The sequence below is a fragment of the Somniosus microcephalus genome, chromosome 4 (assembly GCF_052327205.1).
Source record: "Somniosus microcephalus isolate GS21.2 chromosome 4, FLI_Smic_1.0, whole genome shotgun sequence".
Classification (NCBI taxonomy): Eukaryota; Metazoa; Chordata; class Chondrichthyes; order Squaliformes; family Somniosidae; genus Somniosus; species Somniosus microcephalus.
The window spans coordinates 274,914,545-275,058,723 of NC_140990.1; the positions used below are offsets into that span (position 1 = coordinate 274,914,545).

General features: G+C 43.5%; 2 protein-coding genes across 3 annotated transcripts in view; one reads left to right on the top strand and one right to left on the bottom strand.

Annotated features, from left to right (window-relative positions):
* The first annotated feature begins 2,288 nt into the window (after positions 1 to 2,288).
* On the top strand, positions 2,289 to 77,250 carry galnt3 (UDP-N-acetyl-alpha-D-galactosamine:polypeptide N-acetylgalactosaminyltransferase 3 (GalNAc-T3)). Its single transcript, XM_085986452.1, has 11 exons — positions 2,289 to 3,094; positions 17,802 to 18,411; positions 20,953 to 21,125; positions 21,757 to 21,906; positions 22,924 to 23,158; positions 24,623 to 24,740; positions 29,600 to 29,800; positions 50,503 to 50,634; positions 51,076 to 51,177; positions 70,186 to 70,335; positions 76,272 to 77,250. The coding sequence occupies exons 2-11, from the start codon at positions 17,915 to 17,917 to the stop codon at positions 76,383 to 76,385; spliced, it is 1,872 nt and encodes a 623-aa protein (XP_085842578.1). The 5' UTR covers positions 2,289 to 3,094; positions 17,802 to 17,914; the 3' UTR covers positions 76,386 to 77,250.
* A 27,678-nt stretch (positions 77,251 to 104,928) lies between these two features.
* csrnp3 (cysteine-serine-rich nuclear protein 3) overlaps positions 104,929 to 144,179 on the bottom strand; it is a 367,963-nt gene continuing 328,712 nt past the window's right edge. For both annotated transcript variants that reach the window (XM_085986454.1, XM_085986453.1), the window contains 3 exons: positions 122,194 to 122,453; positions 110,763 to 111,059; positions 104,929 to 110,180 (listed from right to left, as the gene is read on the bottom strand). In XM_085986454.1, coding sequence (XP_085842580.1) covers positions 109,083 to 110,180; positions 110,763 to 111,059; positions 122,194 to 122,453 — 1,655 coding nt within the window. In that variant the 3' untranslated portion in view covers positions 104,929 to 109,082. The remainder of the gene's footprint in view (positions 110,181 to 110,762; positions 111,060 to 122,193; positions 122,454 to 144,179) is intronic.

The following is a 144,179-nucleotide window of genomic DNA, read 5'->3' on the forward strand; positions in this document are numbered from 1 at the left end:
AATTAATCCATACTTGTCCAAGTGACTGTTAACTTTGTCATGATTATTGTTTCTAAAAGCTTCCCTACTACCGAGGTTAAACTGACGGGCCTGTAGTTGCTGGGTTTATCCTTACACCCTTTTTTTGAACAAGGGTGTAACATTTGCAATTCTCCTGTCCTCTGGCAGCTCCCCCGTATCTACGGAGGATTGGAGTATTATGACCAGTACCTCCGCTATTTCCTCCTTAACTTCCCTCAGCATCCTAGCATGCATCCCATCCAGTCCTGGTGACTCATCAAGCTTAAGTACAGACAGTCTTTCTAGTACCATCTCTTTATCAATTTTTATCTCATCCAGTATCTCCACTATCTCCTCTTTCACTATGACTTTGGCAGCATCTTCTTCCTTGCTGAAGACAGATGCAACGTACTCATTTAGTACCTCAGCCATGCCCTCTGCTTCCATGCGTAGGTCTCCATTTTGGTCCCTAATCGGCCCCACCCCTTCTCTTACTACCTGTTTACTATTTATATGCCTATAGAAGACTTTTGAATTCACTTTTATGTTAGTTTGGTTAATATCCAACCCATCTCTCCTGCACCACCCTGCTTTACTCCACTTACCTATAAATCAAACACCATGTCACAGGCACCAACTTGGTGCTTATTCATTTACCCCTATAATTCTATTTGTGAACTCTGCTTCTTCCTAAAAGGGGTAATAACTTAGAATACACAGCTTTACAACTCCTCTCTCTCAATTTCCAGACATTATGCTTGATCCTACCTTTGAGCGTATCTGTATTTGACAACACCTCCCAAACCCATAACTTTTACCATCTAGAAGGACAAGGACAGCAGGCGCATGGGAACACCACCACCTCAAAGTTCCCCTCCAAGTCACACACCATCCTGACTTGGAAATATATTGCCGTTCCTTCATCGTCGCTGGGTCAAAATCCTGGAACTCCCTCCAGAACAGCCCTGTGGGAGTACCTTCACCACACCAACTGCAGCAGTTCAGGAAGGAGGCTCACCACCATCTTCTGACAGGCAATTAGGGATGGGCAATAAATGCTGGCCCATCCCATGAATGTATTTTTAAAAATCTGACTGTCTCTCCCTTGTCATTATATCCCATCTTATAGAGCTGACAAATGGTTAACACGAATGTAATCGAATTATATTTGAGTCATTCAGTTTAAAACGACGCTTTTCAACTCAATTACTATTTAAAGATAATGCTCTTATAATCTCTTATCATAATTTTCGTACTGAAATTCTTACCTACATGTTTACAAATTTGATGACACGTCTATTTGGAAACAACCAACCAATGAAACAACTAGACGTTTCAATAGGACAGGATATAGTATTACTTTGAGTTTTAATTATTCTTCCGCATTTTTTTGTGTACTGGGGTGAATCGTCTTTTGTCCGGACATTGCTGTGCTCGTTACTAAAATAAAAATGATTGTTCGCCAATTCGATTGATGTCATGCCTGAAAGAAAGCACGCGAATTCTGACAAAATAAAATGTTAAAGTCATTTACGGTAATCTTTATCATGGATTTACATAAATTACATAAGAACAAGTAATAAGAACGACCCTAACAGGAGGCGCTTTCGATAGATAGGACTTCGAAACATTTTAAGGCATAATAAAATTTAAAGCACCATTCCTGGCTTTGGTTTAGACCGATGCGAACTATTGTTTCCAGGTAACACATTTTCTACAATGTAAACATGTGTAATTTCCCGTATCCTGCTGCTGTGTTCAGATCCGAGGTACAACAGCAGGGAGTCGGAACTTGTGTTGTCATTCATGAGCCTAAGGTTTTTGTAGTCCTGTTGGTAGCACGTGTTTGTAAATTATCCGTATCCGGAATTTTGCCCAACAGGATGGCACCTTTTGCAGTTGAAAGCTGGTCTTTTGGACATTTTTGAAGTATTGCATCCAACAAACTGTAGTCATTCAGCCTGAATGCAGCGTGTTGCGATTTAAAATTAGCGTTGGTCAGAAAAAACTTTATTTTGATCAAGAAAAACTTCCTGTCAATACACTGGCAACGTAAATAAATCGAGAAGCAACGTTCGTCTACGCATTCTATGCCCAACAGAAAACTTTTACACAGGTTGGTCGAACTCATCTAGGTGTATTCTTTCACGTTTCAGTGATCGAGTGGCTTGGATAACGTGCTCTAATTGTCTTTACTGGAGCTGGTTTAATATTGCACGTGGTCCTCTTTACACAGCGGCTGCAGGAGTGCGATTCGCTTCATTACTTCACAAAGCGTCGCCGCAGGTTTTTTTTTTGCCAGCGTACCCGTTCGACGGGCGAATCGATCCGGAAATTAATCTCCGTATCATTCACTTTCGTAAATTTATTCTCCGATTTCACACAATGATAACGAGGTCGGAAAACACTTGCGCGAGTTTGCCGGGGTTAAGACACCTGAATTTGGACGCGATCTGTGGTGTGTAACTTTGGGACGTGTTTCGCGGAGATTGCAGTAAGTCGCGGTGGCGCGGCCCCTTTAAATTCACCGCACCCAGTAAGCTCACCTGGCGCATGCGCGCCCACCCGAGTGGCTGTGCACACCTGTGTACACACCTGTGTCCAACGAGGCGGAAGTTGGTGCTGAGAGTGAGTGAGGAGCGAGTGTGGCAGTGGCAATCCCCGCCGGACGTTCGCTTCGCCTGTGTCACTCCGGGAGGGCAGTCTAGTCACATCAGGTTGAGCGTTTCCCCAAAGTTTGCACGGTCCCTTTGTAGTCTCAGCACAAAACACAAGGCTGGGAAGTGACAAGCCCGGAGTGATGGCTCACGCCGAGACCCCTGCTTGCGTCACGGTATCGCACCGCCCTGGTGTCCACAGGCAGTGAAAGCTGATTTTATTTCGGTCGAGTTCTTAGTTAATTTTTTTTTTAAAAACCTACGAGTTAATCACCACCTCCTGTTGAGAAAACCTTATGGGGGAAAAAAAAACACCTCCAGCTACTGCAGGGTAATTCCTTGGAGATCGTCTCCAGATCTCCTTTGAGCTGAAGGCTGATTCCCGAGAGCGTTTCACCTACAAATTATTGAGGCACTTCCAGAAACCAGCACGCGGGGTAAGCCACCTTTCGCTCTGTCAATTAAACATTAAAATAGCTAACTTAAAAAAACCAACTACTACACCACTGATTTTTAAGGGTGTGTATATAGTGCAACTTTAAGCAGCTTCCAGTTTGCTGTGATGCTGAAATTGCAATATGATTAGAGTCAAATTTGGACTTGAAGTTGTGTTTTTTATTCGTTTATGGGATGTGGGCATTGCTGGCAAGGGCAGCATTTATGGCCTATTCCTAATTGCCCTTGAGAAGGTGGTGAGCCGCCACCTTGAACTGCTGCAGTCCGTGTGGTGCAGGTACTCCCACAGTGCTGTTGGGTAGGAAGTTCCAGGGATTTGACCCAGCGATGATGACCCAGCGATGATGAAGGATCGGCGATATACTTCTAAGTCAGGATGGTGTGTGACTTGGAGGTGAACTTGGAGGTGATGGTGTTCCCATGCGCCTGCTGCCCTTGTCCTTCTAGGTGTCCTTCAAGAAAAATGCCCATTGCTATCTTCTTGGGACAACTAAGGGTGGGCAATAAATGTTGACTTGCCAGTGCCATCCACATCTGGAAAAAAATTCAAAAGAACTTGTGGTCAAATTTGGTTTAAAAGTGCTCAGAGATCCCACTAAACTTTTTGGGCACTGTTTAAATGTAAATAGAGTTGATTTAAATGCTAAGAGAGTGCAGACACTCCTACCTGTGCTCTCAATGCATTTAAATATTAATGATGGTATGAGGAGCTTGGGACATGCCTGGCTGAGACCATTACTGCTGCAATCAGTTTTGGATTATAGTATAGTATTGGTTATATAGTACACCATAAACTTTATTTCTGTGATTATAGTAATTGATTTTTTGTGTATTGGCACTTTCAGCATTGGAATTTCAGCTCTCAAGTTGAAAATCATACAATATTTTACTATTGCCAGTGACTTGCATCTGCTTTAGGGGTAACTGTTTGAAAATCTGGTCACAGTCCATTCCTTTTATTAGACCAAAATGTGACTGAGTGTACATGATCTGTATTAAGGGAGCAATATATATTTCTGATTGTACTGTGAATTTTTGAAGATTGGCTGCTTGAGTTTTGATCATCTATAAATGACCCTGTCAAATTTCTGTTTTCCCCATTAAAAAAAAAGCCCAGCAATTTATGGTGAGGAAGAGATATGGCCTGAGTTGTGAATAGCCACAAATTGCGAGACGATTTGCGCCGCTCCATCTTTAGCCTAGGAAAAATAGGAGCTTGCTGTCAACCTCCTCCATGAGTGTCAAGAAATTGCTACCTTTGGCCTCGCTGCAGGAAGTTAGGGATGCTATTTCACATCGTAAGGACCCTGTTAATGGGGTGATTTTATGGTCCTGAAATGACGCTCAACCTTTGAGGCCCTTTTCCGACGTTTGCTCTGTTTCTTTCTCTATTCTTAAATCTTATTAGTCAACAACAGCAACTTGAATTTATATAGCACCTTCAACGTAATAAAATGTCCCAAGATGCTTCACGGGAGCGTTGTCAAACAAAATTTGACAGAGCCACATGAGGAGATTTAAGGACAGTTGAGCAAAAGCTTGGTCAAAGAGGTAGGTTTTAAGGAGCGTCTTAAAGGAGGAGACAGAGGTAGAGAGGTTTAGGGATGTAATTCCAGAGCTTAGGGCCTTGGCAGCTGAAGGCACAGCCTCCATTGGTGGAGCTATTAAAATCGGGGATGTGCAAGAGGCCAGAATTGGTGGAATTGGAGGGCTGGAGGAGGTTACAGCAATAGGGAGGGGCGAGGCTATGGAGGAATTTGAAAACAAGGATGAGAATTTTAAAATTGAGGTGTTGCTGGACCAGGAGCCAATGTAGTTCAGTGAGCACAGGGTGAATGGGACTTGGTGCATGTCAGGATATGGGCAGTAGAGGTTTGGATAAGCTCAAGTTTATATAGGGTGGGAGATGGCCAGGAGAGCATTGGAATAGTCAAGTCTAGAGGTAAGGAAGACATGGTTGAGGGTTTCAGCAGCAGATGAGCTGAGGCAGAGGTGGAATCAGGCGGTTACGGAGGTGCAAGTAGGCAGTCTTGGTGATGGAGCGGATATGTGTTCAGAAGCTCATCTCGGGCAGGGGGGTCAAATACGACACCAAGGTTGCAAAAAGTCTGGTTTAGCCTTAAAATTGCTAGGGAGAGGAATGGATTCTGTGGCTGGGATGGAAGACAGTGGCTTCTGTCTTCCCAATATTTAATTGGAGGAAATTTCTGCTCATCTAGTACTGATTGTCGGACAAGCAGTGTGATAAATCAGACACAGTAGAGGGGTCGAGAGAGGTGGTGATGTGGCAGAGCTGGGTGTTATCAACATACATATGGAACCTCGTGTTTTAGATGATGTTGCTGAGTGGCAGCGTGTAGATGAGAAATAGGGGGCCAAAGATGGATCCTTGGGGGACTCGAGAGGTCATGGTGCAGGAGCGGAAAGAGAAGCCATTGCAGGTAATTCTGTGGCTACAACTGGATAGATAAGAATGGAACCAGGCGAGGGCAGTCCCACCCAGCTGGATGACGGAGGAAAGGCATTGGAGGAGGATGGTGTGGTCAACCATGTCAAGGGCTGCAGACAGGTCGAGAAGGATGGGAAGGGATAGTTTACCCTTGTCATAGTCTCATAGGATGTCGTTTGTGACTTTGATAAGGTTCGTCTCAGTACTGTGGCTGGGGTGGAAATCTGATTGGAGGGATTCAAACATGAAGTTGTGGGAAAGATGAGCACGGATTTGGGGGACGACAACACGTTGAAGGACTTTGGAGAGGAAAGGGGGGTTGGAGATGGGGTGATAGAGAAGTCGAGGGTGTTTTTTTTGAGAAGGGTGATGATGGCAGAATTGAAGGGGACAGTACCTGAGGAGAGGGAACTGTTAACAATATCCACTAACATGGAGGCCAGGAAGGAAACTTGGGAGGTCTGCAGTTTGGTGGGAATAGGGTAGAGGAAGCAAGAGGTGGGTATCGTGGTCAAGATGAGCTCAGGAAAAAAAGGGCATGAGGGGAGATACGAGAGAAACTAGAGAAATGCTAGGGCAGGGGAGAAACTTGGAGAAATTTTGTCCCGATCGGTTAGGGGAAGGGAGGGAAGCAGCTGAACTGGTGGTCTTAATCTTAGTGACAAAAGAAGTCCGTGAGCTCCTCGCACTTGTTGGAGGTGAGGGTGGAGGAGGCAGGGGAGAGGGGTTTAAGAAGACGGTTTGTAGTGGAGAAGAGAAACCGGGGGGGTTATCTAGAACCGTGAGCAGTTTTGGCAGAGGAGAACAGGACCTGATGGTGCTTTATGTGGCCCAGCCCGGTGAAGCATTTGTCCGCCATAAACATTGAAGTCTGCATCCCTTGGACTTAAGGAAGCGGAGATGAGGGCCTTACTAAGGAGAACAACCAGGGTGAGAGAGAGTCATGGTTCTAATAGGGACATGGGCACCAAAGATGGAGAGGAGGATGTGATTGAGCAGATTGGTAGCTGCAGAAATGTGGTGAATGGAAGGCCAAAGGCAAGACAGTGGGAATTTGAAAGTGCAGTTGTTAGTAACTTTGGAGAGTTTTTTTTCCAGGGGTGGACCACAAGACCGTGGGGAAGGCAGGTGTGGGTGGAGAGCGATACAAGGAAGTGATCAGATATGGCCTCGTCTGTGATTGATACGATGGGAATAGAGAGGCCACGTGAAATGGCAAGGTCGACTGGGTGGCCGTGAATGTGGGTAGGGGAGTTTATATGGAGGGAGAGATTTAGGGAGGATAGGAGGGTAGTGAACTCCGAGGGGAGAGAGAGTTGAAATAGAGGTTGAAATCACTGGGGATGAGAAGTTGCTCGGTGCAGAGGGAGGAAAGCAGTGTAGATATATCGGTGAGATACTTGGGTGGATAGTAGAGAACGAGGATTTAAATGAGGTGAGGGGGTGGGGAACAAGGAGATGCTCAAAAAGGAGAAGTTGTTGCTAGAGGAGCCGAGGGGACAAACTAAGGTGTGGTTTGGTGATGAGAGCCATACCACCACCATGGCGGTTTAGGCAGGGTAAGTGGCGGAAGGTATAGCCAGGAGGGGAGGCTTCATTTAAGCAGGAACGTGTCATCACCCGTCGGCCAGGTTGCCACCAAGACCGTGATGTCTATGCAATCATCCACAATAAGCTCATGGATGGCAAGGGTGTTGTTCACAAGTGAATGAACATTCTGGAGGGAGATGTGGAGAGGGGCGATGATAGCCGATCCGCTGGCAGAGTCCACAGTGTCAGCATTGGGAGGGGTGAGTGGGACGGGAAGGTGGTTGGAAAGATTAGCCCCCAGCGGAAAGATTAGCCCCCAGCGGATGCACTGGGCGGTAAGGTCAGCGAGCAAGTAGGATGGGGCAGTTGGGCTTGCTGTTTGTAAGGTGGCAGTGACGAGTGCATTGATGGGCCCTTCGGACGATGTCAGGAGAGGCACAGAACAAAGCTGTAGGCTTATGTAAGAGGGAGTCAAGCATGGAATGGCGACTGGAGAGTAGCAAGGTCGAGGAGTGCTCGAGGGTTAGGGTAGGGATTTATGTGGGCAGAGTACTCGAGGGGGAGAAATGAAAGGAGGCATGACAGGAGAGAGCGGCCTAGGAGGTGTAAAGAGAAAAGAAGGAAAAAAGGGGAAATAGAAGTGATGGGCTTGGGTCCAGAACGGCAGCAAATGGACACAGGGAAACTCGAGTAACATAGGTCTGGTTACATAGTAAGATTAGGATAGATATATCCTAGTATTAAACAGGGAATAGAGAGCAGACAATAGAAAGAAGTTCAGAGTTAAAGTTCGAGGTCCCATGGTGGGATAAAGTTGAGCTAGGTAGGGTGGAGTCAGCTTGGAGCATCGATGAACTGATGTCCAGGTTTGAAGGCCAGTGTGGAGGGCAAGTGAGTCCTGAAGCTATTTGAAGTGTAGAGTATCGGCGGACACATTGCTGGAGGTATTTCCGTGGGAATGGAAGAGCCAGCAGGTGTGCAGAATTGATTCGGGGGTGGGGGGCGTGGGGTAGGAAAACAGTGGCGAAGTTGGAGGTCACCAAAAGACCTAGAGATGGTGGAAAAATAGACTACAGCCCAGGAGAGTGAATTTCTGGCCAGGAACCACACAGTAGCTGAAGCTGAAAAAACAGTAGGACAGTCATAAGCTCAGCAGGTAACAGCAGCGGTAGGATATGGGCTGTAGGCCAAACAAAGTTACCGTAAAACTTAAACAACTGAATAACAGATCAGCGGCACAACAGCTGAGTCTTGCAGCATAGTCCAGTGGAGAAGCATAGTCTTGACGGCAGAGAAGTCCAGGAATTTGGAAGCCAAATTTAAGCAAAGATCCAGTGCTCGCTGAAGAAAACAAGAAGCAGATGGTCCGTGTTGCCAAAATGGTTGGTGGGTGGGCAGCAACGTTTCTGCTAAGCTGCATCTCCACGCAGCGGCCTGGAGGTCCCACGCAGGCCGCTCACCGGCTTTTCAGTGGGAGAAACTGCGCATGCACGAAATTTTGAAATGGCCGTGCAGCCCGTTAAAGGGACTGCGCACCAAAAAAAATTAGGGGGTACATTGGTGGGCAGTGGGGCCAGGTAACTTTAAACGAGTAGTTAACTTGTAGTTGGGGCTAAAATGCACCCATTATTAGAGCCAGGGGAACTTCGTGGAAGAGAGGAGATTGGGGGGGAAAAAGAGAAAAGGATGGCAACAGTTAGCCAAGGATAGAGTTCCTCAGCAAAGGAGCTGCTAGGAAGCTGCCAGTTCAGGAGCCATCTTGAATAAGTCCCATTGTTCACCGAGATCCCAGATGCCCTGTTGACCCCATTGAGTTGTTATCAATTTGCATTTGTGGCACAAATTGGAGCTGAAGGGTGAGGGGAAAAAAATCCAACTCTGGGAGATGCCCCGCTCCAGCAAACTCTGGAACATTGTTTCCTTGGACTTCATTTTATAGGGGTTTTTAAATATAAATTTTGAACTTGATCTGTAGTAAATACTGCATTTTCTTTTTCGGGGCAACTTAGTATATAGTCAAGCCCAGCTGATCTAAGTGAATTTGTGTCCATACCCTTTAATATTGTTAAAATTTGATATGCTTTGCTACATTGGTCAGTGTTTCAGAATTTAATACTATACTTGTGTGGACTGTATAAAATAAATATAAACCAATTCATTTAGTGTCAAAGTCCCAGCCATATAATTATTGAATGATTTACAGCAGTCAAAATTTACCATAATACGGTGAGATGTTTTAAAGTTTTTTTTAAATATAAAGACTTTTCCTCCGCCTCCTTATTTTCCCCCTTACGGTCTCTCAGCTGATAGCCCACACCATGCAGTGCATTTAGCAATTTAGCTGTTGGAGGGAAACTGTTCAAAGTGCTGGTACTGGGTTTAAAATTTTCCTACTGAGCTACATATGTTTCGCATATGTCTTCTTTGCAATATATTCCACTGTTAATTTATGCACAGTAGTAAATGCCAGTACTGACAGAGAGGTTTATATTCTCTTGAAATATTTTGTTTTAAACTGTGAGTTCTACATTACATTGGAGGAGATTTGTTTGAAACTGCATGCAGATTTTGACAGTCAGTGTTTTTAATTTTTAAATTTAGATGCTGTACAGTAGAGAGGAAAACAATTAATATTCTGTCCCCTGATTCAGGAAGGGAAACTATGTCGAGTAGGTGTGTGCTTCTATTCGGGTTTTTCTTTGGAAAATACAACGTCAATTGGATTCATGTAATAGCTGCAAACAGATCAAATTTAATATTTTTATGGAACAAACTTTTATGCTTCTCAGAGCTCTAACCCTAACCTGCTATGTCACACATAGAACATTTGGACAGAACATGGAAACAGTAAGGTTCCATGAAGTGTTGAGGTGTAGGCTCAATTTCTCCACCCTCTCCAATATTGGCTGTTATTGTGACGCACCAAGTAGACACTAAGGGGTCGATTTTCAGTGTGCCGTGGAGTCGGGATTGGAGGTGTGCGGGGGGGGGGTTAAATTCCCGAATTCGGGGGTCTCGACACCATCCCGCCCAAAACCCGCCTCCATGTAAGTTTCAAAGGAGGCGGGTACCCGCCCCGCACTGGGACCCGCTGACCCGAGGCGGGAAGGGATTAGTGCCAATTAACTGCTTGTTAACAGGTAGTTAACAGGCAGTTTTTAGCCTAATCCCTATTTTGAAGGTTGTCGTGTGGGATTCCCGACGGCTCCAAACCACGCCAAGTTAGAGGAGTCGGGCCGTCGGCTTGAAGGACTTGGAGGGGTCGAGATGTCAGTGTTCAAGTGAGTGATGGGTGCATGAGTGCAAAGGTAAGTGTGTTTGGTGTGTCTAAAGTGTGTAAAGAAGTTTTAAATTACCTGCACTTACCTTTACAGCCTTCCTTCCTCTAGGTTTCGGGAGTCCATCATCCATCCGGCACAGAAAGCAGAATGGCTGCAATCTGTCAAAAGTGACAGCCTGCAGCTTTCAGTGCCGGTGAGATTTCTAACTGAGTCTGCGTAGAAGGACTCGGGTTAGAAGTAAGATTATCAGTGTTTGACAGCTTCAAACAGCTGTGAAACACTGATATCTCATCTGTCAACACGTCTTGACAGATGAAATTTCAGTCTGTGATGTCACCTGTTGCCGGGTGGCCCTTAATTGGCCTGCTGAGCCCGCTGGGCGGGCTCAACAAGGTCAATCAAGCTAAAATCGCGTGGATTGGCCGCATCTCGATGGAGGCGGGACTACAACCCCAAAAGTTGTAGTCCCGACTTCTGAATGAAAATCCTGCCCTAAACATCTAGAAACAGCGCAAAATATAGAGTACAGGAAACTTTCTGGTATCCAGCACGGACGGGACCGATGTGGTGCCGGTTCAACAACAATTCCGGATAACCGAACGCTATAGTAAAAGATACAGAGCTCAGAGCTCCGTATAAAGCAACAAACCCTGTTACAGCTTCAAAACAATCGGCACAAGTTGCAAGCATCTATGTAGCTTAGCAACAGCTTCAGCTATACCCTTGCACAGCAACACATGGAGTAAAAAAAGTAACTAAAAGTAAAAAAAGTTACCTGAACCGACTCCTGAATTTTGCCGGTGGATAGAGCGTTCTGGTTATTTAGGGGCCGGTTAATCGAAAGTTTTCTGTATTGTGCTCCAAGTGGTCTTGCATACCTACTTGTCTGTTCTGAATAGCATTGGTTGCGATCTAGGGCACACTGGCTATATTTGTATATCCATAAAATAAATCTAAATTTACCAACTTCTAGCTGTGCATTAGATATGTGGCCCAGAATTTGCTGGAGCTTGCCCTGTTAGTTACATTTTTTCCCTTGCCCTTTTGTTCAAAATGTTTGGGCTGCAAATTTCTGGAAGTGCGAAGGATAGGTAGGTTGGACCTCTAGTTTACATCGGCCCTGAATTTGCGGTTGGTATGACGGCGTATGCTGAAATCGACCGCAAGTTCAAACGCATGCGCTAAATCCCGAACTTGTGATCTGTCAAGTTCTGACTCCGCTTCGGCTTTGCTCCATGTTTCACCTACCCATTCAAATTAACATGCTAGCGCAAAGTTGGGCTAATTGCCCACCTACTGTGCATTAAATATACCCTGAAAATGTTTATGGCAGGTACAAATAGGTGCAGGAGCCTGTTGCACAGCGTAAGAGTTGGAGTGGATGAGAAAATTGTATTAATTTTGAGCTAGGTTTATGTTACGGCCATAAAAAGCATCCTAATTGAGTTTTATGGTTCCTATCCAGAGGCCAGAAACATTAACTTTCTGCTAAGTGCACTAAAGTATTAATAATTACTTTTGTGGCAGAACCACTGAATGACTCTGGCTAACTGTATATAATTCTCTTTAACGATGTTCTAACACCAGCCTAAACCTGTACCATTGTGTTAGGCATTACTGTGTTTTGTATATAGAGTTTACATGTACGGGGCGTGGCCCCTTTAAGAGCGTGGGAAAACGCAGGCAAACGCGATGACGTCACGTTGCAAACCACGGGACTGCCCAGTGAGTCCTCGTGGCATCTCCGTTGAGTAAAGACCTGTTTAATTGTTCTCTGGTGTGTCGATCTCAGTTATTCGTAGGAATTCATCAATTCCTACATTGGTGACCCCTTCATAAATTCCTACATTGGTGACCCCGTTTTTGTGAACGTTTTCACAAAAGAAGAGCATGGAAGCAAACGCCGTTTCGCTAAAGCTACCGCAGTTCTAGGAGCAGCAAGCGCCCTCGTGGTTTATTCAGGTCGAGGCCCAGTTCACCCTGAGGAACATCGATGCAGATCAGACCAAGTATCTTTGTGGTCTCTGCACTCGACAGCTCTACCGCCTCTCGGATCGTCAGCCTCCTCGAAAACCCCCAACGGCGCGCAAGTATGAAACCCTCAAAGTGCGGTTACTGCAGGTTTTCGGGCTCACAAAATCGGAGCGCGCCTGTCGATTACTCGCTATGCCCGGGCTCGGGGACGCCAAGCCTTCAGAGTTGATGAGCCAAGTGCTCACACTCCTGGGCTCAGAACGGGAATGTTTCCTTTTCCGCGAGATTTTCCTCAGCCAACTGCCTGAACAGGTACAAGCTGCCCTGGCCAGATCTCAAACTGAAGACTGCGCAACACTCACTGCGGAGGCTGACACAATTTTCGCTGTAACTCGGCAGTACTGCGCCGCCACGAGGCATCCATCCTCCGCAGACACCGCCCCAGCTCGTCCGCCTGCTGGGCTGTGTTTCTACCACGCGCAGTTCGGAGCGAAAGCGAAGCGTTGCTGCCCTCCCTGCAGTTTTCCCCAAAAAAACCAACGACTGACAGGGCGACCACCGAGGAACAGGTCTAACGGGCACCCCGCGGCCGCAATGGCGATCGGCAACGCGGGAAAATTGCTCTTCGTCACGGATACTCTCTCCGGTCGTCGTTTTCTGTGCGACACCAGAGCGCAGTGCAGCATTTTACCCGCGTCCGCCCTCTGTGCAGACGGGGAATCACGGCCCCGCCCTTGAAGCGGCCAATGGTAGAATGATTCGGACCTTCGGCAGACGGCGAGTGGAGTTGTGCCTCGGGGGGGGGGCAACGTTTTCACTGAGTTTGTTACGGCCAAATTTTCCCAGCCCCTCCTCGGCGCAGATTTCCTGTGCGCCAACAGCCTCCTGGTCAACGTTCGGAACCGGCGGCTGATCAACGCAGCAACTTTTAATTCTCTTCTGTGTTACCACAGTAACACTACGTCACGCACCGTCTCCTGTGCGTTCCCGACTCCTGATGAGTTCGCTCGCCTGCTCAGCGAATTCCCCGACCTGACAAGACCCACGTTCTCCTCCACAGCCACGAAACATGGTGTGGAACACCATCACCAACGGCCCCCCGGTCTACGTGCGGGCCCAGCGCCTAGAACCTGGCAAGCTGGCGGTCGCAAAGGCCGAGTTCGCAACCATGGAACGGTTAGGGATTATTCGCCGGTCGAATAGTCCCTGGTCTTCACCCCTCCATATCGTCCCGAAGCCTGGCGGAGGATGGCGGCCATGCGGCGACTATCGATGACTAAACGACGCCACCACTCCTGATCCCCCCCCCCATATATCCAGGATTTCTCTACCCATTTGGCAGGGAACACCGTGTTCTCAAAAGTCGACCTCGTCCGGGGCTACCACCAGGTCCCAGTTCATCCACAAGACGTCCTCTTCGAGTTTTTAAGGATGCCATTTGGGTTAAAGAACGCCGCCCAGGCTTTCCAACGCCTGATGGACTCCGTGCTGCAGGACCTCAAGTTCCTCTTCGTCTACCTGGATGATATTCTAATTGCCAGTCCCACTAAAGAAGAACATATCTGTCACCTACGCACCCTTTTTCGACGCCTCAGCCAACACGGCCTGATTATCAACCCGGCCAAGTGTCAGTTTGGCCTGCACCAAATTGACTTCCTGGGGCATCGCATCACCTCAGAGGGAGCGGTTCCTTTACCTTCGAAGGTAGAGGCGGTGACATCCTTTCCATGCCCGCAGAACATAAAGGCCCTGCAGGAATTCCTAGGCATGGTAAACTTTTATCACCGTTTCGTGCCTAAGGCGGCACTACTCATGCAGCCCCTGTACGAGGCCCTCAAGGGCAAGACTGGCAAGAACCCGGTAGACTGGACGGATGATATGGCCCGAGCGTTCGCCGACGCCAAAAGCGCCTTAGCCAACGCAACTATGCTGGCGCACCCGCTGCCAGGAGCCACCATTGCCCTCACCACCGACGCGTCGGACTAGGCAGTCGGTGCCGTGCAACAGCAGTGGGTGAACGGGACGTGGCAGCCGTTGGCATTCTTCAGCCGTCAACTACGGCAGAACGAGAGAGCATACAGCACGTTCGACCGGGAGTTGCTTGCCCTTTTTCTGGCCATCCGCCATTTTCGGTTCCTTCTGGAAGGACGTCCTTTCACCGCTTTTGTGGACCATAAGCCGCTGACCTTTGCAATGCCCAAGACTGCCGAACCGTGGTCAGCCCGACAGCAGCGTCAACTGACCTACATATCCAAATTCGGCACGTGGCCGGTAAGGACAACCTGGTGGCAGACTGCCTCTCCCGCGCGATTGTCAAAACGGTTCATTTGGGCATCGACTACGCCCTCATGGCAGCGGACCAAGCCTCCGACCCGGAAGCCCAAGCTTACTGAACGGCCATCACTGGCTTCCAGTTGGCCGACGTCAAGTTCCATTCGGCAGGTACCACGCTGTTGTGTTACGTCAGTACAGGATCCTCGCCCTGTCGTGCCGGTTGTCTGGCGCCGCAAAGTGTTCGACGCCATACATGGGTTGTCACACCCTAGAATGAAGGCCTCTCAGAAACTGATGTCGGCGAAATTTGTATGGCATGGCATGCATAAGGATGTCCGCGATTGGGCCAACACCTGCGTGGTCTGCCAAAAGGCCAAGGTACAGCGCCACATCAAAGCTCCGTTGGCCGCCTTCACTGTTCCGGAGCGACGTTTTGACCACATCAACGTGGACCTGGTAGGACCGCTCCCACCCTCCCATGGTTTTTCTCACATCCTGACCGTGGTTGACCGCACCACCAGATGGCCAGAGGCGGTCCCCCTGTCATCCACTAATTCGGCGGACGTGGCCAGGGAGTTCATTTCCTCCTGGATCGCCCGTTTTGGAGTACCCGCCGATATTTCGTCAGACAGGGGACCGCAGTTTTCCTCCGAACTCTGGAATGCAGTGGCCCAAGGACTCTGTCAAATTACACCGCACCACAGCCTACCACCCACAGGCAAATGGCCTCTGCGAATGCTTCCACCGGTCAATGAAGGCCGCCCTGAGAGCCAGCCTCCAGGATGCTGGATGGGCAGACAGGCTACCGTGGGTCCTGTTGGGCCTTCGCACGGCCCCCAAAGAAGACCTTCACTCGTCATCAGCGGAGCTGGTGTATGGTCAACCGCTGCGGGTCCCGGGGGACTTCCTACCAACATCAACGGAGCAATGGTCCGCGTCTGCCCAGTTTGCTAGTCACCAAGAGGCGGCCAGATGTTTCGCACCGGTGCCCACTTCGCACCACTGGCTGCAGAGGTCACACGTTCCCACGGAGCTTCACAAGGCGGAATATGTTTTTATTCGCCATGACGCACATAGGGATCCGCTCAAGGCCCCATATACCGGCCCCGTCCGTGTGTTGGAAGCAGGGGACAAAACCTTCACGGTCGATGTCGGTGGTAAGCCAGACCACATTTCGGTCGACCGCTTAAAGCCAGCACATTTGGACCTCGACCGCCCCGTCGAAACAGCACAACCGCCGAGACGGGGTCGGCCACCCATCGTCGTTACGGCAGACCAAGTTCAACCGCCCGCCAGACCGCCCAGCAGCCTCCACCTCGAGAGTACAGGAGTCGTTCTGACAGGCTCGTCAGACCCCCTCACCGTTTGACTTTGTCCGTTAAAGCGAATTCTGGGGGGGCGCATGTGGCAGAACCACTGAATGAATGACTGGCTAACTGTATATAATGATGTTCTAACACCAGCCTAAACCTGTACCATTGTGTTAGGCATTACTGTGTTTTGTATATAGAGTTTGCATGTACAGGGCGTGGCCCCTTTAAGAGCGCGGGTAAACACGATGACGTTTCGTCGCAAACCACGGGACTGCCCAGTGAGTCCTCGTGGCATCTCCGTTGAGTAAAGACCTGTTTAATTGTTCTCTGGTGTCGATCTCAGTTATTCGTAGGAATTCGTCAATTCCTACACTTTAATATCAATGCATTTAGGTTAAACTGTGCAAATCAAAATAACTTCAATTTACTGTGTTAAGTAAAACTTCAAGCTTGTTCATCTTACCAGTCCTTTTTAGTTAAAATGAGTTGGCTTTTAAATAGTCAGCAATTTAAAAGCTGAAGCCTGGCATCAAATAATTTATCAACGATTGCGACGTGAAGAAAAATGCTTCAGTAATCTCTTGGAAAGTGTAGTGTGAACAGTAAAATAGATAAATAAATAAATAAAACCAGGTCAGCTGCTCAGATGGACTTCCTGCAAAGCTTAATGCTGTCCCATCGGAGATTTCTACCTTTCCTGATTGGCTAAGAGTCAGGAAGTGAATGGAGCACCGCCCCACGTGATCCCAGGTATGCTTACGCACAGCAGTGTGCTCCTGGAATCCGTGGGCCACTACACTGCGCACAACTCCACAGCGTTTCAAAGCAACTTTTCAAAGGGGGCTTTGCACAAGCTAAGTGCGAAGTTTGTTCTGAAGTCGTTGCCTGTGTACTCCTTAGCTACACTGCTGACTGCAAATTCGGGGCTATTATATCCAAAGCATGACAGCTCAGAAAATGCTGGCCACAGGGTGAACAATTAACCATTTTCTACCAAAAATACACACTGGATAAACATCAACACAGCCTGGTTGGGCTGAACGGCCTGTTTCCACGCTATGTGTATGTAATTCTACATCGGTGTGAAGCAGTTGTAGCTTCTCCTTGATGCTAAGCTGTATAGTGTAAATCAGGTGTCCTGACTTCAAAGCAGGATGGGACTTCTTGTAGAAATTTCACTTCACTCCAGGAAGTTTCATTCCATTTCGCTCCAATGTCAGGCTGGACCCTAAGTGTGGATTCAGGCTGTATTGACATTAAAGTGCACCATCCTTGCAATGCAAAACTGCATCATTTTGATACTACTGCTGTTGTATAAATGTAGCCTTGGAGTAAATAATTGTACAGGATATACTGCATTCACTTGGGTGCATACAGGATATGTGACTCACTCGACTGAAGTGTTTAATGCAAAATGCTGTTGATTTAATTAGTAGGAGTGGTCGAAGTGTGTTAAATTTAAGATGGTGTGTTTTTCAGAGGCATATATCCATCTAATGCAGGGAAATTATGATTAAACCAAAAATTACAATTTTTATTTTTTATTCAAAATTTATAGCTGTGAATTTTGTTAAATTGTATGAGACAAGTATCAAGAGCGCTGCTTTTCTTGCAGCCATGGCAATGATTTATGGTGGAGTAGAAACCTTTTTAAATAGGGTCCCTTTATCTCTTTCTCACCCTGTGTCTCCGTGCCCCCCTCTTTACAGATAGTGATGGATTGGTTATGTATTTTTAACATTTTTTTGTTTCTCTTGCAGATTTCTAGCATTCATAGCTTTCATTTTTATCTTGAAAAATATTCAGCATTGGGCCTGAATGGTGCCCGAGGCTTGCATGATATTTATTGACTTTTTTTATTTTTCAGATTTAAAATATTACTACTTCATGAAAGTTTGTGCGCGTCTCTTTGCTCCAGGGAGTTGGATATTTTTCTAAACTTTAAAACAACATTTCTGGAGTGGATTTTTAAAACTAAGGATGCCTGCAATTAGAAGGCTCTTAAGAAGACGTTACTTGCCCTGGAAACTTGTGCTTGTAACTCTTGTGTTTATCACATTTTTATTTCTGATGCATAGAGAAGTAGTTGGGACTGCTACACAAGAGCCTTGGCTGAAAGAAATGGCAGTAAAGAAAGACAAAATGTTGCACATGATGATGGGAGCAGTGAACAATCTAAGAGACGCAATTCCAAAAATGCAGATAAGAGCACCTATCAGAGAGCAAGGCTCTATAGACGTCAAAAAGCCCTGTTTGCCAGGATATTACACAGCAGTAGAATTGAAACCTTCCATGGAGCGGCCACCTGAGGATTCAAATGCCCCTGGAGCGTCAGGGAAGCCATTTCATACTGATAATCTATCTCCAGAGGAGCGGAAGGAAAAAGATCAAGGAAATGAAAAACACTGCTTTAATGCTTTTGCAAGTGACCGAATTTCATTACACAGAGACCTTGGACCTGACACACGACCACCTGAGTATGCTTTATGCTTTATATTTGCATCTAATTTCAAGCAATCCATTACTTTTGTGAATTATGGTTTACATGCCAATATTTTTAATAAGACAGATAAATTTGAACTTGATGTTAGTATTCACATTTGATGAGCTTAAAAGCAAAGCAATTTAAATATTTTAAAATTAATTTGAAATTAAGTTGTAGGATGAGCATGTATCCATAAGAGTGACCATGTGTGCATCAGACTTGTTAGGGAATGCATTTAATCGTAATAATCAACTTTATTGTCATTGTTAGTGCACAAGTGCAGTACAACGAAATGTAGGCTTGCGGCTCCCGAGAGTGTACATTTAGATTAAGACATTTAAACATTCAACATACATTTGGCTTGTAATACATTAACATAAACATAACCCTAATAAAGTGCATTGGCAGATGTGCAGGCTTTAGAGTTTATTTGTGGAGTTCAGTAGGATGACAGCCCTGGGAAAGAAGCTGTTCCTAAATCTGGTCGTACGGGTGCGAATGCATCTGTAGCATCTCCCAGATGGCAGGAGGGCGAACAGACTGTGGCTGGGGTGGGTAGGGTCTTTGATGATGGACCGTGACCTCCGTAAACAGCGTTTCTGGTATATGTGCTCTATGGTCGGTAGCCAGGTGCCGGTAATGCGTTGGGCAGTTTTGACTACCCGCTGCAGGGCTTTCCGGTCATAGTAGCTACAGCTGCCATACCATACTGTGATACAGTTCGTCAGGATGCTCTCTATTGTGCAGCGGTAAAAGTTAGAGAGGATCAGGGGTGACAGGTTACATCCCTTCAGCCTCCTTAGGAAATATAGGCGCTGCTGGGCCGCCTTCACCAGAGAGGAGGTATTGAGGGACCAGGAGAGGACTTCCGTGATGTGGACTCCGAGGAACTTAAAGCTGTCCACCCTTTCCACCACAGCCCCATTGATGTGGATGGGGGTGTGACTTCCGCCTTTAGACTTCCTGAAGTCCACAATGATTTCTTTGGTTTTCTTGATGTTAAGGGCCAGGTTGTTATCGGCGCACCACTTCACGATTTACGTTCCAAGTTTAGCATCATTGCCAATTTAGCATTGATTAGCAATGTAAATCAGGAGTCAGAACCCAACCTAACTCTGCAGTGCAGTAGACTAAAATCCCTGGAAACAGTAGTCTTGCATCACTTTGGTTTCACACTGCTTACAGTGTAAATCCAGTGTGGAGTGAACGTGATTTGCAAAGTGTTCAGGTGGCCAAACCTATCTTAATTTAAATGTTTAGAATGCAGAGATTCTCCACTTCCCCCCCGCCCCGTTCTCCAAATGTTTACATTTCTATCTTTTGGGAGACATCTCTATCCATGCATGTGTCTAGGGATATGAAGAGTTCTCCCCTAAACAGGATAGTTAAAGTTCCAGCTAGGCAGGAGCCAAAACTGCGTTCTGCCTGAGTGGAACCAGAACTGCAGTGGCTGGTCTCTGACTGTTGACTGCAGTTAAATGCACTCTTGTGTACCCCTTGAATATAATCAGAGTTTTTTTTAACTTTAAAAGACATTCAGAATTAATGTAAGCCCTTTGATAGAGTAATCCATTTAAGACTATTGATGGAGTGTAAAGATTTCTAACTAATTTAATTCCAAGTAACATTCTATTATTGAGTTGGATTTCTATTCTGAACTGCTAAATATTTAAGTAATTGATTTTATACATTGTAATAATAAAGCTTCCCAGTTTATATAAAAATTAAAGGATTATTTTATTTGTTTTATATGTACTTTTATAAAAATTTGCATATTATTTAAACAATTATATTCCATTTTATGAATGAAGACTAATTCTGAATTGTAAAGACTTTGTTTATAGAGTTCACAGTTGTTGTGCAGTACACTACATTTAGTTTCTATTTAAGACCAGAAAGTGTGTATATATTGATCCAATAAGATATCACTTTTCTTTCCTTAAAAAACATACAAAAGTAATGCACTACTGAATACTAAATATTCTTTTCATAAGTATAAAAGACCCAACGTAGTCTTTAACATAAATATAGTCATTCACTGCTGAGTTGTAGCTATTTCATAGTATTTTTACATTTAGAACAGGGGGGATGTTTGGATGCAGAACTATTTTACTCTAGTCATAAAAAGTAGGTAGCACATGATTGATATTTTGAGCTTTACCAATAACAGTAAACCTGTGTTTACAGTTGTATAGAATATCATGGCAAAATTCCATTTACAGTAATTGGAATCTGTCCAGAATTATATATCTGTTATTCCAAAGGTCTCCAATGAGAACTTAACAAAGTAACTGAACCATCAATCACTGTTGCTCAGCAGCAGCTATTAGTGGAGATTGCTTCAGACTAGATATACTAAACATAGGATGAAGTGTTTGATCTTTTCCTGCAGTTGTGCTAGATGCAGAAGTAAAAGTTCAAATAAGGTGAAGGCCCTGTAGCTGTAATAAATATGTAGCCAAGAATAACACATTTTTGTTTTCATGAATTTCAACAAGTCTTCAAAATCCTTAAAAAATGTTTTTGTGTCCAGATGTATTGAGCAGAAATTTAAGAGATGTCCTCCCCTGCCTACTACGAGTGTGATTATAGTGTTTCACAACGAAGCTTGGTCTACGCTACTCCGAACTGTTTTCAGTGTAATGCATACTTCACCCGCTATATTTTTAAAAGAGATAATTATGGTGGATGATGCAAGTACAGATGGTAAGTACAAGCTGCCATCAATACTTTTATTTCATATGAGTGATTTAAAATGAAGCATTTTTGTGCTGTCTATTCAGTGGCTCCATAATTTACATACTATATATGGCCAAAATAGCCAAACTCTACTTCCATTTTTAAAATACAATTTAAGTATCATTTTGAAAAGATTTAAACCTACTGAGTGTATCCTGAAAATGTGAGCAGATACTATTTTGAGATTAAACATCGATAATTGTTCACATCAATTTACTTATAATATTTTAGTGACATAACATGGTCATTAAAATATTAACATTCAAACACTGATTTTGTAGGAGAAAAATTGCAAAATTAGACCAGTTTGTATTGCATACCAATTCAGGGTAAGTGTTCTGACTGACATTCTAATTTCATTATTATCATGTTACATCTAATCAGACAGCGAGTAATCTCATGAGAGTATATTTTAATGTTTTAAAAAGATACACTTTCTTTTGCCAAGTGGTTTTAGGTTCATGAAGAAAAAACTTTGGATATAGAATGACTGTCTTTGTTGTAGTTGCATTCTGATTCCTTAACTTTTTTCAACTGATGATGCTCATTGAAATGGCTGCAGTGGAAATGTAAAGTAACCAAATATTTCTATCTACAGATTACTTAAAAGATCAATTAGATAATTATGTGAAGCCATTTCAAATAGTTAAAGTTGTTCGTCAGCAGGAAAGGAAGGGGTTAATTACTGCAAGGTTGCTGGGAGCCTCCATAGCCACAGGAGAAGTCCTGACCTTCTTGGATGCCCACTGTAAGTTGACAAGTTTTGACTTTTTTAGGGAACTGATTGTAACAATTTGTTGAATAATCATAAACAATACCGTTTGATCTGAGAAAGTAAGTTAGCATTTGAGGTATATGTTTGTTTATACTAATCCTTATTATTAAAGAGTGCACAATCTTAGACTGGTTTACATTGTACAAATATCATTATGCTGCATGAATTGCCTCCAGGAAGTTAGCAGCCACACTGGGCTAATGCAGTTAAATTTTATAATGCTAGTTATTATAATCCATTAATTCTACTGGTGACTATGGTCATTCCAAGTTGCTTTTTTTGGTGGTTATGCAAAAGCTCCTAATCCAACAATATTCCCAAGAGTGAAGTGAACTTGCGTATTAAAATTAAGTGGAGAGGGTCAAAAGACAAGTAAAACAAGTGAACTGAAATTAAACTGAATTTATGATTGAAGTAATTGACGACATTTAATTTTCTAGTCTGTATGATCACTGCACTTAAAGATTGGCTATAATGCTTAAGGGATGCTAAATATGGAAACCGTGGCCAAGCTGTCTACACAAGGGGAAACCTGTTACAAAAAGCCTGATTCTTAAGAGATCAAATGTAAAATTGCATCTAATGGGAGATTTCTTCTTTTAACTTGTCTTTGTTAATCAAATCCAAAATTGAAGGGTATGGGAAAAGAGGAGTATGTTATATTGAAAGTCCCTTCCTCTCCCCAAATAACTTAGACCTTTCCTATGCTAAGATGTGTTATTTTATTGATCCCTATTTCAGTGTGTAATATATATTGTATATCATGTATTATATTGTTAAATAGTGAATATCTGTATGCTAATTATTAAGAAATCTGCAGAGCAATGAAGCTGCTTGGAGCTAAAAATTGCTTTGTTTGATTTAGTATTCCGAGATCACTTAAAAATGTAAATTATGGTAAGTCAGTTGGAGTTATTTGGACTCCAATATTTACCTAGAACCAATGTAGTACAATCATTAATTAATATGATCAAAACTTTTTTCTGTTAGGTGAGTGCTTCAATGGTTGGTTGGAGCCTTTGTTGAGCAGAATAGCTGAGAATTACACAGCTGTGGTGAGCCCTGATATCTCCAGCATTGATCTCAATACATTTGAAGTGATGAAACCAAATCCATATGGACAAAATCATAATAGGGGTAACTTTGACTGGAGTCTATCATTTGGATGGGAATCCCTTCCTGACCATGAGAAAAAAAGGAGAAAAGATGAAACTTACCCCATCAAGTAAGTTTAAATTTTCAAAATGCTCAGATGATATTAATTATACTAACACACTGTAATGCAAAAACTACCAGGTAAATATTCTGATAGGTACTAGTCAATCCCCCATGGCATTGCACGAAAGGAGTCAAGACTTTAATAGTCTGCAAAGTTCTTGATCTCAAACAAAATGATGACACTTTACCGTAAAACAGTAGATAACAAATTTACAGTATAAAAACAAACAGTAAATTGGAGCACATGAATTGCAACAAAAGTGTATTATTGGTTTTGATGGGCAGTACAAAATTAAAGCAGGAAAATTGAAACTAGAAATGTATAGAGCCACATGGGTGACCACTTAGTTAGAAGAACAGGTGAACCTTGCAGAACAGTGCAAGAATAAATTAATGAACACTGTCGGAAAACTAATAGCAATAAGTACTGCACGAAATTAATAGATTAATGGAACAGCAAGTAGCAGGAAATTAATAAGTTAATACAACATGGGCACAATTGAATTAATACATAGAACGGTAGTAGTCAACAACAACTTGTATTTATATAGCTTCTTTAACATGTGAAACACGTTGGAACGTTTTACTAAGGGCATTATCAAAAAATCTGACACTGAGCCCATAAGGAGAGATTAGGGCAGATGACCAAAATTTGGTCTAAGAGTTAGGTTTTAAGGAGCGCCTTAAAGGAGGAAAGAGAGGTGGGGAGATATAGGGAGGGAGTTCCAGAGCTTAGGGACTAGGCAGCTGAAGGCACGGCAACACCAATGGTTGAATGATTAAAATTAGGGATGCTCAAGAGGCCAGAATTAGAGGAGTGAGGCCAGAATTAGAGGAGTGCAGCTATCTCTGAGGGGGTGTGGGGCTGGAGGAGATTAGAAATAGGGAGGGGTGATGGATTTGAAAACAAGATGAGACTTTTTTTCAAATTGAGGTGTTGCTTAACTGGGAGCCAATGTAGGTCAAGATTGGATTTGACTGATTCTCTACGGTGAGGCATTGGAGGCACTCTATTTCGCAATTAGTCAAAATCTTCAGAAGTAGTGGAAGGGAGAGAGAAAAATCATTGGACCAAGGAGAAATAAGTAAATCATTAGTGTCATCTTTTAGCTGGTTCCTGAGGAAGCTTTCTTCTGGATACCTGATGATCCTTACTATTTTATCTATTTCTCTGATAACACCATTGTGGGAGCACTGTCACCACAGGGACTGAACAGTTCAAGAAGGTTTACCACCTACTCATGGCACAAAAATGCAGCTTTGCCAGTCACTCATATCCTGCTACATCATAATAACACTAATAAGAAAATAATTAATCAAGCCAATTATCTCTAATTTCACGACAGATTAGGTATAAACTAGTTGCCATTTTATTGGACTTTTTTTTGGAGCAGAGGCTTTCTGAATCTCGGCAAAATAAACTTCATCGCTCACAAGATACTTAATATTGTCTCTTACTCTTATTTTGCAGGTCACCAACATTTGCTGGTGGGCTATTTGCTATTTCCAAACAATACTTTCAACTCATAGGTAGTTATGATGACCAGATGGAAATCTGGGGTGGTGAAAATATAGAAATGTCTTTCAGGGTAAGTGTTAGTTTTTTTTTAAGCATATTCTCAAATTGGATTATTCCAGTGGCTTGTTAATGCTGTTCCAGTTTAAAAGCTGCTGTGTCTTGTAAGTTTAATCTGTCAACATATTGCACCTTAAAATTGGTGACCTTGTATGTCAGTTTGCTAAAATGTATGTACATTAACCATTTATTTTTCCACTTGCATCTTTTTTCTAAGAAGGTTAGTCTGGAGTAGGGTTTTCCATAGTACTCATCACTCAGCAAAAAGTGAAATTTGAACAAGATGAGATGACCACTCAGGGCATCTCGCCAGCAAGTGGGTGGTTGGCACAGGCACTGAATTAAATTCCGAACTATAAGTAATCTGGGTTAGGATATTTCTGCTTAACTTGCAAATGTACAGGTTTTGTTCATATGGACCCAACATTTCTTTTGGTTTGGACTGTTTGCCTTTTTTCATGTATAAGGAAGGAAAAACATAAATACATGAACACTTTCAAAGCTTAATTGTAGTATATTTGATGAAGGTTTTGGCCAAGTGTATTGTACACATCACTCGGATAACTGGTGTAGAACAAATTTGATTTGCAACCGAATAACTATACAGTGGAAATTTGATTTACGTGCATCTTGATAACCACAGTGTTTCACAGTATCGTACCACATTAACCATTGTCGGACATGTGCACAAGGGATATTTTATAATGCATTATGCCGTTGGTTTCCCATTGCCATACTGTAGCCTATAATATTCACCACAACAACTTGTACTTGCATAGCACTTTCAACATAGAAAAATGTCTCACAATGCTGCACAAAGGAAGTGGATAAATATTTGGAAAAAAACATTTTTAAAGGGCAGGGAACTGGATTAAGTGGATAGCTCTTTTAGAGAGCTGGCATGGGTGTGATGGGCTAAATAGCTCCTACTGTGCTTTGAAATATTTATGGAAGCAGACAACAAGCAGGAGTTAGGGTAGATGATTGAATGTATACTTAAAGGAGGTGGTTTTGAGAAGGCTTTTGAAGGTGCAAAAAGCTTGTAGCAAGGTAGATGGGGTTAGAATGACCATTCTGGAGTGCAAAGACTGATGGCTAAAGTTTTGCTACCAATAGTGGAGTGAAGAGAGGGCAGGATGCACAGTAAGCCAGAACTGGAATAGCTGAGGATCCAAGTTTGGAATTAGGAAGATAAGTTTCCAGATGTAGGATAGGGCGAGACCATTGAGGGATTTTTAAGAGGACAAGGCTTTTTAAAATGACTATGTTGGGAGGTGGGCTAGGACAGCAGTGATAGGTAAGTGGAAATAGCTAAGGTAGATGTGGGTCAGCAGGTTTGGAAGTGGGTGGCAGAGTTTTGAACAAGTTAAAGTTTGCGTAGGATAGAGCTTGGGAGGTTGTGAGGGAAAGTGTTAGGAAAGTTGAGCTTGGATGGGAAGAACGTATGGATAGTAGTGAGGGCAAGAATAGGGATGGATGTTACAAAAATTGAAATAGGCAGTCTTAGTTATGGTTGGGGTGTGGAGTTTGAAGCTCAGCACAGGGTCAAACTATACTGAAGTTATGCACTGTCTAGTTTGGCCTGAGTGAGCAGCCAGAGTGGGAATGGAATGCTGGTATAGTTTCTGATGGGAATTGAACAGAAAGCTTTTGGTTCTGTTGATAAGTTGGAGTGTTCTGACTCATACAAGATTTGATGTCAAACAAACGGCAAAAGAATCAATACCAATTTTGGAAAATATAATTTTGTAAACTCTTTGTGAATTATATCTTTTTAAATACTTATTGGCCCAGAAATTCGGGTTCCAACGCGTGAGTACGGACGGAGTACTCAGCGTGGACCCGATGGAAGTGCTGGAATCTTGCATGCACTACGCATGTGCGGGAAACCAGCACTTCGATCCTCTGAACCAAGGGGTTCAGAGGTCGAACGCGTGCGCGCAGGAGTCTGCGTGCGCGTGTTGAATTTTTTTTTCAGGTTTTAACGTGCGGGTAAGTTTGTACATTTTAGAAATGTAAAAAGCAGCCGTAAGGACTTCATTTTCAAAGGTAAGTGGTCAATTATTTAAAATTAAAACATTTTTTCCACAGGTTTTTTTACTTTTAACTACTTTAAAGCAAGGTAAGTTTATTTTTAGCCCTGTTTTTTATAAAATTATTTTTTTCAAAAATTAAAATTTTTGTTTAAAATAGTTATTTAATGTCATTTATGGTTTATTTACAAAGTGTGATGTTTTTTAAAAATTTATTTGAAGGTAAAGTACAGTTTTACAGCCTCAGCATTTATATGTTTTGACAGGTCTATCTGTCAAGACGTATGAATGGAGCATTGGCTGCCTGTTGCTCACGTGATCCCAGGGGACGCTTCGCACTAACTACGCCCCTGGGACACGCCAGCATAGTGCACCGGCCTCTGGGACAGGCCTCGGAGAGGAATTCCATGCAGGCCAAGAGGTCAACTGCTGGCGCGCTAGGTAAGTGTAGGTCACGGGAAGCCCCTGACCCGAATTTCTGGACCATTAACTTTAATCTACAGTTGTGTAGGTATCATTGATATTGAAACTGAAACCAATTGTACAGCCACAAGTCTCCTGAGACCACTAAGCAATATAGCTGCACACCCATTATTGGATCACCCAGTACAATACGTTTCACTTTCCAGCAGAGTTTAGGCATAATCTTTCCAGGTGGGGCATACCTATTCTCTTGCACAGATAATGCGAGTTCTGGCATTAAGTTGCAGCTAAATTGTGGCTAATTGCCACCGGGTTGTTGATTGGTGTGATAATTTTGAGGTTAAACTTCACTCTATGAAGTGGTTGAAATCCTGAGCTATTTGCTTGGTCTGCTTGATGACGCTTGCAATATCAGAATGTGTGCTATGGTTTCATCGACTTTTTCAAATGCCTCCAGTTAAGGCCCTTGGGTAGAAACCCCCAATCTGCTCCTGGTTAATTAAAGAGGTGTGAATATTTCAAAATCCTTGGCTGTTGTACGAGACCTAAACCTGGTACTACATAAAACTAATATAAGCTCTTCCTTTGCGTCTACAAATATAATCAATCTCAATATCCGAGAGACTGACTTCTTCTTGGCTCCAGCCCTAGATTTGCAAGTGAACTGAATGCTCTGGTTACTGAATCACCCTATTTGACTTGGTACATAATTCTTTACCCAGATCTAAAATTTTTCTCAAGCTTCCATCTAGCTGAGGAAGCTTTATTATCCTATCTTGCTTCTGAAGTGTTGCATCGTTTCTACTATATGTAGTTAAGAAGGAATCTCAATTATGACGAAGCTATGAGTATGGGATGATAGCCATAGTGTCCAACAAAGCTTTATACAGGAAACTCTCGTTTAAACGGCACCTAAATATCCAGAATTCTCTTAACCGGCAAAATTCATACTCCGAAAACAACAGCTCAATAACCGGAAATGTTGCCGAGTCCGAGTCTCCCACGGTGGCCGAGTTAGTCAGTGGGGGTAGTTCTCCAAACAGCCACTAATCTGCTTATTGGCGCTGTCGGAAGTCCGAACACCTCAATAACAGGAGTCTGACTCTCCCGCGCTGCCGGTAGTCTCTTCCGATCCACCATTTTTCTGTTATGGATTACCCTCAACTGACAGTACTGTACTTAATCAAGCATCTTCCACCATCCATTTAACACAACATTCTGTAGGTGAGTACCCAATTACTGTATACTGCACATTTTTTGATATTTAAGAAGAACATAAGAACATATTTTTGTTTGTTAAAAATAGCCTCGGTAGATAACCCTTTCCATCATCCAGAATTTTTAATCAACCGGCACCATCCCGGTCCCATTGGTGCCGGATGCCAAAAAGTTTCCTGTATGTGCTTATGTTGAAACATGGATAAAATTATTGGTTGTTTGATTGCATTCTGCTGTACTGTCCATTAGAAATGTCATACCTACTTAACAATGAATTTTTAATTGGAACTATTTGGTTCTATTCCTAAAATTAGCCTGTAGAAGTTAAAATAGTATGCTTTTATTGCCTAAACTATAGATTACATTTCAGTATATTAAGTGCTTTTCTATTAATGTTTGTCCTAACTAACATTGTAGTTGAAATAATTGCATATGGCGACTAAAACTGGGCATTTTCATGAGATGTAGTGTAAGAACTAGTCAACTCTGTTTTGTAGAATGCTAAAATATCACTGAATTATTTTTCACATCAGGGTAGTAATGTCAATTCTGGATTTGGCCATTAACATTTGATATTACAAACAACAACTTGCATTATATAGCGCCTTTAACATAGGAAAACATCCCAAGGTGCTTCACAGAAGTGTAATTGAACAACAATTGACAAGGAGCGTTGGAAGGAGATATTGGGAAGGGTGACTAAAACCTTAGTCAAAGAAGTGGTCGTTAAATTGTGTTGTCTGATCTAGATCATCAGTTCAGTGTCCTGTGGTTCCTTGTTCTGTGTGCATCATAGCCTGTATTATATCTTCTAACTTAAAGGGGTTATCTTCATGAAAGTGTTCAAAGTTTTTTTTTCATTTGAAGAGGAACTACATGTCATTTGTTGCAGTAAAGTTATACTGAAGTGTTGCCATTTACATCATGCTTGTAAACATATTTGTTGAACATTTTTTTGTGAGGACATTGCTTGTTTAATTCTCTGCAGAGATTCTCGTGTCTGGCAGGATAATGGTCTTTGTGAAACAGATTTTTTCATACTAGAATTTTCCTATCCAATTTATTCTGACTTTAACTAGTGACAGATAATTTACATTGATAAGCAATCATGTATTAGAGGTAGCTGCACATAACTGTTAGCTGCTTAGTTTTAAGTTTATTAATATATCTATGCCTTTCCTTTTCTTTTTACTAACAGGTTTGGCTATGTGGTGGACAATTGGAAATTCTGCCATGCTCTGTAGTAGGCCATGTCTTTCGCACCAAAAGCCCCCATACTTTCCCCAAAGGTACTCAAGTGATAGCCCGCAACTTGGTCCGCCTGGCAGAAGTATGGATGGGTGAATACAAACAGATATTTTACAGACGAAATCAACAGGCAATGCAGATGTCTAGAGAGGTAGGTGGCATTGTTAAAATGAGTACTTGCAGAACACCACCTTAAATTATAGCAGTTTATAAAGATTTGCCTACCAACTGTTTTTAGCTTTATTCATTATTTTGGTTTAGAAATTACTCAAAGATTTTAGGCGGTAGAATGGCTTTGGGGAGTCAGGAGGTGAGTCACTCAACGTAGAATACCTAGCCTCTGACCTGCTCTTGTTAGCTAGTGTTTATGTGGCTGATCCAGTTTCTGGTCAGTGATGATAACCAAGATGTTGACTGTGTTGTGGGATTTCTCCCTGCCCCAAAGCAGACGGAGATGAGCGTGTATTGGTTCCAAGCACGTGCAGGGAGAGGCCCTCTCAGTCTGAGCTGAGATGGGAGTCTAATTTTTACTTTCGAGCAATTGGTATACAATCTTGCAACTTGTTTCCTTTACATCTTCGGAATTTGGCCAATTAATTGTCTAAGTCACGTACACTTAAACAAGATGTGTTTTGTGGAGATGTGATTATCTCATTTGCCCTGTTTCCACATCTGCCATTGTTCTACTCTTCAGCTCTTATCCAATTTCATACACTTAACCACATCTTCACAAAGCACATTGGCGGCCCATTGTTCAATGTATGGCCTTCTTTCACTTCCCCAATCATCGTGTAATATGCTTTTTCCAACTGTCTTTGTTCTGCCAGGCTTCTCCTTTATTACATCAGCTAGCTAGTCAGTTAAGCCGCTAATCTAACTTTTAATCCCTTCAACGGTGAAGGATTTGCTGATGGTAATGGATTGAAAGTTATCTTACTACTGGAAGAACCTGGTTCAAATTTGAATTTGGCCTTTTCAACTTACCATTTGTCTTACCTTTTCAGGAAATGTATGAAATTGCACCTCTAAGTTGGAAGGGAAGGAATGGAGTCAACAATGTAATTTTTCACTTGATTCAGAAAAGTCTGCAAAGGACTGAGTAATGAACTGAAGTTTACTGCTCTCTATAAAAAGGTTCTCATTTGAGAACTGTAAAAAGGTTCTCATTTGAGAACTGTACTAGTAAATTACCTGTGACATTGCCTATCGTCAGTTGATAGGTTTTTTAAATATATTCAAAATGGCGATGGAGTGGGGGAAAGAAATCATAAACTTACTCCACAGAAGTACTTAGTGGCCAGAGACTGCATTGTAGGCTGAAGGCAGGTCTGGCAGAATGATAGATTTTGTTCGAGAGCATTCATTTTGGTTGTTTGCAAAATTATTTTATACCTGTTTTGTTGACAAAAATTGTAAACATTTTAAGTGCTCACACTTATGAGACAGTCACAGATCGAGAGGCAGAAAGTGTCTTTCCACATCCTCATTTGATAGAAAACACACAAGCAAGTTGAGTTTTGGAAACAATCTTTGAGGTAGATAGATAGGAGTGGAGGGAAGGCATAGAACAGGTTGAAAGGGCCTCTAGCCCCTTGCCGTCTACCCTTGGGAGTGGGGTGAACTGAGAGGGTGTAGGTGAAGGATTACGTGCAAGATGAGTGACAGTAGAGCGAGGGAGGGGGGAACATACTGTAATTAGTAGATAGTTCAACGGGGCAGCAATGGGAATCTGGAAGGAGGTATTGTGAGCGGGAAAATGTAGCATGCAGGTGCTAGTGGCTTGTTTCCCCACTACACCACGCCACCCCACCCAGTACTTCAGAGCTAATAGGAAAGAAGAAAACGACAGAAGCAGAAGAGGACAGACATAGAAGCAATAAGAAAATTTAGAGAGAGAAACAGCAACACAAAGACAATAGTTATAGTGTCAACCGTGGCTCGGTGGGTAGCACTCTCGCCTCTGAGTCAGAAGGTTGTGTGTTCAAATCCCACTCCCGACACTTGAGCACAAATATCTAGGCTGACACTCCAATGCAGTACTGAGGGAGTGCTGCACTGTTGGAGGTGCCGTCTTTCGGATGAGACATTAAAACAGGCCCCGTCTGCCCCCCCCCCCCAGGTGTAGGTAAAAGATCCCATGGCACTATTTCGAAGAAGAGCAGGGGAGTTATCCACGGTGTCCTGGCCAATATTTAGCACTCAATCAACATTACTAAAACAGGTTATCTGGTCATTATCACATTGCTGTTTGAGGGAGCTTACTGTGAGCAATTGGCTGCCGCTATATAAAAAAAGAAAGACTTGCATTTCTATAGCGCCTTTCACGACCACCGGACGTCCCAAAGTGCTTTACAGCCAATGAAGTGCTTTTTGAAGTGTAGTCACTCTTGTAATGGAGGAGAGGCAGCAACCAATTTACGCACAGCAAGCTCTCAATATCAAAACTGAATCATAACATCATGAGCTTTCATGAGTTTTTAGCTCTTGGTATCCAAATATTAAATGGTGAATGTTTTAAGTAACAATCAAACTTATTTTTATTTAGATCTTGTTTTGAAAGTATTACTTTTTATGTTCTATGTGAGCACCCATTGGAACTCTTTATTTAAAAAAAAAAATAAAAAAAAAATTTTTTTTTTTAAAAATGATGGATTGCCATCCTGTAAATCATAATGTTATTCATATCCATCATTGAAATTAAACAATTATCAAAGACTAGTGGTTTACAAAAAATAAGATACTTATGCTTCAAGTATGAGTGAGTCATGTCAGTGGGTTATTTTCTGTAAACTGGCAGTTGGTAGACTGTTAAACTTGGCTTTTTCCTCAATTCCTGACCTTGCATGATGCCCAGGCACACCCATATTAACACTTTAGCTGCCCTTTTTCATAGTGATTTGTAAATTGTGGATTGCAGAACAAGCACTTCTCTGCGCCGTAGCAAGTGCCATCTAAACAGCTTTTTACGTTGCACGTATTCACACCAAAATAAAGACTCCATAGAAGTCATAAAATAAAAGCACCAAAGGTTCATACAGTAGTCAGCAGGAACTGCTACAGTTCATATTACCTTAGTGTAATGAAATCTGTTTGTCTTGATCCTGTATTCGTTTTGCACTCATGTATATTACCCTCCCCCACTGTGTATAGTTTCACTTCCTCTTTCCCGACTAACCTGGGAGGTTCCAGGTCTTGGCTCTTGGCTCTGCCCCTGACTTCTCTTACATAAAGATCCCAGGATCTGTATGACTCATTCCTGTGAACCAGTCGGCGTGTTGAGATGTTAGCTCTGATCTTAGTGATTAAAAGCCAACTTGTTTAAGTCTATAACTTCTAGTTTTGTGGTTATTGAAGGCCCATCAATTTCAATCACTAAAGAATACTAGGATGGATCGACTCCTAAAACCAGAGCGTCTGGACTTGGACCCACATTCTGCTGAAGCATCAAATCAATTTGGACACTGGCTCAAATGCTTCGAACTCTTCGCGGGGGCCTCATCTGCTAGCGAGGTAGATAAACTGAGTCTACTGACTACTCGCGTAAGTCATCGGATTTATTCGTTCATCCGGGACGCCACCTCTTACATGGAGGCCATCACTATCCTGAAGGCCCAATACCAGAGGCCGGTAAACGAAGTGTACGCCAGACATCTGCTGGCTACACGCAGGCAGCGACCAGAGGAATCAATGGACGATTTCTTACAGGGCCTAAAGGACCTGGTCCGGGACTGTAACTGCAAGGCCGTGACGGCCAACGCGTACTCTGACGAATTGGTCCGCGATTCCTTCATCACAGGCCTCAAATCGAATTATATCCGGCAGAGACTGCTGGAGAAGGAGGTCCTGGACTTAAAAAAGGCAGTGGCCACTGCGCGATCGCTGGACGTGGCCCAGAAAAACTCCGACTCTTATTCTTCCGGCCATGCGGCCCTCACCGCCTCGTGTGCGCCGAGGGGGCCGCCATCTTGGAATCAGCCATCTTCCCCATCCAGGTCTCAGACCAGCTCTACGCCGCCGGCGTCCCCACACAGAAGTTCACCCAGGAGTCCTACTACAGTGGCAATGTCTCGAGGCCCGAAATGCTACTTCTGCGGCCAGGCCAAGCACCCCAGACAATGATGCCCAGCGAAGGACGCTACATGCTTCAAATGTAAGAAAAAGGGGCATTTTAGCAAAGTCTGCAGGGGGAATCCGATTTCCAACTCCATCACCGCCTCGTGCGTGCCGTGCGGGCCGCCATCTTGGGATCCGCCATCTTTTCCCGACTCAACGGCCACCCAGGGCCCAACAGTGGCTTCGATCACGGTGGATCAATCCAGGCCACACCCGTTGACAAAATCCATGATGGACATACAGGTAAACGGGAATTTAACGAAATGTTTAATTGACTGGGAGTACCAAGAGTTTTATCCACCCTAGCCTGGTACGGCGGCACTCATTAACGGTAACCCCTACATGGAGCAGAATTGCTATGGCTGCTAAGCCCCACACTTCGGACATTTTGGGCTACTGTGTGGTAACACTGACTGTAAAAGGCACGGACTACAAGGATTTTAAACTCCTCGTGATGCCAGAACTCTCTGTTAATGCAATCTTGGGCCTGGACTTCCAGTGCCACCACGAAAGTGTCACGCTAGCATATGGCGGGTCCCAGCCGCCACTCACAGTCTGTGGCCAATCAACCTTAAAAATCAGCCCGCCCTCTTTATTCACTAATCTCGCTCCGAACTGTAGGCCCATAGCGACCAAAAGTAGACGGTACAGTCTGGAAGACAGACACTTTATCAAGGCGGAAGTGGACAGACTCCTGCGGGAAGGCATTATTGAATGCAGTACCAGCCCGTGGCGTGCCCAAGTAGTCATAGTTAAAAATAGCGAAAAGAAACGGATGGTAATTGACTACAGCCAGACTGTTAATATTTATACCCAGCTGGACGCCTACCCTTTACCCCGCATATCAGAAATGGTCAACCAGATTGCGCAATACCAAGTCTTCTCGACTATCGACCTCAAATCCGCGTATCACCAGCTCCCCATTAGAACGGAGGACCGCCCATACACCGCCTTCGAGACGAACGGGCGCCTCTACCATTTTCTCAGAGTGCCCTTCGGGGTAACAAATGGGGTCTCGGTCTTCCAACGTGAGATGGACCGCATGGTTGACGAGAATAAACTACAAGCTACCTACCCCTATCTGGACAATGTCACTATCTGCGGGCACAACCAGCAAGACCACGATCTAAATCTTGCGAGATTTTAAAAAACTGCCCTAAAGCTGAATCTAACCTACAACGAAGACAAATGTGTCTTCAACACAACCCGTCTCTGTATCCTCGGCTGTGTGGTGGAAGATGGGGTAATTGGACCGGACCCTGACCGATTACGCCCCCCTAAAGGAACTGCCCCGCCACACAATCCCAAAGCTTTAAAAAGGTGCCTGGGATTTTTTTTCGTATTATGCCCAATGGGTGCCCAATTACTCTGATAAGGCCCGACCCCTCATTAAATCGACGTCCTTCCCACTATCAGCTGAAGCTCGGGAGGCTTTCACCAGTATTAAACAGGACATTGAAAGGGCTGCAGTGTGTGCAGTGGACGAATGCGTTCCCTTTCAAGTCGAAAGCGATGCGTCAGACTTTGCCTTAGCTGCGACCCTCAATCAGGCTGGGAGATCTGTGGCCGCCTTCTCCCGAACCCTTCAGGGACCTGAAATCAGGCACTCTTCTGTCGAGAAGGAGGCACAGGCTATAGTGGAGGCAGTGCGGCACTGGAGACACTACCTAGCCGGCAAACGTTTCACCCTGCTCACCGACCAGCGGTCGGTGGCTTTCATGTTTAATAACAAACAAAGGGGGAAAATCAAGAATGACAAAATACTCAGGTGGAGGATCGAACTATCCACGTTCGACTATGATATTATGTACAGGCTGGGAGCCCTTAATGAACCCCCAGACGCCCTATCGCGGGGAATGTGTGCCAGCATTCATACGGACAAATTACAGGGTCTCCACAACGACCTCTGTCACCCAGGGGTCACCCGACTATACCATTTTATAAAGTCCCGCAATCTGCCCCACTCCATCGAGGAGGTCAGGGCAATGACCAGAGCCTGCTGCATCTGTGTGGAATGCAAGCCTCGTTTCTACAGGCCTGACCGTGCACACCTTATCAAAGCCACACGGCCATTCGAGCGCCTAAGTCTGGACTTCAAGGGACCCCGCCCCTCTGCCGACCGTAACGTATACTTCCTCAATATCATTGATGAATATTCCCGCTTCCCCTTCACCATTCCCTGCCCAGACATGCTCAGTGCCATGGTCATCAAGTGTCTCTGTAATCTATTCTGCATGTTTGGCATGCCGAACTACATACACAGCGATAGGGGGACGTCATTCATGAGTGACGAGCTGCGCCAGTTCTTTCTCTCGAAGGGGATAGCCACTAGCAGAACCACTAGCTACAACCCCCGGGGTAATGGGCCAGTGGAAAGGGAGAATGCTACTGTTTGGAAGGCTGTCAAGTTAGCCTTAAAGTCAAAAGGCCTTCCGACCTCCCGCTGGCAGGAAGTCCTCCCAGACGTGCTCCACTCCATAAGGTCTCTGTTATGTACTGCCACTAACGTTACCCCTCACGAAAAGATGTTTGTTTTCCCCCGGAAATCCACCTCGGGCATATCTCTACCCGCGTGGCTGACTTCTCCGGGGACAGTACTATTGCGGAAGCACGTGAGAGGCCATAAAACGGACCCCCTTGTGGAAAAGGTACAGCTCCTCCATGCAAACCCTCAGTACGCCTATATCGAATACTCTGACGGGCGAGAGGACACTGTTTCCATAAAAGACCTCGCTCCCTCGGGGAGCGGAGAGAACGATGGGAGACTACCCGATGAAGACCTACACTACAAAGAGACGGGACGCTCAGAGGTATCAATACCCAACTTTAACCTGGAGGACACTGCAGATAACCTGGAAGACACTGCGGAGGCCTGGACAGCGGAGGAACCAGAATCCACTCCCCTAGAGGCACCCCAACCGGCTTTGCGTCGATCACTGAGAACTGCAAAACCTCCTGACAGACTCACTTATACCAACTTTTAAGAAACATCACCCCGATGGACTAAATCTATAGAAGGGGTGAATGTAATGAAATCTGTTTGTCTTGATCCTGTATTCGTTTTGCACTCATGTATATTACCCTCCCCCACTGTGTATAGTTTCACTTCCTCTTTCCCGACTAACCTGGGAGGTTCCAGGTCTTGGCTCTTGGCTCCGCCCCTGACTTCTCTTACTTAAAGATCCCAGGATCTGTATGACTCATTCCTGTGAACCAGTCGGCGTGTTGAGATGTTAGCTCTGATCTTAGTGATTAAAAGCCAACTTGTTCAAGTCTATAACTTCTAGTTTTGAGGTTATTGAAGGCCCATCACTTAGTATTTAGACTAATTGGATAGCTCTTTGAAAGAGTCGGCGCAGGAAATATGGGCCGAATGACTTCATTCTGTGCTGTATGGTTCTGTTATTCAGAGGAGCAGAAACTTTCTAATGAGGAATAGAGGAATTACAAATTCCACAGTGGAGCAAAATTGCCCATGCAATGAGTACTTCCTTGTATCCCTCACCACTCATCCTCACCCCCCCCCCCCCTTCCAACTCCACTTCCTTTTGTATCTGCTGAGGAAAAAATAAGCTTTCCCCAAAGTCACTTACATAAGAACATAAGACATAGGAGCAGGAGTAGGCCATACAGCCCATCGAGCCTGCTGTGCCATTCAGTAAGATCATGGCTGAACTTCTACATCAGCTCAACCTTCCTGCTGTATCTCTTGATTCCCATAGTGCCCAAAAATCTATTGATCTCAGTCTTTAATATATTCATCGACTGAGCATCCACAGCCCTCTGGGGTAGAGAATTGCAAAGATTTATAACTGAGTGAAGAAATTTCTCCTCCTCTCCATCCTGAATGGCCAACCCCTTATCCTGAGACTCTGACCCCTAGTTCTAGATTCTCCAGCCAGCAGAAACAATCTCTCGGCATCTACCCTATCAAGCCCTCGAAGAATCTTTTGCATTTCAATGAGATCACAACTCATTCTTCAAAACGCCAGCGAATATAGGCCTATTGTACTCAATCTCTCTGCATAGGACAGCCCTCTGATCCCAGGAATCAATCTAGTGAACCTTTGTTGCACACCCTCTAAGGCAAATATATCCTTCCTTTGGTAAGGAGACCAGAACTGTACACCATACTCCAGGTGTGGTCTCACCAAAGCCCTATGTAATTGCAGCAAAACTTCCTTAATCTTAAACTCCAACCCCCTTGCAATATAGGAGTTACTTGTGGTCTTGCCAAAGCCTTGTACAATTGTTGCAAGACTTCCTTACTCTTGTACTCTAAACCCCTTGCAATAAAGACTAGCATACCATTTGCCTTCCTAATTGCTTCCTGTACCTGTTAACTTTCTATGGTTCATGTATAAGGACACCCAAATCCTTCTGCATGCCAACATTTACTAGTCTCTCCCCTTTTTTAAAAAAAAAATTCTGCTTTTCCATTCTTCCTACCAAAGTGAATAATTTCACACTTCCCCACATTATACTCCATCTGCCATCTTCTTGCCTACTCACTTAACCTGTCTCGATCCCTTTGTAACCTCTTTGCGTCCTCTTCACAGCTTATTTTCCCACCTAGCTTTGTATCGTCAGCAAACTTGCCCCTAATCAAATCATTGATACAGTTTGTAAATAGCTGAGGCCCAAGCACTGATCCTTGCAGCACTCCACTAGTTACATCCTGCCATCCCAAAAATGACCTGTGTATTCCTACACTTTTTTTTTCTGTCTGTTAACCAATCCTCAATCCATGCTAATATATTACCCCCCCAATCCCATGAGCCCTAATCTTGTGTAACAACCTCTTGTGTAGCACCTTATCGAATGACTTCTGAAAATCCAAATGTACTACATCCACTGGTTCCCCCTTATCTGAAAATCCAAATGTACTACATCCACTGGTTCCCCCTTATCTACCCTGCTAGTACACTGATGCTTTCAAATTCCCAACTGTCTAGCCTTTGGCCCTCCATTCACCACGATACTTGTGCATAATTAGTTCCTCGCCTTTGCTTATGATGTCCTTGTCATCAGTTAAACCCTTACTCTCTCCTACCCTGGCTGAGCCACCTACTACAGTCACCATCTTCACTCTCCTAAGTCCAAGAGGTGCCTACTTGAATGTATATTGTGCACAACTGGTTTAGCCATTCATTGCCAGATCTGACTAGAAAACATCAAGCACTATCAGGACCTGTTCTGCTCTTGATAAAACTGCTCTGTACTGCAAGATCATCCTGAAATGCAAAGATAACCCCCAGCTTTTCCCCACTATTAACTGTGTTTCCTTAATCTCCTCTCCCCTGCCACCTCCAAAAAGAAATTCAAAAGAGTTCATGGACTACTTCTGCCCCTGCCACAAACTCTTACCTCACCTCTGATTCCATCTCCCTCCCTGGCCATTGTTTCAGGCTGAACCAGACTATTTCCCTCTTCATCTAGAATCATCTTTTGTTTCTTACCTTGTCCCATTACCATCTCCTTTTGCCTTGCACCATCATCCCTTTTTGTCTCTTAATCTCTTCTGCCTTCCATCCTATCACAGACCTTCCCTTTTGTTCTTTCCTCTCCTACCCCCTCTCCCTGCCCCTACACTTGCTTAAAAACCTGTTACATCTCCAACTTTTTCCAGTTCTGACGAGCGGTCATCGACCTGAAATGTTAACGCTGTTTCTCTCTCTCCACAGATGCTGCCTGACCTGCTGAGTATTTCCAGCATTTTCTGTTTTTATTTCAGACTATTTGCTACCTCATCGTCCTATTTGACCCTGAACTGAGCTTCCGGCCCCATATCTTCTCCATCACAAAGACCACCTATTTCCACCTCCATAACATTGCTTGTGCCCATCTGCTGTTGAAACCCTTATCCATGCTTTTGTTACCTCCAAACTTGACTGTTCCATAGCTTTCCTGGCAGGCCTCCCAGCTTCTATCCTCCATAACCTTAAGCTCACCTAAAATTTTGCTGCCCATATCCTAACTTGCACCAAGTCCTGTTCACCCATCACCCTTGGCTCCCAGTCCACCTACGCCTCGCTTTTAAAATTCTCAAGTTCAAATCGTTCCATGGCCTTGCCCCTTCCCTATCACTAACCTTTTCCAGCCCGACAACCCTCTTGAGATTTGTGTTCCTCCAACTAGGGCCTCTTGCACATACCCCACTCAATTTGCCCCATGAGCAGCTGTACCTTCAGCCAACTAGGCCCTAAGCTGTGGAATTTCCTCCCTAAAGCTCACCACCTCTTCTTTTAGGACATTACTTAAAACCTACCTCTTTGACTAAACTTTAGTCACCCCTCCTAATCAATGTTCCCTCTAAGCTGCACGGCCACGCAGTAAGAGGAAAGGTCCTGCGCAGGTCGCTCACCGGCTGTTACATTTTAAATACTGCGTGTGTGCAGAAATTTAAAGGGACTGCATTAAAAAACACAGGCCGCGCAGAACAAAGCACAGTTTACAGGGAACATTGCTCCTAATACCTCCTTTTTTGGCTCGGTGTCAATTTGTATCTGATTACGCTTTTGTGTAGCGCCTTGGGACGTTTTCTTACATTGAAGGCGCTATATAAATGCAAGTCTGTGCTGTTGCATACAATGGTAGAACTCAAAATTCACAACAAATTCTACAAGGCAGTTAACCCAGCAAGTAAAGCCATACAAACAGTGCTGCTGAACTATAATGTAGCACGTGCTCATAAAATACAGGAGATCTCTCCAATACTGTAGTCAACCAAAAACAAAACACAACAGCTGTCTAAATTCAAACATAGTAAAGATGACACAAGTCTCTTAAAGAAAAGGGACAAAGCTTTACTATAATTTAATTTGGAATATCTTGGTAATCGTAAACAGATTCTGGAGGTTGAATTGGATAACCCCCAAAAACCAGTGTGGGGATGGTGGCACACGATTAGCCTATGCCCCTTCATTGTATTGCAGGCAGCATGTTAAATTCCTGTTGCCTGCTGTTTTGTATGTTTCCAGTACTACCCACGTTGTTCATTGGCTGCACGCATCAGCTGGGGTTGGGGGGCGGGGTGGGGTAGCCTGCACCTGTTCAAGGGGAGGTGCATTGTAGTTGTAAGAAGTGGTGGTCCTTTGTGAACTGAATCTTACATAGAATATACAGTACAGAAGAAGGCCATTCGGCCCATCAGTCCATGCTGGCGTTTATGCTCCATTCGAGCCTCCTATCCTTCCTCCTCCAACTCTATCAGCATAACCCTCTATTCCCTTCTCCCTTATATGCTTATCTAGCTTCCCCTTAAATGTATCTATACTATTCACCTCATCCACTCCCTGTGTTAGCAAGTTCCACATTCTCACCACTCTCTGGGTAAAGAAGTTTCTTCTGAATTCCCTAATTTGATTTCTGGGTAACTATCTTATATTGATGGCCTCTTGTTTTGCTCTTCCCCCACAAGCGAAGACACTCTGGGGGTGATTTTGACAATGGGGGCGCGTTGGAGGCGGGATTGCTGCTTGTCGGGTTTTAGTCCCGCCTCTATCAACTTGTGGCCAATACTATTATGTCCGTGTATAAATGAGACACGGACTGCAGGAGTTGATTATAACAAGTCTTTACTGAATGGAGACAACCTGGAAACTGAAACTACAGAAGCCTGCTAGGGCCTTTTATACAGGGGTGGTCACTGCCGGTACTGCAGTCTGAGACCAGTTATTCCCTTAAAGGTACATACACAACAATTCCTCCCCTTTTAGATAAGCAGTACATAACATTCATTTAACAACTAAATAATAACTAATTACAATTACGGTTGCTAGATACATTGGTTGAAGTTAAGCAATTATAAGTTCAGCCTTTGAGGAGGCTTCCTGATTCTGTCTGGATAACGCCTCTTTGGGATATCAGGTTCTTCTGGCAAGGTTGAGTCGGGATCAATGTCGTTGTTTGGTTTGTCTGCTTCCAATATCACCGATTCTGCGGTAGATGCAATTGGTACTTTGGTTTCATCGCCAGGTGTATCAGATCGTGGTGTGGAGTTGACGTTTTCCAGTGACTCTAGAATCTGGTCAGCATGGCGTCTTACAATGCTCTCTCCAACATCCATGGTATACATTAGAGGTCCTTGCCATGTACAGATCGTTCCTGGCTGCCATTTCCCTGTGCGGTAGTCCCGGGCCAAAACTGGTTGACCTATCTTAAAACTCCTGGTCGGCCTTTCATTCATATTCTGAAACTGCCTGTTCTCCACATCTCTTCTGATGTTTGGCTTAACCAAATCCAAGTGGCATCGTAGTCTTCGATTGAAGAACATCATGGCTGGAGTTTGGTTGGTAACCGCATGTGTCGCATTCCGGTAGGCAAACAAGAAGTTGTCCACCTTGTGTTGTAGGGGTATATCTTCATTACACATTGCCTTGATAGCCTTCTTGAATGTTTGAACAAACCTCTCGGCCAATCCATTAGTGGCTGGATGATATGGGGCGGTGTGTAATGCTTAACACCATTGTTCTTTAAGAACCTCCGGAACTCTTCAGACACAAACTGTGGTCCATTGTCAGAGCAAATCTGTTCAGGCAGCCCATTCCTGGCGAATATGGTTCGTAAGACTGATAGTTTTTTCTGTGGTGGTTGAGGACATTTTTACTACCTCTGGCCACTTTGTGCATCCACCGCAATTAAAAACAGAGTCCATAAAGGGACCAGCAAAATCAATGTGCACCCTTTGCCATGGAGATGAGGGCCACTCCCATGGATGTAGAGGGGCTTGTGGGGTGGGGTGTTTTGGACCTTCTGGCATCCTGTACAGCTCTTGGTCATCTCTTCGATTTCTCTATCGATTCCCAGCCACCACACAAACGCTCTGGCTAAGTTCTTCATTTTTACCCCTCCCAGATGACCCTCATGAAGCTCATTGAGCACTCTATCCTTCAATTTGGGTGGAATTACTACTCTGGATCCACACATCAAGGTTCCTCTGCACACTGACAGCCGTTCTCTTCTCGGCGAGAATACTGGCAGCAGTCGTTCGCCATGTGCTGGCCATCCCTTCACCGTTAAATCATAGACCCAGGAGAGTGTCGGGTCATTTCGTGTTTCCTTTTCTGTGTTTGCATTCGTCACAGGGAGACATTCGACTATAGTCGAGTGGAATAACTCCACTGGATCCACTGCCAGTTCTTCTTCCACCGTCGGCAACGGTAGGCGCGACAATCCATCAGCATTCCCATGCTGTTTAGTTCCTTTGTACTCGATGTCATATTGGTGTGCCCCTAGGAAAAGGGACCACCTCTGTAGCCGTTGTGCCGTCATTATCGGTACACCCTTCTGAGGGTTGAAAATGGAGACGAGAGGTTGATGATCAGTTAGTAGAGTAAATTTCTGACGTGCAGGTAGTGATTGAACTTCTTCACCCCCCACACCAGGCTGAGGGCCCCTCTGTCAATCTGGGCGTAGTTACGCTCGGCTGAAGTTAACGAGCGTGACGCAAAAGCTATCGGCCTCTCTGAACCATCAAGGAATTTACGTGACAGTACCACCCCAACACCGTAGGGAGACGCATCACACGCCCGACTTATCGGTAGTGATGGGTTGTAGTGAGCCAATACTTCTCTTGAAGTGATTAGGTCCTTACTCTTCTGAAAGGCCCGCTTACATTCGTCGCTCCATTTCCATGCTACTCCCGTTCGTAGTAGGGCATTCAGTGGATGCAGAATTGTGGACAAATTCGGCAAAAACTTATGGTAGTAATTCACCAATCCGAGGAATGACCTCAGTTGCGACACATTTTCAGGCGCTGGAGCCTTAACTACCGCTTCAATTTTGTCAGGGGACTTATGCAACCCCTCCATCAATCACGTGGCCACAATACGATATCTGTTTCTTAAAAAACTCGCACTTAGGGCGATTGGCTCGTAGCCCATGTTCACGTAGTCTAGTGAGCACCTGCTCTAGGTTGGCAAGGTGTTCACTGTCATCTTCACCTATGTGGTAAACCACTGTTAACCCTGTACAAGTCCAGGCATGTCTCAGCCCCTGGCTCCACCCCTAAGCCCAGGTATAAAGGTGACTCACCACCCTTCCCCCGGGAGCTCTTAGGATGGATTCATTAGCAGAGGCATGCTCTAGTTCTTAGTCAATAAAAGCCTACTTCATTTAAGTCCATCTCGTAGTCTTTGGTATTGTTGATAGCACATCAACCTGTCACTAGGATGTCGTCCAAGTAACACTGAGTCCCCGGAATCCCTTGCAGGACTTGTTCCATCGCTCTTTGCCATATCGCCGGAGCTGAAGCTACTCCGAATACCAGTCGATTATACTGGTAAAGACCTTTTGTGAGTGTTTATCGTGAGATACTTTCTAGAGGATTCTTCAACCTCCATCTGCAAATATGCTTGTGCTAGGTCAATTTTTGTAAAACGCTTCCCTCCAGATAGTGAGGCAAAGATATCTTCTATCCTTGGAAGAGGATATTGTACTGTGTGAAGGACTGGGTTCACCGTCACCTTGAAGTCCCCACAGATGCGAACCTTCCTTGGCTCCTCAGACTTATTGTTTAACGTTTTCTTCATGACGGGAACGATGGGTGTCGCCCACTCGCTCCAGTCTACCTTAGATAACATGCCTGCCTTCTCCAGCTCTGCCTCGACGGCTGGGCGAATTGCATATGGTACCGGTCTTGCTTTGAAAAACTTGGGAATTGCATTCTCCTCTATTTTTATCGAGGCGGTTACGCCTTTAAGAGTGCCCAGTTCTTGTTGAAATACCTCTTTGGCGTCAGCTAAGATTGTTGACAATCGTCCAGGAGTGACGTTGTCATCCTTTTTACCAGCCACCGTCAGTGCCTGAATGGAGTGCCAGTCTAAACTTATCTTTCTGATCCATTCACGTCCCAATAACGGTGGTCCACCATCTTGCAGAATGTAGAGATATAATTTCCGTATTTTCTTGCCGTTGTATTCGACAGGCACCCTTATTTTTCCTCTGGGGTATACTTTTTGCCCCATATACGTCCTCAAGACAATGGATGTCTCGCTCAAGGGTATGTGTGAGAATAGCCGCTCGTAGTCTCGTCGATTCATGACGGTTAGAGCTGATCCTGTATCCAATTCCATTTTGACTTGGGATCCTGTTATCGTGAGGGTGACCCAAATGGTTCGGTGATCCTCTTTTGTGATTACGTTGTGAAGTTTGAGACAGCTTAGTCTCTTGTTCCCGGATTCACTCGCTCATCTGGTTTTCGGAACTACTGTCCGTCATCTTTTGTACTTTCCTGTATGGTTCCTTAGTAGCCTTTTTGTTGTCGTTGGTCGTCTTCCCGGACCTGCAAACTCGTGCAATGTGTCCCATCTTTCCGCATTGCCTGCATGTTTTGTCCTTGGACCAGCAGTCCTTCTGGTCATGGTTTGTTCTGCCGCAGCGATAACATTTTGCAAATCCCCGTGTCATTTCGTGGGTGCCGTATTCCTGTGGCTTTTGTTGTATTTCCGCAGCTCCCCTTGCTGCTGCTTCGTACGATACTGCCACGCTGAAAGCCTTATCTAGCGTCAGCTCTTTCTCTGAGAGTAACCTCTTCTGGGTTCCTTCACTCAGGAGTCCACAGACAAATTTGTCCCGTAAGGTATCTGCCAGTCCTGCTCCGAACTGGCAGTGCTTTGATAGCTTGCATAGTTCCGTAAGGTAATCAGCATTGCTCTCATTTTTATGCTGATTTCTCCTGTGGAATTTAAATCTTTCTGCTATCAGCAGCGGTGTAGGATTTAGGTGTTCCTGTAGGATAGCAACAATTTCGTTAAAACTCTTCGCCTTCGGTTTGGCTGGAGTAATCAGGTCCCGCAATAGGCTGTACGTTCTTGCGCCCATTAAATTTAGCAATACCGATGCCTTTTTCTCATCGGCTATTTCATTTGCCTCGCAATATACCTCGACTCCTTCCACATACGTGGTCCAGTCTTCTATTGCATTATCGAAGGCAGTGATATCGCCAGTCTTTGGCATCTTGAAATCTAAGATGGCGCCTCCCGCGCTTTGCCTTCGTCCCCGCCGAGTTAAGATGGCGCCTCCCGTGCTTTCCCGCCGCTGCTGCCAACGCTGTTGCTGGCGATTATATTTATTTTACTATCCTGTAATGGCGACGCCCTATGGTCTTCGCGCCTCCCCGATCACTGCTGCCAACGCCGCTCTCCGCGGTATTTTTATTTTTCTATCGCGCTTCAATATTTGCTCCGTTAATTGAAGAACCATTCCCCTTGTGGAGCGGACCCTCTGGGACACTTCCTTCCCTCCTTCCTAGGTCCGAGCGCTGCCCGGCTGCGAAGCACCGGCTGCGCCCTGTGTGCTCCACCCTCTCTCTTTGCTTCCCGACTCCCTGCCCGGCCCCGTTGCAGAGCCACCCGATCGAGCTCTAGCCCGCCGCAGCCCAGGAAGGATCAGTGCACTACCTGCCACCAGCCCGATTAGCTGGGAAACCACAGACTGGAGACCAAGCCTGGCTCTCGACAGTCTCTCCTGCACTTTTCAATTCGATGATTTGGAGGGTGGTTGCCCACGGTCGACGCCCGTTTCTCGAGTTTCTTTGGATTATTATTTTTTTCTTTCTTCTGGCTTCGACCTTCAATAACGTCGTCTGAGGTGCTGCCGAGTTGCAGGTAAGTTTGTTTCTTACTCATCGCCAGTATTATGTCCGTGTATAATTGAGACACGGACTGCAGGAGTTGATTATAACAAGTCTTTACTGAATGGAGACAACCTGGAAACTGAAACTACAGAAGCCTGCTAGGGCCTTTTATACAGGGGTGGCCACTGCCGGTACTGCAGTCTGAGACCAGTTATTCCCTTAAAGGTACATACACAACAAATACACGCTATTTTCCCTTGATTAACCTTGTTAAGCCCACCAATTAAGGGGAAGCCGGTTACAGAGAACATCAGTGTATGACGTTTCATCTGTCAATTTTTGACAGATGAATTGTCATTGTTTGACAGCTCTGTGAAGCTGTCAAACACTGACATTCTCTGTTGTTTGAGTCCTTGTATTCAAGACTCATCAAACCTATCTGCTGAGCAGAAATCAGATGGCGGTTGCATCGGAGAATGCAGCAGCCATCTGTCATATCTCTGCCGGTGAGATGAGGAGTCTCCGGTTCCCCAACGGTTGAAGCCTGCAGGAAGAAACAAAGGTAAGTAAACATTTTCTATCACTTTTCACTCACCTCACATAATTGCCTCTCCACACTTGCACCCATCACTTACCTCCACAGCGCACTTTTGGGCCCCTCCAAGCCCCGCAAACCCACTGCTCGCCTCGATGACCCTGACGGGGTTTCCTGGCGTCGGGAAGCCTGCGCCTCTGCTGGGAAAACGGGGATAATCCTCTTAACTGCCTGTTAATTACCTGATTCTGACTGGTGTCATCACAGGCGAAGTTGACCTAATTGATGGCCAATGTTCCCTGTAACCCGCGTCGCCGTGCAGCACTCCAGAGACTCCGCGTAGCCAGCTTGCCGGCTTTTCAATGCAGAACCCGCGCATGCGAGGTATTTTGAATGGCCCACACAGCCCCCAACAAAATTAAAGGGGACATTGTTGCCGGCCCAAAGAAGCAATCAGTCACCTGTGTTATGCATTTGTGCGCTGCCGACATTGATAGACATTTAAAATCAACAGATCTCATATTTCCAAAAATATTCTTCGTCAGATTGGCTGCTAGAAGATGAATTTTCTAATTATTAGATTACCTGCCAAAAAGTTAAATGTTGAACTACTGAAATTAGAGTTTTTCCACAAGGTAATGAACAGTACATAATTTGAAATGTTACAATGTGTATTCATTGTTGGATAGAAAAGTGTTCAATTATAACTTATTCCCTTATGGCAAAGTTTAGAAACTTTCCTAATGAGCTCAATCTTTTGAATACAGGAGACTCGCTGGATATGATTCATTACCCTTTGGATTGCTGCAAAATGGATTTTTTTAGCTGACACATGTACAAAGGAACACATTGTGGTTCGTTAGCAAACAGCAGTTTCTTTTGGGTCTTGAGAAAAAGACCCGTCAGTCCAAGTTGTGGGTCAATTGACCCACTTTTTATTTTATCTATTTTTATCTAGTCAATTTTGAGAGAAAATCATACTAGTGTGGACAAAGATTTTTTTTTTAAATCTAGTTTTACATGGTTTTAAATAAAGTAATACATCGTATAAAAATTGGATCATCTAGTTGCCTTTACGATGTCTTTACGAAATTTCCTTTATTCTTTGGCAAAATTTGAGTCTGCAAATGGGATTGTGGCTGGCTGCAATGTAATAACCTTAAACACTTTACTTAATGAAGAACATTCTGTTAAATGTTCACCTGAGCCATGTGCCCATTGAACTCATTAAACCTCATCAGCTTATTCATTATTGGACGTTTGACCTAAATTGTTGTTTCATTGATTTATGTCAAAATCTGGCTGCTGATAACATAGACCATTGTTTGTTTCCATGGAATCCCTCATGGAGCTATTTTGCATGAATTGATCCTGATAATAGCAATCTAAAAATGTCTAATTTTCTACTGTTGCTGTGTTTTTAAAAAAAGACCAATTGACATGCAGGAATGGCATTGTGAAGAGAACAGCTTCTCTGGTCATTATCCCATTGTTTTCTGTGATGTTAGTTTGTTCAGATTCTGAAAAAGCTGTTCTTCCACAGGCTGCTTCTACATCAAAGAGTCTAATGTATAATTGTCAGGCTTAATGACCATTCTTTAGTTTTTATTCATTATTGCTTTTAAACATGTGAAAGATGGCTAGAGCTCCATAAGTTGTGTAAAATCACCAGACTGCTTGACAAAATTTGCTGAGAAAAACAAGAGATTCTTGGTCAACCCAGTTATTTTGTTGCATAAATTACTGTTATGTTGTATAGTATCTTCCCTATCCTTTTGGCATCTGTGCATTATTTTATTAAGACAGTATTTTAGCCTGTAATAAAGTGGGTAAATGATATTGTCCACTGTCTTGAGATGGTGGACATCCTACGTATTCTCCAGTACGCAACTTAGTCTGAGTGAGGTTAGACCATGGTTACACTAACGCAATGTGGCAGAAAATAAAGATGCAGCTTTCAGTTCATAGAAAACTTGGTCTACCTACAGAATTTGGCAGAAATATTTTTGGTTCCTGCTTCACCCTTGCTGTTAAGGGGTGGTTTGGGTAGGGAGGAGGAGCCATAATTGGAAAATATAATTTTTCCTAAACCATGCACAGCTTAAAAAAAGTATCTGAACAGACCAGCCATCCATGAAATCTCCCTGCCCTATCCCCCAGTAAGTGACCCTGTAATATAAATGGGCTGTTTCAGGTACAGGCAGTAAAGTGTATGGATTTTCATTGATCTTCTTGGGCTGCATCTGAACCTGAAGTGAACATTTGGTGTTCTCGCTTACATGTGATGACAAAATAGAATTATTAGTGCAGTGCAACCTGCACTCCATAAATGCTGATTACACAGGCACAGGTGTTTTTTCTGCTTTTTAAAATATATCTATTATATAAGCTAGATTATTTTGGAAAATTGAAAAAGCAGAGGTTACACCTGCATTGAATGATTTTTTTTTTTTAAATTTCAGGTAGGTTTAGACATGATTTTAAAAATTAGTTTCAACTAGTTTTCTGTCTGCACATGAGACAGAACCAGAGTTGAGGTGGTACTAACTTTTCTTATGCAACTTTAGGATGGAGGTTGGGAGATAAGTTGACCAACTGACTCAGACCAAGTACATGTATATCAGTTAGGATGAAGAAGCTTTGGCCTAGAGGCTAATTAAATTCTAGATGATGAAAGCATTATTATACATGGAAGATCTGGATGAGATGTGGACATCTGCTCATTAAATGATTTGTATGCACAGGATGCTCCATTCTGTCTTTGAACTAGATTGTTTAACATTTTTATTTGGATGCCTATGGACTGAGATAAATTCTGAAGATTTTCCTCTTTAGTTCAATTCGTTTGCAAAGTTGAACTACATGAAATTGATCTAAGCAGTCTCCACTAATGTAGTGGTGGACTGTGATTTTTGGCACAAAATGTATGCTGTATAAACTATATATAATATATATGGCATCTTACTTATAATCACATAAATAAAACACACTTTTTCCCACATACACTTCAAAGTGGGCCATACAGCCAGCCAGAGAGATTAAAGGGAGAGACAATTTTGAATATTTGCTATTGTATGCCAGACATTTAAATTGAATAGACTTTAAACAAGTTGTACAACACATTTACCAACCCATAAGTGTTGTATTAAAATCCTTTTTGAATATTCTTACCAATAAAAAGTCTGTATTTCCCTAATGATTTGCATGGATTAATAGGTGATTACAGTGTATACACAAACTGAATCAGTTACATGGTAAAACTGAAAACAAAATAACATTTTATTTTGTTCATGTATGCTGCAGATTTGCAAATGTTTGACCTGTGTTATGCACTGAAGAAGAACTGCAGTTTCTACAATCATGACGTTGAAAGAAGTCTCTTTAGGAGACATCATTAAATGGTATTAACTGTACTTGGGTCAATTTAAAGGTTTTGAGGAAAAGCTGTTAAGGAATTAGATTTGATATAAAAATCTGATAATTTTCAGAAGAAAACACTGTATACAAAGCACATTGTCATTAGTCTTTGTCCCTTAGGCAATTTGTATTTTAAATCCTTTGTTTGATTGTGACAGTATGTTAATTCAGTTAGTCAGCATTCACTTAATAACTTATTGCTTTTTAACAGAAAACATATGGAGACATTACTGAAAGGCTAGAGTTGAAACAACGCCTACATTGTAATAACTTCACTTGGTATTTGAAGAATGTTTATCCGGAGGTGTTTATGCCCGATATGTCTCCTGCACATTATGGAGCAGTAAGTACTTTTATTTTTCTATATTACACTCTTGTCACAAATTAATTCTCTATTCTAAAATAATTATTCTGTTTTATGAATGTAAAAATTAAGTTTAGGCATTTAACATTTGAGAATATTTTTTGATTGTAGCCTTGCTTATTTAATCGATTAACATTTCCATCTTTCCTTCTTTCCTAATATTATGCTTGAACTATTTGTTTGTAAATCTGAGAATTTTACACATTACCAGATTATACTACTTTGATTATTTTATAGCTGCAATCTTTTCAATTACATGTATTTAGCTGAAACCTAAATTACACTAAGATGGTTAGTCTTGGCCCTATTGAACTAAAAGCTCATCTCTCTTCATAAAGTAATTTACCAAAAATCCTTTAGCTGATCAAGAAGTAGGATTGATTTTACATTCATTTTTTTTTTTTCCCCTTTTAAATTCAGATTAAAAATGTAGGTTTGGAAACTTGCCTTGATGCTGGAGAAAATAACCAGGGTGCAAAACACTTAATAATGTATACATGCCATGGTCTTGGAGGAAACCAGGTAATAAAATCAAGTGTATTGAATTAAATAATTCAATGTTGGTCACTTTTGGACAAACATTGCTTCTTGTTACATATTTTGAGTAAAGCTATTTTACAAAATTTCATGTAATTTCTTTTTCCTATAAAATGATGAACTGCAACAAAATATTTTTTATCTGTCAAGCACATCATTTGGATGGTATTGGCTACAAAACTCTTAATTGATTCTTTTCTCAGTATGCTTCTCTAGGTGCTTTGTACACCATTTAAATCTCTGATAATTTTCTTGCACATTTCTTTGTTACTTTTTATCTTCTCACTTGCCTTTTAGTGTGTTCGTATGCCAGTAGAAATATATACTCTGCTTTTCTTAACGCTCTAATATTTCAAGAAAGCTGTAAAATCTCCTCGGAGCTCCAACCGCCAGAACTGTGGTGGAATCCCCGATTGTGTGTGAACAGAGTTTCCGCCACACTTCTAGTGAAGTTACGGTGGCAAAGTGGGATCAGCGCCAAGGAAATTCCCGAGTTAGTCTCTTTGTAATGCGGACAAAAAGATGACCCAAGAGAGTATTTATTAATTGACAATGTTATTCTAAGGCACAATCAACTTGAATTTACTTACGCATTAGAAGTGTTATAGTTAAGGGATGATTGAGAGTGGCCCGGATTTTGCGGTAAAAATAACGGTAAGGCTATTGGCGCTTAGTTATTCGAGTAAATCAGGCAGCAACTTCCAGCGACCGCACATGCACAGTGAAATGTGGAAATCAGGAAGTTGCTGTCCGAGTTGCCCTGCTCCTCCAAAAGCTGCACTATAACAGTGTCTTGCTGACAGACTTGCCGTTCAAATACATGAAAGGGCATGAATTTGCAGTAATTGCATGATATCCACTAACCACACCAGAATAAGTTGAGGCTTGTCTATGCCAGTGTATGTAAATTTTTAATGGCGTAATATGTCTTAATTACTGCCAAACAACCTCTCTGGCACTGAAAATTAACTTTTACAAGTGTGGAGCCCTATTCCTTCAGATTATAATTATTGTTGGAGATTTTTTTTTTTTAAATGTAAATAACACTTTTTTGCTTTTTTCTATCTCTTTTATCTCTCTCCCATTTTTCATTTCCCTCTCTGTTTCGCTTTCTGTACATGACTTGGCATTGAATTAACTATTCTAACTTGCACTTCCTGGTTCAGACTCTGCACGCCTCATGACGAATTCTTAAATCTGATTGGTTAAAGAGATACACAGTTGCTTGCCATATTCACACAGGACCCAGATCCCCTGTAGAGGGTGCTGCGCTGAAATGGCTTTCGAATCGCCACAAGTTCCTGTGCTAAAGCCCATATGAAGAAAGATTTGCATTTATATCGCACCTTTCACAACCTCAGAACATCCCAAAGTGCTTTGCAGCCAATGAAATACTTTTTGAAGTGTAGTCACTGTTGTAATGTAGGAAATGCGGCAGCCAATTTGCACACAGTAAGCTCTCTCAAATAGCAATGTGATAATGACCAGATAACCTGTTTTAGTGATGTCGATTGAAGGATAAATATTGGCTTGGACACCGGGGAGAACTCTTCTGCTCTTCTAAATATTGCCATGGGATCTCTTACGTCCACCTGAGGGGGCAGACAGGGCCTCGATTTAAAGTCTCATCTGAAAGACGGAAAGTCTGTGGGCAAGTGTAATAAATGACTGGCGCCGTTCGTTCGCCACTGACCACAAAATCCGGGCCAATGTTTCACAATATGCAGATATTCCTTTGCCTATTGCAAGTCCTTATCCAATAACTTTTTTAACTTTTATTGAAGCACAGTAACAAACATAATTATCTTCAACGATAGCAAAATACTGCAGATGCTGGAAATCCGAAATAACAACAGAAAATGCTGGAAAAACTCAGCAGGCCAGGCAACATCCATAGAGAGAAATTAGAGTGACGTTTCGGGTCTAACCCTTTTTCAAACTGGAAAGGAAATAAAATAGATCGAAGGCAGGGCTGCGATAGAACAAAAGAAGTAAAAGAGACATTGAGGTATTCAAAACCAGACGCGATGGTAATAGGACAGTGGAGACAAAAGACGGCAAGATTAGGTGTGAAGTGTACTGGCAGGATGAGAGACAGCTGCTGTGTGGGAGAGAGGGGAAAAAAAAGGAAAGGGTGGGGGGGTGGGTGGAAGGGAAGATCCAAAACAAAGGGGTGGAAAAAATATATAAGTAAAAATGTAATGGGGGCCGAGGTTATGATCTGAAACTGTTGAACTCGATATTGAGTCCGGAAGGCTGCAAAGTGCCTAATCGGAAGATGAGGTGCTGTTCCTCGAGTTTACGTTGAGCTTCCATGGAACAATGCAAGAGGCCAAGGATGGTGAGGTCCGAGTGGGAATGGAGCAGTGAATTAAAATGACAGGCGACCGGAAGCTCGGGGTCACCCTTACGGACTGAACGGAGGTGTTCCGCAAAGCGGTCACCCAATCTGCGTTTGGTCTCCCCAATGTAGAGGAGACCGCATCGTGAACAGCGAATACAGTATACTAGATTGCAAGAAATACAAGTAAATTGCTGTTTCACCTGGAAGTGGTGTTTGGGGCCCTGGACAGTGGGAAGGTATGGGGGCAGGTGTTGCATCTCCTGCGCTTGCACGGGAAGGTGCCAGGCGAAGGGGGTGATAGAGGGGTGCACTAGGGTGTCTCGGAGGGAGCGGTCCCTACGGCATGCTGAAAGGGGAGGGGACGGGAAGATGCGTTTGGTGGTGGGATCACTTTGGAGGTAGCGGAAATGGCGGCGGATGATCCGTTGGATGTGGAGGCTGGTGGGGTGAAAGGTGAGGACAAGGGGAACCCTATCGTGGTTCCGGGAGGGAGGGGCAGGGGTGAGGGCAGAAGTGCAGGAGATAGAACGGACACAGTCGAGGGCCGTGTCAACCACGGTAGAGGGGAATCCTCGGTTGCAGAAAAAGGAAGACACGTCGGAAGCACTGGTGTGGAAGGTGGCATCGTCGGAGCAGATACGGCGGAGACGGAGAAACTGGGAGAATGGAATAGAGTCCTTACAGGAGGCGGGGTGGAAGGAAGTGTAGTCCAGGTAGCTGTGGGAGTCAGTGGGCTTGTAGTGAATATTGGCTGATAACCTATCCCCAGAGATGGAGACTGAGAAGTCGAGGAAGGGAAGGGAAGAGTCAGAGATGGACCATGTGAAGGTGAGGGAAGGGTGGAAATTGGAGGCAAAGTGAATGAAATTGTCTAGTTCGGGGCGAGAGCAGGAAACGTCAGGAGAGCAGGAATAATTATCTTCAAAATTGGCATAAAAGGTACAGTATTTCTGCAACAGGAGTGGAAGGTTAGGAAATGCATCAAGGTTCATGATGAAAACAAAGATTAGTAAAAAGTGGTCATTAAAGAACCAGATGGCATGCTCATTTGGAAAAACTATAAAATTAAGGGCACAAACTTTCTTCAATCGAGTTACAGGTAATAATTGAAGAGGGGAAAATACTAATGTTTCAATTTTTAAAGAGGACAAATCCAGGATCCTAGCAATTATAATGTTTGCATTGGAAAAATACTGGAGACTATCAAAGCAAGCAATTCAAGTATCTAACAAGTGGGAAGGAAATAAGTTCAATCTATTGTGAATTTAGTGAAAAGCAGGCACACCTGGTTAGATGACGGGATAGAGAGCCACATATCCAAGTTTGCCAATGACGCGTAGATAGGTGGCATTGTAACAGTGTAGATGGAAGCATAAAAATTAGAGAGATATTAATAGATTAAGTGAATGGGTAAAACTGTGGCAAATGGATTTCAATATAGGCAAGATGAAACTATTTCCACTGGTTGGGGAATCTAGGACTAGGGGACATAGCCTAAAAATTAGAGCAAGGCCTTTCAGGGGTGAAGTTAGGAAACACTTCTACATGCAAAGGGTGGTAGAAGTTTGGAACTCTCCGCAAACGGCAATTGATGCTGGGTCCATTGTTAATTTTAAATCTGAGCTTGATAGATTTCTGTTAATCAAAGGTATTCGGGGATATGGGGCATAGGCGGTTAAATGGAGTTAGGTCACAGATCAGCCTTGATCTCATTGAATGGTGGAATTGGTTTGAGGGGCTAAATGGCCTACTCCTGGTGCTATGTTCCTAGCACATTTATTGGCATTCATTAAGGATGTGCCAGAGATGATGGTAATGCATTTCAGGACGCACTTCATGACTGGCAACACTAGAATGACATGACTGATGATAAACTCGTGGGATAATAACAGTGAAAATTATCTAATTTGATTAGGTAATACAACAACAACTTGTATTTATATAGTGCCTTTAACGTAGTAAAACATCCCAAGGCGCTTCACAGGAGTATTATAAGGCAAAAAGATTGACACCAAGCCATATAAGGGGAAATTAGGTTTTAAGGAGGGTCTTCAAGGAGGAAAGAGAGGTAGAGGGGTGGAGAAGTTTAGGCAGGGAATTCCAGAGCTTAGGGCCTAGGCAACAGAAGGCACGGCCACCAATGGTTGAGCGATTTATAATCATGCATGCTCAAGAGGGCAGAATTAGAGCAGGGCAGATATCTCTGTGGGGGGGTGGTGGGACTAGAGGAAATTACAGAGATAGGGAGGGATGAGGCCATGGAGAGATTTGAAAACCAGGATGAGAATTTTTGAAATCCAGGCATTGCTTAACCGGAAGCCAATGTAGGTCAGCGAGCACAGGGGTGCTGGGTGAACAGGACTTGGTACGAGTTAGGATGCGAGCAGCCGAGTTTTGGATGGCCTCAAGTTTACCTAGGGTAGAATGTGGGAGGCCAGCCAGGAGTGCGTTGGAATAGTCAAGTCTAGAGGTAACAAAGGCATGGATGAGAGTTTCAGCAGCCCATGAGCTGAGCAATAGGAAATATATCGTAATTAACTATTGTGTCACTATTGAATCTGCTTCCATCACCCTTTAGGGCAGTGTATTCCAGATCACAACAACTCGCTGTGTTTATATAAAAAAAAAAGTTTCCTCCTGTCGCCTCTGGGTCCTTTTGCCAATCACCTTAAATCTGTGTCCTTCGATTACCGACCCTTATGCCACTGGAAACGGTTTCTCTTTATTTACTCTATCAAAACCATTCATGATTTTGAACACCTCTATCACATCTCCTCTTAACCTTCTCTGCTCTAAGGAGAACAACCCCAGTTTCTCAAGTGTCTCCACATAACTGAAGTCCCTCATCCCCGGTACCATTCTAGTAAAACTCTTCTGCACTCTCTCAAAGGCCTTGACATCCTTCCTAAAGTGTGGTGACCAGAATTGAGGCGGAACCAGTGTTTTATAAAGGTTTATCATAACTTCCTTTCTTTTGCATTCTATTCCCCTATAAATAAAGCCAAGGATCCCATATGCTTTTTAACAGCCTCTTCAACTTGTCCTGCCATCTTGAAAGATTTGTGTAAATACACCCCCAGGTGTCTCTGTTCCTGCACCCCCTTTAAAATTGTACCATTTAGTTTATATTGCTTTATCACTTTACACTTCTCTGCCTTAAAATTCATCTGCCATGTGTCTGCCCATTTCACCAGTATGTCCATGTCCTCCTAAAGTCTGTTACTATCCGCTTCCTTATTTACTACATTTCAGAGTTTCGTATCATCTGCAAAGTTTTAAATTATGCCCTGTATACCCAAGTCCAGTTCATTAATATATATCAAGAACAGCAGTGGTCCTAATACTGACCCCTGGGGAACACCACTGTATACTTCCTCCAGTCTGGAAAAGCAGCTGTTCACCACTACTACAATAACACACAATAGCAAAATACTGCGGATGCTGGAAATCTGAAATAACAACAGAAAACACTGGACAAACTCAGCAGGCCAGGCAGCATCTGTGGAGAGAGAAACAGAGTTAACGTTTCAGGTCGAAGACCTTTCGTCAGAACTGTTGTAGTGGCACCACTACTCTTTTGCTTTCTGCTCCTGAGCCAATTTTGTATCCGTGCTGCTACTGTCCCTATAATCCCATGGGCTTTAATTTTTGTAACAAGTCTATTATGTGGTACTTTGTCAAACGCCTTTTCAAAGTCCATATACACATCAACCGCACTACCCTCATCAATCCTCTCCGTTACTTCATCAAATAACTTGATCAAGTTAGTCAAATACAATTTGCCTTTAACAAATCCGTGCTAACTTTCATTTATTAGCCCATACTTTTCTAAATGCCAATTAATTTTGTCCTGGATTATTATCTCAAGTTTTCCCACTACTGACATTAGGCTGACTGGCCTGTAGTTGCCAGGTTTATCCCTCCTTTTAAACAGGGGTGTAACATTTGCAGTCCTCCAGTCCTCTGGCACTGCCCCCCTATCAAAGGAGGATTGGAAGATTGTGGCCAGAGCCTCTGAAATTTCCACCCTTAGTTCCCTCAGTTACCGAGGATGCATCCCATCCTAACCGGGAGACTTTTCTACTTTGAGGACAGCCAACCTTTTAAGTACCTCCTCTTTACCTATTTTCATCCTATCCAATATTGCTACTGCCTTCTCCTTTACTGCTCCATTGGCAGCATCATCTTCTAGTAAATACAGATGCAAAGTACTCATTTAGTACCTCAGCCATGTCCTCTGCCTCCACAAGAAGATCTTCTTTTTGGTCCCTAATGGGCAACTGTGACTAGCAAAGTAAGCCAAGCATTGGTATTATCGCCCTTTTCTTATTTTTGAAAATAACCTTGATAAAAGTATTGTTAAATGATTATCCAACTTACTGACAATGCCAAGTTATGAATCATGTTCTCGGGAGTGGGATAGAATCGGAATAATATTTACATAATCTAGGCAACTGGATGGAACATAAGAACATAAGAATTAGGAGCAGGAGTAGGCCATATGGCCCCTCGAGCCTGCTTCGCCATTCAGTAAGATCATGGCTGATCTTCTATCTCGAATCCACTTTCCCACCTGATCCCCATATCCCTCGATTCCCCTAGAGTCCAAAAATCTATCTATCTCGGCCTTGAATATACTCAACGACTGAGCATCCACAGGTCTTGGGGCATGAAATTCCAAAGATTCACAACCCTCTGAGTGAAGAAATTCCTCTTCATCTTGGTCTTAAATGGCCAAGTCATTATCCTGAGCATGCCCCCTAGTTCTGGACACTCCGCATCTATCCTGTCAATCCCCCTCAGAATCTTGCATGTTTCAATGAGATCACCTCCCATTCTTCTAAACTCCAGAGAGTATAGGCCCAATCGACTCGATCTCACCTCGTAGGACAACCCTCATCCCAGGAATCAATTTAGTGAACCTTCGTTGCAACACCTCTAAGGCAAGTATATCCTTCCTTAGATAAGGAGACCAAAACACTGCACAGTACTCCAGGTGTGGTCATGCTCCTTACTCTTGTACTCCAACCCCCTTGCAATAAAGGCCAACATGCCATTTGCCTTCCTAATTGCTTGCTGTACCTGCATGCTAACTCTGTTTCTTGTACAAGGACATCTAAATCTCTCTGAACACCTACATTTAATTGTTTCGCACCATTTTAAAAAATACTCCTTTTTTTCTATTCTTCCTACCAAAGTGAATAACCTCATATTACCCCACATTATATTCCATCTGCCACCCTATTGCCCACTCACTTAAGCTGCCTATATCCCTTTGCAGGCTCTTTGTGTCCTCCTCACAACTTACTTTCCCACCTAGCTTTGTATCATCAGCAAACTTGGATATATTACCCTCTGTCCCTTCATCTAAGTTATTAATATAAATTGTAAATAGCTCAAGCCCAAGCACTGATCCTTGTGGCACCCCACTAGTTACAGCCTGCCAACCTGAAAATGACCAGTTTATCCCTACTCTTTGTTTACAGTCTGTTAACCAATCCTCTATCCATGGTAATACATTATCTCAACCCCATGAGCCCTTACCTTGCATAACAACCTTTTATGTGGTACCTTATTGAATGCCTTTTGGAAATCCAAGTATACCTCATCCACTGGTTCCGCTTTATCTACCCTGCTAGTTCCATCCTCAAAAAACTCTAATAAATTTGTTAAGCAAAATTTCCCTTTCATAAAACCATGTTGACTCTGCCTAATCATATTATGATTTTCTAAGTGCCTTGTTACCACTTCCTTAATAATGGATTCCAGCATTTTCCTGACAACTGATGCCAGGCTAACTGGCCTGCAGTTCCCTGTTTTTTCTCTCCCTCTTCTTGAATAGTGGGGTTATATTTGCTATCTTCCAATCTGCTGGGACCGTTCTAGAATCTAGGGAATTTTGGAAGATCACAACCAATGCATCCACTGTCTCTGCAGGCACCTCTTTTAGAACCCTAGAATGCAGGCCATCAGGTCCAAGGGATTTGTTGGCTTTTAGCCCCATTAATTTCTCAAGTATATTTTTCCTCTATTGATGGATGGCATTTAGTACTGAGAAATATGAGACAATAAACATTTGTCCTAAAATAAATACAAATACAAAATTGAAAGTAATAAAAGTGATTCATTAAAATGATCTGATAATTGACTAAATAGAAAACAAGGTTTGTAAATTACACCAAGTTTAAAGAACTAATACCCAATGAAGCATTACTGAATTGCACATTATGTATTGTGGCTGGTTTTGGTTGTCATACATAAATTTGAAGGACAATCCAAATGGTTTCAAATGATTTAACTATGATGGGTAGCTATGAAAATTAAATTTATTATCCGTGGAAATATTGCAGCTAATGTGGTGAAGACATTCAATAAATTGTAGAAAGGACTCTTTTTGAATGAAAACATTAATCTTGGAAAGAACGTACTAAAGAAAAACTTGCATTTATATAGTGCCTTTCATGACCACTGGACATCTCGAAGTACTTTTGAAGTGGAGTCACTGTTATAATGTGGGAAACGTGGCAGCCAATTTGCCCACAACCAGCTCCCACAAACGGCAATGTGATAATGACCAGATAATCTGTTTTTGTTCTTGTGATATCCGAGTGGTAAGGTCAGAAACTAAGAGAAGTGAGATATTAGGAACCAAACCCAACTGTTTAATTACACAGTGTAGCAGAGAAACATCTCTTACAGGCTGCAAGCAAAGCACACAATTCTTACTGCATGATGGCAAGATGGAGGATTCACCTCTGAGTCATACCCATAATGCAATGCCACATTACCATATAAACTGGTGTACCAGGACATTGAATACATGACCCATTACATTAAATACTGGTGAATGTGAATCCTTAATATTTGGCTCCATCTGGTGGATAACTTAAGCATTACATCCCAGATTACTATATCCCTCCCCTCTTAAGTTGAACATTAATTTCTTAACATTCTTAAAAAGTCCCATAAGGAAACTCCTTTAACGATAGTCCATACTGAACAAATCTAGCAGGTCGTTATCAATCTCTCTGGCGGCTTGTGAGTCCTTGGTGAACGTCTTACAGTCAAGTCCCTGCTTGGTTGTGGTAGAGCCACCTGCTGCTCCTGAGCAGTACTCAGAGTATCTGACTCTGCTACGATGGTTTCCTTTTGACGAAGGGGTCCAGGCGGAACTGGCTCTGTTTGTGGTGGTGGTACCACCGATGCATTTGGATAACTGGGGGCCAACTTGTCCTCCGACATCTCCTCTGGAACCTCCATTTCGATTTCCCCTTGTCTGGTCAGTATCTGATCTACATGTCTGCGTACTACCTGACCAGTTCCCACCATGACCGTATATGATACTGGACCGGTCATTGAGTCTATGACGCCAGGAATCCATTTTGGACCATAACTGAAATTCCTGGTAAGGACCGCATCTCCTTCTCCAAAACTACGGCTCTTTGTCCTTCTGTCATGGTTCTCCTTTTGTTTGATTTGTCGGTTTTCCACCTTCCTCCTTTGGTCTGGGTGAACCAGGTCAAGAGTGGAGCGTAGTCGACGTCCTAACAACAGCTCAGAGTACTGTGGTAGATTGAGGTGTTATTCTGTAGCTGAACAGAACTCGCGACACCTTGGCTGCCAAACTCCCTTCCGCACTTTTTTTCATCATCTCCTTAAATGTTTGTACGGCTCTCTCCGCAAGTCCATTTGAAGACGGATGATATGGAGCTGAGGTCACGTGCACTATGCCATTGTTTCTCATGAACTCTTTTGTTTCTGTACTCACAAAACACGTGGCATTGTCACTTACTACGATCTCCGGTAGCCCTTGATTACTAAAACTCCTACGCAGGCAGTCTATAGTAACAGTAGATGAAGCTGAATTTACAGGATAAACATCCATCCATTTGGAATGGGCATCAATGATTATGAGGAACATCTTTCCCATGAATGGACCCGCATAATCTACATGTAATCTTCTCCATGGTTTATCCGGCCACTCCCAGGGGTGGAGAGGAGCCGCTGCTGGTGCCTTCCTGTGTACTTGACAAGTGCTGCATGTCTTGACTAGATTTTCTATCGCCTCATCTAGCTTTGGCCACCACAAGTAACTCCTTGCCAAGGCTTTCATGCGCGAAACTCCAGGATGACACTAATGTAGTTGCCCTAGGATAGACTGTCGTGCTGGCTGTGGAATAATCACTCGTGCTCCCCACAACACGCAACCATCCTGCACACTCAGCTCTGTCTTCCTGACACTGTAAGGTGTGAAATCAGTCCCTTCCGGATGCTGTGGCCAACCCCTCATCACATATTCTCGGACTCTAGACAGTACTGGATCTTTACCGGTCCATGTCCTTACTTGTTCTGCGGTCACAATTGCCGTGTCCTCCAACATCAAAACTCTGTCCTCTGGAGCTGCACGGATAGGTGTACCTGGCAGTGGAAGACGGCTCAAGGCATCTGCGTTCCCATGGTAGTTGCCCGCCTTGTAAACGATGACATACTCATATGCCCTCAACGTCACTGCCCACCTCTGGATCTGGGGTGACACTATCTGTGGTACTGCTTTCATTTCATTAAAAAGAGATAGAAGGGGTTTATGATCGGTGCATATGGTGAATTTCCTGCCATATATGTACTTGTAAAACCTCTGTAACCCAAACATTACTGCTAACCCCTCTATCTAACTGGGAATAGTTTTTTTCCGCCGGTGTCAGAGTTCGTGTCATAAACCCTATTGGTCTTTCTGTTCCATCTTCCAAGCTGTGTGAAAGAACCGCCCCCACCCCGTAAGGTGAAGCATCACAAGAGAGAATGATGTCTTTCTCTGCATTGTAGTGAACCAGCACATCTGAGGACAGCATCAGTTTCTTGGACTGTTCAAATGAAACCCTCTGTTCCTCTTCCCACTGCCACTGTGTCTCCTTGCGCAGAAGTTTGTGAAGAGGTGCTAACACTGTTGACAAGTTTGGTTAAAAACCTGTTATAATAGTTTAGCAGTCCCAGGTAAGCTTTTAACTCCGTCACATTGGTAGGAGCTGGGGCCTCCTGCAGTGCTTGTACCTTCTCCTTGATTGGCTGGAGCCCGGTGGCATCCACGCCGTGTCCCAGGAACACGGCCTCATTCCCCAGGAAAGTGCACTTACTCCTCTTGAGCCGTAACCCAGCCTTATCCAATCTTTGTAGTACCTCTGAGTGCTCAGATGCTCCTGGTCGGCTCTTCCCGTCACCAGAATGTCATTCAGATAGATTGAAACATGTGGGATCCCTTGCAGTACACCCTCGATAGCCCTCTGAAAAATAGCTGGACTAGATGAGACACCGAATGGTAAGCGGTTATAGGTAAACAAACCCTTGTGTGTATTTATGGTTACATACTTCTTGGATTCCTCATCTAGTGTAATCTGCAAGTATGCATGACTCATATCCAGCTTCGTGAATTTCTTCCCTCCAGCCAGGTTTGCAAAGAGATCCTCTGTTTTGGGAATAGGATACTGTTCTAGTTTAGACACCCTATTTACTGTCAATTTATAATCTCCACAGAGTCTTACCGAATTGTCCGGTTTTAAAACAGGTACAATGGGAGCTGCCCATTCTGAACATTTCACGGGTTCCAGAATGTTCTCTCTCAAAAGACAGTCAAGCTCAGCCTCTACCTTCGGTTTCATGGCATATGGCGCAAGTCGTTGTTTAAAAAACCTTGGCAGTGCCTCCTTGTCTACATAAATCTTAGCTGGGGGGCCATTAAATGTGCCAAGTTCTTCCTTGAACACGTTCTCATGTTCAATCAACACTTCTTGCAAAGACAACTGTTTGCCTCCCTCTATTTGATTAATTGCTCCCCAATCTAATTTAAGTTCTCGTATCCAGCCCCGACCTAACCAGTTTGGTCCGGAACCCGATACTACAACTACAGGTAGCTGTTCCACGGTGTCCCTGTGTTGCACAGCTACAGTAGCTGTACCCAATGTCACCACTCGCTCATCGGTATATGTTTTAAGCTGCATAGAGCAAGACTTTAACTCTGGAACTTTTGCACGGTTCCACAATTTTGAGTACTCCTCCCTGTTCATTATGGTTACGCCGCATCCTGTATCCACTTCAAAGTTGACCTTCGAGTCATTTATTGTCAGTTGCAAAGTGATAGGATCCACTTTTGGAATGTTCTCTACCATACTATGCATTATGAACATATCGTCTTCTTTCTCAGCTTCTCCGCTAATGTGATGTGCTCCCTGTTTTTTCACTTCTCTTCCTAGGTTTTGCTTTCCTGCCCCTTTTGGTTTGTATTCCTCCACGGTTGCATTTGCCCTGCATGCACGTTTTATTTGTCCTTTTTCCCCACACTTGTGGCACTTTTCCTCCAGAAACCTGCATTCCCTCGCCAGGTGATCGCCATTGCACCTATAACATGCCTTTACATGCTCACGTTGTGGTTTCTGACGCATATTTAACTTGTGCACAACCTGACCTGCAATTTGCTTTGTAGTAGCCCAGTCTGAACCTTGAATTTCTTTTACATCTCGGTTCGCTGTCTCTATGGCTTGAGCAAGTTCCAACGCTTTTTCATACGTAAGCCCAGTCTCGGACAATAATCTCCTCTGCATTCGATCATCCATTATCCCGCAAACTAGCCTATCTCTCAGCATGTCTTTCAGGTTGTTCCTGTAATTGCAATCATGTGCCAATTTTCTCAATACCGCTACATAATCCAATACAGTCTCTCCTGGTTTTCTGTTCCATGAATTAAATTTGAAACGCTGTACAATCTCACTCGGTCTGGGATTGAAATGGTCCTTCAGCAAGGCCACTGAGTTAGCAAATGATCTGTCTCCAGGCTTTTCAGGACTGCATAAGTTTCTCATTAAACTGTACGTCTGACTTCCCACGGAAGTAAGCAAAATAGCTCTCCTTTTTCCGACATCATTTATATCATTTGCTTCAAAGAAATGCATCAGCACCTCGCAGTATTCATCCCAGGTCTGCATCTGAACATCAAAAGCAGAGATCTTTCCTACTGTAGCAGCCATGATCCTCTATTCAGTGCTCTTTTTTTCTTTCTTTCTTCTTCAGTAAAGAAATTAAGGATAGTATTCGACTAAAAACAAGGGCATATAAGGTAGCCAAATCTAGTGGGAGGCTAGAGGATTGGGAAAACTTTAAAAGACAGCAAAAAATAACAAAAAGATTAATTAAGAAAGGGAAGATAGATTATGAAAGTAAATTAGCAAAAAATATAAAAACAGATAGTAAGAGTTTTTATAGTTATAGAAAAAGGGTGGCTAAAGTAAATGTTGGTCCCTTAGAGGATGAGACCGGGAAATTAATGCTGGGAAATATGGAGATGGCAAAAACACTGAATATTTTGCATCAGTCTTTACAGTAGAGGACACTAAGAATATCCCAACACTGGACAAACAGGGGGCTATGGGGGGGAGGAGCTAAACACGATCAAAATCACTAAGGAAGTGGTACTCGGTAAAATAATGGGACTTGAGGCGGATAAATCACCTGGACTGGATGTCTTACATCCTAGGGTCTTGAGGGAACTGGCGGTAGGGATTGTGGATGCATTGGTAATAATTTTCCAAAACTCCCTGGACTCGGCAAAGGTCCCGGCAGACTGGAAAACTGCTAATGTAACACCCTTATTTAAAAAGGGCAGTAGACAGAAGGCTGGAAACTATAGACCGGTTAGCCTAACATCTGTGGTAGGTAAAATTTTGGAGTCCATTATTAAGGAGACAGTAACAGGACATTTGGATAATCATAATTTAATAGGACAAAGTCAGCATGGTTTTATGAAGGGGAAGTCATGTTTGACAAATTTGCTGGAGTTCTTTGAGGAAGTAACATATAGGGTGGATAAAGGGGAACCAGTGGATGTAGTGTATTTAGACTTCCAAAAGGCATTTGACAAGGTGCCACACAAAAGATTATTGCTTAAGATAAAAAATCACGGGATTGGGGGTAATATTCTGGCATGGATAGAGGATTGGCTATCTAACAGAAGGCAGAGAGTTGGGATAAATGGTTCATTCTCAGACTGGCAATCAGTAACTAGTGGTGTTCCGCAGGGGTTAGTGCTGGGTCCCCAACTCTTTACATTAATGATTTGGAGGAGGGGACCGAGTGTAACATATCAAAGTTTGCAGATGATACTAAGATGGGGGGGAAAGTAGTGAGTGAGGAGGACATAAAAAACCTGCAAGGGGACATACAGGCTAAGTAAGTGGGCAGAGATTTGGCAGATGGAATACAATACTGGAAAGTGTGAGGTTATGCACTTTGGCAGGAAAAATCGTAGACCAAGTTATTATCTTAATGGCAAGAAGCTGGGAAGTACTGAAGTACAAAGGGATCTGGGGGTCCTGGTGCACGAAACTCAAAAGGTTAGTATGCAGGTGCAGCAAGTGATTAAGAAGGCCAATGGAATGTTGGCTTTCATTGCTAGGGGGATAGAATATAAAAATAGGGAGGTATTGCTTCAGTTGTACAAGGTATTGGTGAGACCGCACCTGGAATACTGCATACAGTTTTGGTGTCCATACTTAAGAAAAGACCTACTTGCTCTCGAGTCAGTACAAAGAAGGTTCACTCGGTTAATCCCGGGGATGAGGGGATGGACATATGAGGAGAGGTTGAGTAGATTGGGACTCTACTCATTGGAGTTCAGAAGAATGAGAGGCGATCTTATTGAAACATATAAGATTGTGAAGGGGTTGGATCGGGTGGATGCGGGGAGGATGTTCCCGATGATGGGTGAAACTAGAACTAGGGGGCATAGTCTTAGAATAAGGGGCTGCTCTTTCAAAACTGAGATGAGGAGGAACTACTTCACTCAGAGGGTGGTAGGTCCATGGAATATGCTGCCCCAAAAAGCTGTAGAAGCTACATCATTACATAAATTTAAAACAGAAATAGACAGTTTCCTAGAAGTAAAGGGAATTAAGGGTTACGGGGAGCGGGCAGGAATTTGGACATGAGTCTAGGTTCGGATCGGTCATGGCCCTGTGGGTAGCGGAGCGGGCCCAGGGGCCGTGTAGCCTGATCCTGCTCCTATTTCATGTGTCTAATTCTGTTAGATTCAGGAGATGGTTCTGTGATCGTAGATTGGCGGTTAGGATCAGATCAGCCATGATCTTCTTGAATGGCAGAGCAGGCTAGAGGGGCCGATTGGCCTACTCCTCCTATTTCTTATGTTCTTATGATCTGTTTATTCTTGTCGCCAATATGTGATATCCGAGTGGTAAGGTCAGAAACTGAGATGAGCAAGATCTTAAGGAACAAAACCCAACTGTTTAATTACACGGTGTAGCAGAGAAATATCTCTTACAGGCTGCAAGCAAAGCAGACAATTCTTACTGCACGATGGCAAGATGGAGGATTCACCTCTGAGTCATACCCATAATGCAATGCCACATTACCATATAAACTGATGTACCAGGACATTGAATACATGACCCATTACCTTAAATACTGGTGAATGTGAATCCTTAATATTTGGCTCCATCTGGTGGATAACTTAAGCATTACATCCCAGATTACTATAGTTCTGTTGGTTGAGGGATAAATATTGGCCAGGACACCAGAGATAACCACCCCCTGCTCTTCAAAATAGTGCCATGGGATCTTTTACGTCCACCTGAGAGAGCAGACGGGGCCTCCGTTTAACGGCACCTCTGACAGTGTAGCACTCCCTCAGCACTGCACTGGAGTGTCAGCCTAGCTTTATGTGCTCAAGTCCCTGGCGTGGGACTTGAACCCACAACCTTCTGACGCAGAGGCGAGTGTGCTAACAACTGAGCCACAGCTGACGCATGAATTGTTAAACATAATTGAATTATTTCTTCACACTTGGAGCACTTAACTTAAGGAATTAAGTGGTACTTAACAAAATGATTGCTGATTCCACTGAACATGCAGTGTGGAAATTATCAGAGCTGTGGCTCAGAGGGTTGAGAGGCAAAAAGGCAAGTTCAAGAGTGAGCTTTAGTGGTAGCATAGGAGGGAGATGAAAAGTAGTTGGTGTGAAAGAGGACAGACAAATGGTAGTGAGCTAGATTTATTCTCTGGGAATCTAGCTTTACTAAAATATCAATAAAAGCCCACGGGATTAAAGGTGCAGGGACAACGGGAATATGAAATTGGCTCAGATACATAGAGTAATGTTGAACGGTTGTTTATCTCACTGGAGGGAATTATGCAGTGGTGTCCCCCAGGGGTCAGTATTCGGACCATTGCTTTGTTTGATATACATATTAATGACCTGGAGTTGGTATCGGAGGCATCATTTTAAAAGTTTGCACATGACACAAAGCTTGCAAATGTAAAGAGTGAAGAGGATAATAGCAGAATTCAGGAGGACATAAACAGGCTGGTGATATGGGTAAACATAATGGCCCGGAATATGCAGTCCTGATTTATGGTGAATTGGCAGTGTTTGCCATCATTTCGCCTTTGAAACAGGATTTAGCGCATGCGCAGCCTAACGTGGAAATCCTGAAGTAGTGATCTGTCATTCACTGCTCCGACACTGGCTGCGCTGTGATTTCCCCTCCCCCCGCCCCCCCCAGTGGAGCCGGCAATCCATGAACTCTCTCAAATCATGGATGCTGACGAAAACTTCAGCTCTTCCGCAGTAATTACGCAGTTAAATACCCCATTAAAAGTTAGACCCAAAGGGATTAGGTGTAACCCTGGTTTTAACAGCATATTGACTGCGAAACAAAGGTTATGGCCCTGAAAAATGAATTTTTATTTTGTGCAGTATCAAATTTATCCATTTTAATAAATTTAAATTTTTAAGAAACTTGGGGAAAATTTTTTTTTCCAAGTTTGTTCATCTTTATTTCAGATTTGCCTTTTCCCTCGTGGGAGCCCGAATCTTTGTTTTGCTCCCGCTAACATTTTTAAAAAGTTAGAATTTTAAGAGCTTACCCACTTCCTGGTTTGATGTCTGAGAATTCTGTGTTTTTGATTGGCTGCTTAGACAGTTTGTTGACTTTACAGCAACTCTTCGCTAGGAATCCCCATTAACTTCCGTTGATTTGAATTACGCGTCAGAAAACCCAAACTTCTCGACAGAGATCGTAAGATCTTTGTGCAAAGTTTACTTTGGGGTCAGCGGCGAATGCCTTTGATTCAAGGCCTTAGAGGTGTGAGAGATTTATTAGAATGGTACCAGGGATGAGGGGCTGCAGTTATGTGGAGAGACTGGAGAAGCTGGGGTTGTTCTCCTTATAGAAGAGAAGGTTAAGAGGAGATTTGATAGAGGTGTTCAAAATCATCAATAGTTTTGATAGAGTAAATAAGGCGATACTGTTTCTAGTGGCAGAAGGGTCGGTAACCAGAGGACACAGAATTAATGTGATTGGCAAAGAACCAGGGACAACATGAGGAAACATTTTTTTACACAGCAAGTTGTTGTGATCTGGCACTGCTTGAGAGGCTGGTGGAAGCAGATTCAATAGTAACTTTCAAAAGGGCATTCGATATATACTTAAAGGGGGGGAAAAAATCACAGGGCAATGGGAAAAGAGCCCGTGAGTGGGATTAATTGTATAGATCTTTCAAGAGATGGTGGGCCAGATGGTATTTTTCTGTGTAAGATTCTATGAAAAATCATGAAGAAAAGCTTCATTTATAACAATGTTAACCCATTGGAAAAATATAAAGGAAGAGAAAGTGTCCCATTACTAAGATTCAGAAGTGCATGCAAATCTTATTTCTGTTTCCAGTGTAATGACAAATAATTGAAAAGGGGCATTACGATGGAAGTTATGCTCTTCTGTCTCCCTGAGCAAGGAAAGGCTGCTAAATGCTTTCTCATAACGACAATTGGGGTAATTTTGAGGCAGGAAATGTCAGTTGCGGACTGACTTCAACGGCGAGGAAAATTTTGCGGTAGTATAATGGGAGGCTGATCCACAACCGCCAATTCTCTGCCCATGCTCAATGAAAATTACCCAATATCTCTTTAAATAATGAAGAGAAAAAAATCGTGAGCACTTGAGATTGTGTAAGGGAAAAATGCTGTAGTATTGATTGAAAATTGTGCCAATTTTATGTTGTACTCAATTTTCTTTATACCAACATTTATATGGGAAGTTGTATAGAAAAACTGCAGACTAACAATTAATCATTATTAGACATCATTACTAGGAGTGCCTAGAAGAAGGATGTATTGTACTTCTCCAAATGCATTATATCAAGTTAGATTTCTTCACTTGTTGCACAATGTGCAGGGACTATTAAAGTTTACCATTATTTCAAAGAAGAGCAGGGTGCTTCTCCCCAGTCTCCTGGCCAATATTTATCCCTCAACCAACATCACTAAGAGATTATCTGGTCATTATTACATTGCTGTTTATGGGATCTTGTGCGCAAATTGGCTGCTGTGTTTCCTTCATTACAACAGTGACTACTCTTCAAAAGTACTTCATAGGCTGTAAAGCACATCCTGAGGTTGTAAAAGGCGCTATATAAATGCAAGTCTTTTTATTATTTAACATGTGATTGAGGTCTAGTTTAAATTCAAAGTAATTCAACATGTTTCTCAAAACCAACATTTAATATAAGACCATGTGAATTTTAAGATTTTGCCTGAATTCACTAAGTGCATTCATAATGCAATTTATTAACTTTCTTGTTATTCTTTTCAGTACTTTGAGTATACCTCGCTGCATGAAATTCGTCATAACATTCAGAAGGAGTTGTGTATTCATAACATGCAAGGCATTGCTTTTCTTGAGGAATGTGCATATAAAGGTCCAAACAGCTTTGTTTCAGCAGAGCAGAAATGGGAAATTCAGGTGATTAAACAATTTCTTTGCTGAGATTGTAATTAATTCCATTTCAGTTAATGTGATATATTTTGAATCTCGTTTTAATATTGTTGCAATCGTTATGATTACTTAAGTTTACTATTGTAACACTTTTTTAAAGAGTTATAGCTATGTTATTAAAGTACATGTATTGTCATGTTTCAATCTGTTGTTTTTTTGAATAATCTGATAAAAAGCAGCTTTGGGGATATTTCTCCTTGAGGGAGATTCCTCCTCTTGCAATTTAAAATCCTAGTGTAAGAGTCCCCCTAATGGCTGAGTGCAAAAATGCAGTAATCTGTCCTGATACTGAATCATACAGAGCAGGAATGTCCCGGTTCAACCCCAAGTCTCTGCTGATTTAGCTGATCCCAACCAGAGCAGCACTTAAGGCACAACAATTGGTTCCCAAAGATGAATGATTGAAGAGTGGAAGGTAGCTAACACGCAGGTCTAAACACAACTCAGATATTCAGGAACCACATACAAGTAGCAGGTAGGCACTAAGGTGAAAAAAGGAACTAGATCTACAATGGGGTGTGTGTGTGTGCATATACATAAACACCAGAAGCATTAAGAATAAGATACCTCCACTTGAAGCTGTTGTGGTAGTACGGAACAATGAAGTAGTTGGGATGTCAGAAATATGGCTGACCACAGAAGATAATCAATAGAATATACAGAATTATAGAATGTGCAGAAAAGGTAGTATAGAGTGGAATGAAGGTGGTGTAACCCTAATTTATAGAGGAAACCAGAGAGGTTTTTTTTTAAAAACGAGATACTGTGGGAGGTGGAAAGCTACGCAGCACCTATTTTGGGCATCTTTAATGTGAAAACAGTACAACTAACACTAAGGATATGCTAAATAACAGAAAATGCTGGAAAAACTCAGCAGGCCAGGCAACATCCATGGAGAGAAATTTGAGTTGACGTTTCGGGTCGATCCCTTCTTCAAAACTGGAAAGAAAATCTGTGATCTGACAAAAGAAGTAAAAGAAACAAAAGCAGAGAAAGAGACAATAAAAGGTGTTCGAAGCTAGACGAGATGGTAATAGGATATGCTAACAATCACCAAATCAGAACAAGGAGGAGGACAGTTTGCTCTAGGAATAGATAAAAAGGTAGATTAAAAACAACAACAACTTGTATTTATATAGCGCCTTTAACGTAATAAAACATCCCAAGGCGCTGCACAGGAGTATTTTAAGACAAAATTTGATGCCAAGCCACACGAGGATAAATTAGGGCAGGTCAAAGAGGTAGGTTTTAAGGAGCGTCTTAAAAGAGGAAAGAGAAGCGGAGAGGTTTCGGCAGGGAATTCCAGAGTTTAGGGCCTAGGCAACAGAAGGCACGGCCACCAATGGTTGAGCGATTATAATCAGGGATGCTCAAGGGCAGAATTAGAGGGGTGCAGATATGGGGGGGGTGCTTGTGGGGCTGAAGATTACAGAGCCAGGAAGGGGTGAGACCACGGAGGGATATGAGAATTTTGAAAACGAGGCGCAGCTTAACTGGGAGCCAATGTAGGTCATATTTAAAACAGCAAGGTTATTTTTAATGGGGGACTTTTAGTCGGCCAGAAAAGAATTGGAAATACCCAATTGGTTGAGTTCAAGTTGATAAACTTAATGTATCTTGCTTTGTGACCCAGTGCATTAGAAGTATTGACCACCTTGACTTGGTAAATGGCTAAGATATTTTGTAGGAAATGGAATCCTTGACACCCATGGGGAATAGCAAGTGAAAAATGACAGTTCAACTCGATATAAGATTCAAAAATACTGAGGACTAAGTGTTTGGTATATAATTTTAGAAAAATTTAGCTTCAAGCAATTGACAAAACTGATTAAGAAAACTGGTAGTAGTGTGAAGAGGCAAGGCTTTGTTCAACAATACTTCAGCGTTATGCCTTTTAAAGGTGTTCCACCTTCCCTTAAATGGGATGCAAGTTCCAGATGAGCTAAAAGGATTCACAAATTGCCATTACGGATGGCATTTATCCCTATGTATTAGAAACATACGAGCAGGAGTAGGCCCTTCGAGCCTGCTCCGCCATTCAATATGATCATGGCTGATCTTCTATCTCAATACCATATTCCTGCTCTCTCCCCATACCCCTTGATGCCTTTTGTGTCTAGAAATCTATCTATCTCCTTCTTAAATATAATCAGTGACTTGGCCTCCACAGCCTTCTGTGTTAGAGAATTCCACATGTTCACCACCCTCTGAGTGAAGAAATTTCTCCTCATCTCAGTCCTAAATATCCTACCCTGTATCCTGAGACTGTGACCCCTCATTCTAGACCCTCCAGCCAGGGGAAACATCCTCCCTGCATCCAGTCTGTCTAGCCCTGTTAGAATTTTATATGTTTCAATGAGATCTCCTCTCATTCTTCTAAACGCTAGTGAATATAGGCCTAGTCGACCCAATCTCTCCTCATGCGACAGTCCTGCCATCCCAGGAATCAGTTTGGTGAACCTTCGCTGCACTCCCTCTATGGCATGTATATCCTTTCTTAGGTAAGGAGACCAAAACTGCACACAGTACTCCAGGTGTGGTCTCACCAAGGCCCTGTATAACTGTAGTAAGACATCCTTGCTCCTGTACTCAAATCCTCTTGCAATGAAGGCCAACATACCATTTGCCTTCCTAACTGCTTGCTGACCTGCATGTTTGCTTTCAATGACTGGTGTACAAGGACACCCAGGTCCCTTTGTACGTCAACATTTCCCAATCTATCACCATTTAAATAATACTCTACCTTTCTGTTTTTCCTACCAAAGTAGATGACTTCACATTTAGGAAATGCTGGAAAAGCTCAGCAGGGCAGCATCCGTGGAGAGAGAAACTGAGTTAACGTTTCGGGTTTAAAATCTATCCCTCTTCCTGCTTTTTTTCCGGTTCCAACGAAGGGTCTTTGACCTGAAACGTTAACTCCGTTTCTCTCCACGGATGCTGCTGTGGCCTGCTGAGTTTTTCCAGCGTTTTCTGTTATTTCGGATTTCCAACATCCGCAGTATTTTGCTATCATAACTTCACATTTATCCACGTTATGCTGCATTTCCCATGTATTTGCCCAGAGAGATGAGGGATGACATTTATGAAGTACTAATGATCATTATTATGAAATTGATAAATGCGTGAAGAGGTCAGGTGGCAGATTAGAAACTACTTCCAAAAGAGTGACAAAACAGACACTGCAAACGACAGACCCATTTGTCTTGTAGAAAAATGGAATTAATTATTAGGAGTAAACTTGAACTCTAGAGCTTAGTGTTGGGATCCCTACTTTCTAATTTACACTAAAGACTTGGACTCAGAAGCTCAATGCAAACTGGTCATATTCACTAACAATACAAAAGTAGGAGGGGCAGTTAAATCTCAGAAGGCAGCTCTGGAAATATGAAGTATGTAAATTAGTGGAACAATGTCAGATGAAATCTAATAAATATAAAGTGCTGCATAACGGAATCAAAATTGGGCCACAAGTTCTCCATGACTGTTGCTGAAATAGCTAAGGATGAAGTTAACAGATTTAAGTTTAGTAATTTGACATTCTATAAATCCAATCACTAAAGGAAGAATCAGTAAAGCCAATTGAATGCTGAACTTTATAGCTAAATCAAGGATGTAGTAGTCATAGAATCATACAGCACAGAAGGAGGCCATTTGGCCTATCGTGCTTGTACCAGCTCTTTGAAAGAATTATCCAATTAGTCCCACTCCCCTGCTCTTTGCCCATAGCCCTGCAAATTTTCCCCTTTCAAGTATTTATCCAGTTCTCTTTTGAAAGTTATTATTGAATCTGCTTCCACCACCCTTTCAGGCAGTGCGTTCCAGATCATCATAACTTTGTGTAAAAATATTTTCCTCATGTTGCCTCTGGTGGTTTTGCCAATTGCTTTAAATCTGTGTCCTCTGGTTACTGACCCTTCTGCCACTGGAAACAATTTCTCCTTATTTGCTCTATCAAAACTCTTCATGATTTTGAACACCTATATCAAATCTTACCTTAACTTTCTCTGCTCAAAGGAGAACAACCCCAGTTTCTCTAGTCTCTGCATGTAACTGAAGTCCTCATCCTTGGTAACATTCTAAAAAATCTCCTCTGTACCATCTCTAAGGCAGTGACATTCTTCCTAAAGTGTGCTGTCCAGAATTGACCACAATACTCCAGCTGGGGCCTAACCAGTGTTTTATAAAAGTTTATCATGGCTTCCTTGCTTTTTTACTCTATGCCTCTATTTATAAAGCCAAAGAACTCCCATGTCCTTTTAACAGCCTTCTGGACATCTGGTGGCACCTTCAAAGACTTGTATACTTACACCCCCAGGTCTCTCTGTTCCTGCAGTGGAAGTCAGAGGAAGTTGTACTCAAAATAGGTGTTCTGGTCAGAATACAACTTGTATTGTGTCCACTGCGACACATGGGAGACCTTCAAGCCCTGGAGGTGGTGCAGACAAGAGCTGTGAGACTGTTCCCTAGTCTCATAGGACTGAGCTATGCAGAGAGACTGGAGAAACTTGGGCTTTCCAGCTTTAAAATGAAATAGCTGAGAGGTGATCTTGGAGTAATATATGGTGATAAATAGTACTGATAATTTAAATCTGAAACATTATTTCAAACTAAACCATGACTGCAGAACAAAGCGGTACAAGTTCAAATTGGTAAATGGGAAATTTAGGACCGTGTCTGGGACTTCAGTGTACATGGAATAGACTTCTGGGAAGAGCTGTGGAGACAAAAACAATGGAATAATTTCAGAAACACTTGAATGCTTTGCTTGGAGGGTTTTTCTAGGCAGATGAGCTGAATGGCCCTCCTTTTCTGTAATATTTTGTGAATTGGCTTAATTACTCATGGTCTAGGGAAAGAAAAATACTGTATGGGTTGTGGCTGCTGATTGCAATACAGTAATTGGTGCTGCAAAGTGTATTTGCGTGGACATTAGTTGAGAACGTGTCCAGTTTCCAAAATGGATGAGGAGATCATAGTCTCCACGGTCATGCTCACTATGCTCATTCATGACGGTCACTTTTGCGAGCTGCCGCACAACTACTAGGCCTGAATTTTATGGTGGGTAATGACGGTGAACTGTCAGCATTCACAGTCATTACCGCTCTGAAACTGACCACAACTTCAGGATTTAGCGCATGTGTATCTAAACGCGGAAATCTTGAAGTTGGGGTCAGTCATTCACTGCTCTGATGCAGGCTGCGCTGTGGACCCCCCTCCCCCCAAAAAAACCTGAAATCAGTGGAACTGATAAACTTGGGCTTTTCTGCGCTACTATCACTGCTAAATCCCCCATTAAATGTTGAGCCTTGTTGGAATAGGTGTAACTGGGGTTTTTAACAGCGTATTGACTGCTAAACAAATGTTCTGGCCCTGAAAAACTAATTTTTATATTTGTGGAGTGTCAAATTTCTCCATTAAAATAAAAGTTAGTTTTTTAAAGTTTGTTAATATTTCAGCTTCTACCTTATCTCCATGTGAAAGTTCCAATATTTATTTCACATGCTAACATTTTAAAAAAGTGTGGAAAAAGCTGCTTTTCATTTCCTGGTTTGCTGTCTGAGAATTCTGCAATATGGTTGGCTGCTTAGACACCTTGTTGACGTCACTGTAGCTCTTCGCTGGGGTTTCCCATTACACTGCACTACAATCAATTGCTCATCGCGAAAGGCAAACTTCTCGCTATTGTGGGTAGCTTTCTTCGAGGTCAGTGGCGAGCACCTTAGCTTTGCTGCTGACAGCAAATTAAGGGCCATTGTGTCTGTGAATCCATACCATAGCAAAAGTCGATGCCTTCAGGAGAGGAGGTAAAATGGGGAGAAGGGAACATCAATGTAATTTTTTTAAGACATTCAGGAAAAGATGATGCAGATGAACCTTTTATAAATTTATGTTTTGTGTTACAGGACATGCACCTGGTAAATCAAGTTTCAAATAAGTGCTTAACTGCAAGAGGAGAAAAACCCAACTTGGTGCCATGCAATCCTTCTGATCAATACCAAAAGTGGATTTTCAGCTAACATACAATATTGTTCCTACATAAAATGAAGATTAAGTGCATGTTTTATATCAGAAGTCAGGAAATATTTGCACGGGTTTGTAAGGCAAATTAACAGCAGAAGAATTCTAGTTACTGTAACTGAAACTTATTTTCAAGACATTCTTAAGGTTTGTAATGAAGCAAATTGCACTTGAATGTGTTAGATGGTGCTTGGGTTATCTTCCTATTTTTTTCTCTTCTGGCAATGGACATTTTTAATCATTTTACAATTTTTTTATTCCAGTGCATAAAAATGAATGCAGAGGGTGTATGAGATTTTGATTACTAAGTTAGTGATTACATATGCTAGTAACATTTTAATGTGTGGATAAGTGATGGAATGAATTACAATTTGCTTCTGAAAACAAATATTTAATTTACTAGAGATGTTTACTGTTGTGTATATATTTTTGGGATTTGGATACTGTAGTAGGTATATACTGGGAACGATTCTTTCCCTTGAGATACAAAAATGTGTTCAGGAGTGTTTTTACCAGATGAACTGAGAGGACCTCTATTTAAAAAGAATAAATACAGAAAAGCTTTTTTTTCCCCCGAGATCCCTCATTCATTTATAAAAACAGATGCTTTCAGCACACTCTTATCACTGGTCAGATTATTTCCTTTAATATTTAAACTGAAAGCTTTCCAAATTTTATTGAGATTACTAGAAATGGGTTACAGTGGTCACTTTTTTATAAAATTGTAATAATGCAACTATGGTTGCAGGGGTCTTTTGTACAGAGGTGTTCAAATTTCTTTGGTATACTACTGTTAAATCAGTCTTTCCAGAAACTGTATTTATAATTTTTCAAACCCTATTTTCAATAAAATGTTGACTTTTACAGTATTTGTCCAAGATTTATTACCTCATGATGCTCAAGTCACACATGATAAGCAACTGGAGAACAGCCAGGGCCTGGGGAACTGCAACCTAGCAAGGAGTTGATGCCTTGAGGGGAGGTGAAAAATTTCAGAACTAAGAGGAAGATCAAAACACATTTCTGGGAATAGGGAAGGTAGTTTATAACTGATTTTCATTGTGTCCTATTCCCCTCTGTCCCCTATATTGCCAAAATTTTGACTCCAGTTTGGATTCTTAACACCTTGACAAGGTGGATCAATTAGCTGCGCAAATAGAGGTAAACGGATATATGATATCTGATTTGGGATTACGGAAACATGGCTCCAGGGTGACCAAGGCTGGGAACTCAACATCCAGGGGTATTCAATATTCAGAAAAGACAGGCAAAAAGGAAAAGAGGAGGAATTCCTGGAGTGTTTACGGGATGGTTTCCTGGACCAATATGTCGAGGAACCAACCAGAGATCAGGCCATCTTAGACTGGGTATTATGTAACGAGACAAGATTAATTAGCAAGCTTGTTGTACAAGGCCCCTTGGGTCGGAGCGATCATAATATGATCGAATTCTTCATTAAGATGGAGAATGAAGTAGTTGACTCAGAGACTAGGGTCCTGAATTTAAATAAAGGAAACTACGATGGTCTGAGGCGCGAGTTGGGTAGGATTGATTGGGGAATGTCACTCAAAGGGTTGACGGTGGATAGGCAATGGCAAACATTCAAAGACCGCATGCATGAACTACAGAATTTGTTCATCCCTGTTTGGCATAAAAATAAAACAAAAAAGGTGACTCAACCGTGGCTAACGAGGGAAATTAGGGATAGCATAAGATCCAAGGAGAGGACATATAAATTGGCCAGAAAAAGCAGTAAACCTGAGGATTGGGAACAGTTTAGGATTTAACAAAGGAGGACAAAGGGATTAATTAAGAAGGGGAAAATTGAATATGAGAGTAAGCTTGCAGGGAACATAAAAACTGACTGTAAAAGCTTTTATAGATATGTGAAGAGAAAAAGATTGGTGAAGTCAAGCGTAGGTCCCTTGCAGTCAGAATCAGGGGAATTTATAATGGGGAACAAAGAAATGGAAGACCAATTAAATACATATTTTGGTTCTGTTTTCACAAAGGAGGACACAAATAACCTCCCAGAGATGTCAGGGAACACAGGGTCTGATGAAAGGGAGGAACTGAAAGAAATCAGTATTTGTAGGGAAATGGTGTTGGGGAAATTGATGGGATTGAAGGCGGATCAATCCCCAGGGCCTGATAATCTACATCCTAGGGTACTTTGGGAAGTGGCCCTAGAAATAGTAGATGCATTGCTGATCATCTTCCAACATTCGATGGAATCTGGAAGAGTACCCATGGGTTGGAGGGTAGCTAATGTTACCCCACTATTCAAAAAAGGTGGTAGAGAGAAAATGGGGAACTACAGACCGGTAAGCCTGACATCGGTGGTGGGGAAAATGCTAGAGTCCATTATAAAAGATGTAATAGCAGAGCACTTTGTAGTGTATGTACCCGTCTATCTTTAAGGGAACTATTGAATGTAACCGTTCACCTTTAAGGGAACTACTTTAGGTGTGGCACTATTTGTTTGGCTTCTGTATACTGTAATACCGATAGTGACCACACCAGTATATAAGTGTTGTGCCAGGAGTTATTGGGCAGATTCGCCCGGACCTTCGAATAGTAAAGACCTGTTTGTTTGTTACTTCTGAAGTCTGTGTATTTATTAACTGCACAACCCACAGACTTTACACACTTGGAATACAGTGACGGGATTGGACAAAGTCAACATGGATTTACAAAAAGTAAATCGTGCTTGACGAATCTACTGGAATTTTTTGAGGATGTAACTGGTAAAATAGAGAAGGGAGAACCAGTGTATTTGGACTTTCAGAAGGCTTTTGATAAGGTCCCGCATAAGAGATTAGCGTGTAAAGTTAAGGCACATGGGATTGGGGGCAAGGTATTGACTTGGATAGAGAACTGGTTGGCAGACAGAAAGCAAAGAGTTGGAATAAACTGGTCTTTTTTTACGAGTGGCAGGCAGTGACTAGTGGGGTACCAAAGGGATCAGTCCTTGGACCCCAGCTAGTCACAATATATATTAATGATCTAGACAAGGGAACTAGATGTAATATCTCTAAATTTGCAGACGACACAAAGCTGGGTGGGCGTGTGTGCTGTGAGGAGGATGCCGAGAAAATCCAGGATGATTTGGACAGGTTGGGTGATTGGGCAAAAGCATAGCAGATGCAATATAACGTGGATAAATGTGAGGTTATCCACTTTGGTGGCAAAAACAAGAAGGCAGATTATTATCTGAAAGGCAATAGATTGGGAGAAGGGGAAGTGCAATGAGACCTGGGTGTCCTTGTGCACCAGTCGCTGAAGGTAAGCATGCAGGTGCAGCAGGCGGTTAAGAAGGCAAATGGTATGTTGGCCTTTGTAGCGAGAGGGTTTGAGTACAGGAACAAGGATGCCTTGCTGTAGTTGTACAGGGCCTTGGTGAGACCACATCTTGAGTATTGTGTGCAGTTTTGGTCGCCTTATCTGAGGAAGAATGTTCTTGCCATGGAAGGAGTTCAGCGAAGATTCACCAGGCTGATACCTGGGATGGCAGGAATGACGTATGAGGAGCGATTGGGTCGATTGGGCTTGTACTCGCTGGAGTTTAGAAGAATGAGAGGGGATTTTATTGAAACTTATAAAATTCTGACAGGACTGGACAGACTAGATGCAGGAATGATGTTCCTGATGGTCGGGGAGTCCAGAACCAGGGGTCACAGTCTAAGGATAAGGGGTAGGCCATTTAGGACAGAAATGAGGAGAAATTTCTTCACCCAGAGAGTGGTGAACCTGTGGAATTCTCGGCAGTAGAAGCCAATTCAGTAAATATATTCAAGAAGGAGTTGGATATATTTCTTAAGGCTAAAGGGATCCAGGGGTATGGGGAGAAAGCAGGGACCGGGTACTGAAATTGGATGATCAGCCATGATCGCATTGAATGGCGGAGCAGGCTCGAAGGGCTGAATGGCCTACTCCTGCTCCTATTTTCTATGTTTCTACGTAAAAGGAGGTGGGGTAGCATTGCTGGTTAAAGAGGAGATTAACACAATAGTAAGGAAGGATATTAGCTCTGATGATGTGGAATCTGTATGGGTAGAACTGAGAAATATCAAGGGGCAGAAAACGTTAGTGGAAGTGGTATACAGACCCCCAAACAGCAATGCGGAGGTTGGGGATGGCATTCAGCGGGAAATTAGAGAAGCGTGCAATAAGGGCACAGCAGTTATCATGGGTGACTTTAATCTACATATAGATTGGGCTAACCAAATTAGTAACAATACTGTGGAGGAGGAATTCCTGGAGTGTATACGGGATGGTTTCCTGGACCAATATGTCAAGGAACCAACTAGAGACCAGGCCATCTTAGACTGGGTATTATGTATTGAGAAAGCATTAACAAGCAATCTTGTGCGAGGCCCCTTGGGGCGGAGTGATCATAATATGATAGAATTCTTCATTAAGATGGAGTGAAGTAGTTGATTCAGAGACTAGGGTCTTGAAATTAAATAAAGGAAACTACGATAGGATGAGGCGCGAGTTGGGTAGGATTGATTGGGGAATGTTATTAAAAGGGTTGACGGTGGCAATGGCAAACATTCAAAGATCGCATGGATGAACTACAGAATTTGTTCATCCCTGTTTGGCATAAAAATAAAACAAAAAAGGTGACTCAACTGTGGCTAACAAAGGAAATTAGGGATAGCATAAGATCCAAGGAGAGGACATATAAATTGGCCAGAAAAAGCAGTAAACCTGAGGATTGGGCACAGTTTAGGAGGACAAAGGGATTAATTAAGAGGGGGAAAACAGAGTATGAGAGTAAGCTTTCAGAAGGCTTTCGATAAGGTCCCGCATAAGAGATTAGCATGTAAAGTTAAGGCACATGGGATTGGGGGCAAGGTACTGGTGTGGATATGTGGATAGAGAACTGGTTGGCAGACAGGAAGCAAAGAATTGGAATAAACGGGTCTTTTTCCGAGTGGCAGGCAGTGACTAGTGGGGTACCACAGGGATCGGTCCTAGGACCCCAGCTATTCACAATATATATTAATGATCTAGGCGAGGGAACTAGATGTAATATCTCCAAGTTTGCAGACAACACACAGCTGGGTGGGCGTGTGTGCTGTGAGAAGGATGCAGAGAAACTCCAGTATGATTTGGACAGGTTGGGTGATTGGGCAGATGTATGGCAGATGCAGTATAATGTGGATAAATGCGAGTTTATCCACTTTGGTGGCAAAAACAGGAAGGCAGATTATTATCTGAACGGCAATAGATTGAGAGAAGGGGAAGTACAACGAGACCTGGGTGTCCTTGTGCACCAGTCGCTGAAGGTAAGCATGCAGGTGCAGCAGGCGGTTAAGAAGGCAAATGGTATGTTGGACTTCGTAGCGAGAGGGTTTGAGTACAGGAACAAGGATGTCTTGCTGCAGTTGTACATGGCCTTGGTGAGAACGCACCTTGAGTATTGTGTGCAGTTTTGGTCGCCTTATCTGAGGAAGGATGTTCTTGCCATGGAGGGAGTGCAGCGAAGATTCACCAGGCTGATACCTGGGATGGCAGGAATGACTTGTGAGGAGAGATTGGGTCGATTGGGCTTATACTCGCTGGAGTTTAGAAGAATGAGGGGGGATCTCATTGAAACTTATAAAATTCTGACAGGACTAGACAGACTAGATGCAGGAAGGATGTTCCCGATGGTCAGGGAGTCTAGAACCAGGGGTCATAGTCTAAGGATAAGGGGTAAGCCATTTAGGACAGAGATGAGGAGGAATTTCTTCACCCAGAGAGTGGTGAACCTGTGGAATTCTCTACCACAGAAGGCAGTTGAGGCCAATTCATTAAATATATTCAAGAATGAGTTAGATATATTTCTTAAGCCTAAAGGGATCAAGGGATATGGGGAGAAAGCAGGGACAGGGTACTGAATTTGGATGATCAGCCATGATCTCATCGAATGGCGGAGCAGGCTCGAGGGGCCGAATGGCCTACTCCTGCTCCTATCTTCTATGTTTCTATCTCCCTTTAAAAAGGAAGGGGGTGGTGTGGGGTGGGGGCGGTGTGGTGTGTGGGGGTGGTGTGGGGGGTGGGTGGAGGAAAGAGGTACATGCGGCCTCGAAAGTAAATTTTGTCACTTAAGTAGCTGGGAAATATGGATATTCTGCTCCCTATTAAGGCGACACACACATTTGATTCTTTTACTATCCCTTTTTTCTGCCAGCTGACTAGATCACTAAAAGCCTGTAGAAGCTGGGGGAAGGGAGCACTATAGAAGTTTTGGGCATCTAGGTGTAAAACACATTCGGTGGATTTCCAACAGGAGATGGGCAGTTTTTGTGGATAAGATTTTTATTTTGTGAAATTACTTTTCGTGTTTCTTATTACATTATATATTTTATAACCTACATATAGTCAGCTGACTGAGGAAGTACTCTGGCATCCAAAGGAGCTGTGAGGATTAAGAGAAACATTGAATTAACGACTACTTTTGGTCCAAATTTAGCCTAAAAATGGAATGAAACTTCTGTTTACTGGCTTTGAAAGTCCTGTATGGAGACAACCAAGAAAGCATAATTCATATGAATAGTTTACAGCAAACTGCTCAAGTTTAAATCATTATATATTTAATTCCTTCAGCTAAATTCATAATGGGCCAATTCTTGCTGAAAAAATAATCGCATGTTAACGACGCATGCCATTATTAACAGGCAAATCAGCCAGTAAGTTCAGGGGATTAAGAGATACGCCAGGAGCTGTGATTTCCAGAACTTGTTGGTTAATTTATGCAGTTCTGCTATTTGCTTTGCACAAATGGCATCTTGCCCTTAGCCTCCCCGTTATTTTTAAGTACTTGCTGGTTTTGCACATTAACTGCCCATTAAACTTGCCACCGAAAGTGCCAAATAACCTCTCTGGCCCAGAAAGGGGACAATTTAAACTGTAATCTCATTCCTGCATGTATTAAATTATTCTTGGAAATTTTAAATATGTAATTTCTTTTTTTCCCTTTTTTGTCTTTTTTCTCTCTTAATCCAACCTTTCTTTCCCCCTCTTTATTTCTCATTCTGTATCTGATTTGACTCTAATTCACCCTCCTTCTCCATCATTCCTGTTTCTTTCTCAATCTTTAAATCTCATTGGTTAAGGAGATAGACTGCTGGTCCTGCCATTCACTAAGGTCCCAGGTGCCCTGTTGCCCATGCCACTCTATTGGATAAGCGCACTTCCAGCAAGATAATGGCGCAAACAAATTTTGAACAGAAGGATGCAGGAAAAAGTCTAACTAATGACACGTGTTCCAACAAGATTTGGCTCAGTAGACTGGATCAAATTTATCAATTACCAATGCTGGAATTAATTATTTCATACTCATCAGTGTGTGATTGTGAAGGTGTTCATGTCTGTCTGGATGTGGGAGTGTTTAGGATAAGTGTGCTTGAATGCATGTGTATATTGTGTCCTTTTTACGTCTGATCAATTGTTGGTAAATGAGTGAGAGGTGGTATATTTGAACATGTGAGTGTGATTGTGCTTGTTGGTATACGTCTTTGCTTTGCTCTACTCTTATTCAATCGCAGAGTATCACTAACATTGTCTTTTCTTTCTACTCCTTATCATCATCTCTGGAATCTCACAAGGATCCATCCTTGACCACCTCCTCTTCCTCATTTGCATTCGGCCCTTGTCAACATCATCTGCAAACACAGAGGCAGCTTCCACATGTACATTAATAACATTCAGCTCTATCTCTGCACCACCTCTCTTAACCCCTCCACTGTCTCTGTACTATCTGTGTTCTGGACTGATGGACTATTTTATGTGCAGATAGCACCCTCTGGTGGTGGTTATGTGTTAGCAGTGTGTTTGTATGAAGCAGAGGTCATTTGACCTTTGTTCCTTTCTTCCTGTGTGAAGTCATTTGACCTTTGTTCCTTTCTTCCTGTGAGAGGTCATTTGACCTTCGTACCTTTCTTCCTGTGTAACCCAGGAAGTAGAATCCTAGGAAGTAGAATTCCAGGAAGAACCTGGCAGTAATGGAGGACTCCATGAGGGTTTCACAATCCAATGTAATCTGATTTCATATGTTAGGCCAAGCGCAATATCTGTGAGTATCTTTGTTTTTTTTTAGCATAATAGCAACATTGTCAGAGTAGTATTTTGATAACACTATGTTTATAAAAGGTTAATATTTGATAGTTACAGAAGTGAGTCCAAATGTTAGTTAGTTATACAATTAATCTATTCTACTGTTGTAAATATGTTATATCTTATGTAATATCAAATGTATAGTACTCAGTTTATGTACAAAACATACTTTGTCTTTGTTTACAGTTTCACAAAAATTGTTCAAGTAAAGGCTTCAAACAGCAAACGGCTTCATGAAGAATTATTTTGAATAAGTGTTTAACTTGCTGGATAACTAGATAGGAGCACGGCCAGCACAGTCTGACTGTCCGACATCCAGGCTATTTGAGTTTTAGCTTCCTCCAGCTAAACATTGAGAAGACCAAAGCAGTTGTCTTTGACTGCCGCCACAAATTCTGCTCACTGACTCCATCTTCCTCCTCGGCTGCAGTCTGAGAATGAACTAGCCTGTTTGCAATTTTGACATCCTGCTCTGAACTGATTTTCCAATTGCACGTCATCTTCATCACAAAGGCCACCTACTCCCTTCTTTGTAACATAGGCTGCTTCCAACCCTACATCAGCCCATCTGTCACTGAAACCAGCGTGCGTATCGTTGTCACCGCCAGACTCGATGCTCTCCTTGTCAGCCTTCCATCATTCAGCCCTTCATAAATCCTTGTTCAAAACTCAGCTGCTCGTAACCTAACCGGTACCAAGTCTCACTCACTCATAACCTCCATTCTCATTGACATATGTTGGCTCCTGGTCTCCCAAAGCCTCATTTAAAATTCTTGTTCTTGCCTTTAAATTCCTCCAAAGAATTATTATTTGCTATCGCTGCAATCTCTTCCAGCTCTACAAGCCTTCCCCATCTCAACTCTCCATTCCTTGAACCTGGCTTCTTGTGCATCCCCCTCCTTTGCCGCACCAGTCGTAGCTGTGCCTACAGCTGCCTAGGTCCCACTCTCTGGAATTCCCTCCTGGTAGAGGGTTTAACCCCTCTACCTCACTAGCTCCCTCTTTTTCTTTTATGATTCTTCTTAAAGCCCATCTCTTTGACCAAACTTATAGTCACCTATGCTACATCTCTCCTCCTTTGGCTCTGTATTTCTTGCACACATCTCTGAAGCAGCCTTGGACATATTTCTATGTTAAAGGTATTATAAATGCAAGTTGTAATTTTTGGGCTTTTCTCAGTTATTTTTAATAATTTCCAATAATTTTCACCCATACTGATTTATTAGAAATATTGAAAAATTTAATTAGCCTTCAACATTTTTATTCCGTTACTTTTATCAAAACATCTAAGCTTCAAGAAATAACGGACCTTTTCTGCTGTTTTAGTGGTCATGTTTGCCCTTTTAAAATAAATAGATTAATGACTGCATTAGTATCATGGACAAAGGAATGTATTGGGAGTACATTAAGCATATCAGAGGAGTCCTGCCTTTGCTGCTTCCACTTCACAAAATGAGATGCCACAGAGTTGTGCCATCTGCTGCCCAATGATCTATACACAACATCCTGATCTGGCTTTCTGTAGATATGAAGGTTAGTACAACATAAAACTTCATTCCACTGCATCCTTGCAAGCCACCCCAGGAGACATCTGCCACATCGAGCAGCCTGCAATGCACACATATATCCGCAAGTGACAACTGAGTGCTGGGTCGACATTAGTTCTTGATTCCTATAGATGATTCTGACTTGGGCAGCAGGGGCACAATATTGAAATTCCCTGATGACACAAAAATAACAAGTTTGGTAAATGACCATAAAGATTGCAAAAGACTTGAAGATGACATGGGCAGGTTAATGGAATGGTGGCAGAGACATTTTAATGTGGAAGAGTGTCATAATTAATTTTGAGAGGAGAAGCAAGGAATGGTTGTGTGCATTCAATGGACACTGAGCAATATGAATGAACAGAGGGACCTGGGAGTTAAAATTGATAATTACTTGAAAATGTGAGTGCAAGTAAATAAAGCCATAAAAAAGGCCAATTTTGGGTTTAGAGTACAGGAGGAAGGAAGTAATTGATTTGTACAAAACAATGATTAGGCCATAGTTTGAGCACAATATGGAATTTTAAGTGCACCAGCCCTGTCCGAGAAAGGCCATTAAAGCCATAGGGGAATTTATAATGGGGAACAAAGAAATGGCAGACCAATTAAATACATACTTTGGTTCTGTCTTCACAAAGGAGGACACAAATAACCTCCCAGAGATGTCGGGGACCATAGGGTCTAATGAGAGGGAGGAATTGAATGAAATCAGTATTTGTAGGGAAATGGTGTTAGGGAAATTGATGGGATTGAAGGCTGATAAATCCCCAGGGCCTGATAATCTACATCCTAGGGTACTTAAGGAAGTGGCCCTAGAAATAGTAGATGCATTGCTGGTCATCTTCCAAAATTCTATAGATTCTGGAACAGTTCCCATGGATTGGAGGGTAGCTAATATAACCCCACTATTCAAAAAGGGTGGTAGAGAGAAAACGGGGAATTATAGTCTGACATCGGTAGTGGGGAAAATGCTAGAGTCCATTATAAAAGATGTAATAGCAGAGCACTTGGAAAACAGTGACAGGATCGGACAAAGTCAACATGGATTTACAAAAGGTAAATCGTGCTTGACTAATCTTCTTGGAATTTTTTGAGGATGTAACTGGTAGAATAGATAAGGGAGAACCAGTGGATGTGGTGTATTTGGACTTTCAGAAGGCTTTCGATAAGGTCCTGCATAAGAGATTAGCATGTAAAGTTAAGGCACATGGGATTGGGGGCAAGGTACTGACTTGGATAGAGATCTGGTTGGCAGACAGGAAGCAAAGAGTTGGAATAAACGGGTCTTTTTCCAAGTGGCAGGCAGTGACTAGTGGGGTACCGCAGGGATCGGTCCTAGGACTCCAGCAATTCACAATATATATTAATGATCTAGACGAGGGAACTAGATGTAATATCTCCAAGTTTGCAGATGACACAAAGCTGGGTGGGCGTGTGTGCTGTGAGGAGGATGCCGAGAAACTCCAGTATGATTTGGACAGGTTGGGTGAGTGGGCAGATGCATGGCAGATGCAGTATAATGTGGATAAGTGCGAGGTTATCCACTTTGGTGGCAAAAACAGGAAGGCAGATTAATATCTGAACGGCAATAGATTGGGAGATGGGGAAGTGCAATGAGACCTGGGTGTCCTTGTGCACCAGTCACTGAAGGTAAGCATGCAGGTGCAGCAGGCGGTTAAGAAGGTAAATGGCATGTTGGCCTTCGTAGCGAGAGGGTTTGAGTACAGGAACAAGGATGTCTTGCTGCAGTTGTACAGGGCCTTGGTGGGACCACACCTTGAGTATTGTGTGCAGTTTTGGTCGCCTTATCTGAGGATGTTCTTGCCATGGAGGGAGTGCAGCGAAGATTCACCAGACTGATACCTGGGATGGCAGGAATGACGTATGAGGAGAGATTGGGTCGATTGGGCTTATACTCGCTGGAATTTAGAAGAATGTGAGGGGATCTCATTCAAACTTATAAAATTCTAACAGGACTAGACAGACTAGATGCAGGAAGGATGTTCCCGATGGCGGGGGAGTCCAGAACCAGGGGTCACAGTCTAAGGATAAGAGGTAAGCCATTTAGGACAGAGATGAGGAGGAATTTCTTCACCCAGAGAGTGGTGAACCTGTGGAATTCTCTACCACAGAAGGCAGTTAAGGCCAATTCATTAAACATATTCAAGGTGTTAGATATATTTCTTAAGGCTAAAGGGATCAAGGAATATGGGGAGAAGGCAGGGACAGGGTACTGAGTTTAGATGATCTGCCATGATCTCATTGAATGGCGGAGCAGGCTCGAGGGGCCGAATGGCCTACTCCTGCTCTTATCTTCTATGTTTCATAGTGAGCATACAGCATAGATTCATAAAGATAATAACAGGGATGAGAAAGTAAACTTCTGAAGCGAGACTTGAGATACTGGGACTATTTCCATTGGAGCACAAAAGACTAAGAGGAGATTTAATAGAGGCTTTTAAAATTATGAAGGGTTTTGATAGGCTGAATAGGAAAAACTATTTCCTCTGCTTGGAGAGTCTATGATGAAGGGTCAGCAATTTAAAATTGTCACAAAGTGAATGAGGAGAAAGTTTAGGTGAAATGTTTTTATACAGCAGGTTTTTGGAGCATAGAGTGTGTGTTGAGGCAGAGACCATTATTCCAAGGAAAATACAGATAAACATTTGAAGTAGATGACAATACAGGACTATGTGGAGGTACTAGTTCTGGATTGTTCTAGCAAAGAGCTGACACAAGCATGATGGGCCGAATGGTGGTCTCCTATGCTATAAGCTTCTTTAGTTCTATGGCTTATTACCTTTCTTGTGGAATAGAGGCATTATCTGATGTCTGTTCAGCTTTCACCAGATGCCAGGGTTTCCTCAAGGCAAAGGTCTGCAGATATTACCCATCTGAGAATCCATGCTCTTAATATCACCTCTATGGCCTTTGTGAATGGAACTCAATGAATGCTCAGGGGGTGTCTGACAACTGATCCATCATCATGCACATCTATTGGCTGTTATCTAGGAAGCTACCATGATGCCTCCATTACGAAGCAGTTGCCATGTCTGCATTAGGTGATGGAAAAGAAACACTAAACCGATAATTCTTAGGAGATTAGGTCTATCCTCGGCATCTATGATTGTTGACCCTACTGAGAAAACCACTAGCAGCACAGGAACACCATGACCTGAATTATTCAGCTCTATTTGCTGATCCTTGGGTACCACCTCCACCTTTAAGAAAGGTGTGCCATGCAATTTAGGAACAATAAACGAGTATGTGCAAAGGGATCACTGTTGTACACAATGCTTGAAATGGTACCTCCCAGAGGCGAAATGAGTTCCCAACTTAAGTTAATGCCATAGGTGCTTGGCATCTCAGAAGAAATAGGCTACTTTTGCCTCACTCCTACTGGCACCTGTGATTTTACTGTAGGATGGCCTTCAGTCTCAAATGGGGCCACTGTCCTCTGATGCACCTCCAGCAATAGGACCTTCAACTCTTCAGCCACAAAGCGAGCAGTTTTGCCTACAGATCTCTGCTGTGCTATTGTGAACAGCTGAGCAGTTTTTATGTTACCACCACAACATTTCCTATTAAGGCAAGTTGTAGCCCTTTAAGAGCTGCTCCCTGTTTGGATTTAGTGATCCCCAGGCAAGTGTGCTGCAGGCCAAGTCCTCTAGGTAAACTTTTCATATGCCTGCAGCCTATTTAGGATGGGGAGTGGTGGGGCTTGTGCTGCAAATTTTGATGAGGCCCACTGGCAACCCCTGCATTATGGCTGCAAGTATATCGCTCCAATGGCGTGCACATACAGATTTTACAGTATCATATAATTGGAGCCCATGTTTCAAGAGATTTATTTAATTTTGGAAAAGACAACAGCTTGGATTGGGACAAGTCCTGTGGTACTTTTACCTTGAAAAATACACAGAAGAACATAACAAATAGGAGCAGGAATAGGCCCCTTGAGCCTGCTCCACCATTCAATAAGATCATGGCTGATCTTGGGCTCAAAGCCACTTCCCTGCCTGCTCCCCATAACCCTTCACTCCCTTATCTTGCAAAAATTTGTCTATCTCTACCTTAAATGTATTTAATGACTCAGCCTCCACAGCTCTCTGGGGCAGAGAATTCCACAGTTTTATGACCCTCAGAGAAGAAATTCCTCCTCACCTCAGTTCTAAAAGGGCGACCCTTTATTCTAAAACTGCCTCCACGTTCTAGATTTCCCCACGAGGGGAAACATCCTCTCTGCATCTACCTTGTCAAACCCCCTCAGTATCTTATATGTTTTAATAAGATCACCTTTCATTCTTCTAAATTCCAATGAGTATAGGCCCAGCCTGTTCAAACTTTTCTCATACGTCAACCCCCTCATCTCTGGAATTAACCTAGTGAATCGTCTCTGAACTGCCTCCAATGCAGGTATATCCTTCCTTAAATAAGGAGACCAAAACTGTACGCAGTACTCAAGCTGTGGTCTCACCAATACCCTGTAAAGTTGTAGCAGGACTTCCCTGCTTTTATACTCCAACCTCTTCTTTGAAATAAAGGCCAACATTCCATTTGCCTTTTTGATTACTTGCATGCTAACCTTTTGTGTTTCATGCACAAGGACCCCCAGGTCCCTCTGAACTGTAGCATTTTGTAATCTCTCTCCATTTAAATAATAATTTGCTTTTTTATTTTTCCTGCCAAAGTGTATAACCTCGCACTTTCCCACATTATACTCCATCTGCCAAATGTTTGCCCACTCACTTAACCTGTCTATATCCCTTTGGAGGTTCTTTGAGTCCTCTGCACAACTTGCTTTCCCACCCATCTTTGTATCATCCGCAAACTTGGCTACATTACACTCGGTCCCTTCACCCAAGTCATTAATGTAGTTTATAAATAGTTGAGGCCCCAGCACCGATCCCTGTGGCACCCCACTAGGCCTTTTTCTTTAATTATTTCATTGCACAAATTCTTGAATGTTATTCCTAACAGCAAAGTTAAATCTAAAAAGCAGAGAAGCAACATTGGCTAATTAGCCTGAGACAATATTTGGGGAGAGAGATGGACTGAATGACCAAGGGAGTGCATTTTGTGGTGGGGCTTGAAGATGAATACTTCAGTCTTCCCAATATTGAGCTGGAGGAAGCTGTGACTCATCCAGGACTTGATGTTGGAGAGGCAGTTTGACCATACAGAGTCAGCATGCTACACTTACCATATGTCATGTCTCAAATTGCACAGGATTCCATCTGTAAATTGGTTTGTCTTAATTTTGCAACAATGGTTTGATTTATTTAACTTCTCAGGATTTTTTCTAAACTCTGGAATTTTTCAACTTCCACTGAAGTCTGACTTTACATCATTGGAAAGAGCTGTTTTAATTTCCTTAGCTTGGCTCAGTGAACAATAGTGTGTGTTTTGTGCTCTGGACCCATATAGGAATGTTCAGTTTCATCCCTGGTGTGTTCTGAGTTGGTTTGATTCAGTTCGGAGAGATAAAATAGGCGCTATTGGTTTATGCATTTCTATTTTGATTTTACAGGATTTGTTTCTCTTTTTTTTAACTAGATTTTGTTATAAATAGTTTTAGAATTGTTTGAGTGTTTTTCTTTGAATTTCTTTTTCTAAGATCAGCTAACTCAACATAGATGTGTGATTGAATCTGGGATGTTCTTAGTGTACATTTAGTAATTATAACTTAAAGGATAATTTTCTGATTTTTCATTGGGGATTGGGAACCTCAACTGCTAGTAGCACATCTCAAACTTCAGGTGCCACTGTGTGATTTTTCCAGGCCATTTAAATGGTCGCAAAATTAGGCGCACACTCGCCTGGATTTCTCATTTCTGCTTCAAGCAGTTGAAGTTCCCCACTGGTAGCAAAGTTGGAAAATTGTCTGTAACGAGTCCTCAGGAGAACTTTGTGTCATAATTGGTTATGGCTTTGTTTTGGGTCCATAACCAGCGGCGAGCCTACAGCACGTGCCCCAAATGCAAGGCCTGAGGCGGGCCCTAAATTAGTCCTCAGGCCTCATTATCACGATTTGGGAAAGCCTGTCGCACCTCCACTTACAGCTTGCTCCTTTTCTAAAGTAGAATGTTGGGCCGCAGCCCGAAGGTAAGTCCCGGGAAGGGGGGTGGAGTGGTAACAGGTGGGATGATAGTGAATGCTGTGGAGTCAGAGGGACAGTCTTGCTCCTCCTGACTTGACAGCAATGATTTCCGAATTTTAAAAAAATTAAAGAAACTTACCTTCTGCTGCAGAATCTCGAGTGGGGCAGGGCCGGCACCTACTTCACTCATCACCAACCAATTTCAAGAAAGGGGCCTAAAACAGGTGCTACGACTCTCATTTACATATGTAAGGGTCCTACTGCCTATTTTAGATGCCCCCATGGATGCCTGAAAAATGGGCGTGCCCCGAACGCATGCGCACATTGGGCGTGAACCATACCAGTGGTAAATTCATTGGTCTCTTGCGCCCATTTCACACCAGAGAAACAGGCGCAATGCAGTGGAATTTAGAACTCCTTGACTGTTACCCTTAACTAACCATAGATTTTTAATTTATTTATTTGGAGATTTATTTTTTTATTTTTTAAAATTATTTTCCAGGATCATCCTTTTTTTTTTCCTTTTGATTTTTCAAGTTTGAGATTTTCTTCACGTTTTTATTTCTGGACCTGACTGTTTTTTCTTACTTCACATACCTTTACAGGTTTAACTTTAACACTGTTAAATCCAGATGAATTGTATATGTACATCATGACATAAACATGCTTTGAAGTCTAGTAGGAGCTTGAAAGTTTCAGATGATTTGTTAGAAAAAATAAATGTTTGTATTTGGTATTTCATATTCACATTTCCTTTTTTAATTTACTGGCTATATTATACTTTACCTTTAAATGAAGTTTTCCATTTGATTTTAACAAAATTGTATTAAATAGTATGATTTCAAGATATTACTTTTTCTTCAGTGTCAAAAAGCTCAAGTATTTGTGGGATTGAGTCAGTGGTTGTATTTTGTTTACTAACTGCAGGATTTTGTAATTTTTCTGAATTTTCATGAAGAATTTTAATTCCATTGGAAAAAATCAATGTTAGAATTTCTAGGAATGTCTAATGAGAAGGTGTGCGAGATTGGTATGTTCTTGAACAATAATGATCCAGCAAAATCAGTTTGATCCCTGGGCATGCTTAATCAGTTTGTTTCTGTCAGGGAATTGATGTAAATATTCAGCCCGTCACTGAGTCACTTTGATTTTTCATTTTATTTTCTAGAAATGTTCTTGCCCAGGCATGTTTTTTAAATTACTGTTAGTAATCGTTCCCTTATTTCCCAAAATTTTTTAATTGATTTGAGATTTTTAAAAAAAATTTTGAATGTGATTTTTCTTTTCCTCCATTTTGTGTTTTCAGTTTTGTTGAATTTCTCAAATGTATTTTTGGGGCAGGATTTGCTAACTCCTACATATTTTGAGCATGATTTTGGTACATTAAATCGAGGTGAATTTCTGAGATATCAGAATATGTTTATTTGTGTAGAATTTTGTGAATTTCGCTTTTGTCTGACTGTATTTTTAACAAAACTAAAAGTTTACAGGAAAATGAACCTATATATTGAGATTATAACTCTTTTTGCTTATTAATTAATACTTTTTTATACATATATACACACATGTAGACAATCATAATTAGCTTACAAATCAAAGTAACTGGCTTAGTAGAAGGGTAGATGGGAAATTAAGGTTAGCTTAGCATATAGTGTAGGGAGCAAACACGACGAGACAGTGCATAATTGAACAATGGCAAATTGAAAAGACAGTGTAAACAGACCACCTCCAAGTTCCTCTCCAAGTCACACACCATCCTGACTTAGAAGTATATCGCCGATCCTTCATCATCGCTGGGTCAAAATCCTGGAACTCCCTACCTAACAGCACTGTGGGAGTACCTTCACCACACGGACTGCAGCAGTTCAAGAAGGCAACTCACCTTCTCAAGGGCAAATAGGGATGGGCAATAAATGCTGGCCTTGCCAGCGACGCCCAGATCCCATGAACGAATAAAAAAAAATCAAGGGCAGCGACAGTTTGAGAAAAACAGGCATGCCAAAGAATGCCGTTAGAGCTGGAAACAAAAGCTAGACTGATAAGGGAGCAAAGCAGCTAGGGAAGAGGCCTACATGCAGAACCATAGTTCTTGAAAATAATTTAAATGCTGCGGAAAATTGCAGAAGGGGAAGAACTGTGTAAGGTCAGGTGGTACAAGGTGGGTGGGGGAGGGATGACTGGGTGTAAACCAGTGATAGGGTCCCCTTCTTATACTGTTATTTCCAATTCAAATCAATAGGGTTTTACTGACCTAACCAGAGTTAAGCGTAGAAGGCTTGAGAAGAATTCAGGGAATTCTAGGAGACACTCTGAGGAGGGGCCAGGGGGCATGGGCCAGAGGGTACAGACATCTCACCGTGACTTTTACTATAATGGTGCAGTATAACTATTCATTATACCTTGTAAACTGCTGCTTAAGATACAGTAATTGCATTGATCCTTGTTTGTGCTGAATAAAGTTTAATCACTACTACCAGTACGGGTCGACGTCAAATCATTTGGAATCGAGGCCCCAAAAAAGGATTCACACTATAATATTTTTTCATATATATGTATAAATAAACTTCTTTCCTCTGTCTATTTACATCTGTATACAGATTGTTTGCTTCACTTACATAACTGCAGGCATCAGACTTTTTCCAATCCAATTAAGCAGGTGCAGAATGATGGTGGTAATGTGATTTATTTTAGCACACTTGCATCTCTTGTTGTTTGAAGACACAGTGCACAGAATCTAGGCTCCCTCTGCTGTCAGAACATACAACTCTTTACAATGAACCAGTATGAATATAACATGAAAACTATAGCTAGAGCAGTGGCTTTTTATAGGAATAAGGGATTGTACTGCAAAGTGGAATCCTTTCTGGAGTGACTCTGGATCTGAACATAACATTAAAAATGGGATTTAGTATCCTTAAAAAGAGACAGTGGCACACTTTAAGGCTGCGTGTTTTTACTACTGGTAAATAATGCATTGGATCTTAAAAAAGCTATTTCAATTTCTGAATGAAGGTGAATGCGTATTCATCCACTCACAGAGCCTATTATATGCGAACCTCATTGCCAAACTGTTGTATGCACAGTTCAAGTATATACATTATATACTATACATACTTGAACTTATATGGCACTCAACTGGTTTAGCCATTCATCACCAGATCTGGCTGGACCAGATAAAGCACAATCGGGCCCTGCTCTCCTCTGCCAAAACTGCTCACTACTCCAGGATAATCCTGGAATGCAAAGGTAACCCTCGCCTTCTTTTCTTCACTACTAGTCGCCTCCTTAAACCCGTCTCCCCTGCTCCCTCCACCCTCACCTTCAACAAGTGCGAGGACTTCTTTGTCACTAAGATTGAGACCATCCATTCGGCTGCCTCTACTGGATTCTTCCTTTCACCTTGCCCAGAACTCACATCTTTCCCTAGTTTATCTCCCATCTCCCCTCATGCCCCCTCTGCGCTCATCTTGTCCTTGAGACCCATTTCCTGCTCTCTCGACCCTATTCCCACTAAACTGATGACCATCCAACTTCTCTTCCTGGCTTCTATGCTAGTTAATATTGTAAACAGTTCCCTCTCCTCAGGAACTGTCCCCATCCCTTTCAAATCTATCATCATCACTCCCTCCTCAAAACACCCACCATTGATCCCCCTGTCCTGCAACTTATGATCCCCATCTCCAACCTCCCTTTCCCTTTCCAAAGTCCTTGAATGTGTTGTCACCTCCCAAGTTGTTGTAAATCTATGCCCATCTTTCCTGCAACTTCATTTGAACCTCTCCAATCAGCTTTTCGCCACTGTCACAGCACTGAAAGTGCCCTAATCCAAGTCAGAAATTATCATTAGTTGTCTAGCTCCTAAGTTCTGGAATTCCATCCCAAAGCCCCTCTGCCTCTCCACCTCCGCTCCTGTAAGACACTCTTTAATATGGCATCCTTTGTAAGCAGGATCAAGAGTCCCACATGGTATGTTGACTACCTGTTGCCAGGGTGAGGGACAACTTGAATTGGCTTGAAAGGATATTGGAGAGGGGTGGGGGAGGGGCCAGTCGTGTGGTCCATGTTGGGACCAACAACATAGAAAAAAATAGACAAGATGTCCTATTCAGAGAGTACCAGGAGCTAAATTAAAAACAGGACCTCAAGGGTTATACTCTCTGGATTATTACTCGAGCCACGTGCAAATTGACACGGGGCTAAGCAGATTAAGGAGGTGAACATGTGGCTGTAGGAGTGGTGTTGGAAAGAGGTTCCATTTCTTGGGACACTTTACCAGTACTAGGGCAGGAACGAACTGTACCGTTGAGATGGGCTCCATCTGAACTGGACTGGGACCAGGGTCCTAGCAGAAAGGATGAATAAAGTGGTCACAAGGACTTTAAACCAGTAAATGGCGGGTGGGGGTGGGGGGGGGGGGGGGTGGTGGTGGTAGGGAAAGGGCTCGGGCTCAGGTGGAAAAGGTAGTAAAATTAAAATTCTAAAACAAACAAAAGGGAAGAGAGTAGAGTAAGCGTCAGAAATTGTGCTTTAAGCACTACAGGTAAAGGGAAAACTAAAAGATGTAAAGTAATTAAATCAGGACAGAGAAATAAGAAACATGTAAGTAAAACAGTAGAGCAGAAGGATAGGTTAGGGTGTGTGGCCCAAATAAGCATTATTTATACAAACGCATTGGCCCAGATATTCCTCCGCGGGCAGAGGACTGTGATCTGGAAATATCTGCGCTCTTACCTGAGGGCTCCCGGGAGGCGCACAGTTCTGATGCTGGGCCTCTCCAAACAGCTGGTGCGCAGGGCCCACGTATCCCAGAGGCGCAGGTAGTTCGCAGCGTCCCCGGGATCACGGGGAGCCAATCAAAGAAGGGAATCTCCCTTCATACATTTGACAGGAAGACCTGTCAAATATATGAATGGAGATCACCCCCAAAACATAGTAAAACTTTAAATAAATTTTTTTTTAAAATCACATTTTTAAAATGACTTGCAAGTACAAGTACATTAACTATTTTAAACAAAACTTTAAAATTTTGAAAAAAATAATTAAAGTTTTTTACGAGGCTATAAATAAACTTTCGTTTCAAGTATTTTTAAATGATAAGTCAGTGGAAAATTTTTTTGTGACTTTTTTCAACTCTTATCATGGTAAAAGCAGGCCTTACACCTGCTTTTACCAGGTGTAAGAATTGTAAGGGTTTTCTGCGGGTGGAGGGTCTCCAAAAAAGCGGAACTCTCCCCCCGCAGAGGCCCTTCTCCCGGGCAGCCGGAGGATCTGTCGAGAGCTTTCTTGACAGATCGGAAATGTCGGTTTCCAGCACATGCGCAGTGCATGCCTGAAACCAGCATTTCTGATGTCCCTGTGGGTGGGTACACAGTGCGTACCCACCCGTAGGAATCGGAATATCCGGCCCAATGAGTATAAAGAACAAATTGAATGAATTGCAGGCGCAAATTCAACTTCATGGGTACGAAATGGTAGCCATTGCTGAGACATGGCTGCAAGACGTCAGGACTGGAAACTGAATGTACCAGGTTATAAGGTCTCCAGGAAGGATAAGGAAACTGGTAGAGGGGGAGGAGTAGCCTTAGCGATTACAGGTGAAATTACTTCAATGTTAAGAGAGGATATAACGAGAGGTAAACAGGCAGTGGAGGCTCTATGGGTAGAATTAAGAAATAGAAAAGGATTTAAGTTGTCTATAGGCCCCCTGGTAGCAGCTATGAAGTGGCAGAATACATAAATTCAGTCAAGCATGTAGCAAAGGCAGAGTGATTTTAATGGGGGGGTTTAACTTTCATATAGATTGGGATAAGTAGACTAGTTTGTGTCAGAAAGGTAGTGAATTTCTTGTGTGTCTGGGATAGTTTTCTGCAACAGTATGTCCTAGAAGCAACAAGTGGGCAAGCCATATTAGATTTAGTAATGAGTAATGAGCCAGATTTAGTTAACAGCCTAACGGTGCATGAACATTTATCAAATAGCACTCATAATATGATCGAGTTCAATGTTGTGTTTGAAAGGAAGAAACATGAAACAGCTACTAAGATTCTAGATTTAGAAAGGCTGACTTCAACGGGATGAGACAGAGACTGTCCACAGTAAACTGGGGAAATCTGTTAATGGGTAAATCGAAGACGATCAGTGGAAGGTGTTCATAAAAGAACTTAACATGATCCAGAACCAGCTTATGATCCAGAACCAGTTTATACCTGATGGGCCTTCAATAACCACAAAACTAGAAGTTATAGACTTAAACAAGTTGGCTTTTAATCACTAAGATCAGAGCTAACATCTCAACACGCCGACTGGTTCACAGGAATGAGTCATACAGATCCTGGGATCTTTATGTAAGAGAAGTCAGGGGCGGAGCCAAGAGCCAAGACCTGGAACCTCCCAGGTTAGTCGGGAAAGAGGAAGTGAAACTATACACAGTGGGGGAGAGTAATATACATGAGTGCAAAACAAATACAGGGCCAAGACAAACAGATTTCATTACATTCACCCCTTCTATAGATTTAGTCCATCGGGGTGATGTTTCTTAAAAGTTGGTATAAGTGAGTCTGTCAGGAGGTTTTGCAGTTCTCAGTGATCGGCGCAAAGCCGGTTGGGGTGCCTCTAGGGGAGTGGATTCTGGTTCCTCCGCTGTCCGGGCCTCCGCAGTGTCTTCCAGGTTATCTGCAGTGTCCTCCAGGTTAAAGTTGGGTATTGATACCTCTGGGCGTCCTGTCTCTTTGTAGTGTAGGTCTTCATCAGGTAGTCTCCCATCGTTCTCTCCGCTCCCCGAGGGAGCGAGGTCTTTTATGGAAACAGTGTCCTCTTGCCCGTCAGAGTATTCGATATAGGCGTACTGAGGGTTTGCATGGAGGAGCTGTACCTTTTCCATAAGGGGGTCTGTTTTATGGCCTCTCACGTGCTTCCGCAAGAGTACTGTCCCCGGAGACGTCAGCCACGTGGGTAGAGATATGCTCGAGGTGGATTTCCGGGGGAAAACGAACATCTTTTTGTGAGGGGTAGCGTTAGTGGCAGTACATAACAGAGACCTTATGGAGTGGAGCACGTCTGGGAGGACTTCCTGCCAGCGGGAGGTCGGAAGGCCTTTTGACTTTAAGGCTAACGTGACAGCCTTCCAAACAGTAGCATTCTCCCTTTCCACTTGCCCATTACCCCGGGGGTTGTAGCTAGTGGTTCTGCTAGTGGCTATCCCCTTCGAGAGCAAGAACTGGCGCAGCTCGTCACTCATGAATGACGTCCCCCTATCGCTGTGTATGTAGTTCGGCATGCCAAACATGCAGAATAGATTACAGAGACACTTGATGACCGTGGCACTGGTCATGTCTGGGCAGGGAATGGTGAAGGGGAAGCGGGAATATTCATCAATGATATTGAGGAAGTATACGTTACGGTCGGCAGAGGGAAGGGGTCCCTTGAAGTCCAGGCTTAGGTGCTCGAATGGCCGTGTGGCTTTGATAAGGTGTGCACGGTCAGGCCTGTAGAAACGAGGCTTGCACAGATGCGGCAGGCTCTGGTCATTGCCCTGACCTCCTCGATGGAGTGGGGCAGATTGCGGGACTTTATAAAATGGTATAGTCGGGTAACCCCTGGGTGACAGAGGTCATTGTGGAGACCCTGTAATTTGTCCGTATGAATGCTGGCACACATTCCCTGCGATAGGGCGTCTGGGGGTTCATTAAGGGCTCCCGGCCTGTACATAATATCATAGTCGAACGTGGATAGTTCGATCCTCCACCTGAGTATTTTGTCATTCTTGATTTTCCCCCTTTGTTTGTTATTAAACATGAAAGCCACCGACCGCTGGTCGGTGAGCAGGGTGAAACGTTTGCCGGCTAGGTAGTGTCTCCAGTGCCGCACTGCCTCCACTATAGCCTGTGCCTCCTTCTCGACAGAAGAGTGCCTGATTTCAGGTCCCTGAAGGGTTCGGGAGAAGAAGGCCACAGGTCTCCCAGCCTGATTGAGGGTCGCAGCTAAGGCAAAGTCTGACGCATCGCTTTCGACTTGAAAGGGAATGCATTCGTCCACTGCACACACTGCAGCCCTTTCAATGTCCTGTTTAATACTGGTGAAAGCCTCCCGAGCTTCAGCTGATAGTGGGAAGGACGTCGATTTAATGAGGGGTCGGGCCTTATCAGAGTAATTGGGCACCCATTGGGCATAATACGAAAAAAATCCCAGGCACCTTTTTAAAGCTTTGGGATTGTGTGGCAGGGGGAGTTCCTTTAGGGGGCGTAATCGGTCAGGGTCCGGTCCAATTACCCCATCTTCCACCACACAGCTGAGGATACAGAGACGGGTTGTGTTGAAGACACATTTGTCTTCGTTGTAGGCTAGATTCAGCTTTAGGGCAGTTTTTTAAAATCTCGCAAGATTTAGATCGTGGTCTTGCTGGTTGTGCCCGCAGATAGTGACATTGTCCAGATAGGGGTAGGTAGCTTGTAGTTTATTCTCGTCAACCATGCGGTCCATCTCACGTTGGAAGACCGAGACCCCATTTGTTACCCCGAAGGGCACTCTGAGAAAATGGTAGAGGCGCCCGTTCGCCTCGATGGCGGTGTATGGGCGGTCCTCCGTTCTAATGGGGAGCTGGTGATACGCGGATTTGAGGTCGATAGTCGAGAAGACTCGGTATTGCACAATCTGGTTGACCATTTCTGATATGCGGGGTAAAGGGTAGGCGTCCAGCTGGGTATAAATATTAACAGTCTGGCTGTAGTCAATTACCATCCGTTTCTTTTCGCTATTTTTAACTATGACTACTTGGGCACGCCACGGGCTGGTACTGCATTCAATAATGCCTTCCCGCAGGAGTCTGTCCACTTCCGCCTTGATAAAGTGTCTGTCTTCCAGACTGTACCGTCTACTTTTGGTCGCTATGGGCCTACAGTTCGGAGCGAGATTAGCGAATAAAGAGGGCGGGCTGATTTTTAAGGTTGCTAGGCCACAGACTGTGAGTGGCGGCTGGGACCCGCCATATGCTAGCGTGACACTTTCGTGGTGGCACTGGAAGTCCAGGCCCAAGATTACATTAACAGAGAGTTCTGGCATCACGAGGAGTCTAAAATCCTTATAGTCCATGCCTTTTACAGTCAGTGTTACCACACAGTAGCCCAAAATGTCCGAAGTGTGGGGCTTAGCAGCCATAGCAATTCTGCTCCATGTAGGGGTTACCGTTAATGAGTGCCGCCGTACCAGGCTAGGGTGGATAAAACTCTTGGTACTCCCACAGTCAATTAAACATTTCATTAAATTCCCGTTTACCTGTATGTCCATCATGGATTTTGTCAACGGGTGTGGCCTGGATTGATCCACCGTGATCGAAGCCACTGTTGGGCCCTGGGCGGCCGTTGAGTTGGGAAAAGATGGCGGATCCCAAGATGGCGGCCCGCACGGCACGCACGAGGCGATGACGGAGTTGGAAATCGGATTCCCCCTGCAGGCTTTGCTAAAATGCCCCTTTTTCTTACATTTGAAGCATGTAGCGTCCTTCGCTGGGCATCATTGTCTGGGGTGCTTGGCCTGGCCGCAGAAGTAGCATTTCGGGCCTCGAGACATTGCCGCTGTAGTAGGACTCCTGGGTGAACTTCTGTGTGGGGACTCCGGTGGCGTAGAGCTGGTCTGAGACCTGGATGGGGAAGATGGCTGATTCCAAGATGGCGGCCCCCTCGGCGCACACGAGGCGGTGAGGGCCGCATGGCCGGAAGAATAAGAGTCAGAGTTTTTCTGGGCCACGTCCAGCGATCGCGCAGTGGCCACTGCCTTTTTTAAGTCCAGGACCTCCTTCTCCAGCAGTCTCTGCCGGATATAATTCGATTTGAGGCCCGTGATGAAGGAATCGCGGACCAATTCGTCAGAGTACGCGTTGGCCGTCACGGCCTTGCAGTTACAGTCCCGGACCAGGTCCTTTAGGCCCTGTAAGAAATCGTCCATTGATTCCTCTGGTCGCTGCCTGCGTGTAGCCAGCAGATGTCTGGCGTACACTTCGTTTACCGGCCTCTGGTATTGGGCCTTCAGGATAGTGATGGCCTCCGTGTAAGAGGTGGCGTCCCGGATGAACGAATAAATTCGATGACTTACGCGAGTAGTCAGTAGACTCAGTTTATCTACCTCGCTAGCGGATGAGGCCCCCGCGAAGAGTTCGAAGCATTTGAGCCAGTGTCCAAATTGATTTGATGCTTCAGCAGAATGTGGATCCAAGTCCAGATGCTCTGGTTTTAGGAGTCGATCCATCCTAGTATTCTTTAGTGATTAAAATTGATGGGCCTTCAATAACCACAAAACTAGAAGTTATAGACTTGAACAAGTTGGCTTTTAATCACTAAGATCAGAGCTAACATCTCAACACGCCGACTGGTTCACAGGAATGAGTCATACAGATCCTGGGATCTTTATGTAAGAGAAGTCAGGGGCGGAGCCAAGCGCCAAGACCTGGAACCTCCCAGGTTAGTCGGGAAAGAGGAAGTGAAACTATACACAGTGGGGGAGGGTAATATACATGAGTGCAAAACGAATACAGGACCAAGACAAACAGATTTCATTACAATACCCCTAAGGGGCAAGAGCTCTACTTGCCCAAAAAAAGCCATTGATGACAAAAGAGGTAAGGGACAATATAAAACTCAAAGAAAAAACATACAAAAATGCAAAAAATAGCACAGATCTTGGCGACCGGGAGAGATACAAAGAACAACAAAATGTGACAAAACAGATATTAAGAGCTACAAAAAGGGAATATGAAAAGAAACTTGCAAGGGATATCAAAATCACCACACTTTTTTTTAGTTCTATTAGGAAAAAAAGGGTAATCAGGAGCAATGTTCCCTCTAATTTTTTTTGGTGCTGCGCGGCCCCTTTATGTGCCATTCAAAATAACGTGCATGTATGGTTTTTGTATTGAAAAGGCAGCAGGGCCGACTGTGCAGGCGGCCACATTGATCAGGAGCAATATGGGCTCCTTGAAAACTGATAATGGCAATATAAATGAAAATAAGGAAATGGCAGAGATGTTGAATAATTACTTTGTCAGTATTTACAGTAGGGGAAGAGTATAGTATGCCGGACATCCCAAGGAAACTAATGTTTAATTGGGGACGAGGTCTCACCAAAATTAACGTAGGGAAAATAACAGTAATGAAGAAAATAATGGCACTATAAAGAGTGACAAATCCCCAGGACCAGAAGGTTTCCATCCCAGGGTTTTAAAGGAAGTAGATGAGAACATTGCAGATGCCCTAACTATAATCTTTGGAAGTTCTCTCGATTCAGGAACTGTTCCTTTAGATTGGAATATTGCACATCACTCCGCTATTTAAGAAAGGTGTGAGAGAGAAACCAGGGAATTTTAGATCAGTTAGCCTAACATCTACGGTCGGGAAATTACTACAGCCTATAATTAAGGATAGAGTGACTGAACACCTTTAAAAATTTTCAGCTGATCAGAGAGAACCAACGTGGATTTGTAAAGGGTAGGCCATGCCTGATGAACCTGATTGAATTTTTTGAAGAGGTGACTAACGTAGTGGACAGGGGAATGTCTATGATGTTGTTTATTTGGAATTCCAGAAGGCATTTGATAAAGTCCTTCATAAGAGACTGTTAGCTAAAGTTGAAGTTCATTGAATTGAAGACAAATTATTGACCTGGTTAGGAAATTGGCTGACTGGCAGGAGGCAGAGTGTAGGGATAATGGGCAGATACTCTAATTGGCAGGATGTGACTAGTGATGTCCCACAGGGATCTGTGTTGGGACCTCAACTATTCACCATATTTATTAACGATTTAGATGATGGGACAGAGAGCCACATATCCAAGTTTGCTGATGACACAAAGATAGGCAGTATTGTAAGCAGTATAGATGGAAGCATAAAATTCCAAAGATATTAATAGATTAAGTGAATGGGCAGAACTGTGGCAAATGGATTTCAATATAGGCAACTGTGAAGCCACCCACTTTGGATCTGAAAAGGATAGAACAGAATACTTTCTAAATGGTGAAAAGCTGGAAACAGTGGAGGTCCAAGGAGACTTGGGGTCCATGTACATAGTTTGTTAAAATGTCATGTACAGAAAATAATCAAAATGGCTAGTGGAATGCTGGCCTTTATATCTTGACACAAACTAGGATTTTATTCCCTGGAATTTAGAAGGTTAAGGGATGATTTGATATAAGTTTCCAAGATATTGAAGGGTAGAGAGGGAGAAACTATTTCCACTGGTTGGGGGGTCTAGGGCTAGGGGACATAGCCTAAAAGTTAGAGCCAGGCCTTTCAGGAGTGAAATTAGGAAACTCTTCTACATGCAAAGGGTGGTAGAAGTTTAGAACTCTCTTCTGTAAATGCCAGTTGATGCTAGATCAATTGTTCATTTTAAATCTGAGATTTATAGATTTTTGTTAACCAAAGGTATTAAGGGATATGGGGCAAAGTCAGGTATATGGAGTTAGGTCACAGGTCAGTCATGATCTCATTAAACAGATTTGAGGAGCTAAATGGCCTACTCATGTTCCTATGTTAAAACCTGCCTATTTGACCAAGCTTTTAGTCACCTGTTCTAATATCTCCTCCTTTGACTCAATATCAGTTTTTGTCTGATTATGCTCCTGTGAAATGCTTTAGGATGTTAAAGGTGCTATATAAATGCAAGTTGCTGCTGTTATATGGAACATCTTAACATTTATGTATTGTTTTTCCAAATGTTTGAACAACTAGAATGTAATTTTTGCCTACAAATGATTGTTGTTGAAAATGCAAATAGACAAGAAAGCACCAGTTGGCAATGATGAAAATTCAATCAGTACTGTATTTTGGCCTCATTTTCTACAGCAATGTGGAATAATTAAAACATAGAATTTTCACATTCTGACCATCTATAAGCAACAACTGTATGTGCAAAGAAGGCAAAGAATTTCTGAAACAATACATTGTCCAGTTTTACAGGCCCCAAAGATGCAAGTTAATTGGACAAATGTTGAACCTGCACCTCTCAATAGCTGGAATACAAACAAGTAGACATCAGAAAACTGAAGCTCATATAATACAGTACAGCCTTAACAATTAGCACTAATATACTGGCAACAAAAGATATTACAGTAAAATTTGAGAAAAGTTTGCAATATACTGTTGCAACAAACCACAATAAATACATCAAGTGTTTGTATCATCATTCATAATAAATACTGCACAGATAAATACTACCAAGGTTACAGCTACTGTGAAAAACTTTATTACAATATATAAGACCCAGGTTGAAATGAGTTGTTGGGATTGTGTGGCTTTGTAGCCTACCTTCCTCTTCTCTTTTGGCACAACTAGGGTCACAGGTTGACTGTATAAATTCTTGCAATATCCACAGTTTTCTAAAATAGCAATGCAAAGTATTGCCTGTACGGTAGGATCCTGGACGAGACAACTAAACTGCCTGTCAAATGTGAGTTGAGAAACTTCCAGTGTGCATTTTAATTCCTCTTTCAATGATGCAAAATATTATTTAAAGTAATTTCCAAAAATTAAAGCTGAAGTAGCAACCTGCCTGAAAAGTACTTGCCTGTGTAAACTTACAAGGGTGAATTGGGCTAAAAACCTCCCATTTCTTTTAACTGGATTCATGACACAAGCAGTTTTTCTCAATTTTCTTCCTGCATGAATTATCATACAACTGATTTTGATCATCAAAGGTAATGGACTGAAGAGCTTTTGTGATTATACGACTCTATGTTACTTGTGTCATCACCAACAACTGGAATAACGTGTTTTTTGTACATCTTGTCCCTTGCCTGACGATATTTTCTCAATATTCTATGCCAGTTTAAGGCCCAGTGCCTTAAGTGTTATTACATGATTCCTGATATTCAATAAGGTTAATTAAAAAAAATACTTAATTACATTAATCCTATTTAGGTGAAGCCACCAATATCACCCAGAACTATTGAGCAACCTGAATTATTCACTAATTTATCTGGTTTATGTGCTGTGTTACCACAATGCCTGACTATTACAAACTTAAAAGCATAATCTCACTGTATTGCTGTTTATTACCGCATGGCAACATTATCTGATCCCGATGGCTTTTATGGGGAAATTAAGTTATTCACCTCAGTAGATGTCAACATATTTGAAAATTAAAAGTTTCTTTTTTTTTCTTGAAAGTGTCATTTTATTGAATCAAGGATGATTTTTGAGATTCTTTGCAAATACTGCAACATAAGGTACTTGCATGAAGAACAGCAAGTGTCTTGTTAAAAAATGTTACGGGCTTGGTGGTATCCAAGGAAGTACATGAAGAACTCTGTTAGAAAAAATGAACCTAATGCCACAAACTCTTTGAGAAGTCAACAGACATTAATATGCAAACCCAGCTGATGTCTCTGTACTATCAAAGTATATATCTAAGCATTAGCAGAGTATGTTGGGTGTCAAAGTATTAATGAATTATCCGTTACTTGCCTATGAATGGAAAACACTCCAGTTTATTCAACAGACTTAAAGAACATATTAATATGTAATTGAACCATCTCAATAGCATGTTGTTATTAATATTTGCGAGTTTAAGTAAATTGGTAATGCACATTTATATTAAAGTTGAACTCCAACTTCATCATGTTTTTGTAATGTACGAGACTGTACGAGTATAAACAGTAACCTACTTTACTTTTATCCATGTAGCCACATGTTGAAGAAAGCTGAGAATGAAAGAAAAAAGTTTCATATATTTTGCCTTTTCAAAGCTGTATTTTGGACATTGTTCAAATAGTTATAGTAATTTTGGGTGTATTTTTTTTAGAAACCAAGCCTATAGTAAATATATCCAGCACCAAATTCAGCCGTTAACAACCAGTACACCTAATTCCAAGCAAATTTAGGTTTTGAATGTTGGAGCACTGCTGATTGCAGTTCTGATTCTTTATTTTGGGCAGTATGGAGGTAGAGAGGAGGTGTGTAGTTGGAGGCTGGGTGTCAAAGCCTTTCTTTCATTGTTACACAAACATGTTGCATGCTACAAGCAAATTTTATCCAGTGGACAATTGTGATTTATATTCTATTTACACGACACAATTTAAAATAAAGTTCAAGTAGATCAGTATAAACCCGCACAAAATTAAGCCACTGGGTTTCAATTGTACAGTGATTTGGAAATTATTTGTTATAATTATCATATGACATATCCATGCATTAGCAGAGTATGTCGGGTGTCCTGTTAGAATTTATGAAACGTGAGACTTTGAATTATTATTTTTAAATAAAATCACATTTGGACTTTCTGAACCTTTCAATTTTCTATTTGTTAAATGCTGAACCTGAAATCCAAGCATTTATTCGCTAATGTAACTGCTGAGTAGGAGCAGAATTTGAAGTAAGATGCATTGTGTGAAATGAACATTCCACCAGGGAACCATTTATCCTGCTCACTTCAGGCATAACTTACACCCTGATTGCTGTCAAAAGATACCAGGAACTATTTAATGGAGTGTTAAAATGAGGTTCTGATAACTAATGACCTTTACCGTGGTTGCCCAAGTAGTTTTTTCCTAGACATAAGCACTATCACACTCTAATGGGAATGTATGAATTAAAGTAAGCAGTGTTTTCCTGGAATGCCTTTTAAAAAGTCACCACTAGATTGCTGCAGGCTGTAAGAATTGCATTTTGACAATTTCTATCTCACTGAAGTTGAATCTCTGCAGTATTCCATTTTGTGAGCTGCTTCATGTACTTAGAAGATATAGGCAAGTGAGAGCAAAAAAAATGTATATATTAATAAATTATAAATCATACAGTAGAGTGGCTTAATATAGAAAATAAATTCAGGTCCTCAAACATGTAGCCTGACAAAACATCTAGATACCTTTCCAAAAAAAATTAAGTTTTAACTGGAAAAAGCACAGTACTTAGAAAGAGCCCACAACATTTTTCTGTAATAAAGATTTCATGTTAGTCTGCTTGATAAAAGGAATATGCATCTCCTTTAGCTATTGGAGGTATCAGCCCTTTCACTCCCTTTCAGTGTGCTGATAGTATGGAATTTTTTTCTACAGTAGATGGTATTTTTTATATGTCCAATGTAGTCAGTAAAGGAGTGGAAATTCAGGATTTCTCATTCAGTACAGTGGACCTAGCTCATTTGCACATGCTATAGGTCGAAAACACAACAACCTGTTTTAAGATAATTCCTACAGCTGCAAGATGCATCCACACAGAGCTTTTCTTTTACATCAGTTGTTCTGGCTTGACAACGCTATAGAGTACTGAAGAAAAACACAGAAAAGAAAGAACTGCCCACTTCTATCAAGCTCAAAATATCACCTTAATTGAAAACGAAACCTATATAATTTCAAACAAAATCTTTTGCTGTTAGCCATGGATCGGCTCATCAGTCTCCCATGTATACAGCTGTCATAATCAAACAGGAATATTTAATATATACGTCACATAATTGCACACTAACTGGCATAAATAAATTCACAAATGAAACAATAAAATTATTTTCACAATTTTCACATGTACAGTACGTAAAAAGTTCTAGCCACATGTTTTGTTGAAAACTGGGACCTTATTTAAATTGTTGAGATTATGTGATGCAGACTAAAAGCCAAGAGTAAAGCTTGTGATATAAATCTTCAATCTGGCTGGCTTGGTATGCTTCACCAGTAATGCTTGTTTAACAGTTAAAATGCTTTTGAAAGTCATATAAATTATTAGTGACTAGGATGGCTTGTACCAAAGCATGTAAAGTCTAATGCAGCATTTCATAGCTGTGGATAAAGAATTCTTCCAATCACATCTTGCAGTCTTTAAAGCATTGAAAGCTAGTGGCACCAACCACCATTACTGACCAGTCAACCTAAAGACGGTGACTGTTAAAAAAAGGTATTTAAGTTATACTCCTTCCCATTCTGAATAAACTGTAGTAACGGACATAAAATAGAGTGACTGGGCACACTAAACAAACACAGTTTCCACTACTGATGTTTTGATAGTCTCTTCTAACAGTGCGTTGCCCTCTGGGAGGATGATGGCATTTTCCATAACCTGCTTAGGTGCGTAAACATCCCCATTTGAAGCAGCAACATAGTCATCTTGAACATGGTTATTTAAATAGCTTTGAAGATCTGCTTGAGAGTGGCCTGGCTGTTGCTCTGCATATAAACTGTTACACTGAGCATTGTTTTCATGTGCTGAGGGGCAACAAACTATCACAGAGGGTGTTGTAACGGGATAGTGAGTACCAGTAAAGCTTCCCTCCGGCTGCTGTGCGTATTCAATATATTGCTCTGCAGCTGAGCCATAAGGCACCGAGGAAAGTGCTCCATTCTCCTGATTCCTCTCTGTATAGTTTGAAGTTAAAGTGGCTTCTACACAGAAAGGCTCATTGCCACAATCTATAGTAGCCGTTGTAGTGCTAGTAGTAGCAGTAGTGGTAGCAGCAGCAGCAGCAGCAGCATTACCCTCTATCTGATAATATAGTGTTGAAGAGTTAGTGTAATAAGAGGCATCTTCTGGTGGCGTGCTATCATGCACAGAAGTGCCATCAGCATAGCATAACACAGAAGAAAGGGGAATAGCTTCAGTTTGTGTCACCACAGGGGCAGCCAATACTTCGCTAAAGCTTTCAGCTTTGCAGTCTGCCTCTTCATCCGACTCACTGGCTGCCAAGCTCTGACTGCTGGAGTCCGTAATGCCACTGCACAAACTGCTCCCGTCATCATCATCCTCCTCCTCGTCTTCTGCTTGCCAGTCCAGCTCCTCTGCTGACTGAAGGTGCATCACTGCAGTTTCGGGTTCATTTTCAATGTCAAAGCTGTCCACAACAGAATATTCGTGGGGCTGCTGGCTTTGTACCAGATGGCTAGCGTGAGCATTCATGTCTCCTGGGAAACCGTTCTCCATCCCAAGCTGCTGCTGATTTTTCTCCAGCTCCAGCTTCATTATTGTGTGCAAAAAGTGTGTCCGTACCCTGATCGGGTTGAACTCAATCCTGCCCGCAGTGTTGCTGCAGCCTTCTTTTGTGCATCCACATGGGAAAGACATGCGGTCGACCTAAGGAAAAATTGCACAGACCAATTATTACACAAGCAAATGCATATGTTGCATCCCAGGTTACAGGTACCAATGAGTGTGTTGGTGTTTGATATATTGTTCGATATAATGCCTAAAAGTTACTGTTTTCCTGACTTTATTTACTGGCACAAAATGCCATACTGCGCCACCAAATAAATACTCAAATGCCCTTTTTCATTAAAAGATAAGACTTCCAAGTCAGCACTGGGGAGGAAACAACCTCACGTGGTGCAAGGCGAGTGCAAAGGCTATTTACTCCTCATGCTGAAAAGATAAATGTAATTTCCTGACAGTAATTCCACTCCTCTGCACAGCACACCTTCTAGCCAAATACTGTTGTTAGCACAGGCACCACATTAACATACTCCCTCCACTCTCCATGCAACAAACCACAAAAGAAATAAGCTGTGGTAGAAAGGGAGGGGAGGGGATAAAAGCTCATTCAATTTGCATCACAACAAAATGTTTTTGTGTCAAGAAATGGGACAGCACTTGTTAAAAATACACTTGCAGCTAAATAAAATCCAGTGTTCATATAAATGACACAAGTTATCTGCTTACCTGGCATTTAATCCCTGCTTGACTACAAGCACAAAGCTCAGGATCACAGTATATTCGGCAATCACAGCCACAATCCTCCCTGGATACACGAATTGCACGGAGCTCATGTTTCTCCTCTCCATCGATCTTTTTAACCCCAGAAGCCCGTAATAGTGCCCTTCTCTTTTTGGTTGGCAATGGTTGTAAGAAGAAGTAGTCATCAACCTCTGTGTTATCTAGGTCAATGTCGTCATCAGAAACATCATCTAATGTGAGTGTATTGGCTTCCTCAGACTCTACTGTACCATTTTTTGTTAGCTGCAAATGCAAAACATGACTACATTAATACTATCTGACCAATACTTATCTAAAAAAGTACTCCGTGTGCAGTTTTAAAATTTATTGAATAAGTGAAAAGCGTTAAAGACTAAAGTTTACATTTTTTAAACTATTTTTAATCAAAACTTAAGACAAATTTCAAAGCAACAATTGTTCAATGCAAGAAATTCTGGAGAAACATGTTTTAATGGGCCACAGTCTTCAGGATGGAAAGAATATTAGAGTTTATATAGAAAAACCACAAGAATTATTTTCATCATGAAGATGTCACAAACAAGGAAGTATACTGAGGCTTTAGAGAGGGCACAATGCAGATTCACTAGGATGCTGCCTGATATGAGGAAATATAAATACAAAGAAAAACATAAAGTTGGTTCTTTTTGGGTTAAAACCATGTAGATTACAGGGCACTATAATAGAAATAAAAAAATTATGGAAGTATGGGATAGGGTAGATAGAAGCAGACTGCTTCCAATACTAGAATGTCAAGAACAAGGGGCCATGTGATACAAAATTAAATGCAAGAGATTTAGAACAAAGGGTAGAAGAAACCTCTTCACACACAGAGCTGTGAGGCTGTGGAATTCACTTCCAGAGTCAGTGGTTGAGGCAGAAACTATGGCCGGAATTTCCTTTATCTGGGGGGGTCCAGTGCGGGCGGTCACCATGGCAGCTCGCGACCCCATTCCTGCTTCCATCCGCTGCAAAAATAGACTTTGCGCTAATGGAGCCTATTAAACCTGCCCTACACATTACCCGGCCCTATTAAATGGTGCGGGTCTGATGACGTCATCCATGACGCAATTTCAGCTGGGATATTTAAAGGATCCATGGCCACATTGCATTTGAAGGTTAATCTAGGAGTGTGCAGTCACTGCACTGGAGGTTTTGATTGTTCCAAACACTTAGAAACATGGCTGCACAGAGGCAGAGGGCTGCACCCAGGTTCTCTGGTGACTCCCTCCATATGCTTGTGGAGGGTGTCAGAGCACACAGGGAGGTCCTCTTCACTTCCAATGGGCGGAAGAGACCTCCCCAGGAGACAAAAAGAGCCTGGCTCCAAATTGCAGAGGAGGCGAACAGCAGGGATGTGTTAAGGAGGACCTGAGTGCAGTGCCGGAAACGTTTCAATTATCTCATTAGATCAGGAAAGGTGAGTGCAAAGCCACACTCAACTTCATCCTGCTGTGCCTCTGATCACATCCCCATCATTCTGCCTTCCGAACTCTATTCCTGCACATCCTTACTCACACCAACATACCTTGCACATCCACCCATCCCTCTCTCTTTATCTACATTATCACATCCCCATCTTACTAGCCACCCCTCGCACTCACCCTCATCCTAATGCAATCATACCAACTAACAATACACAAGGACGCCACTTGGCATTGCCACACCACTCCATCATAGTTTCCCTCGAAAGGTGTAATGCATTCATTCCTTACACTGATTTCATCACTCTCACTAAACCTTCTTTTCTTTCCCTCCTTGCAGGAAAAGAGAGCCCACAATAAGAGGGAGAGGGAGAGAACCGGAGGTGGCCCTCCATCAATTGCCACCCTCACAACAGCAGAAGGGGCTGCCTTGGAAGTCTCTGGAGTTGTTGAGCAGCTGGAGGTGGGAGACGGAGAGAGGGGGACATCTCAGCAACCTGGTGACAGAATTACATCTCATACAGCTACATGGCATACAACAGTCACTCATATGGGGACTGATGTCATCAGCCAGTGAATATTCATCATGTGCATAATGGTATCTGTACCCATTCTTCATATGACATATCTAACTCGTCTCTTTACTCCCCCACATGTCCATCAAGAGCACCCCCCCACCCCCCCCCCCCAACAACTGTCCAGGAGGAAGAGGAAGACGACTCCTTGGTGCGCCCTCAGTGGCTGGAGGCTCCTCTGTCACCAGATATAAGCGCACCCAGCACCAGCACAGAGACGCACGCCTCGGTGGGTCCCACGTGAGATACAGTAGTGTTGTCACCTGGTCTGTCACAAGTGGGCAAGAGGAGATGGTGGAGACAGGGACAGCAGTGGAGACTCCTTGCCAGAGGGCGCAGGACGCTCCCAGCTCTGCTCACCTGCATGCAGACAGTGAGCCTCAGGGGCCATCCAGAAAGAGTGCAATCCTGGAGGTGCAGGATGATGTGCAGGGGACTCTGACAGGTTTTGCGACCGCAATGTCTGCAAATGTTCAGAGAATGGAGGAGTTCATCTCCAACATGAGCACCACTGTGTCGCAGGTTTTGGTGACTGGAAAGGATGGCCACCTGCATGGAGCAAGTAATGCACCATTCACATGAGCTCTATGGCGAATAGATGGCAGATGCTCATAGACGTCCTCTCTAGGAGGGATGTCAGCATATATGTGGGTCCTCATGGTCCCACTGATGTGCAGCAAGGTGCTGTCCAGCTCCTTGCTAGCAGGGAAGTGCGGATGGCCCATGAGAGGGAAGATGGTGAGAGGGGACATGAAAGTAGGGGCTCCTCTTAAAGCGCTTACACATCTCCCCCATTTCCACCTCCTCAGTCAGAGCCCCAGATGCCTCCTCGGACAGCGATGGCCAAGTCTGCCCCTGCACAGTCGCAGGAGGAGCAGACTTTGATGGGGCCATCACAGGCTCCAAAACCCAGAGGACGTCCGTCATGCGTGTCTAAGCAGTCGCAGCAGGGATGTGAGCAGGCTGCCTCTACCTCTGCTGAAGCCACAGGGGTAGCACCTCATAGAAGCACGCATAAGCGAAAGTTGAAACACAAGTAGATTCATAAGGGTAGTCACTTGGGTGTTTTATTAAATGTTTCCGTAAAGTTTCCATTACTGTAATGTCACAGATAAAAAAGCTTTATTTTCACCACTTTCCGGTTATGGAAAAATTTGTGTGCACCTTTGGAAGTGGCTTAGTGACTTGCAGTGAATGGTGAGACATAACGTTACCTCCAGCAATGGAGGTCAGTGTGAAAGGAATGGCTTGCTCATTGTAGGGATGCTTTATGGTGTTGCTGTGGGGTGGTGCCAACCTGGTGTAGCATGTGGCAGCCATATGGGTGTAATGCCTGAAGTTAAGTAAATCTGGCCATGATGAGGCCATCCCTGGCCTCCCAGGCAGCAATGTGCTCGGGTGCTGGTGGGATCCGGTCCGCAGTTTCCTCCAGCTCCTTCTCCTCCTCCTTTCCCAGCTGATACTCCTCCTCCTCCTGTTCCGCCTCCTCTGAAGAGGCTGTGTGCTCAGAGCCTTGCTCCTCATGCAGCGCTAATCCTAGCAGCTGCGCTATGTTGTGCAGGGCAGAGCAGACCACAATGATTCTGGAGACCCTGGCTGGTGTGTACTGAAGGGCTCCTCCAGATCTGTCAAGGCATCTGAAGCGCATTTTCAGCATGCCTATTGTCTGCTCTATGACACATCTGTTGGAAATGTGGCTTTCATTATATCTCTCCTGGGCCTCAGTATCTGGCCTCAAGTGTGTCATGAGCCACATCCTCAGTGGATAGCCCTTGTCTCCGAGCAGCCAGCCGGAAAGTCTGTTTGGAGGAGCAAAGAGCAGAGGGAGGGTGGACAGTCGCAGGACGAAAGAGTCATGGCATCTGCCTGGGAATTTGGCACACACATGCATGATGATCTTTCTATGGTTGTAGACTAGCTGGTCATTGAGGGAGTGGAAGCCCTTGTGGATCACAAACACTCCTGGGTGATGATGGGGTGCGCTGATGGCCACATGTGTGCAGTCGATGATGCCTTACACCCGTGGGAAGCCAGCCAGAGCGGCAAAGCCGAGCGCCCGCTCAGTAACACTGGGTTCATCAGTGGCAAATTGATATAATTGGCTGACTCGTCAAAGAAGGCATCGGTGACCTGTGTGTTGCATCTGTTGCGGGGGGGTGCAGGGGAGGACTGCAAGATGTCGCAAATGTCTGCTGCAGATCCCCAGAAGGAGCCTGAGGCGAAGAAGTTGAGGGCACTGGTGACTTTGACAGCCACTGGTAAGGCATGTCCACCCGCTCCTCTGGGCAGGTCTTGCTCCAGCAATGTGCAAATGTCTGCGATGACCTGGCACAATAGCCTGAGCCTCCTTTGACACTGCTGCTCTGTCATGTTGAGGAAGCTCACCCTCTGCCTGTATACCCTGTGTGAGGGGGTATTGCCTCCGACGTGGTGCAGTCCTGTGCTGATGCTCTCTGTCCTGTGCAGCATCAGGTGGTTGAGGAGAATGTTGGTGGTGTTGTTGGTGGTGCTGCTGGTGTGCCTGGTGCTGCTGGTGTTGGAGCTCATCGTGATCTGATTCTGAGCACTAAGGTGAGACAGTATAAACGGCACGCATGCTGATGGAATAGATGGTAGGTCAAGTAGAGATGAGAGAAGCAATCTTTCAATGGCGTAATAGGTTCTACCAATGAGGAGAGACTGGATGGCGACTTTGCTGCAATCACTTGCAGCCTGTCGAAAGCTAAATGTGTGCTGGGAATGCAGTCAGCAACAGCTTCTGCCTGAGGAAAGTGATCAGCGGTCAGGTTGGTGCTTTTATAGTACATTTCCTGCTGTCAAATAATCAGCTGGAGCAATGGCAATTCAACTCCCGCCTCAGGTTGACAGACGTGGTTCCCGAGCTACGTGAATCCTGTGATCATGCAGGGAAATTTGAAAGGTAGGCTAAAAAAGGTGCTTAAGGGTCTGACATCAAGCTGATAATGATCTGAATTAGGTTGCCTGCCTCTGCCATCCGGGTCGCTGACGCACCGGCAGACGCTCCTAAGGGAAAGGCACGTGGGGGCGGGTCGACGGCGGGTTCCCAACCCGTGCCAACTTATTTCAAATTTTCCAACCAATCCACTTCCAATCATTCAAGATTAAATTGGATAGGCAGATGAAGGAAAGTGCGCTAAAGGGATATGGGAACAGGATGGGTAATTGTGATTGGAACTATTTGCACGGGTGGAAGATAAATGTCAACATGGACCGATTGGCCGAATGGCCTGTTTCCGTGTCGTAACTTCTATGCGCTTCTATGATGTGATAACTTGTTTAGATACAATTTATATTATTGCAATATGTCTTTGCAAACAAATGAAAAAAGTTTGCCAATCACTTTTTCTTAAACACACGACACTTCTGTGAGCAGATATTAAATGTACCAGCAATATAAAAAACCCAGACATGTCATCAGTAAAATCACTCGTGGTTTCAAGAAATCAGTATCCGTTCTGGGAACAGAATTCATGACCAGAAAATGCTGGCACTGATCTATCAATTGGTACGACTCATGCCTTTTTAAAGAAGCAAAGACTTGTTTTGAATTCTCCACAAAAGATGCTTTTGATAGCTGTAAGAAATTATGTTAAAATTTACCCACATTGCGTATTTTCCTTTCTGTTCTATCAACGGCTGTCCCGTGTATCAGGATGACTATGGCCACTGCACTCACCCTGTGCTCAATTTTGTAATGCTGCAGGCCCCTGAAATAATGTGTAGAGCAGTATGTGGAGGGTGAGGGGAAAACATTCCTAACTTTAGTGCTGAGCCGAAGTGAACTGAAAATAAAAATTTTCATATTGATAACTGCCTTCCCAGCATTTCTTTAATCTCATGAAAAGTACAAAAGTGCTGCTTGCTGGGAGAAGTGTGCATCAATATAATAGCCACCTTTTCCAAGACTGTTACTGACCTCATCTCCTCTGGAGATCTTCCCTCCACGGCCACCAACCTCATAGTTCTCCCCTTGTCCAGTCTCTTGCCACCTATCCATGACTCTTCTGACGCCTGCCACCACTTTAACAGTTTCCAGTTTACTGGCCCCAACCGTCTTCTATTTACTATGGACGTCCAATCTCCCTACACCTCCATCCCCCACCAGGATGGCTGGAGGGCACTCCGCTTCTTCCTTGAACAGAGGCCCAACCAGTCCCCTTCCACCACCACCCTCCTTCGCCTGGCTGAACTTGTTCTCACATTGAACAACTTCTCCTTTGACTCTACTCACTTCCTCCAAGTTAAAGGTGTTGCTATGGGAACCCGCATGGGTCCTAGCTATGCCTGCCTTTTTGTGGGATATGTGGAACATTCTTTGTTCCAGTCCTACTCAGGTCCCCTCCCTCACCTCTTTTTCTGGTACACTGATGACTGTATCGGTGCCGTTTCCTACTCTCGCCCTGAACTAGAAAATTTCATTCACTTTGCTTCCAATTTCTACCATTCCCTCACCTTCACATGGTCCAACTCCGACTCTTCCCTTCGCTTCCTCGACTTCTCTGTCTCCATCTCTGGAGATAGGCTATTGACAAACATTCACTATAAGCCCACTGACTCCCACAGCTACCTGGATTACACTTCCTCCCACCCGCTTCTGTAAGGACTCTATTCCATTCTCCCAGTTTCTCTGTCTCCGTCGCATCTGCTCTGATGATGCCACCTTCCATACCAGTGCTTCTGACATGTCTTCCTTTTTCTCAACTGAGGATTTCCCCTCTACCGTGGTTGACACGGCCCTTGGCCATGTCCGTTCTGTTTCCCGCACTTCTGCTCTCAACCCTTCCCCTCCCTCCCGGAACCATGATAGGGTTCCCCTTGTCCTCACCTGTCACCCCACCAGCCTCCACCTCCAGCATGATCCCACCACCAAACGCATCTTCCCCTCACCTCCCCTTTCAGCATTCCGAAGGGATGCTCTCTCCGTGATACCCTGGTCCACTCGTCAATCACCCCTAACAGCCCTTCCCCTTCGCCTGGCACCTCTCCGTGCAAGCGCAGGAGATGCAACACATGCCCTTTTACCTCCTCCCTTCCCACTGTCCAGGGCCCCAAACACTCCTTCCAGGTGAAACAGCAATTTACTTGTACTTCTTGCAATCTAGTATACTGTATTCGCTGCTCACGATGTGGTCTCCTCTACATTGGGGAGACCAAACGCAGATTGGGTGACAGCTTTGCGGAACACCTCCACTCAGTCCGTAAGGGTGACCTCGAGCTTCCGGTCGCCTGTCACTTTAATTCTCCGCTCCACTCCCACTCTGACCTCTCCGTCCTCGGCCTCTTACACTGTTCCAATGAAGCTCAACGTAAGCTCGAGGAACAGCACCTCATCTTTCGATTAGGCACTTTACAGCCTTCTGGACTCAACATCGAGTTCAACAATTTCAGACCATAATCTCTGCCCTTATCATTTTATTACTCTCTCTCACATGGCATATGTCAATCATTCTGCCATTGCCATTTACACTTCATCTAGAGCTATCCTTTGTTTCTTAACTTGTCCCATTATCATCTCTTTTTGCTTTGCACCATCATCCCTTTTGTCTCTTAATCTCTCCTGCCTTCCATCCTATCACAGACCTTTCCTTTTGTTCTTTCCTACCCTCCCCTCCTCTCTCTGCTCCTACACTTGCTTTAAAACCTGTTACATCTCCAACTTTTTCCAGTTCTGACAAAGGGTCAACGACCCGAAACGTTAACTCTGTTTCTCTCTCTACAGATGCTGCCTGACCCGCTGAGTATTTCCAGCATTTTCTGTTTTTATTTCAGATTTCCAGCATCCGCAGTATTTTGCTTTTGTAATATAATAGTCTACTTTGACTCAGTGTTGAAGTCAGAACATAGCGGAGTATTAATTTAATATCTCTAATACCAAATACATGATTTCTCAAAACATATCCCATACAAATGAAATAGAATTATTTCTTAAACTACCAACATAACAAGCAGTCATTGCCATTGCAACTGCAAAGCTTTAAAGCTCTGGCTGTCACTTTGAATCCCAATAGCTACTGATAGGATGAAAAAAATCATAGTTGTAAAAAGCAAAATCTGGGCTGCAGAAAGCAGAATGCTCATAGCTTCAAAGCCTCAAACCTTTGGGACTTCACGACACCCTAAGTTTTAATTATTATATTTATAATCCACTGATTTAGTTTCTGCATTCAGTCTACTTTTACCATAATTTCCTCCCAGGCAGGCTTGTACTATCTAATTTCCAGGACGAGAACAAATGTCTCATGACACTTGTTATTTTAGTTTGAAGGTAAAGAAGTTTGCTTCACAAATTGGTACCAAAACCCACACAAATGCATGTTCTGTGTGATCTCTTTTCTTTAGAACTAATATATATGGATATTTGACAGTATGGAAACCATAAAATTGTATTATACCATTGCTAAACTGGAGCAGATTCAAGAAGTAATACTGATATGAAATTGCAGTCAGATCAATGAAAATCATTTTACATTCATGAGTACGGTATTACCTGCGATTACTCAATGGTCTGTGCCAAAGGCTGGGACTGATTGAACAGTTAGGATCCTGCTGTGAGCAGAATCTGGTGTTTTCAATGCAGTGAATTGGTGTAGCAGTTATAGTGTACAAAATAGACCCAATTAGTTGTTTGCTGGACTAATTCCAATGTTTAGCATTAAGAGTGAAGGACATTAGTCAACCAGTTGGGTTTTCATGACAAATCAGCAGCTTTCATGGCCATTTTTTCTGGTGCTAACGCACAAATTTACAAAGCTTATCAAATTCAGTTTCACAACCATGGTGGGAGTCAACCTCATGATTTTTGGGTTGCTAGCCCAGTACCATAAGCATTAGACTACCACACTCATTTGATGGCTTTTGTTTGTCTTTAATTACTGATAGTCATTTTAATTATAATTATGTTTGGTACTAAAGCAGGAACCCATATCTTGCCCTCACTTTCAGCTTAATAATTTCAGAGAAATAATACATTCTGTATAGGTCAAGTAAGCACACACTAAGGGTAATTATGACTTTGAGAGATAGTGTAAAACAGGCATGCTGCCCATTATACAACTCTCACGATTTTTGTTTCTATGGAATTCAATAGAAATGAACATTGGGAGTGGTGTATAATGGTCGGCAGATCCTATATCCCCCCATTTTACACTATCGTCCAAAGTCAAAATTACGTCTCCCCCCCCCCACCCCGGCCCTGAAATTCCTAGGGTCCTGAACCATTGGCACGTGTGGCAGAATGAAACCCTAATCCGCCCAAGTCCTAAAACATAGACCCTGTTCCAAATTGCATGGATAAGGTAATCTACATAGCCAAGAACATACATTGTGCCTGCAAGGATGCTTCAATGATGCCCACTCCGAACCGCTGGTCAGAAAGTTTGAGTAGCACCAGGCTGATTCGATAGCAGAGTGGAGGCCCCACCAAAATCTTCCTTTTTACATTTTTTGCTCCCAATTATGCAAGTGGACATTTTGGTTAAGATAATCAATCCCATCTGATATAGATGTCCTTCGTCTAGTAAAGGTTTAAGGCTTTCGTAAGACCCTCATGGATATTCATGCCAGCTCTTAGCTGGAGTGAATTCTTCTGATGCCTTATAATGGCAGGATAGGTGAAATTTCCCAGGATACCCTGGGAACTCCCACAAACATGCTTCCATGATATGGTTGCGAGGGCTAGAGGAAGATCTACCCATGCGCCCCCACCCCACTGGAATTTAAAGAGCCAGCACCTTTGCAAAACCTGGTCCTCCCAGTGGAAAGCTTCTTTCCCCACCCCCTCCCAGAATCAAGAAAAATCAAGGTCTAAATCTCCATCACCTAATTCTTTAAAGGGCACTATCTTCATGAAAAAGCATTTGGCAAACCTTCTTGCATTATTTCTCAATATATAATCACATGAATCATATCAAAACTCATCATCACGTCACCTCAATGTGGCATCACAATAATGAATAGAATGCCTGACTCTTCTGGCTTTTCTCCTCCCAAAATACTGTTCATAAAGACAGTGAACTTTAAGAAGTTCTAGTACATCTAACTATTCAAATTGCTGTTTAAAAATTTATGCAATTATCGGTTGGTGTTCTTTTGGCTAATAGAAGTACGCCAAACTTTTAATAGAATCGAACGTGATGGTGTTCCTATTTGGTACATTGTTTTGGGTGCCATGTGTGTAGGTTTAATGTGGCAAAACCTAAACAAATAACCTTTAAAGACCATAGCATGGAAATTCCTGGATCCCCGATGGCACAGTGTAACTGTGGCAGGGTGGGATTTATGCCCGCCAATATCCAAAGACTTTGACCCAGTCAGAAATCCAGGAATCAGCTCATTTCAATAATGTTGGTGGATCAAGATTAAGAGTCCTGCTAGCAAGAGGCCACATACAAGGGCTGATTTAAAGGGCTACATGCAGTTAAAGGGCTGCACAAGCTCTTGGAAGAGAGACTAAAATGGCTGCTGCCAGAAGGAAAAAGACGAGCATGTAACTATTAAGAGGCTGATGTGGAAGTGTTGCTATCTCACATTAGAGAACAGGGGGATGCCACTGTTGGAGTACCAGGGAAAAAGCCTTCACAAGACACAACTTGAGGAATGGGAAGGAAGTGGATGTGGCTGTGGGTGGGACCTCCATAAGCCCAAGGACCCCCTTGCAGTGTCGTAACTCATTTGTTTACCTCACTGGGTCAGCAGGGTTAAGAATGTTTTCAGATGAATAACAAGAGCATATAACTGAATCCCAGCATATTGTAAATTCACATGCAAGAAGTAATGCTTGTCATTGCAAATGCGTTGCACGTTTGGGAAAATGGAAGCCTTTGCAGTTCATGTGTTTTGAGTAAGTCAAGGATTCAGAATTAGGGGCCATAGATACAAGATTAAATGTAAGAGAGTTAGAACAGAGAGCAGGAGTAGCATTGTGAGGCTGTGGAATTAACGTCCAGAGTTAGTGGTTGAGGCAGAAACTATTGCTGGAAATTTCCTCGGAGCTTAACCACCTTCACCGCCATAACTTCTGATGGAAACTCCTATTTGCGTCTTGAAACTCAATGGAATTTATGCCAGGGCGTTTCTCAGTGGAATACAGCATGCATCAGTCCTGTCAAAAATTCCTGCCCTTTAAATTTGCAATTGTTAACTTACACCCTTCCCCAACCCAGGAATTTCAGGGCCTACTGGGTTACCATTACCAACCAGTATCAAAATTGAAATTCAACTAGAAACCACCTCTGATCAAACTTGCAAATAATCCCTTGGGGTTCTGAAAATGTGATCTCCACAAACTGTGGTCTGAAGGCTGTACTCACATTGCCAGCTACAAATGTTTCTGAGTAAGGATAAATAAAGGAGTCATCTTACCTTCAGTTTTAGTGAGTTGAGCTTTTCCTCCTTCAGGTGCTCTTTCAGCATCTCTCCGTGGAGTCTCTCTTGCTCCAAGGCAAATTCCCCAAGTGTATACTGTCGTACACATTTGTGTCGATTGGACATACCCAGTGTGCTGCCACCCTGGCTGGGAACACTAGTGAAGCCCTGTCTCCGTGTGAAGTAATACACAGTCACATAGTCAAAGCGAACATTCTTTGTCCTCATCCGCTTCTCCCTTTTAAGGATTGATGATGCTGTGGATATAAAAAGATAATCTAGTTTAGACACTGTCCTATGCCGCCTGATTGTGCTTCTAAAAACGTACCATTGTGACCATCAGACAGAAAAAAATTATTTGATGCAGATCTGACATAAATGACGGAGTCTTGTTGGCAAACTTTATCATTATTCTTTCAAACTTAGCAAATAGTAGTCTTAGGGGTTTTTATAAAACTATGGTGAGAATTTTTGTTAAAAGTACAGTATATTCATATTTTCCCGATTTTTTTTGAGAGGATAAAAATGCCTCCCAATGTGCATTGAGCTATACAGATCAGGACAGTCCTAGGCTCAATATCTGGTTTGTGCTGAGTTTGGTGATCTCAGCCTGGATTGTAATAGGGGATATAATTGGCCACAGTGTACTCTGGCCAGGGAAAGGGAAAATCTGCCAGTGATTCCCTCCTGATTGCTACTGGGGGACCTTAATTATCCAAATATCGATTGGGATAATGCTAGGGTAAAGGAAAAGGAGGGGGAGGAATTTCTGAAATGTGTTCAGGAGAATTTCATTGAACAGTATGTTCTTGGCCCAACTAGGAAGGAGGCATTGTTGGATCTGGTGCTGGGGAATGAGGTGGGCCAGGTCGACCAAGTGTCTGTGGGAGAACACTTGGGTACGAGTGATCATTGTATCATAAGATTTTGATTAGCAATGGAGAGGTGCAAGGAACAATCTAGAGTGGAACTTTTAAACTGGAATTGGGCTAACTTCAATGGGATGCGAAGGGATCTAGCCAGGGTAAAATGGAACCAAAGACTGACAGGAAAAACTGTAACGGAACAATGGGTGATCTTTAAGGAGGAGATATTCCAAGTACAGGCTAGGTACATTCCAACAAGAGGGAAAGGTAACTGAACCAAAGCAAGGGCTCCTTGGATGACGAGGGAGATAGAGAAGATGATGAAACAAAAAAAGAGGGTGTATGATGCATGTCAGGTGAATTATTCAAGTGAGAACCAGACCAAATACAGTAAGTTGTGAGGGGAAGTGAAGATGAAAATAAGATTGGCAAAGAGAGAATATGAGAGTAGAATGGCGGTTAACATAAAAGGGAAGCCAAAAATCTTCTACTAGCATGTAAACAGTAAGCGGGTAGTAAGAGGCAGGGTGGGGCTTATTAGCAACAAAGAAGGTGTTATATGCTTAGAGGCGCAGGGCAAGGCTAGAGTACTCAATGAGTACTTTGTATCGGTGTTTACTAAGGAGGTGGATGCTGACAAAATATCAGTAGCAGTAGAAAAGGTAGAAGCAATGGAATGGGTGAAAATTGATAGAAAGGATGTACTAGAAAGGCTGGGTATGCTTAGAGTGGATAAGTCACCTGGTCCAGATGGCTTGCATCCCAGATTGCTAAGGGAATTGGGGAGGAGATAGCGGAAGGGCTTGCCATAATTTTCCAATCTTCCCTAGATGCGGGGGAGGTGCCTGAGGATTGGAAAGTGGCAAATGTGATACCATTGTTCAAGAAAGGGTGTAAGGGAAATTCTAGTAAATACAGACTGGTCAGTTTAACATCAGTGGTGGGTAAAGTTTTAGAAACAATAATCAAGGAAAAAATTAACGGGCACTTGAGAGGTTTAAGCTAATTAAGGAGAGCCAACAGGGATTTGTAAAAGACTAACACAATTGAATTTTTTGATGAAGTAATACGGAGGATCGAGGAAGGGAATACAATAGATGTTGTCTATATGGATTTTAGCAAGGCGTTTGACAAAGTACCACATAGAAGGCTGGTTAACAAAATTGAGGCTCACGGAATAGGTGGGTTAGTAGCAGCTTGGATAAGAAATTGGCTTAAGGACAGAAAACAGCGAGTTGTGGTAAATGGCTGTTTTTCAGACTGCAGGATGGTAGACAGTGGTGTTCCCCAAGGGTCAGTGCTGGGGCCACTGCTTTTTTTGATATATATGACCTGGATATTAGAATACAAAGTAGAATTTCTAAATTTGCCGATGACACCAAACTTGGGAGTGTGGCAAACAGTGAGGATGATACCAATCAACTGCAACAGGACACAGAAAGGCTATCAGAATGGGCAGACAAGTGGCAGATGGAATTTAATACAGAGAAGTGTGAGGTGATGCATTTTGGCAGAAGAAATAGGGAGAGGCAATATACACTTAATGGCACAGTTTTAAAGAGTGTGCAGGGACAGAGGGACCTGAGAGTTAATGTGCATAGGTCCCTGAAGGTGGCAGGGCATATTGAGAGAGTGGTTAGCAAAGCATATGGTGTCTTGGGCTTCATAAATAGAGGTAATGAGCACAAAAGTAGATAAGTTATGCTGAACCTTTATAAAGCGCTGGTTAGGCCACAACTGGAGTATTCAGTCCCGTTCTGGTCACCACACTGTAGGAAGGATGTAAAGGCCCTCGAGAGGGTGCAGAGGAGATTTACCAGAATGGTTCCGGGGATGAGGGATCTTAGCTACAAGGACAGGTTGGAGAAGCAAAGGAGGTTGAGGGGTGATTTGATAGAGGTGTACAAGATTATGACGGGTTTGGATAGGCTAGACAGGGAAAGGTTGTTCCCACTAGTTGATGGTACAAGGACTAGGGGACACAGATTTAAGGTTTTGGGCAAGAGATACAGGGGGGATGTGAGGAATAACATTTTTACGCAGCGAGTGGTGAGGACCTGGAACTCGCTGCCGACGGAAGTGGTGGAAGCGGAAACACTCAGGGGGAGAAATTGGGTGGAGCTGCAAACGGGGCGCCAAGCTCGCCTGGGCGCCAGATTTTGCGCTGCGATCGGAGCAGCAGCGATCGCCGGAAATTCAGCTTGAGCGCCCCAAGAGGGACACGGGGCAAGGCTCGAGGCGCTCCGCGTCCCTCTTAGGGCGCTGAAACTGAAATCGCAGCGCAACGTGCCGCAGCGCCACGCACTGTGGCACGGCGCGCTGCGGTACTGCAGGCCTTCCTCCCATTCTTAAGGGGGAGGGGCCTGCACCAGCGCGATGAGCGATCGCAAGTGCCGGCAAAAGAGCCCGGCACCGAGGAGAAGTGCCAGGCTCTCGGAAAACAGCCGGCAATGCCGCGGGGGGAGAACAGGAGGCCGGGGACGGAGGTGCTGGCAGGCGGCCGCCGAAAAAAACGGCCGCCCCGCACCTCCACCTTAATTTGCGCCACTGCCGCCACAGGTAGGCCCCGTGAACCGGGCGCGATTAGCCAGCGGCGCTACAGAGGCGGTCGCTGCCAAATATCGCGATCAGGGCGGTAGCGGGGCGCTGTGCACACCGATGACGTCATCGGTGGCGGCGCAGCGCAACAGGCTAATGCCGCCATTAGCGCCCCAGCTAAATATCGCGGGAGGCGTGGCGTGGCGCTAAAGCTCACTTTAGTGCCCTCTTTAGGCGCTAACTGGTGGCGCAGCCCACCGAATTTCTAGGCCTCAACGTTTTAAAGGGGAGACTGGATAGGGAAATAAACTTGCAGGGCTACGGGGATAGAGCGGAGGAATGGGGCTGACTGGATTGCTCTACAGAGAGCCGGCACGGACCCGATGGGTCGAATGGCCTCCTTCTGTGCCGTTATGACTCTATTTAGGGGTCCATGCTGGAAAGTATACTTTTATGGGCTTCAAGTACAGATAGGATCTGGCATAGCTAAAATGTTCTGCCTGCATGCTTGTATCGTCTGTTGACACTCACCACCATGGCTTATGAAGTATGGCTGCTTCTGTTAGGCACCAGAGACTGCTTGCATCCATCAAAATATGAGTCAGGAGGAGGAGAAAAGTTGAAAATAAGGATATTTACAGGGTAAAGGTGCTTACCAGTATCCTCTAATGGCTCAGCTGTGCAATAAGTTTCACTAAAATACTTCAACATTCCCATCAACAATTTTGTCAATAGAAACCGGTTTACTGTAAATGTAAATGGTTACTCATGAGATATTAGGGGTTGTGCATTCCTGTATGTCCCCAGAGCAGATGCACAACTGATGCAGAAAGGAGTGCATCAACTTCCTTCTGGCTTGAAATTCTCTGCACTTTTATTTATAGTGAGCTGAAGTGCTTGCGCCTATTTCTAGTGTGAGCCTCACTAAGGCTTCAGGTTTTTTGCAAAAATATTCAAATTCAGACCTAGCACAGATCAGTGATATTTGTGTACCAGATTCGCTCTTTTTTACTTTGTGCAACTTTTTTGGAATGGCAGCAATGGAAGTTCCATGGATGAAGGAGCTCTTAAATAGCCTTTGGAAAGATTTTGTTCTGTAATGTTTACAGTGCCTTTATAGTGCAATGTTTTTGTTAGACATTTTTTTCTATAATTCTGCATTTTCTATTCATACATGTTAACTATTGGGCAAAAATGGTGGACAATCAGGGCGGAATTTTCCCTTCTGAGTTGGGTTGGGTGCATGCGGGCTGCTCAGCAGGTCGGTACCGCAATGTCTTGGTCAGCCCGATCTTCAGAGCAATTTTAGTGCAATGGCCCTATTAAACCAGGCATGTGTGTTTCCCGGCCCTATTAAAGGGTGCGGGTTTGATGACATCATCAATGACTAATTTCCAGTGCCCATATTTAAAGCAGCCTTGGTCATATCGCATTTGAAGGTTAGTAAAGGAGTGTGAAAGGAGCATTAGAAAGGTTGGAGTTAATATGGAAAGTGAGAACTATGAATACCCAAAGGCAGAGGGCTGCATCCCGCTTTACAGATGCCTTGCTGCATATTCTGGTTGAGGCAGTAAGAGCACGCAGGGAGGTCCTCTTCCCAGCAGATAGACGCAGGAGACCTCCCCAAGAGACTAAATCGGCCTGGTTGGAAATAGCAGAGGAGGTCAGCAGCAGGGAGGTCGTGAGGAGGACCTGGATCCAGCGCAAGACGAGATTCAATGATCTGATGAGGTCAGGAAAGGTGAGTGCAAGGCCACCCTCACCTCATCCTGATGTGCCTGTCACCACAACCCCATCACTCTGCCTTCTCAAGTCTACTCCTGCACATCATTACTCACACCTTCCAGGTCCACCCATCCCTCTCTCTCCATGTACATACTCACATCCCCATCTGATTAACCACCCCTCATACTCACCCTCATCCTACTGCAATCATAGCAAGTAACACCACAGAAGTAGGCCACTTGGCATTGGCACCCCACTCCCTCATAGTCACCCTTTACAGATGTAACCCATCCACTCCTTACCCTCATTCCATCACTCTCACTCAAACTTCTCTTCTTTCCCTCCTTGCAGGAGAAAAGAGCCCATAACAACAGAGAGAGGGAGAGAATTGGAGGTGGCCCTCCAGTCTTCACACACCTAACAGCAGCAGAGGAGAGGGCTCTGGAGATTTCGGGAGCTCGAGAGATGCTGGCGGTGGGAGACAGAGAGAGGGGGACACCCTAGCAACCTGGTGACAGAATCACATCTCATACAGCCACTTGGCATACAACAGTCACTCATATGGTGACTGATGTCAGCAGCCAGTGAAAAGTCATCATGTGCATAATGGTAATGTTACCCATTCTTATTATAACACTTCCAATTCATCTCTTTACTCTCTCACTGTTCCATCAACCGCCGCCCCCACTGTCCAGTCGGAGGAGGAAGACAACTCCTCAGAGGAACCTCCAGCTTCTGAGGGTGCAGCGTCAGTAGCACCAAGCACAGATACGCACACCTCGGTGGGTCCTTTGCGCCATAGATTAGAGTTGTCACCTGGTGTCTCATAATTCACAAGTGAGCAAGAGCAGGTAGTATTGACAGGGACAGCAGTGGAGACTCCATGCCAGAGGTAGCCAGAGGTCGTGGTCCACATTGGTACCAACGACATAGGTAAAAAGAGGGATGAGGTCCTGCAGCAAGAATTTAAGGAGCTAGGTGGAAGATTAAAGAGCAGGACCTCAAAGGTTGTAATCTCTGGATTACTCCCGGTGCCACGTGCTAGTGAGTATAGGAATAGGAAGATAGAACAGATGAATGCGTGGCTAAAGGGATGGTGCAGGAGGGAGGGCTTTAGTTTCCTGGATCACTGGGTCTGCTTCTGGGAAAGGTGGGACTTGTACAAGTCGGACGGTTTACACCTGAACCAGAGGGGGACCAATATCCTTGCGGGGAGGTTTGCTAGCACTGCTGGGGGGGGTTTAAACTAACTTGGCAGGGGGATGGGATACAGAGTGGAACTATAGTAGGGGGTGATTTACAGCCAAATACGGAGGAAAAAACAAGTCAGCTGGGAAGGCAGAGCAAATATGTGAAGGCAAAAGGGAATATGGCAAGGCTGGAAGGCATTTATTTTAATGCAAGGAGTCTTGCAAATAAGGTGGATGAACTGAAGTTGTTGCTGAACACATGGGAGTACGATATTGTTGCTATCACGGAGACATGGTTGAGGGAGGGTCAGGACTGGCAGCTCAATATTCCGGGGTATAGAATCTTCAGGCGAGACAGAGGGGGGTGTAAAAGGGGAGGGGGTGTTGCAATATTAATTAAGGAATCAATTACTGCTGTAAGGAGGGATGATATATTAGCGGGTTCCTCTAATGAGGTCATATGGGTAGAACTTAAAAACAAAAAGGGGGCAAGCACTTTGCTGGGAGTGTACTATTGGCCCCCGAACAGTCAGGGGGAGATAGAGCAACAGATATGTAGGCAAATCTCAGAGAAGTGCGAAAATAATAGGGTAATAATAGTGGGGGATTTCAACTTCCCCAATATTAATTGGGATAGTCAGAGTGTGAAAGGCTTAGAGGGTGCAGAATACTTAAAAGTGCATCCAGGAGAGCTTTTTGAGCCAACATGTAGAAAGTCCTACAAGAGAGGGGGCGGTACTGGACCTAATTCTAGGGAATGTAGCCGGGCAAGTGGTGGAAGTGTCAGTAGGAGAGCATTTTGGCGACAGTGACCATAATTCGGTGAGATTTAAGGTGGTCATGGAAAAAGACAAAGACGGCCCGGAAATAAGGGTTCTAAATTGGGGAAAGGCCAATTTTAATATGATAAGGCAGGATCTGGCCAAAGTGGACTGGGAGCAGCTACTGATAGGAAAATCCACATCAAAGCAGTGGGAGACTTTCAGAAGGGAAATAGAGAGAGTACAACGCCAACATGTTCCTGTAAAGGTCAAGGGTGGGACCAACAAGCAAAGGGAACCTTGGATGACAAGGGATATACAAAAATGCATTAGGAAAAAAAGGGGGGCTTTTGGCAGTTACAAAAGACTAAAGACGGAGGAAGCCCTAGAGGAGTATAAAAAGTGCAGGGGCATACTTAAAAAAGAAATTAGGAGGTCGAGGAGGGGCCATGAAATAACACTGGCGAGAAAAATAAAGGAAAATCCTAAGATGTTTTATAAGTATATTAAGGGCAAGAGGATAACCAGGGAAAGGGTAGGGCCCATTAGTGACCAAAGTGGCAATCTGTGCGTAGAGCCAGATGATGTAGGCGGGGTTTTAAATGAATTTTTTGCATCTGTGTTCACTATGGAGAAAGACGATGTAGACATAGAAATTGGGCAAGGGGACTGTGACATACTTGAACATATTAGCATCGAGAGGGAGGAGGTACTAGCGGTTTTAGCAGGCCAAAAAGTGGATAAATCCCCAGGCCCGGACGAGATGTATCCCAGGCTGTTGTGTGAGGCAAAGGAGGAGATTGCAGGGGCTCTGACACAAATTTTCAGAACCTCTCTGGCCACAGGGGATGTACCAGAGGACTGGAGAACAGCTAACGTAGTACCATTATTCAAGAAGGGTAGCAGGGATAAACCAGAGAATTACAGGCCAGTGAGCCTAACATCTGTGGTAGGGAAATTATTGGAAAAAATTCTGAGGGACAAAATTAGTCTCCACTTGGAGAGGCAAGGATTAATCAGGGATAGTCAGCATGGCTTTGTCAAGGGTAAATCATGTCTGACCAATCTGATTGAATTTTTCGAGGGGGTGACTAGTTGTGTGGATGAGGGAAATGCTGTGGATGTGGTTTACATGGATTTCAGTAAAGCTTTTGACAAAGTCCCGCATAGGAGACTGGTCAAGAAGGTAAGAGCCCATGGGATCCAGGGTGCCTTGGCGCGTTGGATCCTAAACTGGCTGAGTGGCAGGAGGCAGAGGGTGATGGTCGAAGGTTGCTTTTGTGACTGGAAGCCTGTGTCCAGTGGGGTACCTCAGGGATCGGTGCTGGGACCCTTGCTGTTTGTGATCTACATAAATGATTTGGATGAGAATGTAAAAGGTATGATCAGTAAGTTTGCAGATGACACGAAAATTGGTGGGGTGGTAAATTGCGAGGAGAAAAGCCTCAGGCTACAGGACGATATAAACGGGTTGGTCAGATGGGAGGAAAAGTGGCAAATGGAATTTAACCCTGAAAAGTGCGAGGTGATGCATTTTGGACGGACAAATAAGGCAAGGGAATACACAATGAGTGGTAGGACCCTAGGAAGTACAGAGGGTCAGAGGGACCTTGGTGTACATGTACATAGATCCCTGAAGGCAGCGGAACAGGTAGATAAGGTGGTTAAAAAGGCATATGGGATACTTGCCTTCATTAGCCGAGGCATAGAATATAAGAGCAGGGAGGTTATGATGAAGCTGTACAAAACGCTGGTGAGGCCACAGCTGGAGTACTGTGTGCAGTTCTGGTCGCCTCACTATAGGAAGGATGTGATTGCTTTGGAGAGGGTGCAGAGAAGATTCACCAGGATGTTACCTGGGATGGAGCGCCTCAGCTATGAAGAAAGACTAAACAGGCTGGGGTTGTTTTCCTTGGAGCAAAGAAGGCTGAGGGGGGACCTGATTGAGGTGTACAAAATGATGAGGGGCATAGATAGGGTAGATAAAGAGGAACTTTTCCCCTTAGTAGGGGGGTCAATAACAAGGGGGCATAGATTCAAGGTAAGGGGCAGGAGGTTTGGAGGGGATTTGAGGAGGAACTTTTTCACCCAGAGGGTGGTTGGAATCTAGAACTCACTGCCTGAAAGGGTGGTAGAGGCAGGAACCCTCATAACATTCAAGAAGCATTTGGATGAGCACTTGAAATGCCATTGCATACAAGGCTATGGACCAAATGCTAGAAAATGGGATTAGACTGGACAGGGCTTGATGGTCGGTGCAGACACGATGGGCCGAAGGGCCTCTTTCTGTGTTGTATAACTCTATGACTCTATGACTCAAAGCTCTGCTGAGCTGCATCCAGATGCTGAGCCTCGGGGGCCATCGAGAAAGAGGGTGATCTTGGAGGGGCAGTAACAATTGCATGAGGTTCTGGCAGCTTTTTCAGCCGCGTGTGTGCAAATGTTCAGAGAATGGAGGAGTCCATCTCCAACATGAGCACCACCATGTTGCTGGCGATGACGACGATGTGCTGTTCCATGGAAAGGATGGCCACCTGCATGGAGCAGCACATGCGCCAGTCACATGAGCACATGCTAGCTGTGGCCAACAGATGGCAGGCGCTCATGGATCTCCTCTCTAGGAAGGATGCCAACATAGACTTGGGCCTTCATGGCCCCACTGCTGTGCAGCAAGGTGCTCGCCAGCTCCTTGCTAGCAGGGAAGTGTGGGTAGCCCAGGGGAGGGATGATGTTGAGAGGGGACATGGAAGTGGGGGCTCTTCTCAAAGCGCTCCCACTTCTCCCCCACTGCCTCCCCCTCAGTCAGAGGCCCACATGCTTCCTCGAATCCCGATGGCCGTGTCTGCCCCTGCACAGTTGCAGGAGGAGCAGACTTTGGCTGGGCCATCACAGGTTCCAAAACCCAGAGGACGTCCGTCAAAAGTGTCTGAGGTGCAGCAGGGAAGTGAGCAGCCTGCCTCTACCTCTGCTGAAGCCACAGGGATTGCACTTCGTAGAAGCACTCGGAAAAGAAATATGACACAAAAGTAGATGCACAAGAGTATGCACATGAGTGTATCAAAAAATGTTAGTGCTAAGTTTCAGTTATTTTGATGACACACATAAATGCTTTTCTTTGCACCACTTTCGGGTCTTGTCCATTTTTGCCTCAAACCTTGGAAGAGGCTTTTCACTACTTGGAGAGAATGGTGATACATTATTTAACCTCGAACATTGGGGCTTTGGTTGAAAGGAATAGCTTGGTCATTGTAGGGATGCTTTATGGTGTTGTTGGGGGGGGGGGAACTTGGTATAGCGTGTGGCACCAATGTGGCTGTATTGGAGCAAGTTAAGTAAATCTGGCCATGATGAGGCCATCCCGGGCCTCCCAGACAGCAATGTGCGCCGCTGCTAGTGCCATCTGCACCTCAGGTTCCTCCTTCTCCTCCTCCTCTGAAGAGGCTGTGTGCTGTACGCCTTGCTCCTCCTGCAGCTCCAATTCTTGCTGCTGCGCTATGTTGTGCAGGGCGCAGCAGACAATGATGATTCTGGAGACCCTGGCTGGTGTGTACTGAAGGGCTCCTCCAGATTGGCAAGGTATCTGAATTGCATCTTCAGTATGCCTATTGCTTGTACTATGACACATCTGGTGGAGATGTGGCTCTCATTAGAATGCTCCTTGGCCTCAGTGCTTGGCCTCTTCAGGGGTGTCATGAGCCACGTCTTCAGTGGATAGCCCTTGTCTCCAAGCAGCCAGCCGGTATGTCTGTTTGGAGGGGCAAAGAGCTGAGGGAGAGTAGACTGGCGCAGCATGAGTCATGACAGCTGCCAGGGAATCTGGCGCACACATGCATGATCATCTTTTTATGGTTGCAGACGAGCTGCACGTTGAGGGAGTGGAAGCCCTTCCAGTTCACGAACACTCCTGGGTGATGATGGGGTGCCCTGATGGCCACGTGTGTACAGTCGATGATGCCCTGCACCTGTGGGAAGTTAGCCAGAGTCACAAAGCTGAGCACACACTCAGTAACACTGGCTTCATCAGTGGCAAAGTTGATGTAATTGGCTGACTTGTGAAATATGGCATCAGTCACCTGGGTGATGCATCTGTGGGCGGCAGACTGCGAGATCCCGCAAATACATGCTGCAGGTCCCTGAAAGGAGCCTGAGGCGAAGAAGTTGAGGGCGGTGGTGACTTTGACAGCCACAGGTAAGGAATGTCCACCAGGTCCTCTGGGCAGCAGATCTTGTTCCAGCAAGCTACAAATGTCTGTGACGACCTGACGTGATAGCTTGAGCCTCCTGAAGCACTGCTGCTCAGTCATGTGCAGGAAGCTCATCCTCTGCCTGTACACCCCGAGCTGGGGCTATCGCCTCCGGCGTGGTGCAGCCCTGTGGTGTCCCCCTCTCTGCTGTGGAGCATCAGTTCTTTGAGGAGAAGGCTGCTATTGTGATTGCTGCTGCTGCTGGTGTGGCTGGTGTTGTTGGTGGTGGAGCTCATCTTGGTCTGATTCTGAGGTCCAAGGTGAGACAGTATAATCGGCACCCATGCTGATGTAGTAGATGGCAGGTAAAGTGGAGATTAGAGGGCCAATCCCTCAATGTTGTGATAATGACTAGCAATGTGGCTTCCGAAGTTTCAAAAATGACCTGTAAACTGCTAACACTTAAATGTGTGGACAAAATGGAGTGAGCAAGAGCCTTTCCATGAGGCAAGTAATGAGGTGTAATGTTGCAGTACTTTTCCCAGCTATCAATGAATAAACTCGCCAATAGCCACTGAGCTTCACAGTCGAGGCACCCGACCTACGTGAATCCTGTGCTCTTGCAGTAAAACTCAGAAGCAGGTGCTAAAATCACTTTTAAGGGTCCGTAAACAAGCTCTTAGTGATTTCAATGACGTCGCCTGCCTCTGCGGATCGGGTCTGTGTCGTGCCTTCAAAGCCGCCCGAGTTAAAAGCTCAAGGTGGTGTGATGATGGCGGGTTCCCAACGTGCTCGCTATTTCCGGCATTTTTACTGCTGACTGCCCCCAAACCCGCACGCACGGCAACGGGAAAATTCCGACATCACTCCTTAAGCTAAGTTCATTTTTAAAGTGGCTTAAATTCAGTATTTCATGGGTGAGGTGGAACAAAATGCCAGGGGGATCAGCAGGCGCCCAACATTGCGCAGACATTAGTACACCTAATTGCTGGTGACCTATGATAGAGCAAGGCCTATATTATGTGTAAGATTAGGCACTAAGTTATATAATGGCTAGCAAAGGGAGTCATAGAGTCATAGAGTAATACAGCACGGATAGAGGCCCTTCGGCCCATCGTGTCCGCGCCGGCCATCAAGCCCTGTCTAATCTAATCCCATATTCCAGCATTTGGCCCGTAGCCTTGTATGCTATGGCATTTCAAGTGCACATCCAAATGCTTCTTAAATGTTGTGAGGGTTTCTGCCTCCACAACCCTTTCAGGCAGTGAGTTCCAGACTCCAACCACCCTCTGGGTGAAAAAGTTCTTTCTCAAATCCCCTCTAAACCTCCCGCCCTTTACCTTGAATCTATGCCCCCTAGTCATTGACCCCTCTACTAAGGGAAAAAGCTCCTCAGCATCCATCCTATCTATGCCCCTCATAATTTTGTACACCTCAATCATGTCCCCCCTCAGCCTCCTCTGCTCCAAGGAAAACAAACCCAATCTGCCCAGTCTCTCTTCATAGCTGAAGCGCTCCAGCCCTGGTAACATCCTGGTGAACCTCCTCTGCACCCTCTCCAACGCGATCACATCCTTCCTGTAGTGTGGCGACCAGAACTGCACACAGTATTCCAGCTGTGGCCTAACCAGTGTTTTATACAGCTCCATCATAACCTCCTTGCTCTTATATTCAATGCCTCGGCTAATGAAGGCAAGTATCCCATATGCCTTTTTTACCACCTTATCCACCTGTTCCGCCGCCTTCAGGGATCTGTGTACTTGCACACCCAGATCCCTCTGACCCTCCGTCTTGCCTAGGGTCTTTCCATTCATTGTGTATTCCTTTGCCTTGTTAGTCCCCCCAAAGTGCATCACCTCGCACTTTTCCGGGTTAAATTCCATTTGCCACTGTTCCGCCCATCTGACCAACCCATCTATATCGTCCTGCAGACTGAGGCTACCCTCCTTGCTATTTACCACCCTACCAATTTTTGTATCATCCGCGAACTTACTGATCATACCCTTTACACTCATATCCAAGTCATTAATGTAGACCACAAACAGCAAGGGACCCAGCACCGATCCCTGTGGTACCCCACTGGCCACAGGCTTCCAGTCACAAAAACAACCTTCGACCATCACCCTCTGCCTTCTGCCACTAAGCCAGTTTTGTATCCAATGTGCCAAGGCACCCTGGATTCCATGGGCTCTTGCCTTCGTGACCAGTCTCCTGTGCGGGACTTTATCGAAGGCCTTACTGAAATCCATGTATACCACATCCACTGCGTTACCCTCATCCACACACCTAGTCACCCCCTCAAAAAATTCAATCAAATTAGTCAGACATGATCTTCCCTTGACAAAGCCATGTTGACTATCCCTGATTAATCCTTGCCTCTCCAAGTGGAGACAAATTTTGTCCCTCAGGATTTTTTCCAATAATTTTCCTACCACTGATGTTAGGCTCACTGGCCTGTAGTTCCCCGGTTTTTCCCTACTACCCTTCTTGAATAATGGTACTACATTAGCGGTTCTCCAGTCCTCTGGCACATCCCCTGTGGCCAGAGAGGTCCTGAATATATGTGTTAGAGCCCCCGCAATCTCTTCCTTTGCCTCACACAGCAGCCTGGGATACATTTCATCCGGGCCTGGGGATTTATCCATTTTTAGGCCAGCTAAAACCGCCAATACCTCCTCCCTCTCGATGTTAATATGTTCGAGCATATCACAGTCCCCCCGCCCTATTTCTATGTCTACATCGTCCTTCTCCATAGTGAAAACAGATGCAAAAAAATTTAGAACCCCTCCTACATCTTCCGGCTCCACACACAGATTGCCACTTTTGTCCCTAATGGGCCCTATTTTTTCCCTAGTTATCCTCTTACCCTTAATATACTTATAAAACATCTTCGGATTTTCCTTTATTTTGCTCGCCAGTGTTATTTCATGGCCCCTCCTTGATCTCCTAATTTCTTTTTTAAGTATCCCCCTGCACTTTTTGTACTCCTCTAGGGCTTCCTCCGTCTTTAGCCTTTTGTATCTACCAAAAGCCCTCCTTTTTTTCCTAATCCATTCTCGTATATCCCCTGACATCCAAGGTTCCCTGTGGTTTTTGGAACCACCCTTGACCCTTACGGGAACATGTTGCCATTGTATGATCTCAATCTCCCTTCTGAAAGCCTCCCATTGCCCCGATGCGGATTTTCCTACAAGTAGCTGATCCCAGTCCATTTTGGCCAGATCCTGCCTTATCCTATTAAAATCGTCCTTCCCCCAATTTAGAACCTTTATTTCCGGCCCATCCCTGTCCTTTTCCATGACCACCTTAAATCTTACCATATTATGGTCACTATCACCAAAGTGCTCACCTACTAGCACTTTTTCCACTTGGCCGGCCACATTCCCTAGAATTAGGTCCAGTACCGCCCCCTCTCTTGTAGGACTTTCTACATGCTGGCTCAAAAAGCTCTCCTGGATGCACTTTAAGAATTCTACACCCTCTGAGCCTTTCACACTCTGACTATCCCAGTTAATATTGGGGAAGTTGAAATCCCCCATTATTATTACCCTATTATTTGCACATTTCTCTGAGATTTGCCTACATATCTGTTCCTCTATCTCCCCCTGACTGTTTGGAGGCCTATAGTACACTCCCAGCAAGGTGCTTGCCCCCTTTTTGTTTTTAAGCTCCACCCATATGGCCTCATTAGAGGACCCTGCTAATATATCATCCCTCCTTACTGCAGTAATTGACTCCTTAATTAATATTGCGACACCCCCTCCTCTTATACCTCCCCCTCTGTCTCGCCTGAAGATTCTGTACCCCGGAATATTGAGCTGCCAGTTTTGCCCTTCCCTCAACCATGTCTCCGTGATAGCAACAATATCATACTCCCATGTGTTTATCAACACCTTCAGTTCATCCACCTTATTTGCAAGACTCCTTGCATTAAAATAGATGCCATCCAGCCTTGCCCTTATATATTTGCCCTGCCTACCAAGCTGACTTGTTTTTTTCTCTATAATTGGCAGCACATCCCCCCCTATTTCAGCTCCCCTCTGTATCCCATCCCCCTGCCAAGTTAGTTTAAACCCCCCCCCAACAGTGCTAGCAAACCTCCCCGCAAGGATATTTGTCCCGCTCTGGTTCAGGTGCAACCCGTCCGACTTGTACAAGTCCCACCTTTCCCAGAAGCAGGCCCAGTGATCCAGGAAAGTAAAACCCTCCCCCCTACACCAACTCTTTAGCCACGCATTCATCTGCTCTGTCCTCCCATTCCTATACTTACTAGCACGTGGCACTGGGAGTAATCCAGAGTGCTATAACAATAGAGAAACTGGGAATAATTCAGTTTGGGGCAGTGTTTTCTTGGAAACTAGAAACATGTAAATAGAGTTATGTTGTGATTTCTGTTGTGCTGAGTCCCTCTTGAGACGAATCCATAAAACCTTTCTATGGACTGGCATTATTCCAGCTCAGTTCTACTAAAGGACAATGATTTAAATACTTTTTTACATTCAGCTAATAGTTTAACTGAACAGATTCTGCTTTTTTTTTTACTGACTTGTCTCTCGAAGGAGGTGTTAAGTCTTATTTGGCATTATGCATGAAATATTCCGAGACCCTGCTCTACCATTGGGGCCTCGCACTGATTTCTGTGGACAGAAACATTTCAGGCAGTAAATCTGTGATTTTCCAATGAACAGTTGTGTGTGATCCTGTGCCAATGACATGGAATCCCATAAAAGTTGCCCTCTATGTAACTGAATCACTAATACTGCGATTTTACCAACAAAGTGTGACAAAATAAAACATGCACATTTTAAAAAATTAAAGCAGAAGTCGAATAATCTCCTGCTGCCCCTCCAAGGCTACCACTGGTCATGAACCTTTAGAGAATTATGTACTATAACAATAAGTTATTTTTATTTTTCAACAGACTTTAGTTCTGTACCCAGTAGGGTATAAGCATACATGGCTGTAGTCCTGCCCATGTGTAACACTACAGTTATCTATGTTACATGGCACTTGCAAAACATGGGCCCATTCATCCATCGCATCAGGATCCGCTTGCAATAGTTTATTTTCGTCCATGGTGCAACCAACTATGCAGATCTTTATATCACCATCAAACTTGAGGACTGTTCCCCCAATTAATCTAGGTTATTAATGAAGATCATAAAAAGTAATGGCCGTAATACTGATCCTGTGGAACAGCACTGGTAACCAATCTCCAAGCTGATCCACAACCTTTAATAACCATTTTCCACCTACTGGGATGCAGCCAATCTGTTATCCAATCTACCATCATCCCACTAATTCTACACAATTCTATTTTGTAGAGTAACCTATTGTGTGGCAGCTTATCAAAAACTTTCTGCAATATGATTACTACTGGGCTAAGTTCATCCACCAACCTAGCAACCCCTTCAAAACATACAAACAGATTGGTAAGATATGACCTTTTTTTCCAGAAACACAATACATTTTTGAAAAAAACTATCAGCCAAAGTGCTGAGTCTGTAAACATTTCTATGATAAAGTGGATAATTGTTGCATATTTATGTAATTTTCTACTCCTTGCAGACTGTGTGCAAATAGCTATGAAATAGCTTATGCAAATGAACTGTATAACCCCATGTAGACTGATTTATGATCTGTTTATTCAGTTATTAGGGTATCCTTTCTACTTCTTTTGATAGCACCAATGTTGTCTGGATAGAGCAGTGGTTCTGAAACTGGGGTCTGTGGACCCCTAGGGGTCCATAGAGACTTTCTAGGGGGTCTGCGAAAAAAATGCAATTGGTGATAGAGAGCGAGCGGGTGTGGAGCAGCAGGAAGAAGAGGAGAAGGAGGGTGGGAAAAAAGACTGAAGGCCAGCAGCGGCCACAATGCCACCGCCAGCAACAGGAGTCGGAGGCGGAAAAGCGCAGGTCCAGCTGTTCAGAGAGGAACCGACCGATAGTAAACAAAGATCCAGTCCCGACTACCAGCCGGCTGCAGCAGCGCCAGGATACGTCCAAAAACAGACCCCGTAAGTTGGACGTACATTACATTGGATCTGTCTGTCCATGGTCAAGGGCTGGCCAAGGAGCAAATCTGACATAATAATCTGGACAGCACTTGAATACACTGAATAACCAATGCATTTGTAATTTTAAAAATTCAATGCTTTAAAATCACTATCATTTTATACATACATAGTTGTACAGGAAAGCGAGACAGTGGAATCTAACATTTCCAAATTTGCTGATGATACAAAGCTAGATGGCAGTGTCAGTTGCGAAGAGGATGTGAAGAGGCTTTAAGGGGATCTCGACAGGCTCAGTGAGTGGGCGAGAACATGGCAGATGGAATATAATGTGGATAAATGTGAAGTTATCCACTTTGGTAGAAAAAACAGAAAGGCAGAGTATTTCCTAAATGGTGAAAGATTGGGGATTGCAGATGCTCAAAGGGACCTGGGTGTCCTTGTACATGAGTCACTGAAAGTGAATGTGCAGGTGCAGCAAGCCATTAGGAAGGCAAATGGTATGCCGGCCTTCATTACAAGAGGATTTGAGTACAGGAGTAAAGAAGTCTTACTCCAATTATATAGGGCCTTGGTGAGACCACACCTGGAGTACTGTGTACAATTTTGGTCACCTTACCTAAGGAAGGATATACTTGCCATAGAGGCAGTGCAACAAAGGTTCACGAGATTGATTCCTGGGATAGCGGGACTGTCGTATGAGAAGAGACTGAGTAAACTAGGCCTGTATTCTCTTGAATTCAGAAGAATGAGAGGGGATCTCATTGAAGCATACAAAATTATTACAGGGCTTGATAGGATGGATGCTGGGAGAATGTTTCCCTTGGCTGGGGAGTCTAGAACCAGGGGCCACAGCCTCAAGATAAAGGGTAGGCCATTCAGGACTGAGATGAGAAGAAATTTCTTCACACAGAGTGTGGTGAATCTTTGGAATTCTCTACCCCAGAGGGCTGTGGAGGCTCAGTCATTGGGTATATTCAAAACAGAAGGCGATAGATTTCTGACTAGTAAGGGCATCAAGTGATATGGCGATAGGGCCGGTGAATGGAGTTGAGGCAGAAGATCAGCCATGTTCTTATTGAATGGCGGAGCAGGCTCGAAGAGCCAAATGGCCTACTCCTGCTCCTATTTCTTATGTTCTTATGAATCAGAGACAGAAAAACTGGGAAAACAGGACAAGAGAGGAAAAGGGACAACACAGTTATGAAAGATAATGAGGACTAGAGAAAAAGAGACTGGGGAAAAGGCAATGGAGATGTGAAGGATGATACTAGAGTCTGGACCAATTAGGTTTATACATTTTTAGCTCAGTTATCAGGCTTTCTCTTCTATTTCTTTTGATCGTGGCAATGTTGCCTTTATAAAGTACGCTGTCCTAATTTATCGGTACTGGCATGTGATGTAGCGTTAGCATCCACGTGTGGTATGAAAATGCAGAGAGAGAGAAAAATAGGCATTCTCCAAGTTTTTGTTTAGAGAAAAGAAATTCTCTCCTCCCCTCAGAAAGCAGAGAAACTTTAACTGCTTTTATATTCGGCTTTGAAGAACCGCTACTGCTGCTGACACCTCATACTCAGGTCTTGTGCATCCTACAGTAACTCCAAAGTAACTTGCCTGATTTGTCAAAGCTGGCAACTGAAATATTTGGGTCATCCCAGCTGCCATCTTTTGCAAAGTGGGGCAAGTTTACTTTGCCTTAGTTTGCCAATCAGGCTCTTCCCCACAGGAACAATTGTTCCCCCATTTGCAAAAAAAAGGAAGACTTGCATTTATATAGCGCCTTTCACAACCACCGGGCATCTCAAAGCGCAGCCAATGAAGCACTTTTGGAGTGTAGTCACTGTTGTAATGTAGGAAACACGGCAGCCAATTTGCGCACAGCAAGCTCCCACAAACAGCAATGTGATAATGACCAAATAATCTGTTTTTAGGTTATTGAGGGATAAATATTGGCAAGGACACCGGGGATAACTCCCCTGCTCTTCTTCAAAATAGGGCCATGGGATCTTTTACGTCCACCTGAGAGCGCAGCCTTGGTTTAACATCTCATCCAAAAGACAGCATCTCTGATAGTGCAGCACACCCTCAGTACTGCACTGGAGTGTCAGCCAGAATTTTTGTGCTCAAGTCTCTGGAGTGGGACTATGAACCCACAACCTTCTGACTCAGAGGCAAGGGTGCTACCCACTGAGCCACAGCTGACATGAGTGAAAAGATAAATGGAAGTTTAATTTGACTGGTGTGGCTGCACATGTGTCACTTAAAGAGTTAAGTGGAGCACTCTGCTTCAACGCTTGGTCATTTAAGGTTGAAAACTGTATGCTGGAGTTAACCTATCAATTTATCTCAAATCCTGTAACATACAAATCTACTTCCATATCTTTCAAAAGTATGTCCAGGTTCACAAAGTTATTTGAAGTATGTATTTTCCAATAGCTTCTCTTTTGCAGTGCTAAGAATTCTATTCCATGTGAAATATGCAGTGAAAAAATTCCATCTCATTTCATATGTGTTATCATGACACTGAATAACAACCCATTATTTCATAATGAAACTGCTGGGGACTAAATTTCTGACACAGTGTGCGCCACAGCCGTTATCTTGGGTTACTGCTTGGTGTTGCAATTTTGCTGAAATAGAAATGGTGCGGAACCATGTTGACTCATTTAGAGCAATTTGTCTCTTTTTCCACAGATATGCATTGCAGAAATGTAATCTTTATACAGTACAAGGTGTAAGAAACCATCTTCCGAACAAGAAGAACAGGGAGCTCTAAAGAAATAACATCTGGCAAGCATAAATAATAGCAGAGCTGGCTGAACTCCAGAATGTAAGCACTTTCTAATACTTCCTCAGCTACGTGAAAAATAAATTAGAGCATGTCAAAAGATTGATTAAAATAAATGTAAAGCATCTGGTTTCTCAGCAAAATGCTAGCTGAGTGACACTAAAGATAATATTCAAAATATGCTCCAAGATTACAACCTTTACAAGGAAATTGTAAATCCTGAGTTTTCATTAATGAGTAGCACAGTGTGAATTCAAGGCTCACTCTTCCTGAAACTACTGCTGGGACACTGTTTGAGGAATCATCTGTCAGCTAGTTCAAGAGAACTGAGTCAGTGATTTAACAATTTGATCTCATCACCTATGTATCACTTGCTAAAATATCATTTCCCTCTCTTCCTCCCATGGAGATCCCAGCAGAGAGCACCAATCTTACTCCCAAGGGAAGCACAGGTACAAATACCAGACGGCACTGCGAGTTGAGTTCCTTGTTTAGAATCCAAAGTTGCTGTGGGCATTGTAACTTCCCAGTTGCACTTTTGTGGCCTAATGTAACCCACACATTACCGTGGGTCCACACAATCTCCCAATTATGGTATAATTAGTCATTTTGAAAAAAACAGACTTATAAATACCCAAATTCCACTTATTTCCACTACAAATGTGTCACAAAAGCTAAACAGCACATTGTATCAGTTTATAAGCAATATTATTCCGGACATGGAGGCAATGAGAACCATAATTTAATTTAAAACATGAACTCACTGTAAACTTTATGAATTTCCACTACAAGCCACTGAAAAATGCATGCTAACCATGCTTATTATTTTATGCAACTTTGGCTGCGTGACCTGCTGCCAGGACTGGGCCAATACTGATGAGAACCAGCTGTTAAGAACAGCATGAAAATGGCCTAAGGAATATTCCCTCTGTGCAAATTCAGTGCCTCTCCATAGTGAAATAGGAACTTTGGTGGTGTGGGAGGTTGTAGGTCCATGCTCCCTGTGTCCACAATACTGTGCATTAGTGTTTCACACTGCCAGACAGGACTTCAAAAAAATTAAGTAATCTGTTGCAAAAGCATGACTTTGCCTCCTTATACTTAACAGAGGGGTTCAGTTTTCATTCTGTACCAACAGTCGATGTGGATAAACCAGTAAACAAACTTAAAAAGGTAATCAGCAGGGGATAGAGTGAGTAAATTACATCAGCAAACACAACACGGAATAGGAACTGTTTAATGTTGACGAAGTCCATGTAATTTGATACTGGATAACTAAGCTTTCATGTTTCTGACAGTTACCATGCATATTTCTAAGAAATGGATCATTAGCAATGGGGTAATGACAGACTGGCTCATGCAAACATATTTAGACATTCTAAACTTTCATAATATTTATATTTTATCTCGATATCTGCAATCGCCTTAATTTTGGATTCTAAACAAGCTTTTAGTCTCTCATATAAAATATCCGGGGCCCTTCCAGTTGGATCAATTTTTCTTGAGCACATATTCATTTAATTCTGAGATGTGTGAACTAAAAATCAATCCCATCCACAATAGTTACTTGGTGCAGAATTTTCTTGATTCTCAGTTTTAATATTAGATAGTTATGACCTGTGTTAGTCACTAGCAGTGCTCTTCACACACTACAATAACAATTTACATTTCTATACTGCTTCCCAAATTACAGATAATGCCTCAGAGCATTTAACAAGGTGAAAAAAAGAAGACACCAAGCGGTTAAAAAGGAAGAAAAAAAAAGTTGATGTAAAGCAGAAGGCACAGTTGAAGAGAGCTGTTTTTAAAAGTCTCTTGAAAAAACATACATCACCTTAAAATAATACCTTCCAACTTCCTCATCAACTCCCAACTTCTTTTCCTCCTGTTTCCACCTGCCACAATGTTGCTGTTTCCA

What these genes read in the sequence shown, in the direction of transcription:
- galnt3 (XM_085986452.1), top strand. Translation starts at nt 17,915, where the DNA reads ATGCCTGCAATTAGAAGGCTCTTAAGAAGACGTTACTTGCCCTGGAAA. An exon ending in ATGGTCTTGGAGGAAACCAG is followed by an intron (nt 51,178 to 70,185) that starts GTAATAAAATCA and finishes TATTCTTTTCAG; the next exon opens with TACTTTGAGTATACCTCGCT. An exon ending in AGCAGAAATGGGAAATTCAG is followed by an intron (nt 70,336 to 76,271) that starts GTGATTAAACAA and finishes TTTGTGTTACAG; the next exon opens with GACATGCACCTGGTAAATCA.